Source organism: Hypomesus transpacificus, chromosome 2, assembly GCF_021917145.1.
Source record: "Hypomesus transpacificus isolate Combined female chromosome 2, fHypTra1, whole genome shotgun sequence".
Classification (NCBI taxonomy): Eukaryota; Metazoa; Chordata; class Actinopteri; order Osmeriformes; family Osmeridae; genus Hypomesus; species Hypomesus transpacificus.
The window spans coordinates 17,104,086-17,206,656 of record NC_061061.1 but is presented as its reverse complement, the minus strand read 5'-3'; the positions used below and the strand labels follow the sequence as shown (position 1 = coordinate 17,206,656).

Genomic DNA, 102,571 nt, shown 5'->3' with positions numbered 1-102,571 from the left:
CTTAAAACTTCTGACAGCTTGTGTGCTCACGGACAAAAACACATCTACCAATGACTGCGGAGGAAGCTTGACAGAGCAGGAAGACAAAGTGTGTGTGTCTGTGTGTGTGTGTGTCTGTATGTGTGTGTGTCTGTGTGTGTCTGTGTGTGTTTCCGTCAGTGTTCCCATGCTACAGCTGTGCACTGACGAGTGACAATGACACATTGTATCGACAAAGCGCTCAGAGCAAGGACGCCATTCATAACATCATGCAAAGGTGTGAGCACATCTCACACACCATGACACACATCCTGACAAACTAACGATCTTGGCATTCGCTCTGTCACGCACACTGACACAGCTCTGATGTCATAACAAGGCCTGTTTTTAGAGCCTCCTCTCATCTCTGACCTCTGGGTCTGTGTGTTCTCATTAGCAGAGCAGGGCGGAGCAAGGGGGAGGAGCCAGTAGGCAGGCTTGTCTTAGCCATGGTCTCCTGTTTTGGTTTCTTGTCCTCGTCTCCTAGTTTCCTGTCCTTGTCTCCTAGTTTCCTGTCCTTGTCTCCTAGTTTACTGTCCTTGTCTCCTAGTTTCCTGTCCTTGTCTCCTGGTTTCCTATCCTGGTCTCTCATCCTGGTCAAAGCTGTCTCTAAATCATGACTGCACAAAAACAACGTGTTCGCACATTCGGACAGTGGGTTTCCTTGCAAGACCGTGTGCCTGACTGACTGAATAACTGTCTTGACTGACTGACTGACTGACTGACTGACTGTTCATCCGTCTATTCATATCCGTCTCCCAGATGGACTGGAACACGTTCCATTTCTAACAACTACACAGAGAAACAACAAGGTGAGAACCCTTTCATGGCGAAACACAAATCTCGGTCTTTCTCCTTCTCCCTCACTCTGCCCTACCTTCACTCTACACTCTGCACTCAATTCATTTCAGTTCAAAGGATCTTTATTGGCGTGACCAGCCCTGTGGCTCCATGCCAGCACACTGAGAAGGAACGGCACAATGTAACTGTGGAAAGGAAGCGGACATTTTGGCATCAAGATGTGTGTGTGTGTGTGTATGATAATGAGAACACAGAGTGCTAACAGGATGGTCTTCCAAGTCTACCAACAGATCTCAGCCACCTAACCAGCAAGCCAGCCGACTATGTGACTGTGTGTGTGACTGTGTGTGTGTGTGTGTGTGTGTGTGTGTGTGACTGTGTGTGTGACTCTGTGTGTGACTCTGTGTGTGAGTCTGTGCGTGTGTGTGTGACTCTGTTTATGTGACTGTGTGTGTAAGACTGTGTGTGTGACTGTGTATGTATGACTGTGTGTGTGACTGTGTGTGTGTGTATGTGTGTGTGACTGTGTGACTCTGTGCGTGTGTGTGTGACTGTGTATGTGTGTGTGTGTGCATGCATTTTGTGCAGGAGCACGTTCCCCAGGGAGGGGAAGTCTGCGGCGTATTAAACAGATACAAACACGGGAAGAAAAACCTTCGTCTTTTTAACGAAGGTTAGTGAACCTTCTAATCTACATAAATAGGTCTGACCTTCACCTAAGACACTCCCACAGGAAGACCATGTGACAGCACGACGTTGGTCCTCTCTGTGTGTGGCTTTGTTCGAGAGAACATGGCTCCTTTGAAATATTTACAAGTCACTGCTGCTGGCAAATTCAGAGCACACACACACACCTGTAGCTACATAATTACAGGCTGTGACACACACACACACAAGTACATAGGACCCACACACATACACAGGTGGTGCGTGCTTTCCAGTTTCCTACTTGGGCCAGCTTGTCTATTAGAAAAGCAATCATGTTGTGCACCTGCTCCCGTCAACAACAGAAAATTTGACTGGAAGACTGTGGAAATGTGCTCCATTTTTCTCTCATTTGTTGATTTTCTTCTCCACCGAAGGCTCGCCTGTCATGCTCGGTCAAGCGCAAATGCTTTATGAGGACCTGTCAAACTGGGTGCCATGTTTTCCGGCCATATGATAAAACGGAGTAAGTGTTTCGGTTTCGGCGGAAAATGAGAGAGCGAGACAAAGAGATAAAGAGAAAGAGAAACCCCCGAGTAAATAAAGGATGTGGTGCCAAGCTCTCGCAGTGCAGCCCCTCCCACCTCACGCTCTGTAGACTTGTGCTATCACTCAATGGAAGAGCAGTAATAACATGCGAATCTCAGCAACAACACAAACTCCCACTACACCGTCTCCGGAGGAGTTTTTAAAAGGTTCCTCGGTTCTCCCTGTTGTTTTCCTTGGAGAACGGTTTTAATAAAACACTTCTTTAACACCTGATAGAACCTTTTTCTACTCCCATGAGACTTGATTAAACCATTACAGGAGGTTTTCCATGGATCAAATGGGAGTTTCTCTAAGGATTCACCCACAAGGAGAATCGAATAGGGTTTTGGGTAGAACCTTAATTTTTCTAATCATCTACCTGCACAGTTAGAAACGCAGTCTGTCTCCAGCGCTGTGTGCTATCTGATCCTGGTACAGTGGAGTACGCTCTGTGGACGTCTCCGCCACTAATTATCCTCCGACGTAAATATTTAATGCTTCAGGAGCAGTAATTAGCTAGGATAACATGTTGAGCAGGAAATAACAGAGATGAGAAATGACACGGGCCCCCCGCCGCCTCGACTTGCCACGCGTGTCACCCTCTCTCACCTGCCTGACAGGACGGTGCGTTGCCCCGTATGGCGTGTTCACACGCACACACACACACAGAAGACAAGGGGATTGGGAGAGAGAGGACGAGATGGAGAGAATGAGAGAAAAGGTGGTTGAAACAGCGAGAAAGCCATGACAGAGATGCAGAGGCACCATGGGAAGCGAAAGTCCGTCTGACGGAGAGAAATTGATGAAGAGATGGAGGAGAGGAAGAAAGAGGAGGGGAAAAAGACAGACAGATGGAGATGGCAAGTAAGAAGAACGATGATGAGAACGAACAGCGCTTCAATTATTATGTAAAAGAGGGGAGTGAGAGAATGAGAAGAATTCCTCACTGGCCTGAAAAGAGAGCGAGAGAGAGAAAGCGAGAGAGAGAGAGTGAGAGAAAGAGAGAGAGAGAGAGAGAGAGAGAGAGATAGAGATAATATGGCTGGAGGGATTTCGCTATATTTATACTTGCTCTAACTGTGCCTTTATTTATATATTTTCTTGCTGGGCTGATCTTTAATAACATGTGGATCTTTGTTCCCCTCTGTGATGAAGAGATGGAGACAGTCAAGAGAACTGAGCCGGAGGGGCCAAAGCGGTGTCCGCTCAGCAGCAGAGGACAAACAGCCACCCCTCCCTCCACCCCTCCCTCCCTCCACCCCTCCCTCCCTCCACCCCTCCCTTCCTCCCCCATCCTCTTCCCTAGACTCCCTCCATCTTCTTCCCTCCATCTCATCTTTCTTCCTCCACACCGTCATCCCATTGAGACCTCCCCGCTCCTTTCCCTCCTCCACTCGAACCCGTCCTCCACATCCCGCCCCCGCCCTCCCCCGCTCACCCTCCTCTCCATCTCCACCTCTGACTGAGGGTCCCGTCACCCCGCCATCCGTCTTTTTCAGAGTCCCCAAACACAACTATGCATCAGTGCGTCCCCTCAGTGGTCGATGCACTGCAGTGTATGTGTGTGTCTTGTGTCACAGTGTGTTCTGGTGAGAGTGTGTGTATGTGTGTATTATAGAGTGTCGCGGTGCGGTGGACATAAATTGTGTATTCTCAATCTCTGGTGCTCCCTCAACAGAGTGAACACTATGTTCTGCTCCGACCCTCTTCACCCTCTTTCTCCCTCTGCCTCTCGCTTTCTGCCTCTGCTTTTCTCTCCCTGTCTCTCTATCTCTTTCTGTCTGTCTCTGATCTCTCTTTCTTTATCTCTGTCTCTCTCTGTCTCGCTCTGGCTCTATCTGTCTCCTTCTCTCTCTCTCTCTTGCTCTTTCTCTGGCTCTCTCGCACACACTCACACAGACTGGGCCTGGCACACACCTTGGTAACTAGCTCTACGGCAACAGATCCCAGACAAACCCCTAGCCTGTCGCCTGCCTTTATTAGACCAATAAAGCTTTACCCAATGCTTCGCTGCCTGCAATCAGCTCACACGAGTGTGCGCAAGTCCCTGTCTGTGTGTCTGTGTATATGTGTGTCTGTGTGTGTGTGTGTATTCATGTGTGTCTGTGCATGTGTGTCTGTGTGCCTATGTGTGTGTCTGTGTGTGTGCACCTGTGTGTGTGTGTGTTCATGTCTGTCTGTGTGTCTTTGCATGTGTGTGTGTGTGTGTGTTTGTGTGTGTGTGTGCCTGAGTGTCATCTCCAGTTACACGCCTCCCTTCACACACCCATCTTCGCAAATTTCATATTCCTGAATCCTCCGTCCCTCTCGACTTTCTCACTGCCCCCCTCCACCCCCCCCCCCCCCCCCCCCCCCAGTTCTCTCGCTTTCTCCTGCTCTCTTGGCATTTTTGCACCAATCGTCTCACCCCAACTTGTTTTTCCCTTTAACTCCCTCACCCCTCAATGTGTGTGTGTGCGTATGTCTCGGACAGACTTGGGAAACGCTGACATAACATCATTTCCACCTCCACACCAGCTCTACACAAAGCTCCAGGGGGCCAGAGTTCACGAGAAAACACACAACCTGGTAAAAGCTTGTGGATTTTTTCAGCTTTTCACAGACACCTAAGGACAGGGGCACAGGCGCGCGCACACACACACACACACACGCTTCATCCTTACACCTTTCATTATCTCTCACCTTCTCTGTAACCCCTCTGCTCTCCCTCCCTCCCTCTCCCCTGTCCCCATTTGGAAAGACCAAAGGTGAAGGACAGACGAAAGAGAGAGAGAGAGAGACCGAGAGAGACAGACAGACAGTGAGAGACAGATAGAGAGACAGACAGAGAGAGAGAGAAAGAGGTCCCAATGGCAATGATTTTTGATTGGGTTGATTTATGGTCGACCGTCAGGATCTATTCCGTTGGGTAGGGAGAACAGCCCGGGTGGAGAGCCCTTGCATGGACATAGACACAGGGAAGAATAGAAAGAGAAGGGGGGGGGGGGGGGGACTAGAAGCAGGTGAGCTGGAACACTCCCTCTGAGCCTGAGAAGAGCAGCGGTAGAGAGTAGAGAGAGAGAGAGAGAGAGAGAGAGAGAGAGAGAGAGAGAGAGATAGATGGGAAAAGGTGGAAACAAAAAGATAGTGTGATGGACAGAGACAGAAAGAGACAGAGAGACAGTGAGACAGAGGGAGAGAGGTAGATAGAAATATAAAATGAGACAGGTAGACAGGTAGATAAGAGAAAGAGAGAAAGAGAGAGAGACCATGAAGGCGATGACAACGCTCTGAGCCAAATTGTCGAACCTCCTGCATGTGTGTTGCTGTGCCACAACATTCTAATTTAGCAGGTCACGTTCCACCAGCCCCTCGCTGGATACATGCAAATGAAGACCACCAGGTTGCACAAGACACAAGTGAGAAGGAATTACCAGGTAGGAGGAGGAGACGGATGGATTGGGGGAGGGAGGAAGATAAGGAGGCAGAATTTACAGAACTGTGACGGGATGAGGAAATAGAAAGTAAAGGAGACAGTGGCGGAGGAGATAAGGAAGACAGGAAAAACAGAGAGAGAGGAAGTGAGGAGGAAGTGGGGAAAGAGAAAAAGATGGAAAGCGATAGAAAGATCGAGATATAGACAATGAGAGCGAGAGCGCAGTACAGTAATAGCATAAGAGAAAAGTGGGTTTTGTGACAAAAGAGGAAATTCACATGGATGGAGATAGAATCTGCTGTGCTGATATGCAGGTAGACAGACTGAGCACAGGGACTGTGTTAACACTCCAATACAGGCTCCAAAAGCAAAACAGACCACTCTGTTATCACAGAAAGAGAAAATACAATTACTGCTTTATACAATCCCACCAAGGCTGGGAGAAAACAGAGAGACTTAACGGCGACGTTAGACTTTTGAAGAAATGGTAGAAGAAAAAAACACACAAAATAACAATCGATAGAAATGGCTCGGTTTGACTCGCCTGAGGAGCCAATGAGAAGTGGTGGTGACGAGAATTAGTATCAGAAAGAGATAAGACTCGAACTCCAGATGGCTAAATTGTGAAGGTGACATCATTGTCATCAAGCGATCCAACAATGCGCATCAAATGTCACGTGCAAATACGTTTTTTTTTTTTTTTTTTCACCGGACGAGAGAGCGAACAGTGAGAGATGAGAGGGTGGTGTGAAGCGTCTCTTGCTGTGAGGTTTGTGACCGGAGGCGTCTGGCAACATGTAGAGAACGCAGGAAATGACACCTGTCATGACTGCTCTTAACGAGTCAATTTGCGACTAAGTTGTTTAATGCTGTCGAAAGAGCGGCAACAGGCATGGGCTGGCAGTACATGAAGACTACGGCTGGATAAACATTAGCTGTTAGCGTTCTTTAAACCGACAAAGCTAAATGCATTGTGTCACAGACCTGCGGTGGCATGACTTAGTTTTGACAGGTGTCATGTTGGATTGGTGAGTCATAAAATGTAATAATTGACCTTTACCAAGAATAGTTTAAGTAAAGTGCTGACAAACTTCTCCCTCTCTTGCTACACTTAATAAACTGTGTTGGCGTACGTGGCCAATCAGTCTAGCCAACAGCATTTCAACAACCGGATTAATAGAGAAGATATACGTTTATATGTATGTGTGCCACATGTATTTATGAACGTATGAAGTAGGAGAGAGAGAAATGAGAGAAAGCTATACAGGTTTGCATGAAAGGGATCAACATCCCATTACAGTGGAGCTGTCACTTGCCTGTAAAACCAAAAAAACCATTTCCGAAAACGCTTCCTTTTTAACCGCCGTCGTCTAATCTCCCCGTAGATCCGCCTCAGTGAGATTTAGGGGCTGTTACTGATTCCTCTAAAGCTTTAACCATGAACTCTGGAACCTGGCATTTATTTAGAGAAAGCAACATCCAGATGGGTGCTTAGGCGGGCTGTAATAATGAGGTGACGATCACGGTGGGCAACATTAGAACAGCCGTCGGATTATTAAAGGCAGGATCGGTACGTTTTGCGAGCCTAGCAATTTTGGTTTAACTTCCAAAGGATTCATAGCAACATATCCCACCCCCTCTCTTCAAACCCACTCCTCCAAAACACATGAACGCGTTGCCTGACTATGGTATGAGGGGTCGATTAGAAACGAATTTAGACTGTCCTTACACAAACACATCAAACACGTACACATTCATATGAAACATTCACACACAGAATACTACTGAACATTTACATCCACATGTAAATATGGAAAATACTTTTGGAAAATATAGTTTGGAAAATATAGCTTGGATAATATTGTTTCGAAAATATTTTTTCAACCTTTCCCCAAAAAATCCCACACAAGAACAGAGAAGCATAGAGCAGAGTACATGCTCTAGGCTAGAGTACAGTGGAATATAGTAGGGTCCTCATTAAGTACTCATCAATGATGCAGATTTTTTTCTTTTTTTTACCTTTCAAACCTTTTTTCTTAACCTTTCTAAGAATTGTATTTTTCCATCTTTTATAAAAAAAATCTAAATGTTTTTTGAAAATATTTCTTCAACCTTTTGAAAAAAATAAAATAAAAAAATATTACAAAAAGTGTGTCTCAACAACATGACCTACCCTGCCTTTAAGAAAGAGTTGTATCCTTTGAAAACCCATCCAATCTCAGTTTGGTCTTTTCATTTATTTACCTTCACAGTCATATGCTGTAAACTACGGGTAGACCCCTCCATAGTGACAGAGGTCAGGTTGCTAGGGAAGTCAAGTCAAGCTGGAGCATGAAACTTGACAGGAAGTAGAATCTACACACAGAGGGTCTGCTAGGCGGTGTTCTGTACGGTTCATGGCTCGATGGCTGGCAGCGTTGTCACGTGAACATGGCTTCCCAGACTTCTCAGTGACGCTCAGGCTCCCCATCTGGCCCTGCTTACTAGAAAGCAAACATTGCTCATGTTTTATTCATGATATGCCAATGCAGGCAACTTCAAAGGATTGTCCGTTTGGCCCGTTCCAAGACTGTGCGTCTCTCTCCCCCTCTGTTTCTCCCTCTGTCTCTCTCTCCCTCTGGGTCCTTCCCCACTCTCACTCTCACTTTTCAATCCCATCTCTATCTTTCTCTTCATTTTTCTCTCCCTCTCACTTTTCCCATCTCCCTTCCCTCTCTCCCTCCCTCTCCCTTCTCTCTCTCTCCCTCTCTCTCTCTCTCTGTCTCTCTCTCCCTCCCTCTCCCTTCTCTCTCTCTCTCTCCCTCTCCCTCTCTTCTCCCTTCTCTCCCTCTCCCGTCTCTCTCCCTTCCTCTCCCTTCTCTCTCTCCCTCTCCTCTCCCTCTCTCTCTCTCTCTCTCCTCTCCCTCTCAGTGATTGACAGCAGCTCTCTGCTGGCCGAGCCTCCCCCACCTGTCTCCCTGCCAGCCATGTCGAGTTTTATTTACCATAACGCTCTCACAAATAAACACAACCACCAGCCGCCACACACACACACACACGTACATAAACCACCTACACTCACACACATTGTTATGAACCCATTTCAACAAGACCATGGCCAAGATTGTTTGCTCCCTTCTTTTGTTTACCTGTTTGATTTCATCCCACCTTCTCAAAAAGATGTTTACTCTTTACCTCTCTCTTTCACTCCGTCTCTCTCTCTTTCGTCTCCCCAATCCGCCCCCGCAGACCCGGTGTTGCCGTGAGAAAGGCCAGGGATGGGGCAGACTGAACCTGGTTGGGGGGTTAGGAGGGGGGGGGGGAACAGACAGCTAGGAGGTCCTGATGGCTAATCGATAGTCTGGGTCTCCCCCCGTGGCCCGGGGCTAGCCGGACCCAGAGCCGGACCCCCTTCTGAGCTCCTCTTCCTCCCCACCGGGCTTTAGAAGCCCAGGCGCCCTAAGCCAGGTGGATTAGCCGGCTACTGTTAAGACTCTGGTTCTATTCTGCTGAGTGATCACTTCCTTTCTCTCCTGCTTTTCTTCCTTCCTCTCCACCCCCCGTCCCCCTTTCTCCCCGAATGTTCCCACCCTCTTTAAACCCTGTTTGACGGGCGTGTGTGGATGTCTGTCTGTGTGTGTGTACATGCATGAACACGTGTATGTCATGAGTGTGTTTTTGTGGTTGTGATTGCATGTTAGTGTCTGTCTAAAAATATCCATACCCTTTTTGTACCATAGGGTTTATATGTAAAAACCCTGGAGGGGGGTGAAAGTGAATCAGGTTCTAATACAAGGGATATATATATAAAGGTGCCCTGCATGCACTGTGTCCTGTGACAGGTCTGAGTGTGATGGATTCGGTGGCCTGGGCAGCAGAGACGACGGCCTAGGTAAGCATTCAGAGGATTTACATTGTAACCGTTGACACAATCCCCCCCCCCCCCCGCATCCCCCAAACCCAACCAAAGACGAGATTGATCTCCACGGCAACGCCAGCTCATTTGGCTGGGTTCCAAATGAATGCCGGGGCAACGTGCAGTTCGATGACACGCACAATCCATCAGAAGGTTCGTCCTTTTGTCTCTGCCTGGAGAAACAGACACACGCAAGCTATAGGTAGATAAGATGGATCTGGTTCAGGTTCTAGCTCCACCCTGTGCTGGAACTGCTGTTGTTATTGGCAGGGAAAGGATATCACTACAAAGTGCCAAAGGCTAACTACTTTTCCTCCATTAATGGTGAAATTGGTTTCGCTGATTATTCCATGTAAAGAAATTGTTTTCCAATTGCCTGCGTGGATGTGTCTTTTATCTTACCCTCTGTTCGCTAATGGGCTAAACTGGAGCACCCCTCCCCCCCCCCCCTTCCTCCACCCCCCCCCCCCCCCCCTTCCTCCACCCTCCCACCCCACCCTCCCCCCCCCAAAAAAACGAAAACACAAGGGCTACATCTCAGCACCAGCACTCTACCAAGCAGCTCATCTCCAGCCCCGGAAAAAGAGCCTCAGAAACCGGACCTGTAGCAACTCGATCAAACATTGAGACACCTGACAACTACACACCAGATATGAACATCCCATAATAATTCCCTCGGTCTCTGCGCTGGAGTAGCGCGGTCTTCTAAACCCGCGCGCCAGTCCCCTTGATCGGCAAGGATCCGTCAAGTTCCCAGCAGCACCTTCGCTTACAGCACCAAACGAATCGATTTGTGTTTCTTCTGGATTGAAGAACACAATGTGCCCGTAACAGCGGCCCTGCTGCAGCGTTGCCCTGCTGGGTTTACACAAACAGACACCTTAAGGCCATCAAAATGCCACTCACCTGAGAACGCGCTCGCCGGCTTGTGTCCGCTGAAGTAAACACAAAGATACTGTACAGTACAGGGTGCTTTGATTACATTTGTTGGTTTCGTGCGAGCATGGGGCTTATGTCTGCGCCATGCCAGGAAGACTCTTAGGAGAATGACTCCAATAATAGAGACACAGCAAGTCAATCTTGCACCAACACACACGTACACACACACACACTACTGTGGAAAAAAATTGATTTTCTACGTGCTCGTGTAAATCATAATCAGTAGATCAGCTATTAACGTATTATCTGCTCATGTTTTCTTTCTTATCATCCATTCATGCAGGTGTTCCTACTGTGTTGTGATGACTGGCACAGTTCTTTGGTGTAGTATCCGGCTGACTGTAATAACAAACACCTATTGGCTGTATGTTATCGTTTGTTTTTGTCTTTCTCTGTTCACTATAAACACCGTCCTCTCACATTCATGACTCAAAGAGACTTGGTTACAGGTGTTTGTTAAACTCTCTCTCCCATCTGCAGATTGGTAATACTTAGAAAAACCCAGAACTTAGAACTGAACTTCAGTCACTCCATTAGTAAAGAGATGAAAACAACACTTTATTTATCACTATCCAACAATTGTTAGATGAGGGACTAGCGACTAGCGAAGTTGTGCGTTATCACGCCCAGAGCACAAAGCGTGTACTCAGTTAGTCAAGAGTTTACCACATCGTAAAGTGAGAGACTCGAGGGTTACTGAACGCTGGCAGAAGAAGCAACATTTTGCCACCAGAGTGTCTTCTGTAACTGTTGGTGGAGACCTTGCAGCTTAGAAGACAAGCCAGGGACATGAGGCATAAAGAGATAGGCTACCGTTCTAATGTACACTTGCTGATGTCAGGTGACATTAGCTATATATATAATATAGAATATAACAAAATAGAATAAAACACAACACAAAACATGACATTGAGTTTCTTGTCTTTGCTGAGGTTCATAGTTACATTTCGCTAAAGGAACTTGTAAATACAACACAATTATTTGTTTTCCCCCTAAAGGGAACTTCAGATGGGTTGTAGTCCTCATCAGTAAAGATGATGGCTGGGCCCTCGTGCCCTCTAATGACCAATGATGGGGAGACAACGGAGAGAGGCGGTGACACTTCCAGACCCCATGACACCTCCAGACCCCATGATGGGAACAGTCATTATCCTCTGTCAGCATCACAGGTACGTGAGCACACAAACTCTCACACTGTCCCCGGTACAAACTCTGTGTGATACACAGTCTCACTGCGAAAAATACTGTCAACCGCAATGCAGGGTGGGAAATCGGTGCACGCTATTACCAAGAGTTCCAGTGGATCTAGGTTGGTTGAGGACTTCCTGCAGACGTGGTTAAAACGTTTGGATGGAGAGAGACAGCACGGACGTTTCCTTTCCCACTTTCAGCCTCGATCTACGCTAGTAGGCAGTAACTGCATTCTGGGACGAGTCGGTTCGGACAGCATTTCAAGAGATAATGTCCCTTCTGGAACCCAGATAGCAGGAATCCCCTTTGCGGAGCTTTCATCTCGTGTGACGAGCTCGGGAACAATGTAACATCGGATCTCAGACGCTGGTCCTCAATGTCTCACACGATATCCAACTCCCCCCCCCAAACCTCGTAAAACTACACTGGACTTTTTAGACATGTCGTTCTGTGGTGTCTCCGATTGGCCCCAAGTGACATGACATAACCAGGCCCAGTGGTTAAGGGTCGCAGCACTGCTGCCATAGTCCTAATGAGACTACGTCACACACCAGCGAAACTCAACACGCGATAATACCCACAACGCCCTTCAACAGGCTTACGCCCTCTCAAGCTAAGATCCTCAAACAAACCTTCTTAACCTTTTCCTCCACCTTCCACACACACCCCCCCATCCCAACCTCTGACTGCATGAGGGCTTTTACTCATCCTGCTGTGAACATTCTAGGGACATCGTGCTTTCAGCTCCTTAATCTACGGAAAACGATTAACTCAGCCCAAAAGTGTCACCTGAGCTTACACACTAAGTATTACACCCAAACCTGATTAAACCATTAAAGACTGACCTTTTTCATGAATTTTAATATGGAGAGTGTCAATCATGCCTAAAGCTCTATATGAACCTATTATATTACTGGAAACACTGCCTTATAGCTACTCCAAGCCCATGTACAATGAACCCCTTAGGTCCCACACACACATACATACACAATGACACAAAACACACACACACCACCTCTACCCGCAATTCAATCTTAATGACTCCATTAACTGGGTAGAGCCATTAGTGGCCCAACGCTTTATTTTACGGCCGAAGCGACACACACACACACACACACACAACTCGGGTGTGTTGCCACGTGTGTGAGTCCTAATGTCAGCCCTCCCCTGCCTGGCCCCCCCCACCCCCCGCACCCCCAACCGAGCAAAGCAGGAGCCGACAGGCGGTTGAGCAAACAGGGCCATCGTTTCTGCTCCATTAGGCAGGGAGTAGCAGGGGGTTATACGTCCAGGCGCTCTGCGCCAGCGAGGCCACCGGCTTGACTGGTGGCTCCAGCCTTGCAAACCTGGCAGGGGAGCTGAGGATTCAGGGTAACGTAGTCCTGGACTAGATCACATCCTCATTAGCCCAATGACTCCCACCCACCTTCTGGACTACAGCTGGACTGAAACTCCGGGGCTACGACCGGCACTGGCCTTTATGAAGCCTCGACTCTCATCATCGGCAAGCAGGAAGGGCCAGCCGGAGTAGTGGACTCTAGATTAGAGTTGCGGTGAGAAGTGATCCAGTCCAAGAAGAAGGAAACAGCCGGAGACACTAAAGCCAAACCAACCAGTAAACAACATTAGCCCCCATGTGAAGCTCCGGTTGGCTGCCATCTGGTCTTCGACTCTGCTTGTTAATGGTGTGTGGGGGTCACGGTTAGAAGACGGTCGACGCCACCTGGATTTCATAGGTTCAGAGGGGCAGTGCTGTGACTCATGTGGTCACGTCTGTATGGACCAGCTGGGGAGGTCAGGGGTCATAAGGCTGATGTCATTGGCAACGACGCGATATCAGCCTTGAGAGGGTCATGCTGGTCTACTTTACAGCGGACCTGTTCTATAGAGACAGCTCAGATAACCTTTGACCTAACCTAAGTGATCATAAGGACAATCCATCTCCACCGGCAACCAAACAATCCACTATTTACTGCTGTGTGCATTTGTTTATGGCGTGTTAACTGGCGTGGTCTGTACATCCAAGTGTTTGTCTGTAACCTTGCAAGGTCAAATAGCCTTAGCGGTTGTTAGCTGTCCAGCGCATCCAACACAGACTTCCTGGTACAAACTAATTAGGCTATCTCTATAGGCCAATGCCAACCGCTAGTGCGTGAGTGATGTGCAGGGCAGTTACCTCAGTGCCACATCTGATGCTAGCTACATGACTCTGGAGTATTATATGTACCGTCCATCTAGGCTGAACATGATCTTTTCTGATTGTAGTCCTGTGGCATGTATTCTACACCTACAGCATCATGTTGCCACCGTTACAACAGAGCTGTTTTGAACTCAAGAATGACTGTGGTTTTTACATCGTTAACTCATAAGAGTCATTTAGAGCAGCAATTTCACAAAGCAATCTTGGCAATGCTCCATTTACCCTTGCTTCTTGCTGTGTCACAATTACATACATTCTAAGCAAAAGCTTATTCAAAAAGCTCTGTTATTCTACACGATCATAGGAAGTTTCCAAATCAGCGATGTTGGACTTGCGTTTCTGTTTTAGAAGCCGAGCATCGTCGGACGAGGCTCTTATCCAACGCCTCGCCTACACGGGTAAGTGAACTGGAGCGGAGCTAACCGTTTCGAGAATAACCTTGGTATTTAAAAAAATACCAAGTGTACCCGTGTGATATGGTCAGTATGAAAGAGGTATTAGTGTTAGGTATTAGTGCTAGTCCAGTCAGGGCTGTTTTTGTTTTTTGCCAATTGTTTTCTCTCTCTTTCTCTCCCTCCCTCTCCTTCCTTCCTCGCTCCCTTGGGCAACAGAACCATTTATCAGCTTCCAAAGGAGCGTGTATTGATGTGCAACATGACTAGGAGTTCATCTTTTATTATGCTCTAAACTGCAAGGTCAACTTGGTGGAAATATGTGTCATAGCTGTCAGTACATGAAACAAACGGCCTTGTGTGGAGATCGAGTCAAATACACAATAAAAGATAAGAGTCGGCTATATATCTAAAAAGGTAGAGGATCTCACCCAAGCTTCCTCGATAGATCCCACATAAGGTGGTGAACACTTGTCATGCTACACGGAACCACCAAATGTAATGTAAAGCTCTTTAGCTTGTATATCCGCATGCTTTGAGAAAGAAACAGCCTTGGAAGCTTGAACGGTTGGTGCGTTGCCATGGTAATGGTTTTAAAATCTCCCTTTCCTAAGTATTTTACAGTTAACAGTACTAATGACGATGGAGACATCTGTACAGTAGGCTATTAAAGAATACATATGTCAGAAAGTCTATTAAAGAGATCAGTTCAACCTACAGTAACATGAGTCATATCCCATTATACCTACAGTGCCCTCCAAAAGTATTGGAACAGTGAGGCCAATTCCTTTATTTTTGCTGTAGACTGAAAACATTTGGGCTTGACATCAAACGATGAATGTGAAACCAGAGATCAACGTTTCAGCTTTTATTTCCAGGTATTTACATCAGGATCTGATGCACAAATTAGAAAATATCACCTTTTTGTTCGAACCCACCCATTTGTCACGTGAGCAAAAGTATTGGAACATATGACTGACAGGTGTGTTTTGTTGCCCAGGTGTGTCCTATTACATACATTATTCAATCAATAAATACCACTGAATGTCTACACTCAGGTTCAGATTGGGTAAGATAGGTTTTGTCTATGCAGACTGTATTCAGAGGTGAAAACAACATGAAAACCGGAGCGCTGTCTTTGGGTGAAAAACAAGCAATTGTGAGTCTTAGAGAAGATGGAAAATCAATCAGAGCCATTGCAGAAACATTGGCCATAGCCAGTACAACCATTTGGAATGTCCTGAAGAAGAAGAAAACTACTGGTGTACTAAGTAACAGACGTCGAACAGGTAGACCAAGGAAAACATCAGCAGTTGATGATCAACATTGTGAGAGCTGTAAAGAAAGACCCTAAAACAACTGTTAGTGAGATCAGCAACAACCTCCAGATGGCAGGAGTGAAGGTATCACTATCTACTGTTCGCAGAAGACTTCATGAACAAAAGTACAAGGGCTACACCAGAAGATGCAAACCACTCATTAGCAAGAAGAATAGGAAGGCCAGGCTGGAATTTGCCAAAAAGTACAGAGATGAACCTCAAAAATTCTGGGACAAAGTTTTATGGACTGATGAGACAAAGATTAACTTTTACCAAAGTGATGGAAAGGCTAAAGTTTGGAGAAAGAAAGGAACTGCTCATGATCCCAAACACACAAGCTCATCTGTGAAACACGGTGGAGGTAATGTCATGGCTTGGGCTTGCATGGCTTCTTCTAGGACGGGCTCATTAATCTTCATTGAGGATGTAACACATGATGGCAGCAGCAAAATGAACTCGGAAGTCTACAGAAACATTTTGTCTGCCAATTTAAGGAAAGATGCAACCAAACTGATTGGCAGAGCCTTCATCATGCAGCAAGATAACGACCCAAAACACACTGCCAAAACAACAAAGGAGTTCATCAGGGGCAAGAAATGGAAGGTATTAGACTGGCCAAGTCAATCTCCAGACTTAAACCCTATAGAGCATGCATTTTACCTGCTTAAGAGGAGACTGAAGGGAGGAACCCCACAAAACAAACAACAACTGAAAGAGGCTGCAGTGAAAGCCTGGGAAAGCATCAAAAAGGAAGAATGCAAAAGTTTGGTGACGTCAATGGGTCACAGACTTGCTGCAGTTATTGAAAGCAAAGGATTTGCAACTAAATATTAAGTCTTATTCACTTAAATATGTTTTAAGTATATCTGTTCCAATACTTTTGCTCACATGACAAATGGGTGGATTCAAACAAAATGTGATATTTTCTTAGTTGTGCATCAGATCCTGATGTAAATACCTGGAAATAAAAGCTGAAACGTTGATCTCTGGTCTCACGTTCATTATTTGATGTCAAGCCCAAATGTTTTCAGTCTACAGCAAAAATAAAGGAATTCGCCTCACTGTTCCAATACTTTTGGAGGGCACTGTACATCCCACAGGAGTCCTATGTCCAATACACTAATATTGAAATAATACTAAACTAATAATATCCATAGTAATAGATTTTTAGACACCAAATAGAAATAATTATCCATAGTAATACCCAAAGTGCATTTGAAAACCGTGACAGTTCACAGCAAAAAAAACAACGACAATCTTCCAACCATTCCACAGACTATGCTGCAAGTCACGCAATATTCCAGATGACTTCCTGCGTACACTGGGCATAATGCAGCCATTATAACCATGTCCCTCACATCATAACACACAGAGTCTTCCTCTTCTGGTCCTCCCTGCTCTTTCTGGAGGGGACAATGGGGAACGGTCTTATCAGTGTGCAGCTGCAGTAATCGTATTATTTAGTAATCTTAATTCTCTCGGGCCGGCCAACAGTGTGAACAAAGCATGGCCGTACTAAGCCCATCAGAGTAGTCCCGGGGAGCAGAGGTCTTTTCCTGCTCCACGGCCCGCCAGACTAGTCTGTCTCTCCCTCTCTCTCTCCCTCTCCTTCTCTCTCCCTCTCTCTGTCCAACTTGTCTTGAATCCCCCTCACTCCTTTCTCTCTCCCTGTCTATCTGTAAATGCCTTCTCTCCTCCTCTTCATCTCGCACTCCCCCTCCGTCTCTCTCCGCCTGTCCGGAATGATGCATGCTGTCTCTTATTCACCAGCTCTCCCCTATTCCCTTGCTCTTCTCTCCCCCCCCCCCCCCCCCCCCCCCCATCGACGCCCCTCCCACCCCGACTCTCTCTCTCTTTCCCCCCTGCTCGCTGTCTCTGACTCTCCGAAGCGGGAGTTGGTGTGATGGCGTTATTCACAGTTCATTGGCCTGTTTGAAGGGACGATCTTGATTGAGTGCCTGCTCGGGCAGAGCCCCTATATGGGCGGGGAGGGGCGGTGGTGGTGGTGGGGGTGGGTGTATAAACATGTGGTCTGGTTCCCGTGGAGACGTGTAGGCTTTGTAACAGACGGGGAAGCGTGCCGCGCTGGGGCTCAGTTTGAGCCTTCAGCTGAGGCGACACTGGAAATAAGGACGGGAGATCACAGAGGAGAGCTGGGATGGTGTCTCCTGCTTCTGTGGAGGAGCCAGAGAAACCGACCAGGGGAGAGAGAGAGCCTTACTTCCTATCTCCTTCATTACGACGCTCCTCTCTCTTTAATAAGGCATATGCACTGACACATATCCCCAAAACCGCTCCACGATGCAAAAATACACACCCCTAATTAGTTTAAATTAACCCCAGGACGAATGTGCAGGAAGGAAGGATGTAGATAATGTATTATACACACACATGCACGCAGAGCGTGTCACCATGCACACCAGTGCACACACACACACACCATGCGCGTGCGCAGAACCTCAGCTCGCACTCCAAAACCACTGTGGTTCTGCTGTAAGCCTGGCTATCCACAGATCACGCATGCAATCTCTGTTTGTCCTACACACACACACTCAAATCGCCTGAAGCTGAGGCAGCCGAGGCGACGCGATCTGTGACGCTTTGAAGGCAGCAGAAAAACCAACTCGGGGCTCAGAAATGAAACCAAGGAAGCACATATGACATAAGCCAGGCTCACGCTACCCACACTCAACACATAGCACACTATTTCACGTCAACACACACAAACATATAACGGGAGAGAGGAAATGTCCTACTTACAGAATAAACCAGACTGTGTCAGAAGCTGCCGTCCATTTAGCTGTGTGGAAGTTGATCAGAGAAGCCCTCCACGGGCATGAAGATAGAATCCACTGGTTGGGGGCGTACGTGAGGGGGGTGTGTGTGTGGGTAGGAGGGAGGGAGGGGTAGTGGATACTGGGTGGTGGAAGGTGTGGTAAGGGGGGTGCCACTTCAGAGAGCTGTGTTGGGGTACGGTTGAGGGGATCTGAAGGTTATGGATCGTCTCAGAGGTGAGTGATTTGGAAGGGTGAGACCAAAAATACCAGAGGAGGTTCCAATGTTTGGACGACAGGACTCTGAGTTGGGTTTTCCCCTGGAGAAAGAAAGGGAGGGAAAAGAAAGGTTGCTCTCACTTTTTATCTCGTCTTCTCAGTAGATGTAGGACCGTCTTGTTCAGATGAGAAAAAAGGGGGAGGAATATTTCTCTGTTTCTGTTTTAAAAAGGGGGCCTCCCTCGCCTTCCCTTTCTCTCTTTCCTGCCCTCCTCCTATGTGTGTTTTGGTTCCTTCTGGTTAGTGAGGCCTCCGTGTCTCCAAACGCCGACTGAACGGGGAAAATGACAAGCAGATGAAGGGGAGGGTTTCCGACACCTGCTCTCTCTCCGCCTGTTTGTCTCCCTCTCTCTTCCTCTCTCTGATACTTCTCGAAACCTATACCTCCTCTCCAGTAAAACACTCGCTGTCTGTTTGTGTCAGGGCTTGCCACGAAGCCGGCGGTGGAGTTGCAGTCAGATGGTCCTAATTGCAACAAGGCTGAGTTCCTCCAGGAACTGTGAAAAAAGGGACATTCTCTCTCTCTCTCTCTCTCTCTCTCTCTCTCTCTCTCTCTCTCTCTCTCTCTCTCTCTCCTTCCCTCTCCCTTGTTCTCTCTCTCCCTTACCCTCTCACTCACTTCCACACAGACTAGAATGATAATGACGGCTGTGTTTCTGGATGTGAGTCTGTGCTGGCGGTTTTTCCCCCCTCTGGCTCACTGTCTATCAACCTGCCCCTCTGTCTGTCCGTGCGTCCGTCTTGTTGTCTAGCTGCCTTGTCCGTCTGTCTAACCGACTATCCAAATCTGTTTGTTCCAGCCCAGGGATGTGCCCGGGGGAAGCGGATCCTCTGGAACTCAGCTGCCTCCCTCCCTCTGAATCCTGCCCCCACCCCGACCCATCTCGCCCGAGCAACCTGCACCTGGGCACAGGGAGAGATGAATTAGACCGAGGCAGCAAGTCTCCAGGAGGATTTTTGACAATCCTAGTTAATTCTCTCTCTCTCTCTCTTGCTTTCCCCTCACTCTCTCCTCCCCTCCCTCCCTCTACCTGTTCCCCTGTCGTCTTCTATCTTCTCCTTTTTCTCAATCTGTCTCTCCTCCCTCCTTATCTATTCTGGACAGTTTGTCCCTCCACTCTCTCCGTCACCGGGGGAGGATCAGAAAGAATGGAGCCGATTCATAATGTATTCCTGCTCTCTGGATGAAAAAGTAGAAACAGAGAAGGAGACACACAAAAAAGAGCGAGGCTTTGAAAATTGCTTCTTAAAAAAAAAATAAGCCCCCCAAACAAATCAGAAGAGAAGTTTCCCAACGGGTTGGAGTTTCAATTATTCGCTTTTGCCCACAAACTGATGTGGAAAAGCGGCCCAACTTTGAAGTGAACACAGAAAGTCTCGTAATCTCCGCAGGATATCCAGTTGATAAATCCCGTTGTTTCTGCAATCCCCATGTTGCTGTCCGAAGGGAGAACAGTTTGGTTTGTCATTCCAGTACGATGTGTCCCGAAAGCTTTAAGTCATGCAGGCTAAATCAACAGGTGCGGGTGAAATTGACAATCAACCGCGATTGTACCCCCGAAGACGCCTGTAGGAACTCGACAAACAGTTGCACGGAATTCCCCAATCTCGTTCTCTGCCGATCCCTTTGGTTTTGGAATCAGAATGTGGCTGCGCCGACGTGGGTTGTGGTGGCTGGGGTCCAGGTGGGATGAGGGCTGGGGGGGCCTGAAGGGAGCAGGGGGGTCGGAGGAGAGAAGCTGGATGATACCTGGCGTGCGCCGGATCCCATTTTGAGAACAGGGACTACTGGTGGTGGAGGAAAACACGCCTCAGGAACACAGATGCTGTTCCACCGAGCGTTAGTCCTGTAGGGGGACATACAGAGAGAGAGAGAGAGAGAGAGAGAGAGAGAGAGAGAGAGAGAGAGAGAGAGAGAGAGAGAGAGAGAGAGAGAGAGAGAGAGAGAAAGAGAGAGAGAGAGAGGAAGGGGAAATAGGAAGAGAGGACGTGAAAGGTTAGGATGGTGACATTTATGTCACTCTCTTGTCGCGTGCGTCATTCTCCGACTCAACTCGGCCTGTCGCCCTGCTGTCTGGTTCACCCTCATCATTCCTCCGTTCTCTCCCTCTTTCTCTCTCTCTCTCTCTCTCTCTCTCTCTCTCTCTCTCTCTCTCTCTCCTTCTCCGCACTATCAGCCGTTCTCTCTCGCCCTCGCCTCCTAAACCTCCCCAGTGTCTCCCTTCTTTTTCTAGTTGACCTCCTGTTATCTCACGTCTCTCGGCCTGTCTGGCCTCTCTGTCCCCTCCCTCGTTCTCTCGCTCGGTTCATCTCTACAGTATCTAAGATAAGCTCAGTGGACTTGCGATAGAGAGGAAGGGAGGTTCGACTGTGCCTGAGGCATTTTGAACTCCCTGGGTTTTTCTGCTTGCCTTCTAATGTGTAGACGGGGTTTTCTTCACCCCCAGAACAAGCTGCTTCACTCCCCACTACCCAACTAGTTAAAGATGTCTTCATTTGCCTCGGCCAATCAGAAGCCCTGGCTGGTGTCATCGGTCTCTATTGAACTGACGGATTGTGTAACCTTGTGAAAATGCTGTAGTGACACAAAAGAAGTTTTTCCTCCTTTCATCCTGGGCTTTTCATACGCTCTTGGATGACATCTGCTTGGTGTTGCACACCTACAGGACCTGGCGGCAGGTGTTCGCAAGCCCCTCAGGCTAGCTATTGACCCTGGACTCTTTAGACAGCAGCTGTTTACCAGTATTACTGACATCAGCCCAACCAGCCACTGGAGACAGACGCTCCATTTGAGGTAAAACATGGCCGGCCTTTCCAGAGCAGCAGCTGCGATCAATACTCCAGAAGAGGGGAGTTTATGTCCCTCCACCAAGGGAAGGACACCCCCAAGGAGAGCTTTCTAGGTTAGTGGGTTTTTTCTTCTCGTTTAGCCATGGGCAGAGTGACAGCGGGGGTGAGAACATGTGGGGAGAATTGTGTGGTTGACGCGTAAGCAAGGTTTTCGGAAGAAAGAGGCGTGTGTGTGTTTGCAAATATGATTACAGGTGTGCCTGGGTGTAGACCTAGGCTGAAGACTATTAGCAAATACTGTCAAATATTAGAGGGGCACTGGATTGAAGTAAATCAAAAAACAAATGTGCCAGTCCCGTAGGGAACACCTGTCAAGCAAACACAACACGGCTCAAACACTTTCCAGTAAATCGGAAAATGCTAGAAAGCAACCCAAACGAAGGCATTCAGGTATGGTGTCCACGTCGGATCGGAACGTTGTGACTGTAGCAAACACACGCAGACACACACGGCTCCCAGCCAATCAACTGGTGGAAGCAGAAGCCATACATGTATATCTCCACCATGCACATGGCATCGCAGCTCCACTGACTACACAGGAAAGAGACTCTCCGTCTTGTCCAAGTAAGAATTCAAACAGAATGTAGACAGTGTGGAGACAGACGGAGGCAAGGGGGGGAGGGGGGGGGGGGGGGGGGGGAACGAGGGAGAAGAGATGGAGGGGGGAGGAGGGTGTCTGGGGTTTGTCAGAGGAGAGAGAGGCTACAGATTGAGGAGAGCCATTCGGATACTCTTAAAAATCCATCAAACCGGACAGCCTTGTTCATACCTGCGTGAGGGGGGGGGGGAGGAGTGGAGGATGGATGGAGGATGAAAAGAGAATGGAAGGAGGGAAGGCGGCACGGCTGGAGGGTGAAAACGGCACGGTGGATCGAGGCGGTGAAGAAAAATGAATAACACAAAGGAAAACTAGAGAACGGGGCGATGCACATGGTGTTGTGCCCAACAGACAGGAGGGAGGGAAGGGAGAGGAGGAGAGTGGGAAGAGGGTGAGGAGATGAAGAAGGGAGTGCAGGAGAGCAGGCAGGGAGGAAGAAGGGACACTCACCCATCTCAGAGGCCCTCTCCAGCGCAGAGCACAATCCCTTCTCTGTGATCCCATCCTAGGCTAGAGCACAGACGGATCCTGGGACACCCTCCACAGAATACCAATAGGGCTGCTATTATCAGCTTACACACACACACACACACCGGTACTGTGGCATGAAACGCCACACACACACACACAGACACACGGCTAAGGCTGATGTTTCGTAATACATGAAAAACATGTTGAATGTTTTAAGTGACTCTGTGTCAGCTTGTCAATTCTGCCCCCCCCCCCCCCCGTTCGGTATCTATGCCAACAGTGTATGAAAGGCATCACAACGTTCTAGACGAGCCACAACGGTAGCTGTGCGCACTGAACATTCGAAGGCATCTGTAGTGGAGGCAAACACTTACTGTATCGACGCGATCCCCGGAGAGCCCCGGTCCTGTCGCAGGCTGGCTTCCAGCTGGAAGCTCCTCAGGTTAGAGCGTCGCTGTTTAGAAGAAACAGGTTCCCTGTTATCTCCCCTTCTCCCTCTGGAATTCCTGCCGTTGGTCTGATGCAAAGATAAGATGATGAGGATCTAGAGGCGGCGCGTGCTTCATGAAAACACAGACAGGCGTCACGTTCTCCTCGTTCCCCCTCGCTCGTCTGTTGCTTCGGGTTTTTTTTCTCTCTCTCTCTCTCCGTTCCCTGCGATTGCACTTTGCTGCGATCGCACGGCGCACAACTGCAAACTGCATTCAGTTACTCACCCTCCCTCGCTCCCTCTCTCGTGCGCGCGCGCTCTCTCTCTCTCTCCCCCTCTCTCTCTCTCTCTCTCTCTCTCTCTTTGCTCAATTGTATGTCCATACAACCTCAGCTCTCCCTCCAATCCAATCAGCACTCCCTCACTCGCCTCTCTCTACTCCCTCCTATTCTGCCACCCACCCCTCCCTCCCTCCTCTCCCTCCTCTCCCTCCCTCGGTAAGGTTTTCTTTTCCAAAGACAAATATTAACGGCAACCCCCCCCCCCCCCCCCTTCTTTCTCTGTGTCATTCCGAAAGATAAGCATTTATAAAAAGGGACTGATGAAAGGACACCATGAACAGGAGCGCACACACACACACACACACACACACACACAGGACAGTGATCATGTGCTCCATCCCCAGCAGGAGTGAGCATCACCAACACTGCTTGACGTGGCTACATGCTCAGGGTGACAAACACAATCACAGCAGCTCATGCCTGGGCTTATAGCTCACCACATGTTCCCCACACTGAGACTGCCTCTCTCTCACTGGCACACACAGAGACATGACACACACACACACACAGAGACATAACACACATACACACACACAGAGACATGGCACACTTCAGATATCATCACACACACACACACACACACACAGAGAGACATGACACACACACACACACACACAGAAACATGGCACTTCAGATATCATCACACGCACACACACACACACACACACACACAGAGGCATTGCACAGACTGCACCAAAAAACACGTAGGCACAAACTAATTTCAACACACACAGAGATCCACACAAACACATACATGGATGCACGTACACAGTCTCCTTTAATCAGACACAAACTATACACACACACACACACACACAGACAGAGAACTAAAGGAACGTTGCTTTTCTGACATCCTGACACTTCAACTGTGGCTTCTGCAGGGCTGGAGTGACACTCCGAGTCATCATGTCTAACTTCATAACTCTTAGTCAAATACAAAGCACACGGCAAGCTCCCCAACCTCTCGCATGCTGCACCCAGACAGGAAGGACTCCCACTGAGACCCCTTCAAACTCCACAGCCTCTTCCTCACCCCTCATCGCATCTCGATGATAGGTTTGTCTTCTCTCCTCTTCCAGAGTCTACAACAACCCTGGCCTCCTTTTTTTCTTTTTTCTTTGGCGTTTCCTGTCACGGGGAGTCTCTGATTGCTACTTCCACTGTCTCCTGCCCTTTTCAGAGCAGATTATCCGCCGCGTTCGGCCCGCCTCTCGATCGGGGCTGAGAGTGCATTGGACGTGTTGTACCTTGTGTTGTCAAATTCTCAGCAGTGGCCTTGCCTCGAGGGTACCATTTTTTTCTTTTTTTTAATCTTGCCCCTATGCCATCATGTCTCATCCAATCACGTCTTTCCTCTCGCTACTCGTTTCACCAATGACTAATATTTAGCTTGTCTCATCCTAACTCCTCGTGCTGTCTGAACAGTCTGTTGCCATATCCCACATCATCCTTGTGCTTTCCTTGTTCTGTCAGTATGTTCAAGTCTTGGTGGATGACAGACACAAACAAAGGTTAAATGAAAGAAATCTCTTACATAATAGAAGAGGGCAGTGACGTTAGCAAACGAGGCCACTAAACCAACCCCCTGACCTTGTGCTATGTGGCGTTCGCCTATACACATGGCGCTTAATAAGGTGATACCTCTTAGAATGTTTCGTGCGATGGCGCTCCTGCTGTGTCGTCGTTGCTGAGTCACCTATTAGTCACGTTGGGGGCTTTCAGTCCAATCCTTGTCACGCTAGGCATTACCTGTGGCTGTGACCCTTTCTGTGTGTGTGTGTGTGTATCCGACTGGGCTTAATGGGGCATCGGGGCAGTGTATGCCAGGGAGTGTGGAGAGGGCAGGGGCCTGGATGTTACCTCCGGCTGTGGCCCACGGCTCTTTGTCTTGTCCGCTCCATCACCAGTTCGCGGACATTCAGAAATTAGCCTCTCTCTTTCGGCCCCTTACCCTGCTCTTTGGGATGAACAGGATGCTTAATGATTGGTGTGTGTGTGAGTGTGTGTGTGTTTGTCTGTGTGTCTGTCTGTGTGTGTGTGTGTGTGTGTGAGAGCGAATGAGTGAGTAAAAGAGCGAGAGTAAAAGGAAGAGGAATCGCAAAAGAGAGACAGAGATGAAGACAATCGTCTTTGTGTCACAAACTGTGTGCTCTCTGCTCCCTTCACTCTGTCATCCACCTCAACCTGATGCCCCCCCCCCCCTCAACCTGATGCCCCCCCCCCCCCCTCAACCTGATGCCCCCCCCCCTCAACCTGATGCCCCCCTCCCTCAACCTGATGCCCCCCCTCCCAAACTGATGCCCCCCCCCCCAACCTGATGCCCCCCTCCCTCAACCTGATGCCCCCCCCCCCCAACCTGATGCCCCCCCCTCTCCTGACAGACATTCAACAGCTGCCCCTCCCTGCCTCTCTAACCTCCAGCCCACACCACACCTACTCACTAACACTTTATGTGGAATGGTTTTACGTAACAAATACGTATCGCACACAACTCACCCAAGCGGTTAGGGGAGATGCTACCAAACCGATTTTACTAACACACACACACACATTCCCAGTCGGTAGACACACGAACACTGTGCGGGGAAACAAAAATGGACTGTACACTGCAGGTGTCGAGTGCACCCCCCCCCCTCCCCCCTTCCTGCACAGCAGTGTGCGTGCGTGTGTATTCCGTGTGCGTGTGTATTCCGTGTTCCCGGCGTCCTCCATGTTTCTCAGACCTCTATGCGGTTAACCGTTTGCTGGACAGCGTGCGAAAAAGAAAATAATACGATGGTCGGCGAGAGGGTGAGAAACAGAGGAGGGAGAGAGACATAGAGAGGGAGAGAGAGAGGGAGAAAGAGGGAGGGAGAGAATTGACATTCAGCCTGAGCGCTATGCCTCGCTTGTGGAATAATGATAAGCTCCTCAGTATTCCAGTCACATATCCTCCACTATCAATGAGAGAGAGAGGGGGGGGGGGGGGGGGGGGGGAGAGAGGGGGGGGGAGAGGGGGGAGAGGGGTGGAGGGAGGGAGGGAGGGGAACCAGCTACAGGGGGGAGGGAGAGGAGATGCACCCAGGGAGTAACAAGGTGAACAAAAGGGGAGCTGGGTGATAAGGGGGGGAAATGGTAAAGGACAGAGCAGGACTGGGCAGCAGAACAGCATGAGCAGCAAACTCAAGGTAGTTTCCAGTGGACACACACACACACATCGCGGGACACACACACACACATCGCGGGACACACACACATCGCGGGACACACACACACACATCGCGGGACACACACACACACATTGCGGGACACACACACACACGTAAAGTCCAAGGTAACATCAAGACATCACGCAGCAACATCAAATATTACAGTCTTAGTTTGCTAACTAGCAAGAAATTACAGGCGCACACACACACACACACACACAGACATGCACAAACTGAACAAATTACACACCACACACGAGGAGACTACTTTGTCAAAGTCATAGCAGGTACAGTACAGCCACCTCAGCAAAGAGAGAGACATATACCGCAAGGGGGAGGGGGGGGGGGGGGGGGTAACGAGAGGGGGAAACGAAAAAGAGAAGAAAAGGAGAAAACGACAGAGAGCATGACAGAGACCAGAGAGAGAATGAAGTGATAAATGTGGGCTATAAGATATTAAAACGGGTCTATGATACATTAATAACATTACTAATAGAACAGAGCAGTTTGTTCTCTATAGGGTTCAGCCTACTGTAAGGTACATACAGCCAAACTAACACCTGTCCTCTAAAGAACAGTCTGGTTATCTTAATTTTAAAAGCAAAACAATAAATATATTGAGCTCTGTAGGAGAAATGTAAAACGAAAAAGAGGACATGACTATTTTATAAGTTGCCAAACAGGAAACTTAATGGTCGCCTTCAGTTGAGCTTTTAAAACCGGAACGTTCTTCTCAATTCCTTCATTGTGTTGACATGTGAACACGCAAACATGAGAAGGAGATAACACACTATGATCAATATTGTCAATTGTTATTAGTGAAGAAATCCTGTGCCAAAAATTACGTAATTGCATCATACTCACCGAGTTTGCAGGCCTACTTTCCCATCAACCTACACAAGCTTCTCTTCCTGTCCTCTCCACCTGAACGGTAAGCTGTGATGTCAGCGAGTTTCCTCTCGGCGCTGAACACGCATTTATTTTAGGGGTCAGTTTTTTTCTGCACTTTTTTTTTTTATATTTAAAGAGGAACAATCAAAGGGATGCCCCTGGGTTACCTTACCGCGGTGTCAATTTGACTTAAAGCCAAAGGACAAAAGTGTGACGGGCGCAGGTGCGTGACCATGATTTCAACTCATTAACAGATTTGAAATTAACATACGCGGGTGTTGGATCCACTTGCTTGCACTTGGATGACCATGCGGTCACGATTACATTTTTTTAAAGTTCGGTGTCTGTTGAAAGAAACCCCCCCTCAGAGTCTTGTCATGCTTTGGGCTTGCTGAAACAAGACCACTTAGTTGTAAATCATATTTTAGCCATTCCTTATTATTTGCCCCGTTGATGCCCTTAGAAATTATTGCAGTTTCCTAAACATTCCTTGGAAATGTTTATGATCGGTGAGCTTCTTAACCATGTAACCAATACAAAATAGCCTATTTAACCTCTAATTGGACAGCCCCTCGGGATTTTCTAAGAGGATCGATCGATTACGAGGATCGATACCCATTAATTCACTCAAACTCTGTTTCTCCATCCATCCGTGACTCAACCCTGTTACTCCTTCCATCTTTGAAAGAAATGGGGGTTCCAGTAAGAACATCTCTTTCCCCTAAAATTACACAAATATCTGTACTTTCTAAGTAAAAAGTTGTCAAAAAAATCTACTGAAGTACAGTAACAAATTATTTGTACCTCGTTACTTCCCATCTCTGATCATAACTAACCTTTAACTGTCCAGTTCTTTCAAAAGGGAAACCATAACAGATCATTAGACTGAAGACTGCATCCCTAGCGGTTCAGTGCTCTTACGGCCGGATCCTCCACAGCCAGCGGCTAATTACTAGTTCACAGGAGTGCGCGTGTGAAGCTGCTAGACCAGGCGCCGCAGCCGATCTGAAGACTTTGCAAGGACCTTAAAGTTAAGACTGGTTCACCCATGATAAATGGTTCTGCCCTATACACTGGCACAGATAGGAGTGTATTCAATCTCTGGATAGACTACTTGCATGCTGATTCCACCTTACCAGACACCTATAGCTTTTTTCTTCTCCCCCCCCCCCTCTGTCTAAGGGCAGCATATGTTAAGACAGACCGTTCCATTTTTCTCCACTGAAATTGCTGCCATTTCCCCATTCCAGTAGCAGGCACCATCAGCAGCCTATTTCATGGCATAAAAACAAACTTTGACTGGGTGCGTGTGTGTGTATATCCCCTTGTCAGCACTCAGTGTGTGGGAGGGGGCCATAAACTGTTTCAGAAAACTATAATAGGCTTCTCTGCAGAGCTGGCAAAACTTACATCGCATTAAGCCTTTTCCAATCCAAGCGCAAATGGGATCATTATTTTTGATAACAGTAGGCTACTGCCACCGCACAATAATATCTGAATATTATTTCCCACAGTGTTAATGCCTCCTCCTGGCTAAGTCACAATAAATCCCTACCTCTCCTATCATTGGATGTAATTACAACATAAAGCCAATCAATGACCTGTTATGTCCGGACCATTACAGGAACATTACAGTTAATCTATACACAATGATGAACAAGGAAACAAATATATTCACTCTACCCTTTGCAAATAAGTGGCTCATCTTGCTGCCTGTGTGTGTGTGTGTGTTTTGAGAGGCTCCATATTGTGTATATCATCTTACTGCCTGTGTGTGTGTGTGTGTGTGTTCAGAGGTTCCATATTGTTTATATCAACTGAGAGCTTTGGGCAATTTACTGTTGTGTCTATAAACCCATGCTATCTAGACTGGGGGGCTTCTGTGAGTCACCCCGCTAATAAAAAGATGGACGCAGATAAGGTGCGAAAGCTGAAGCGTTTAACTATAAAGAAAAACAGAACAAATTTAATGTCCGCCTTCAGTCGAACCATGATAAAAATCTGCTCGTAAACACGTGGTGACCCCTCAATACAATCTCAGAAACAATTTTACAACAAGGTTTCCAATCACTTTTTCATATAAAGAGGATACATTTCTTTCCATAACTTTTTTTGTCGCCTTGTTATGGCTTCTCTGTACAATTTCAACCTTTGCAATTAATTGTTTGGACTCCAGCTTCCCAACTCTCTTGATGTTGACCCACAGACGGTGTCTACATTTGAATTTGCAGCAGTTTCTATCCATCGCTTGAAAGGAAATATCCCTCTGAGGCACTTTGATAAACAGTAAAAGAATTGGCAACAGTTTATTGTTTAGGTGATGTCTGCAAGCCACTATCGTATCAACGTTTTTTGTCATCCATATTCTCCTAAAATAACATCAAGGATGAGGGCATATGTTGGCCGTCCTTCAACCAAACTATCGAGTACAGCGATGATATTAGCATTTGAGGTTTATGATCACATCAGTTCAATACCCATACAAACATATTATTTACCTTCTTTAGGTGTTTGGCAACACTATCTGCTTTCAATCAAATTCAATGTTATAATTATACCAATTTGCAGAGGTCATGTTTTCCGACCGTGGCATAACTGTGTGTTTGAACGGCTCATTCCTGACATCCCTCCTACTTTTTCTACGTCACTATGACTCCTCTGCTCCAGGACTTCCCATCCCCTCCCTCCCTCCCTCCCTCCAGTCCTGGTCTACACGGTCTCCTCCACGATGAACTCGAAGGAGTGTGGAAGGTCCTGTCCCTCCACCACGATGACCGAGGGCACATCCTGGCCCTCCATGAGGCCTGCCAGGGAGGGGAGAGAGATGGTCTGGCCCCCCATGGACGGATGCAGGTACACCCCCTGGGAGGTGATGGTCCCGGACGCCTGCTGCTCTCCAGAGAGCGTGGGGATAACCACCTGCTCCGTGGTGCCCCCCTCCCCTCCAGACTGCACCAGGAGGATGGTCTGGTAGGCCCCCTCGCCATCCCCTCCCCCGGCCAGGGTGGTCAGCACGCGGGCCCCCTCCGTCATCTCGGCGTCGGTGATGGCGGCGTCGGCGGCGTCGGGGTCCACGCCGTGCGTGCGCATGTGCTTGTCGTAGTTGGAGCGCGAGCGGAAGGAGGAGGGGCAGCGGGGGCAGGGGTAGGGCTTCTCGCCGCTGTGGATGCGGGCGTGCTCTGTGAGGCGGGCCGCCACGCTGAAGCTCTTGCCGCACACCCAGCAGCAGAAGGGCCGCAGGCCGCTGTGGATGCGCTCGTGGTCCTGCAGGTGGGGCAGCTGGCGGAAACGCTTGCCGCACGTCGGGCACTGGGGAGGGGGGGAGCACAGGGGAGAGGGGGAGCACAGGGGGTAGAGGATCAATACCGAAACAGTATTTATTTTTTGTGTTTTTCAGTTTTTTCCTTTCAAAATGACAAGATTTCATGTTTTTTTTAAATGGCCACTGTGTGTTAGACAGCAACAACAAAAAACTGAGAGGAAGGAGTAGAAAAACTCAGAGGGAAAAGAGACAGAGGGAGTAAGAGAGAGGAGGGGAGAAAAAAAAGTCTGCAACAAAAAAAAAAAAAAGAGACAGACGTAGGGAGACAGAGAGAGACATGGCAAGGCAAGGTGTGCCAGTAACTAAACAGGTGTAAAACAGTGTGCTGGGAGGCTTGGAGGTGAGCTGACTGGACTAAGGGCTGCCGGGCATTCATCTTCCACACTGCTGGTCTCCTGCCCCACCGCCAGGCACACATTAGCTTCCTGGGCTAACTCCCCCATGCCTGCAGGTCTGGATGGCTAGAGCCACATGGAGCCCCTAGTGGTCTGGCTCTCACCAACACAGTTGGCTGTGAATCAGAACGTGAAGGTGTGGAGATAAACGTAAGACGTCACAAATGGTTTTCTACCGTCCAAACACGGAGCGATGCTGAGGTGTGTGTGCGTGTGTGTGCATGTGTGTGCGTGTGGTGAAGGTCCTGCCCCTCCCTCCTGCAGCAGAGTCCCAGAATAGTAAGAGGACCCGAGGGCAGCCCATCTGACAGGCCCCTGCTCAGCCTCTGTCATTAATCACAGGTGCACACAAGGGTACACAGCAGCAGCCACTAACAGACAGGACCAGGAGAACACACACAACCAGGACCAGGAGACACACTCAACCAGGACCAGGAGACACACTCAACCAGGACCAGGAGACACACTCAACCAGGACCAGGAGAACACACACAACCAGGACCAGGACCAGGAGACACACACAACCAGGACCAGGACCAGGAGACACACTCAACCAGGACCAGGAGAACACACACAACCAGGACCAGGACCAGGAGACACACTCAACCAGGACCAGGAGAACACACACAACCAGGACCAGGAGAACACACATAACCAGGACCAGGAGAACACACACAACCAGGACCAGGAGAACACACACAACCAGGACCAGGAGACACACTCAACCAGGACCACAAACTACATCTAGACCAGAACTACAGACTTAACCATAAGGTTTCCCACTGACAATATTGTGTGTGTGTCCCCCCCCCCCCCCTGCTCCCTCCCCCTCCTCACCCCAAAGGGCCTCTCGTCCGTGTGGATCCTCATGTGGACGTTGAAGGTGGAGGTGTAGGCAAAGTCCTTGCCGCAGATCTGGCAGTGGAAGCGTCTTGCCGTGCGTCCCTTGGCCAGCGTGCCCTGGCAGTGGGCCAGCACGTGCTCGGCCAGGGCGCTGCTGGACGCAAAGCGGCGCCGGCAGGGCGACAGCGGGCACTTGAGGGGGGTCTGGCCCGTGTGGGACAACCGGTGGAGGTCCAGCCCCTCCTGGGTCATGCAGCGGTGACCACACAGGTCACACTCCATCTGGAGGGAGGGGAGGGAGGGAGGGAGGGAGGGAGGGAGGGAGGGAGGGGAGGAGGGGAGGAGGGAGGGGAGGGGAGGGGAGGGGAGGGGAGGGAGATCCCCCTGCTTGTTAAAACCAGGCAGCACAACACTACAAGACACGCCAGGTTTGGAACACCTCCTACATAATACATAACGATAAGAGAGGGCGTGATAAGAGGGAGAGAGGTTGGAGGAGGAGAGGGGGGTAGAGAGGCTCTCCTGCAGACCTGTCCTGTGGAGCGGCCTCTACCCTGGCCGCGGCCCCGGCCCAGGCTCTTGTTCTCCTCCGTCTCGGGGCAGCGCTGCAGGTGGATGTCCAGGACCGACTGGTTGACAAACTGGGCCCAGCAGTGGGGGCAGGACGCGGGCTCCTTATCTGGGGAGGAGAGAGGTCACACACCTGGGTAGGTAGACTTCGAGATACTGTATCTACATTTACATTGAGTCATTAGCAGACGCTCTAATCCAGAGCGACTTACAGTAAGTGCAGGGCCATTCCGCCCGAGGCAAGTAGGGTGAAGTGCCACAGGACACAACGTAATTTTGCACAGCCGGAATCGAACCGGCAACCTTCTGATAAATAGCCCTATTCCCTAACCGCTCAGCCCCTACATCCCCCCTGTATCTAGGGTCCTCCTTGGTTTTACACCCAAATAAACAGGAGATGTGTATCAAACCAGCTCAAATATAGATGTAATAATTATGTAGGGACATAGTGCACAGAAACCAAACACAGCCCATGGACAAACACACACACACTTCTAATAACTGTCTTGACAAACTCCAGTCACTGTCTCTGTGGGTCTCCCAGTATGAGAAGCAGCCAAAGGAGCAAACAGTGGAACAGGCTTTGATGTTCCCAGTGGCTAGCCTCTAGCATCCGCAGTTGCCAGGGCAACAACTCGCTTGTCTTGCTGGTCGTGGTGGGTGAGGGGGGGGGGGGGAGTAGGAGGATGTGTGTGTCTATGTTGCCGATCGCTATTTGGATGGTTCATAAGGATGATCTCCATTCATCACCCCCCCCCCCCCCCCACCCCGATAGATCAATGGACAGATTCTACCAATCACATCGCTCGGAGGGGTGTCTGGGTCGCTGACACGGGAGCGGGGGAGTGGCATCTTGGGGCTCTACGCTAACAAGGTTGCCGTGACGGAGCCCTGCCTGATTAAGATCAACGTTGTTTTGACCCAATTAATTTACAACCCCTCTCTCTCCCCCTGGGAGACGAATCAATGGAAATTCATTGGCCTAATGCATCGTGGGAAACAATGCGTGTGGCAGAAAGATGTGTGTGTGTGTGTGTGTGTGTGGGGTGTGTGTGTGTGTGTGTGTGTGTGCGTGTAGATAAACAGCCTCAACCTCCTGGAGAGACAGCACGCGGGCACGTGCTGCAGGCTTTGAGTCAATCAATAGTAATTCACTGCAAGTTGAACTGATGGGAACATCATATCTAATAGACCTGCATTAGAACCAAGGCCAGACAGGGAAACAGGAACAATCTGGGGCTGAGCCTAAAGTGTGGCACATAGTTTTTCTTCTTTCGTTTGTGAAGAAGAAAAATTGTATACATTCACACATTCTCAGTCTTGCTCGCACACACGCACACACATAACTCAGGGTAGAACAATGGCTTAAAGATACATTTATGAGACCCTATTCCTGAATGGTGTAGTAGCCCATGTACTCTGTTGTCTCTTCTCTCTTGACCCCTTACCTTGATGAGAGAGAGAGTGGAGGTCCAGCTCCTTCCTGCGCTTGAAGGCCATCCCACATACCGAGCAGGGGAACGGGTGACTGGTGTGGAGCAGCCTGAGGGGGAGAGGGGAGGGCGGAGGGAGGGAGGGCGGAGGGAGGGAGGAGGAGGGAGAGAGGGAGGGGAGAGACAGGGGAGGGAGGGAGGAAGGGGGGGGAGGGAGGCGGAGAGGGAGGGGGAGGGGGGAGGGGAGAGAGGGAGGGAGGGAGGGAGGGAGGGAGGAGGGAGGGAGGAGGGAGAGAGGGAGGGAGGGAGGAGGGGAGGGAGGGAGGGGGGAGGAGCGGGGAGGGAGGGAGGGGAAATTATATAAGAGAAGAGACAAGTTTGTGGCAGTATTCCTCACTAGCGCTGATAAAAATACAAATAATACTGCAAACCACTATTCCTATTCGAAATAATAATACAGAAATGTTGCCCGGTTAAGTCGCATGACGTGAGCAACTGTCAGAGCCCTTAAATCCAAACCCATTAGAGGGAACTGCAAGCACATGTTTAGTATCACCTTTCCTGTCACCTGGATTGGGATTGGGTTAGGCTGCTTTGGAGCCTTTTAAGGTCAAACCAGCAGGTATAAGTGGCTGTGTAATACAGATAACAGAACAGGAGTAAACGGGGGGAGTGAGTGTGGCTATATTTATGCGTTATATCATGTTCCTCTGTATCCGGCAGTGGGGAGGATATGACACGCGTGCTGTGGGGAGGATATAACACGTGTGTATTGCAGCAGCCGTATCTGTGCCGTTTGATCAATAAGGAATCTTAAAGAGATCTGAACTGACCCGAACGTTCAGTTAATCTGGAAACGTCTTGACAACAGGGGCGTTTTCCAAACGCTGTCTCAACACGGTGCGCGCGGACCTGTTACGCAACGCCGTTTAGATGAAGGATCATTATGGAGCACTTAAATAATAAAAAAATACACAGACTTTTATACATCATTCACGATGGAGCGAGGGTAATGGGATTGTAAAGTACTTCGCTCATCTCTTAATATGGAGAGGAAACTCTCCCAGCTCGGGAGCAGAGCAACTGCTCGGCCCTCCTCTGTACCAAGCTGACAATAAGAATCAATATTTCAAGGCGAGGTGAGGCAAAAATATATATCAATAATTCAGTCCAGGTTCTATCCGCTTCCCCCTCCAACCCTCTCTAATGAGAGGATGGAGAGGAGGTACTCTGAACTTGACCCCCATGCCCTCTCTACCCCCCATGCCCTCTCTGACCCCCATGCCCTCTCTATCCCCCATGCCCTCTCTGACCCCCATGCCCTCTCTATCCCCCATGCCCTCTCTGACCCCCATGCCCTCTCTAACCCCCATGCCCTCTCTGACCCCCCCATGCCCTCTCTACCCCCCATGCCCTCTCTAACCCCCATGCCCTCTCTAACCCCCATGCCCTCTCTAACCCCCATGCCCTCTCTGACCCCCATGCCCTCTCTAACCCCCATGCCCTTTCTACCCCCCCATGCCCTCTCTAACCCCCATGCCCTCTCTAACCCCCATGCCCTCTCTAACCCCCATGCCCTCTCTACCCCCCCATGCCCTCTCTAACCCCCATGCCCTCTCTAACCCCCATGCCCTCTCTAACCCCCATGCCCTCTCTGACCCCCATGCCCTCTCTGACCCCCATGCCCTCTCTGACCCCCATGCCCTCTCTAACCCCCATGCCCTCTCTGACCCCCATGCCCTCTCTAACCCCCATGCCCTCTCTGACCCCCATGCCCTCTCTGACCCCCATGCCCTCTCTAACCCCCATGCCCTCTCTAACCCCCATGCCCTCTCTGACCCCCATGCCCTCTCTGACCCCCATGCCCTCTCTGACCCCCATGCCCTCTCTGACCCCCATGCCCTCTCTACCCCCCCATGCCCTCTCTACCCCCCCATGCCCTCTCTAACCCCCATGCCCTCTCTACCCCCCCCATGCCCTCTCTGACCCCCATGCCCTCTCTGACCCCCATGCCCTCTCTAACCCCCATGCCCTCTCTGACCCCCATGCCCTCTCTGACCCCCATGCCCTCTCTGACCCCCATGCCCTCTCTAACCCCCATGCCCTCTCTACCCCCCCCATGCCCTCTCTACCCCCCCATGCCCTCTCTAACCCCCATGCCCTCTCTACCCCCCCATGCCCTCTCTAACCCCCATGCCCTCTCTGACCCCCATGCCCTCTCTACCCCCCATGCCCTCTCTAACTGCCATGCCAGAGACGGTTCAGGAGGAAGGCTAACACTTCAAGTGAGAGCCAATTGCTTCCTCCATCCCCCCTCCCCCCCCCCCCTCTCTCCCCCCACTCTCCCCCCACTCTCCCTTTCCCCCCCTCGCCGATCTTCTCTGTATCGTTATCATCTTAATTTGCTCTTCTTCCGTCCGTCAATCATGCGTGGGGGGGGGTGGGGGGGGGGGGGGGGGGGGGGCAAGGGGAGGAGGTCCTAGGGTGGGGGGGGGCGAGGGGAGGAGGGCGCAGGCATCTCTGGCTCTCTGTCTTCCACCCAGCTTAGCTCCCTGCTGCACCTGTGGGCACTCTGGCTCTCTGTGGGCACTCTGGCTCTCTGTGGGCACTCTGGCTCTCTGTGGGCACTCTGGCTCTCTGTGGGCACTCTGGCTCTCTGTGGGCACTCTGGCTCTCTGTGGGCACTCTGGCTCTCTGTGGGCACTCTGGCTCTCTGTGGGCACTCTGGCTCTCTGTGGGCACTCTGGCTCTCTGTGGGCACTCTGGCTCTCTGTGGGCACTCTGGCTCTCTGTGGGCACTCTGGCTCTCTGTGGGCACTCTGGCTCTCTGTGGGCACTCTGGCTCTCTGTGGGCACTCTGGCTCTCTGTGGGCACTCTGGCTCCCTGTGGGCACTCTGGCTCTCTGTGGGCACTCTGGCTCCCTGTGGGCACTCTGGCTCCCTGTGGGCACTCTGGCTCTCTGTGGGCACTCTGGCTCCCTGTGGGCACTCTGGCTCTCTGTGGGCACTCTGGCTCCCTGTGGGCACTCTGGCTCTCTGTGGGCACTCTGGCTCTGCTAATCTGTAAAACACGTCCAGCCAGGGGTGGGAGGGAGGGCAGCTCCAGCAGAATGCCTGGAGAGATCATTAGCCCAACGGTCGCTGCATATGTCGCTGCATACGTGTTGGAAGAAGCCGTGCAGCGTGCTGTGGGCAGGAGGCTGCTGGAGTGTGCGGCCCCCACTCCAGACGGTGGAAGCAGGTTTGGGCGTGAGGCGTCAGGTACCTGTGGTCCTGAAGCTGTTCCTCGGTCTGGAAGCGGGCCGTGCAGTTTGGACAGGAGAACAGCTTGAAGCCCCCATCGCCCTCTTCTGGTCCCCTCTGCTGAACGCAGCCACAGTCACACAGGAAAGAAAAGAAATGAAAGACGACTCTTTCTGCTCTAAGAAAGTCTGGATGGTGAATGCTCTTGTTTTAGTGTGACTGTGTGTATGTATGCATGTATAAAGAGAGAGAGCGAAAGACAGAACTGGAGGAAGATATATATTTTTTTATGTATGTGAATATCAGGGAATGAAGTGAGGTTTAGCACCGAGCTGCAGTTGCGGCATCGGCCCACTGACCGTCACGCGAGCCCGGCGCCGTCGCTTGGCATCCTGCGCCTGCGAGTGGGTGAGGGCGTGTCTCTTCAGGGTGCCCGCCTGGGCGAAGCGCTTGCCACACACGGGGCAGGGGTAGGGCTTGGTGCCCATGTGGGTCAGGCTGTGGCGCAGCAGGTTGGGCGACGAGGCAAACGACTTGTTGCACACCTTCACAACAAAAATCCGGAAGAAGAAAAAATAAATTGTCGCGGAGCACGCCAACAACACGACAAAACTGCAGTCGAATGTTAACTCTGGTTACCGAGGTAACAGATACCCCAGGTCCCATGGGGTGAATGTGAGGGGGGGAGGCATGGAGCCAGCACTCACCTTGCATGTGAAGAGCTTCTCTCCGGTGTGGCTGAAGACGTGAGCTCGCAGGAAGACCCGGCGGGTGAAGGTCTTGCCGCAGTGGGGGCAGACGTGAGGCAGAGGGGTGCGGGACCAGTCCTGGAGCAGCTTGGCCGGGGCGGGCAGGTTACTGGCGTCCGGGGGGGGGGGCTGGCCGGGGGGCTCGCCCTCGGTCGCCAGCCTGTCCTCAAGCTCCTCGTTAGCGACGGATTTGGCACTGTTGGCTTCTGGCGGGGCAGGGGGAAAGGACAGTGACACAATGAACAGTGACAAAAATGAACAGTGACAAAAATGAACAGTGACACAATGGACAGTGACACAATGGACAGTGACAAAAATGGACAGTGTCAAAAATGGACAGTGACAAAAATGGACAGTGTCAATAATGGACAGGACTGTTGAAGCTGGTAGCTGTGTTCATAACTGCGGCTGTGAGAGTTTAATAACTCAAGGGGAGTCAGATGGCTGAGCGGTGAGGGAGTCAGGCTAGTAATCAGAAGGTTACCGGATCGATTCCCCGCCGTGCCAAATGATGTTGTGTCCTTGGGCAAGGCACTTCACCCTACTTGCCTCGGGGGGAATGTCCCTGTACTTACTGTAAGTCGCTCTGGATAAAAGCATCTGCTTAATGACTACATGTAAATAACTACCCGACTACCTCAACGTTTCAAATTACCTTTGAGTGTGTTCATGCTGAGAATCCTGATGGTGGGCGTGGGCCTCTTGGACAGCATCCTCTTCTGGGTGCTTTGGATCGTCACGGGGGTGGTGGTGGTGGCGGTCACGCCTTCCCCCGTGTCCTCGGGCCTGGTGGGCGGAGCGGCCCGGTGCTGGCGGCGGTGGTAGAGGTACTGGGTGGTGTTCATGAAGCTCAGGCCACACTGGGAGCACAGGTGCAGGGCCTTCTCCAGGCCGTGCTCCCGGGCACGGTGGGCGGACAGCTCCTCCTCGGAGCTGCAGGCGTTCCCGCACTCGGCGCACAGCAAGGTGGGCGCAGGCGCCGACGGCGCGTCCACACACTGGCCCTCGGTCCCGTTGCTCTGGATGCCGGACACCCCCTCAAAGTCGGCGATGGACTCTTCCACCACTTCCTCTTGCACGGGGGGGTTTTCCTGCATGTGAGCGGTCTGGTCCGGGGCCTCTTTGGTTCCGTCCCTGGGCCGCTCCTCGCCGAGCTGGCGGTGCTGCTTGCGGTGGTAGAGGAAGAGGGTGGTGTTGAGGAAGCTCTCCCCGCACACGGTGCAGCGATGCAGGGCCTCCTCCAGGCCGTGCTGGGCCTTGCGGTGGGACACCAGCTCGGACACCAGGGCGAAGCAGGCGCCGCAGTCCACGCACAGCAGGCTGGAGGGGGGCTTGATTTTCTTGAGGGCCCCCCTCCTCCGGGGGGTGGAGCCGTCCTCTGGTTCTGGGTCGGGGGCAGACGGGTCCTGGGGAGGGGCGTCTGTCTGACATGGGTCTTCTGGAGCTGCCAGCATGGCTTCGCTCGGCGTGGCGTCCATATTCTGTCCTTCCAAGTGTTCTTCCCCTGCGACAGGCTCACCTGTATTTTGTTGTTGGGTTTCGATTTCAGCCCCTTCCTCCGTGAGTTGCCGTTCCCCGTCGGGTTCTAAAGCCGTCTCGGCCTCCGCGTTCCCCTCCGGAACCATCTCTGACCCAGGCTGCGTCTCGAAGGTTTCGAGATCGGGGCCTGGGTCTTGATCGGGTTGGGTCTTGTCTTGCAGACAGAGCCCTTCCTTGCGATGCTTTTGCCACATGTGCAGAGCGTTGAAGAGAGCGTTACAGTCGCCACACTGGTAGAGGATCCGGGGCTGGTCGGAGAGAGAGGGCTTCCTGGGGCTCTCTGCGGCCTGGATGGAGGCACTGGACACGGGGTAGACCAGCGAGACGACAGACTGGGCCTGATGTGCCGTGAGTGAAGCGTCGGCCTGAGTTATGAGCTCCTGCAGTTAGAGGAGGGAGGAAGGGAGAGAGGGAGAGAGGGAGGGAGGTAGGGAGTAAAGAAAACCAAACACAAAACAAAAAACAAACTGAGTTCCAGAGAGAAAGCCATGTAAACGCTGGCTGGTTATACTGTTTAACCTAGCTTTCACGAACAACCGGACGGAACCGTAAGCCAACACACTCCCACCTTCCTCCCCCCTCCCCCCCCGTGGTCTCACGGCATCCATCGGCAAGACGGTCTTAATAAAATGCACGCTGTTTAATTGGGCTGACTCAAGTCATCGTGGAGTGCAGTCTTTGGCAGGCGAGCGCTGAGCGCTCTGTGTTCCTGGGCCTGGGGCTGGGGGGGCGAGGGGGTCAATGCGGGCAGCTGTGTGTTCCTCTGGGAGAGCGTGGCAGACAGGGGAGATAAGGGGCTGGCTGAGGCGATACATATCACAGGCCCATCAGCCAGGGTTCAGGGGGTACTTCCCCGGGGCTTGGGCTGTGCTCGCCGCTCCGCCCGTTTGGATGATAAAGGCAGAACTAAAAAGCTCAAGGTCAAGGTTAATGCCGTTTTATTACGGAAGCGGCTTGGTTTCGGGGCGGCGTGTGTCACATGATAAGCGTTTCAGGGTTAGGGTTCGCTGAAGAAGACTTAATGTAAAAACAGAACAGGTCAGGGGTGTCCATCCCTGTTCCTGGAGAGTTTTCACTCCAACCCCAGTTGTAGGAAACATGATTCAGCTTGTCAGCCAACTAATTCTTCAAATGAAGTGTGCTGGATTATGGTTGGAATGAAAACCTACATGAACATGACTCCCCAGCAACACAGTGGGCGCCAACAAGGAACCGCAAAGGCTCCTGGGTACTAGCTAAGGCACGGTGTATAGTAACAGTGTATATTACAGTAATTTGGCATCTTATTCACGCAATTAAATCGGTGAAACAGGCTCCTTCATGTGGGTGGAATAATTGCAATACAGCCAATCAGGTGTCCAACGGTCCAAAATGGGGTTATGAGAAAATAATGTTTCCCAGAATGTAGTAAGCAATGACAATGAGCATCCATTTAATATCTCTTATAATAATTACTGGAACATAAAATGTTGATGCCTCACAAGCAGTCTGCATTTATTTAAAAGCAAATGTAAATAAACTGGTGCTACAGACACTGTTGCCATCTAATATAAAGAAAGCCAATATGCAGACCTGTGACCTCACACGGTGTCATGGAGACCAGTGACCTCACACGGTGTCATGGAGACCAGTGACCTCACACGGTGTCATGGAGACCAGTGACCTCACATGGTGTCATGGAGACCAATGGCCTCACATGGTGTCATGGAGACCTGTGACCTCACTCGGTGTCATAAAGACCAGTGACCTCACACTGTGTCATGGAGACTAGTGACCTCACACGGTGTCATGGAGACCAGTGACCTCACTCGGTGTCATGGAGACCAGTGGCCTCACACGGTGTCATGGAGACCAGTGGCCTCACACGGTGTCATGGAGACCAGTGACCTCACACGGTGTCATGGAGACTAGTGACCTCACACGGTGTCATGGAGACCAGTGGCTTCACACGGTGTCATGCCTCTCTACTGATGAGGTAACGGTTTCAAATAGACTCCAGTCCAGTAACTCCATCCTATCAAACAAATATTCTACTACATTAAGTTAATGGACTTAATCACTGATTCTACTCTGGGAACTGTACTGGAAGAAGAAAAAGAAAAAAACTACAAGTGTATAAACATGTGATTAAATCAATCGAGGGAGCTCGCCATTCGAGCACACAACACTTCTCTTCAATAGCGCTTGATCTTTGCAAAGTGTACTGAAATATGGCATATGCATAAACATGTGATTAAATGAATTGAAGAGCACACCATTTTAGCGTGCTCTGTCCCCCTTCAATAGCACTTGATCTTTTCGCTCTGGTGAAAAAGATTGCTAAATCATTTCGTACACATAATACAAATAGTTTCTACATCTGTGGGAATCATCCATCTTCCCTTTTAGTGATAAAAAAGCAAAACTCCCAATTTCCTTCGAGCCCATTTCCCATAATTACAGTTTTGAGTGTCTGAATTGCTGTTCAGAGGATATGAGGGTGGGAAAGGTGATTCAGAGTATAAGAACAGCCCAAATTCATTTGACACGTAAACACCTTGTGTTTTACAGCAACGTCGCCTTTATGTTACAACTAAATCATCCGGATCCAGCTAATGAAGTCAGAGTGGCGGTAAAGACCCCGGTGATGACACAGCACAGCCACACTGCCATCAGGCACTTTGATAGGGTTCCTCCAGCTGATCCGTTTGTGAGGAGGCCAATGAGCGATCCATCAGGAAAACAGGGGTGGCACTGAGTGATACATCACTCTTACGCAAGCTCATCCCCCCCCCCCCCTTCCTCATGCTCTACTCCCGCCCCCCCCCCCCCCTTTCCATGGCAACTCAAGATGCAATCTGCCTGTCACTTGTGACACCCTGCTTTATGGCCCTGAGCTGCAAGTGAAGACAGTCGGAGTCTCTCTCCCTCCCCCTCCCCCTGTCCCCTCCCTCCCCCTCTCCCTCTCTCTCCCTTCTTTCTCCCTCTCTCTCCCTTCTTTCTCCCTCCCTCCCTCCCTCTCCCTCCCTCTCCCTCTCTCTCCCCCTCTCCCTCTCTCTTCCTCTCCCTCTCTCTTCCTCTCTCCCTCCCTTCCCATCTCTCTCCCCCTCTCCCCCTCCCTCCCCTCCCTCCCCGTCTCCTCCCTCTCCCCCTCTCTCTTCCTCTCCCTCTCTCTTCCTCTCTCCCTCCCTTCCCATCTCTCTCCCCCTCTCCCCCTCCCTCCCCGTCTCCTCCCTCCCTCCCTGCTGGTTAACGTCACTCACAGGCTGTGCATCTTGTTTTTGTAACTGCCAGGCTTACTGTAGCTGTCACAGGAACAAGGACGGCAGCACTCGCACTGATGCCGAGTATGACTCAATGAGAGCTGAATATTTCTACTCATTACAGAATCCGCGACACTACGGAGATGGAGACAGGATTCTTTCTAGAACTACGGATTAATGGAGCCGAACATCGTTCCTGTTGAAAAAAACCCCAAAGGGCTTCAGAGCAGAAGCTCCATGGCATAATAGAAGATCTATTTCCCCTCTCTGAACTGAGGAGACTGTGGAACACAATACATTGTGCAAGACAAGGCTTCAAGGCTCCTTAAGTCCCAAGGGACGTTTTTCAACCCAACAATGGAAACCCAATAGAAGTCACATGCACAGTAGAGCATGGACACTTAACGCAGATACATTCACTCGCTACACTACCAGGGTATGCTTACTCAGCGCACCAATACCAGCAACTCTGATCAACTTGAAGAGAAAGATGCATGTAAAGCAGGACCGACAGCCATATAACCACACACACTGAGTCAGGGGCGTAGACAGAATCATGTTTTTTGTGTAAGCCTAGAAAAATGAGGATAGGCATCTTTTCCGTTTTTTTTTCTTATTTTCTTGGCGATGTGCACCCGGTGCATAATTTTTCGGAGATATTTTCGTTTTTGGGTAGGCCTTAGGACGAATTGCGTAGGCGTAACCGTGGCTACGCCCCTGCACTGACTTACACCTCAGCAGGAGCGCACCCGGCATTAGCTCAATCTGACGGTTACCTCTGTCTGAAGTGTAGGAAGTGACATCGTTGCAGTTTCATCTGTGGCCACTGGGGGTGCCACCGCTTCTGCTGTGCAGGTCATCTGGTGAGTGAGCACCTCTTCCAGGGTGTTGAACTCCTGGTAGCAGGGGAAGCACATGTACACTGAAGAGCTGTCCACGTCCATGGCGGCTGGAGAAAGAGAGAGACAGAGACAGAGAGAGAGACAGAGAGAGAGAGAGAGAGACAGAGAGAGAGACAGAGAGAGAGACAGAGAGAGAGAGACAGAGACAGAGAGAGAGAGATGGGGGGAAAGAGAGCGGGAGGGAGACAAGGTGATAAGTTCGACCTGAACAGGGTTTCTTAAACTTTTGGGGGGCTTTTCCTGATTTCTCTTATACTCTTATTCATATTCTGTAGGTATGTAAATGTAGTCATGATTTACTCTCCTGTTTTTCCATTTTCCACTTTCTTTCACGTACCCCCTGTGCTACCTCAATGTACCCCACGCGCTCCCCCGGTGGAGAAACACTGCACGAGGATAAACATCCTCAGTGCAACAGCGCGGGCCCCAAGACACTCAACACCCCAAAACTCAGGGACCAGGTTCATGACACACCACACAAGCATTAAAGTGCACAGGTCCTGGCATAGCAACGACATGTAGTCTTAGCTGACATTAGTATTAGCTTAACCTTAGATCAATAAATGACATCGTTAATCAAAAAACGACTCATACCATTTTTAGGAGAGACGGGGGGAGATGGGGGAAACGGGGGTTCATTATGAAACAGGCTACATTTTAGTAAGCAACAATACAATGTTTATGTTTACTTTTTTTAAGTAATGGTGAGTATTTCAGTTCAACATTACATATATATTTCCTAAAATATTTGGGACGAACATGATTATTGCTGGCATCGCGGTTGGGCCCCACCACGGCTGGGCCCCAGAAAGCTTTCCCCCTTTCCCACCTTATGGGCGGCCCTGGTCACTACTGCCCTCTACAGACCAAAATATGCTAGGTGCAGTTACGTGCACGCACCACGAACAGAGACTACCCGAAAGACCTATTTGAAATAACTGTTAGAGAGTGTTTACATGTGACCGATCTACCAAGGCTGTCTGACAATCCATGTGTAGAGCTCCATAGACTACATCAAGGATAACGGATTTAATTTGACACCTATGAGGCGCGTGATTAGCCTTTGGATATTTGCGTCTATCTCAGTCTGGCTACCAACCAACTTCACACTCGCCCAGCAGGTCTGATTCCCGCTGCAGTGAATAGACACTACGGGACAGATTGAGTGTTTACTGTAGGCGTCGTTAACATCAGTGGGCTGGGAAGCATAAAATACGTGTGGCTTCATGCTCTCAGGGCAGATTTTGAGTTATAAATCATTGGGTAAGTGTAACGTCATTACTGTACCAAACAATAATCCGAACTAGTTGACTCGCTTGTAATGATGACTCTTGTGAACTCTATATCACGCTGTAAATTCATGTGTATATAGACACAGCTATCAATAGATTTCTAAATGAAATTGAAAAAATAAAAACAATATAAGAACATGAAGAAGTAGATTAGAACTATCAAATAATGTTATTTGATAGTGATCTAGCTGTGTACAAGCAACTCTAAGGTCTCGGTTAGCAAAATGACCACGATGACAGCTTCAGCGCCAAAAAGAGATGGCGGATAGGGTATCTCTGGTAGCAATCAAAGTTAGCCTAGATTGCTAACCAAGCAAGCTAATGCTAACGTCGTTAGCTGGTTAGCCGCTAAAGTATTAACATTCCTATCATATAAATGTTTTATGTTCAGTGTAAAGTAGCTTGCCAGGCAGCTAACTTCACTCCACCACTAGTCAGCTGACAGTCGCTCTTCCAAGTATATTTTCCTCTTCTTTGCTGAAAGAAGCAACCGAAGAAGAAGGGTGGCGTTTCGCTTCTTCGGTGGTGTAATGGCGTCCGTCTGTTCGATGTAAACGTTGAATGTCTCCCCCCGTTGAGACTCCACAATATATATCTGTACCCAAAACCCTATCATGTGTGTAAAAGTGACACTAGTGGTATGACAAATAAAAGTAATATAGTGACTTACCGAACTAATATGCTCTACAGCGTATCTTCCCAGGAATATGTTCCTTTGAGGGACACCGTTTTTTTTAACACGCTAACAAGGCTCCATCCGATAGGCTGAGCTACTGCGCCAAACACCAATAGCATTCGTTTACACAAAATAGCCCACTTGACGTCTGCACTTTGCACCGTCCCCAAATTGGTCAATGCTGTCCAGCCACACTGTGGCTTGATGTGTGTGGTCCTTCGAATTAATGCATCGATGTAATATGGTTAATTAAAGGTCGCATGACATGAAAACTTAATTTTAGGAGGTTATTTAACATTATTATGAGTTCCCCTGGCCTGCCTTTAGTCCCCCAGTGGCTAGAATTTTCGATATGTGTAAACCAAGCCCTGGATGTTCTTCTCCGCTTTTGACAAAATGAAGGCTCTATTGCTCTGTTTGAAAATCTCCTCCTAGTGACATAGATAGGAGGAAGGTTACCTCCCATCTCTATGCTTTGCCCGCCCAGATCATCTGGCCCGCCCATGAGAAACTGAGCAACCACCGTGCAAGGGAGAGTGCAATATCGTTTTTTCCTGGAGAGACATCATGGCCAACAAACAAACGAAGCATAACAGTTGCTCGGTGCTTGGATGTACAAATGAAAGCACAAATCTTTTTTTAGTTCCTTCATCCGAGCCTCTGCACAACCAGTATCTCAATTTTATTTTCGCTGGAAATGCGCCGACACAACTTCCCAAAGTTTTGCATGTCTGCGGCAAACATTTCAGCGACAACTGTTTCCACAACTCGGGACAATACAGGGCTGGCTTTGCTGGCCGTCTGCAATTGAAGACTGGATCACTACCAACTCTCTTGGGTCCAGCTACAAACATCGGACAAGTAAGTGAGCTAACGCTACATAATTGTGTTGCTTTGCTGTGTATGTTAACCTAGCTTGTTACCCTTAGAATGTGGCTGTAACATTAGCTCTGCAGCTAGCAGCTAACAGCCCAGTTACTGTTGCTAATGTAAAGGTAGATAGCAGGAACTACCGTATTTTCAGGAATATAAATCGCTCTGGAGTATACATCGCACAAGTCGCACTGGACTATAAACCGCAGGACCAGCCAAACTATCAAAAAAAGTGCAACTTAAAGTCCAGAAAATATCTGTGTGAATACACACTTTAATGCGAGTGTTGTACCCTTCTTTGTTATTTGGATAGCCGTTCTGCTGTTGTTGTAATGGCGCATGCGATATCCGCCTTTCCCCTCATCGAAATGACTAAGTGTGCACCTTTGCAAACCAGGGTGATCAGATGAGACTAAACATGCTTAGCTTCTATATTCTTGCACCTGGAATATATACAAAGTAATAAATTGATTACTAATTTTTACTTGTTGTCTCTACACAGGCCAGCACACCAAGTGCTTCCAATCAACTGCCTCTCTCACAGGCCTGCCAGACAGACCACCTGGAAACACGTACTGTAGGCACACAGCTATCCTTGAAGACTCTGAAGTCCCACTTTAGAAGTATTGGTATGTACTTGCCACCTTCAGTAAATTTACTTTTGATATAGTTAATATCTGGCGTTTCTCTTAGCTTTTATTGTGTGTTGTTTCATTAGACATTCCCTAGTAAAATTAATTTTGTTCACAGGTGTCCAGGCAACTGTCTCCTGCAAAGATGTTGGTGTTGGGACGTCCAATGCAGACCCTTTGTGCCTGTCATCGACACTTATAAAGAGACCACCCAAAAGACCTCGTCTAGACCTCAATGAAGAGCTGGAGGACATTCCATTGGAGGGTAGCTCTTTGGTGGACGCTTCAAAGGGACAGGATTCCACTTATGATCCTGCAGACTCCATCACAACATCGTTAGACTCGACACAAAAGGACATCTTGTGTACATTGTTAGATGTCTGATTGATATTCTTTTTATTTTATTTTTTTACAGATGGAAAAAACTGATGGTTGTTAAAATTGTGACAACTTCTTTTCCATCGGGATAATGCTAATTATATAGCCCAAGCCCAAGATAATAACTTTTCATAACAAATTGTCTATCTGGAGAGAGTTAGGCTTGCGAAGTGACATGCATTACCTCAGAAGTCTTTAATTACACATTGAGGTTTAATCTCAAAGCAATTAAACGTACACTTAAAGCATGGGCCTAATTATTTTTTTATAATGGCTTAACCCACCCATTCTCCATCACAATTCTTTAACTCTAAGGTTAGTGGAAATACCTGGTCCTACTCAACTTATTTCCTTGAATTACAGTTTTTACTTTCAATTCCCTCCTCAGTGATTGAGAAGAGGAACAGCTATCTAAAGGGGACAGGGGATAATATCGTTTAACCTGAGTCCAAATGGTATTAAAGAGCTAGCCGGGCAAACAGCCAGTGGGTCTGGGTCCCATCAATCTCCACTGAAACTATGTAGGCTGCTCCGTGAACTGTAGAATAACATTATTCAACCTTGACACATCCTATCAGTGAAGTTGAGGACATTGCGGATAAGTGCTTTGCAATGAAGAATGTGATGTGGATTCTAGGGGGCAGAGTGCCCCTGCTTGCAATGCAGTGTGCATTGGACGTTAGAAATGGCTCCCCTTTAGTTCACACATCTACTTCTCTCCCCCTAGACCCCCAGCCCTTTCCAGGTCTCTCTCACTTTCTTAGTCTCTCCACGTCTCTCGTCCCACTTCCTGTTCTTTCCCATATTCCTCTTCTTTCTTCGTCCAGCCCCCTCTACTCTCTCTCTCATGATCGTTAACCACTCTCAAATCTCATGCCACAAAGCTGAGGTATAGGCTGGTTAAACCCAGCACTCTATACTGATGGTATAGAGTGATGGGTGAAGCTGGACCTGAGAGGTGGACTAAAGCTGCAGGCAGCAGCGGTTCTGTAAGAGTCTATAAATAGTTACTATTGAACACGGGAGAAAAGAGTAAAAGGAGAAAGTGAACACAGACATCCGGAGACTTCGTTAAATCCTGACCTCCCTTGACCCTGGAGAGCAGGGGAATCGTGTCTTATGGAGGAGTTTGGATTGGAATTCTTCTGGGTGTTCCGGCGTAGAAGACCTCTGTTCCATTCTTAACTGAGAATGGAGACATAGGCGTCATGCTCATGCCCAGAACTTGTGGAGCAATGACAACAATGACCCAGGTCACTGATTAATTTCAGCATGACTCAAATCAGTTACATGCCCAAATCTCCTTTTCCCAAACAGCGTTCCCTCTCGTTACAGGTCTGTAAACCAGTCATGAGAGACAGGAAGATGGCACATCTCTTCTTCTTGGGAGGGATGTCACTCATTGGACATTCTACAGATGAATGGGAGTCAGATGGCTGAGCGGTTAGGGAATCGGACAACTAATCAGAAGGTTGCCAGTTCGATTTGCAAAATGACGTTGTGTCCTTGGGCAAGGCACTTCACCTTACTCGTCTCGGGGGAATGTCCCTGTACTTAATGTAAGTCACTCTGGATAAGAGCGTCTGCTAAATGACTAAATGTAAATGAATCCAAAGCATGAAATACTACTAACCAGAGAGCCCTTGTGGCATATTCTGGCTTGCTCTGATGTCACCTGACTTGTGACTACACCACGCTCACGCCATTAATGTGTAACATCCGCTGTAGGCTTGCTAAAACACACTCACCAAAACTAAAAAGTCTCCATTAGGGAGATGTTCGGAAGTAGCTCTCATCCTGTTTGTCAGCATGGATCCTGTTTCGACCACACAAGCAATTTCAAGACACCCGTGTTGGTGACACACACACTAGAAACGGGAGCAGTTTCATATCTTTATTAATGAGTTTAATTATTTATACCAACAAACAAAAACAGTCTCTCTCCCTCCGTCCCTCTCTCTCTCTCCATCATCCCCTCCTTTCACAACCGTTCCATTTCCCACCAAAGATCCTCCGGTAGGATGATGAAGGAGCAGGACCCAAACAAATTCAAACCAATGTATGACAGAAAATAGTTTTTTTTACAGAAAGTAATAAGAGAGTCATCTCTTCATATCAGGGAAACATAATGGGTGACAGGAGCTTTGCGAAATGTATCCACACTCCCGAACAACATACACACACACACACACACATTCTGAAAGGTCGCTCTCAATAGGTCATTCATAGATTTGTGTCAGCACGCACAAGAAACTGAACAGGTTTGCCCCACTACAGTCGTACTAAAAAAGGCTAAAAGGAAACAGGGGTCATTGAGATGCAGGGGATGGTAAAGGTTGTGGGGCAGGGTACAACCCACCCAGAGACAGCAGTATTAGCAGGCCACCTAGAGGCCGTCTGCTCGTCGACCACGGGTACAGGGCCCAACGACGTTACCATGGACCCACAGTCGTGACATTCCCTTCACATTTAAAACGGCAAACCTGTATCTCCACTTACTGGCTAGCATGTGTACCTGCAAAAAAAAAAACATAAAAATACTAGATCCGTGCTAGGAAATGCTCTGACGCTAAGATCAAAGTACAGTATCTTGGATGTCAGGACATGTGAGTTTTGTTAAAATTCTTACAAAACAAACCTTTCAACTTGCAACCCTTTCTCCCCCTTTAGAGAAATCATTTTAAGGAAGAAAAAAAAAAATACAATAAATAAAACGATAATGACAATATTTATAAGGGGGGTGAGGGGAAAGGCAACGAGAGAGAAATGGAGGGAGAGAGACTAACAACGAGAGAGAAATGGAGGGAGAGAGACTAACAACGAGAGAAACATTTTGTTCTGTTTTCCCCCCCTGAACCAGGGACTGAAATGAAATTGTATTTACAGAATGAGACTCAAGAGGGAGCTTGGTCGCTGCTATGCCAGCTCGACTCTACTAGAGAAGAAACAAAAAAATAAAGAAATTACAAGTACAACAATATAATAACAATAATAACAAAACAAAAATAACAAAATAAAATAAAGGTAGTTGATATTTACAGTTTAGCAGTGAGAGAAAGGAGGGAAGGACATAGCAGGGGTGGTGGCAGAGGTAGGAGGGGAGGAATGGAAGAAGAGGAGACTCCACAAGTGGTTGGGCAATATTTTGATTTCTTCCCCCCCCCCCCCAAAAAAGGTGTTCTGATTCCACCTATCGTTGTAGTGGACACATTGGGCAGGCAGGCAGGAAGTACAGGTGTGCTCTAACATGCATGTCTGAGTGGCGGTTGAATGAGTGACTGATGCTACTGGCAGGGTCTCTGGGAGGCGGGACACAGGCCCACAGGCGCCCCCGTCTGGTGGGGTGAGGACCAGCACTCACGGTGACAGGTACTGAGGCAGAGGTCCATGTGGGGGGAGTTGGTGTGGGGGAGAGCTTGTGACCTGTCGTATACACGCGCCGGTGTCACGCTTACGCCACAAGACACACAAACACAGACGTGATGACAAACTGGTGGTGTTGGACTCTACATGCAGTGAAATTGTGCGTTGAGACTATAGACGGGGAAAAAAATAAAACTGGGAGTGTCAAATTGTCTTTCGACCAAAGACTGGCCAAGTCAGTCATGGCATTTAGCAGTGGGAGAAACCCCCAGACGCACTTGTGTGCCTCTAAATGGGCTGTTTGCTAATCTGCAAGGCGACAGCAGATAGAACATGTAGGGCTTTGGACGGGGTACAAGAACGGCCTCTACTGTCGGATTGAAAGAGCTCTGCTCCAGTCAGTAGCATGCAGGTTATGTGGCTTGAAGACAGCACCCACAGGTAGCTAGCTCTCAGACAGGTTGTGTGGCTTGAAGACAGCACCCACAGGTAGCTCTCAGTCTCTGCTACCATGCCTTTGGAGCTCAACAGCATCTATTGACTCAGGTAAGAAAAATAAAAGAAAATGATCTACCCACCTAAAGAGACGGGAGCAAAGACGTACAGGAACTAAATATGGATAATCCCATTCCTAAATAGTCTCTTGTTCAAATTAAAATTAAATTAAAATACATTTAAGACTTAAAACTCCACCGAGACAGAAGCTCCCATTCCCTAACTGCAATGGACTTGGATGGGTTTTCACCCAACTGTGGAAAAAAGCGTATAAAATCTCACTTCATCTAAAATGCAGCCGAGAAAAAAAAAAAAAACGGAAAAGCCTAATGACCTCGCCGCTGCAATTTGGTATCCGATAAAACTGATAAAAACATGGGTTTCCTCTCCACCATCAGACAGAGAACCCTGTCAGAGAACAAATAGGGTTCTAGGAGGTTCCAGGGGGTTTCTACAGTCCTCTCCAAGAGTCTTGTAGATGTTCTACAAAAAAAAGGAAGATTGTCGATATCTGTCATAGAAAGAAACCTGACAGACTTCCCCAGCCCAGAATCTCTGGCCACAACACCAGCTCGAATGAAAACAAAGCAGGGATTGAATAAATAAAACATTAACAATTTGAGAGTGAGAAAAGAAAAGAAAAAAGTATAATCTATTAGCAGAGATTTATAATACAATGGTCTCCCGGGGGTTTGATCTACCAAAGAAATATGAACTTTGCTGTCACACACAACTGCCTCAACCAGCACTGTTGTAGTCTTAGGGGCAGGTTCACTAAGCTGGTGTGTTGGATGAGCAGATGAACACATAGCTTGGGCTTACTTATTAATGAACCCTATTTAATGAACCCCACTGTGAGCATCAGAACTACCCCACCCTCCTAGGGAGACAGACAGATAAGCACTAGAACCTTGTTTACACCCAAACCTGTTAAATAACCTGGGGGAAATGACTGTGTCGTGAGTGTGTGTGGACATGAGTCTTAATAGGAAGTTTGGAGCCAGAAGGGAGCTAGGAGATAAGGGTTGGGTGGGGAGGGAGAGCCAGGAGAAAGGGGAACTGAAGAATGGTTGTTCAGGTGCTGTTGTTGATGGATCCAGGGGCTGAGCTAGGCTGGGCAGGACTGTCTGAAACGCTGCCCTCTGTTGGAAAAAAAGGGGTACAGCATTAAAGGTAGAAAAAGGAACGTGAATAACAGCTTGTGATAGGTGGTGTGTGTGTGTAGGGGCAAACTGCCTACCATGTGAGGCAGGTGATGTCTGAGCGCGAGCGTGAGGAGGAATGAGTGTGGAGTTCAGCTGGGGCTGGATAGACAGCTCTGGAGAGAGAGACACAAAACACCACCATTAGATCCACCAAGGACACCAGACAACAACCGACTGGAGAGAGACAGGTAGAGAGAAAGACAGGAAGAGAGACAGAGACAGACAGGTAGAGAGAGAGAAAGACAGAGACAGACAGGTAGAGAGAGTGAGACAAAGACAGACAAGTAGAGCGAGACAGGTAGAGAGAGACAGACAGGTAGAGAGAGAAAGACAAATAGAGAGATAGACAGGTAGAGACACAGACAGGTAGAGAGCAAAGGAGAAAGGTAGAGCGGGAAAAACAGAGCAAGAGAGAGAGAGAGTGTGACAATGACAGAGAGAGAGAGACAGAGGGAGACAGACAGAGAGGGGAGTCTCACCAACAGGGCTGAAGTTGAAGAGCAGGGGCAGGTCTCGGCCGCTGGGCAGGCGGGCGCTGGGCTGGCGCAGTTCGTCGAAGAAGGCGTGGGCGCAGGCCTCCAGCGGGGACAGCCTGGTCACAGGCGTGTACTCCAGCAGGCGAGAGCACAGGGAGATGGCCTCTGCGGGCGTGCGGGGCTTAAACACCTGAGAGGGAGGAGAGAGAGGAGGCCGTGTTCAGGTTCAGTTGGCGGTGAACTGAGGTTTGAAAACGGCGACGGGCGCTACCCAAGCATCTTCGACGAAAAAACACCCTCTTTTGAAACCTCCTCCTACTAAAACATCCAGTCATACTGCGGCCTGGGTCAGGGGGGGGGGGGGGAGGGAACGTACCTTTGTCCAGGGGTGTGCTTTGATCTGTGGGAATTTAAACTCTGTGTAGTTGGGGTTCATCTCTCGGATCTGCTCTCTCGTGGGAGTTCCCAGAACCTGGAGGGGAAATCACACAGACGGGGCTGGTTGGTCTCGGAATCGTCATCGCCGTGGCAACCTGACCCGTACACAGCGCCATCCTTCCGTCTCCCCCCTCCTCACCTTGATGATCTCCACCAGCTGGTCCACTCCGCTGTCTCCGGGGAAGATAGGCTGGCCCAGCAGCAGCTCTGCCAGCACGCAGCCCGCTGACCAGATGTCGATGTTGGACGTGTAGTCGGTGGCCCCGAAGATGAGCTCCGGAGCACGGTAGTACCGCGAGCAGATATAGGACACGTTGGGCTCCCCACGAACAAGCTGCTTCGCACTGACGACCGGAAGGAAGAGAGAGGGGTGGGAGAGAGACAGTCAACAGGCTGGAGATACACCATACATAGTGACACACACACACAGAGAAAGACAGACGCAGAGAAACAACAGCAGAGAGACAGCGGAGAGAGGCGAAGACAGAGACCGGGATCTAACCTGCCAAAGTCACAGAGTTTGAGGATGGCTGTCTCAGGATCCACCAGCAGGTTCTGAGGCTTGATGTCTCGGTGACACACGCCCTGGGAATGGATATAGGCCAGGCTGCGGAACAGCTGGTACATGTACACCTGGGGACAGAGAGAGAGAGACAGACAGAGAGAGGCAGAGACACAGAGAGAGAGAGGCAGAGACACAGAGAGAGAGAGACAGAGACACAGAGAGAGAGAGACAGAGAGAGAGAGAGAGGCAGAGACACAGAGAGAGAGAGACAGAGACACAGAGAGAGAGAGAGAGAGAGACAGAGAGAGACAGACAGAGAGAGAGAGGCAGAGACACAGAGAGAGAGAGACAGACAGAGAGAGAGAGACAGAGACACAGAGAGAGAGAGACAGAGACACAGAGAGAGAGAGACAGAGACACAGAGAGAGAGAGACAGAGACACAGAGAGAGAGAGACAGAGAGAGAGAGACAGAGACACAGAGAGAGAGAGACAGAGAGAGAGAGACAGAGACACAGAGAGAGAGAGACAGACAGAGAGAGAGAGGCAGAGACACAGAGAGAGGCAGAGACACAGAGAGAGAGAGACAGACAGAGAGAGAGAGGCAGAGACACAGAGAGAGAGAGGCAGAGACACAGAGAGAGAGAGGCAGAGACACAGAGAGAGAGAGACAGACAGAGAGAGAGAGGCAGAGACACAGAGAGAGACAGACAGAGAGAGAGAGGCAGAGACACAGAGAGAGAGAGACAGACAGACAGAGAGAGAGAGGCAGAGACACAGAGAGAGAGAGACAGACAGAGAGAGAGAGGCAGAGACACAGAGAGAGAGAGACAGACAGAGACAGAGAGAGAGAGAGAGAGAGGTTTTAATATAGCACGGCAATGTACTGTTGCTGAATACACAGGCCAAGATCGTGAAAAGGACACAAGGCTGTTTGAAAAGGAAGTATCTCAAGATGAAGATGAGTTGGATGGAGAGTGAACAGAGGGAGGGATGAGGCGGTGCTGGGCAGAGCGTGTGTAATCAGTATGCGTCTTCACAACGCGGGAAGAGTGGAGAGGGGTGGGCCGGGGAAATGAGCCATGAGACACAGCTAATGTCCTCTCTGCTGATGTGGGGAAAGAGCTCGCTCGCACGCGCGCACGCGCACACACACACACACCAGTGGCCTATTAGACAGTCAACCAGGCATGCTGCAAACAAACACCATCTATCCTAAAACGTTTTTTTAAAAAGAATAGTGTATATATAATAATATATAGACAAGACAATATAATCCTATATTTATAAAATAGATTCAAAATCATTTCTGCATGTTGACCAGTCACACAACTTAACCAAACATGAAGCCAGGAGGCCCTTGCAAGACCTCAAGACTTGATTTTGAAAGCTGGATGTTCCATGTCACCTTAACTGCACTTTCGACTGTTTCAGACAGTAAAACGACTCAGCGGCACCGTGGATGATTAGGTCCCTCTCATGCTCCCTCACACAGAGGGGAAAACCAGCTTAGGGCTCAAAGGAAATCCAGACTTCAGTACGAGACAGACAACGTTGGGAGAGAGAGGTAGAGAGAGAGAGAGAGAGAGAGAGAGGGGGGGAGGACCAGAACCAAACCAACAGGAGACGGTAGCAGAAGAGCAGAGTGGAGAAGGCTGAGGCGTTTGCCTCCCAGCCATGCAGAGCAGCTAGAGCAAGCAGGCTGGGCTCCCTAATCACTTAAGTAGAACTAGGTAGGAAGAGGCTTTGGCAGCATAAGGAACTGCAGGGGTAGAGAGACAAAAGTATGTGTGTGTAAGAGAGGGTGGAAAAGGCTGAAAGAGAGAGAGAGAGAGAGAGAGAGAGAAAGAGGGAGACAAGAGACGGAGAGAGAGAGAGAGAGAGAGAGAGAGAGAGAGAGAGAGAGATTGGTAGCGACACAGATACACTGGAGAGGCAGGATCAACTGAAGGAGGGAAAAACTGAAAAAGGATTTTCGATAACTGAAAGAAGGGTGAAGTGGGGGAGGTGGTGCTGGGGGGGGGGAGTGCATCTTCCCAGAAGGATAAGAAGTATGAGTGTGGAAGACAGGAAGTGTGTAGAAGTTTAGAAGACTGGGGCGGGGCTGTAGTTATGGCAAAGTAGGAGTGTTCACCTTGACGTAGATGATGGGGATAGTGGTCTTGGCCTTGTTGAAGTGCCGGGCCACCCTGTACACGGTCTCTGGGACGAAGTCCAGAACCAGGTTGAGGTACACTTCATCCTTCTGGAGGGGGGGGTGAGGAGGCAAGGAGACGAGTTACAGACACACCACAGGTTGAAACCAAAACACCCAATCAGCAACATTCTAACTGAAGTCATTTAACCTTAAGTCAACGTGAGAAACATGCATATACGAGCAAATGACCTCAGGGCAGCGAGGAGTCATGTAGGTGCGGTGGGGGGGTCTTTCGGAAAACTAGTTTCTGAGATATTTGTTTAAATAGTAAGAGGACGCAAACCTTTTCTCCGCTGGAATAGAAGAAGTAGCGTAGCCTCACGATATTGCAGTGGTCCAACTTCCTCATGATCTGTAGTTCTCGGTTCTACGGAATGTGAAAGAGAGGTGACGGTTAGGAGAGGGGAGAGGAAAGCAGACGTCTCAAAGAAAACCGAACCACACACGGCATGCATCTCTACATTACTGGTAGTTGGTGGTTTCTGCAGAAAGGAAGGAAGGCGACAAAGGAGGAAGAAAGAAAGGAGGAAGAAAGAAAGGAGAAAGGAGGAAGACAGAAAGGAGAGAAAGGGAGGAGAGGAAGACGGGACACAGGCCAGTGTTTGCGTGGGGTGTGGAGCGTTTACCTTGAACCGCTTGTCTTGCAGGACCTTCTTAATGGCCACCATCTCCTGGCTGTCGATGAGACGAGCTTGATACACCACGCCGAAGGAACCGTTCCCGATCACCTTGATGTCCGTGTAGGACACTTCCTGTGGACGGTCCGGCCCCTGGCCAGGCGTGGCCACCACTGTCGTGACCTTGCCGCTGTCTCCTAGGTGACAGACAGACACTTCGGTTGGGTTTGAACGGGTAACAAAAACTCCACAAACTTCTGGTGATAGGCCAGAGACGCAGCTCATTTTTATGGGGGCAAACAGTGTGTCCCTCTCTCTAGGACGCTCCAGAAACGGACACGTGTCTGGATTTCATGCAGGAAACGCCGTCATAACCTCCTGCATCATCCTCACAACAACCCCCCGGGGAGAGTCTAGACAACAAGGCTGCTCTTCTTCTCTTAACACCCGTGACCTCCGTGGCCGTTCCCCGTAACGAGCTTCTGCTCCCCCTGCCCCCCGTGTCCCTGGAGCGGGCTCCGGACAGGAGGCCTGCTCGTCTGCCCTACGCATCCCCATCACAATCCTGCCTGCACCTCTCCCCCGTCAACCCTCACTGCAACCAAGCCTTTCAAACGAGACCGGAGGAGGTCGTTACTGCTGATCTCATGCGATTGGTTGGATGATTAGGGAAGCCTCTGCCACTAGAGAGAAAAGGTAGCGTAGTGATCTTAAATTGAGTCGTTACCATCAAGAGGGGGGGGGGGATGAGGAAGAGGTGGGTTTTCTAGTGGGTGGGCTAGGAACAGGGCCACTGCATGTCTTGTGGACACAAACCTAGCAGATCTCCAGGGATTCTTCCATGGGGTGACAGCTCTGGTTAATGTCAAATCGTAGTTCGACACATAGGGCGTTGGCTAGCTGAAAATGGATGCGTTGGTGTGTGTGTATACTGAGGGACACACAAGCCCTGAGATTTTAGAGGGAGGGAATGGCGCAAAGGAGAGTCTTGTTGCCAAGTGACTTGTCAGAGCCTGTGATAACATTGTGTGGACAGCAGCACGCCCAGTACCCTGATTCCTGCAGTCGAACCATCACTTTGCCTGTCTCTACACGACCGGCCTCTCTCGGATACGTCAAGGCACCCCCTTACTCTTCTGCAGACTCTGTGTCTCACTTATGACGTGTCTAGGTCTCTGACTGAAGGTTACTGACTCTAGCATAGTCACAACCTCATTTGGACAGCTTTCCTATAAATAAATAAAAGTGAGAATAGTTACATTTCCCCCCCAAATAAAAAGGCAATGATGCCTGAATGCAAAGAGGCAGGATGAATATTATGGAGATGCTTTGGACACACATGCTGAGGATCAAATCCCTTCTGAAGTCGCTTTGATTCAGGAGAATCCTACCCTACAGAGCAGTACCTGTGATCTGTGGTCTCCTGAACTACACCTGTGATCTGTAGCCTCCTGAAACTCTACACCTGTGGTCTCCTGAACTACACCTGTGATCTGTGGTCTCCTGAACATCTACACCTGTGATCTGTGGTCTCCTGAACTACACCTGTGATCTGTGGTCTCCTGAACTACACCTGTGGTCTCCTGAACTACACCTGTGATCTGTGGTCTCCTGAACGTCTACACCTGTGATCTGTGGTCTCCTGAACTACACCTGTGATCTGTGGTCTCCTGAACTACACCTGTGATCTGTGGTCTCCTGAACTACACCTGTGATCTCCTGAACTACACCTGTGATCTGTGGTCTCCTGAACTACACCTGTGATCTGTGGTCTCCTGAACTACACCTGTGATCTGTGGTCTCCAGAACCTCTATCTCACTCACACAAACACTGGACTTCTTTTCAAACAAGTGCTATCTGAGGGGAGAGCATTCAATATGGAGCAGATAAACATCCAGCGACAATGAGCTGTTCGACCAGCTGCCAGTAACGAGCTTTGGTTCCTGAGGTAGTCAACGCATGGGTGATGAGGAGCAGGGAGGCAGGCGAGGACAAGCAAATGATTTCCAGAAGACTCTTTAGAACAAATTAACTATACATTCATGTCTAAATATAAAATGCCACCACACTTATTATCCACTTCAATATTAGTACTTGGATGGTCAGGTATTTCAACCATGTGTTGTATTTCTCTACACAAACATAGAATCATTCCCAAAACATCTAGAGTGTATTGGTAGGCGATGTGCAGTCTGTATTAAAACCGAGGAAAACAACCGTTAACAAGTCCAGTTCTTAAAACCCACAAACACACTGTTCCATCAGACACCAATAACCACATAACCAAATCATCTTTGCACTGACAGGGCAATACGGTATGAAGGGAACCGGGCCGAGCGGCACACGTGTCAGCAAGTTACCCTGCAGCCGGTTACTGCCACTGTTCCACTCCTTACATCACACACACACACGTCGTAACACATTTACAGCTTCTGATCTGCTACGCGCTCTGCTCGTCAATACGTGAGGTCATCCGACAGGGGCAGCGACGCCTTTGTTTGGGTTTCTGTTACCTCTGGACACCTCCGTGAGGAACAAAGCTTTTATCAGGGCACACCCTGGTGGAAACACTGGTCGAGACGAACCAAACGCACAAACGAACACATCTGAGGCCCAACGCAACACAGAGCAGCTGTTCCAGCAACACGGAATGACTAGACACCCTGCAGACTGGCTGGCCCTGCTCTCCAATCATCAGTAATTCACTTCATACCTTTTTTTTCCTCTTTCTTTTTTCGGTCAAGTGTTTCATTCAAGTGCCTTTGCTACTCTTTCTAGCCATGTATTTCACTCTGCTCGAACCTCTTCACACTTGCACTTCAACACCAACCCAGTGAGTCTTACTGTCCAGCTGAACTCTTCCCATTGCAGTATGAACCGCGATGACCCCCCCCCTCCTCCCCCACAGGGTCGCCTGCCCTTCAGAGTAGCATACGGATGACAGGCTAGGTAACAGTGCTTGATGTGTTTGGTTCTCACCTTGGTTCAGAATCACACTGTGATTACCATGCAAAGCCATTTTCCATGGCATCTGGGTCACCTAGTGCCATGTTTTTTTATTTGTCTGCATACCACCTACCATGTTAGACATGGACATTGGGCTGCAATGTTCCATCTGAAGCCCCCCCCACCCCACCTCAAAGTGTGACCTTGTCAACACCGCCTCTTTGCTTACCGACAGATATTCTTCCAACTGCAGCCTCTGCTTAACCAAGCTACCAGTCAGCATACTGTAAATTAGTGTTGGTGCACCAATTGAACCTTTGGAAGAATCCTTAACACTTAGAAATTAGTGGACGAGAAACCAGAACAATGAGGATTAATTGTAGGCCTGTTTAGTCCATTTATACATGCATCAGCTAAATGCATCACATCTCCAAGACATGACTTGATCGGTATCTAATCAGATCACTGGTCATCGGGATTGTCAGTGGTTCTATTTGTTTGGAAAATAACCATGTTTTGTCAATTCAGTCGTGACCACCTTACATGCTACTTGGCTGTTATAGCTGACTAACGTGTTTTGTTAAATAAACATTACTAAATTGGCCTACTAAGGGTTGAGGAGTCGGATGCGTTAGTTATTGGTTAAATAGCCTGGCAAATAGGTCTCGTTCACGAGACATCTAACAAACAGTGGAAAATCCGCGAGTGCTGACATTTTTATAATCTGCACATAGTAACCTCCAGGATATCTAATTAGTTAGCTAACGTTAGTTATCCGAATAGAACTATAATGTTGACCCAGTTTGACTAGCCTTGCCTACGTTGCTGGCTAACGTGTTAGCAGTTTCTAATGGCAGTCAAGACAGATTGCTAGCTAGCAGATAGCCGCTACAGACTAAATTTGAAGGCGACGTTCACACCGTTCTCGGTGGACAACTAGTTAGCAGCGACTAATAGTTAGTTTACACATTAGACAACTAACCATTGGTGACATTTGATATGGTAGATGTTACTGTATTTGACCAACTAACGTTTCTTCGCAGCACATTATATTCTGTAGGCTAGCTTGGTAGCAAGCAGAAAAAACGACTTTAGCTAGTTGATGGTTAGCGACCGACCAGCTAGCACAGTAGCGTGTTTAACGTTAGCTCTAGCTAGCTACACAATTTCATTTGGCTCAATCGACCAGCAATTTTCCGCAGTAGAAAAAAAATGCCCTAGATGCTTTACTGATAAGCGAGTTCTTACACGTAACGAGACACTATAACCAACGTAAGCCCTTGACTCCACTGTCTAGTTTTAAAAACCTGCTACCCTGGTTAGCCTCAAAAACGAGAGCCTAGTTGTTGACTAGCTAACACTTGTTAGCTACCTGGCTGCCTCGGCATACATTTTTCTAATGACGTTTGTTACATTTTAAAGTGTAATGTCTAAACAGTCCAAAAAGTCACAGTTATGATTAGACAGATAAACTCACTGGTTAGTTTTAAATTTCCAAAGCCCGTCGAGCTGCTCCCACTGGCCTGTGAAGCCCCGGGTTTTCCTGCGGAGCTCCCACCAGCAACAGCCGATCCGGCAGCTGCTGCAGCGGCTCCGGGAGCCCCCGGAGGCTCAGCGAATGAGCTGGTCCTGGGCCGCCCGCTGCCACTCATACTTGTGTGCGCTAAAGCCGGGGCAGGGGGGAAGGTAGGCGCGATATAGAGCCAAGCAGGCACAGACTTTATATATATTCTATCAAAAAATCGTTATAAAATACACCGCATTGGTCGCGTATCGTTTAGGCTACCTCGTACGTCTCCCCCTTTCTTCTTCACTTGGAACACTGTTGGTGGGGGACTGAGGACCTGACGCACAGCAGCGTCACATTGCAAGGATTCTGGGTAATGGCGTTTTTAGTATTGGTTTCACGCGCCAACATTAGCTTGTCATGTTGATATACAAAGTTACATGCATAGTAATCAGTGTACATTTGGGAAATGCTAGTGGGTTCATGAATATTGTTTGGGTCATTCCGTCGGGAGGAAAAAAACATAATATATATATATATATATTTCTTTGAAAAGATTATAGGCATACCAGAGGATCAAGACCGTTAGATTATTTTCTAAAAAAAAAATAATAATTTATAAATGGCTTTAATGAAGCTAGAAAAACGTAATTAGAGATTTAAAACATACAAAAGCAGTGAATTAACGACCAAAAGAGCAAACTATGTACAATCTAAAAAAGCGCCGGTCCGATGAGTGACAGAGAAACCACCCAATAGCTGCTGGATAAAGTCACAGTGCCCGGGAACAAGGCGGGACGGCATATCACAACGGAGACCGAGCCAGGGACAAACGGTGTATTTCGTGCATTGAAATGTGTCTTTAACAAAACGTCCGTGGGAATGAAATTCTTGAGTCTTAACCGGCGCGGAACTAGGACGAATAGGATACGGAAAATGCATCGCTATGTTCGAGAGGCACAGTGACGAGCGCACGAGGTATCGTCCAACGACAGTAAATGAGAGGTATGTTTTTTAAACGGGAGGGGAAGGAAGGGCCTGTAGTCGCTACCGGAGACCTGCGGGAAAAAGTGGGTAGCGCCGCCTGACGACCGCCTTGAACTGGGGAGCCACAGTCAGGATACAGCGGTGCCTCTGAACAGGTCTAGAATATCAGGGATAGCGCCGCCAACAGCTCGCCATGTGATAACACATGTAGGAAAGGAAGTAATGACATTCTTGCAGACATTATTATTTAGTATGAACCGTTGTATTGCGCTTGCATATTCATTCAAATATCGAAAGGCCTTAGATGTTGAAAATGATCACCGCATGACAGAAGTACTGATCTGCGCTCAGTGCTGTAGGGGAGACCGGGGTTGGTTGGCACACTTTTCACTGACTGCCATATTTCTCTGGCATAATTTATGATAGAATATTCTAACCAGCAGCAAATGAAACGTTATGGTCTAAGCCATAATTAAATACGTTTACAAGTACACAAATATTTGTTTTAAATGTGGTGATTTGAGATTTAAATCATGTTGTGCATTTGTGCCAACCAGCCCCATCACGGGGTTGGTTGGCACACAATATGGGGTTGGTTGGCACAATGTTAAAATGCTATAGTTACACAAAATGAAGCAAGCAATAGAAACAATTTGAACATTTAATAAAAGAGTGTAACCAATTAATCATTCTATAACATGTTTTATGCAATTTATTAGAAGGAATGTATGTATTAAACCTAAACCTATGCCTAATCCTCAGAATCAGGCAAAAAGACTGAAGAACGGAATGTTGACAACAACATTCTTATTAGACAACATTTAAAAGGGATAATAACCCCAACAGTAGCCTAACAGTAGCCCTCTTAGTAGCCCCTCTCCCCCATCAAACTTATAATACATGTTTTAGCACTTTTTGATTAAATTCCTATATCTTCAAAATCACTGTGCCAACCAACCCCGCTCAAATTTAACCCAATTTTGTGATTAAATTATGTTGGCTATCTACCATCACTCATCACAAACTTTCAAATTTTAAATGAAAATGTAGCTGATTCCTATGTCTATTAACTACATGTAACATGTTTTAAATATCTTTAGCTGACACAGTTTTATAATAAATTCAGTCCACAGACCACTTTTTTACTTTTGATACTATAAAAGTGAAATGTTACCCTCACCAAAACAGTTTGTGATTTTCAGATGTTTTAACATAGTAGATGAGTGCAGGTCGAGAAAACAAACATTTTGATGTTACAATTTTGTTTCTGTGACCTTCAAAACGACCCAAAAATGCTGTGTGCCAACCAACCCCTGTAGCCAACCAACCCCGGTCTCCCCTACATATTTAATGTAAAATCAATAATACGAATATTGTTTCTCCGTTCACAGGTTTCCAGTTGTGTTGCTATAGTGTTGCCGAGAGCCAGGAATACTCAGAGGAAAAACCGTCAAAACACCGCAGTAGCATATACGTTTTTCAAACCAACGCTTGGGCAGAATAGTAATACTTGCACACACTTCACCTGTACAGAGGTGACAGTCCGTCAGCAGTGATCATGGCTGACCAACAGGAGGCGCTAGATGGGACGTACGTGGAGCACCAGTACATGTGCAGTGAGTGCCATCAGCTCTTCAACACCCTGGAGGAGGTATTAGTGCATCAGCAGATCCATACAGGGGTAGAGGGGGAAGAGGCAGAGGAAATGGCCATCCAGGGTCTCTCTGAGGAGGGAGAGAGCCAGTACCAGTGCCTGGAGTGTGGCGCCCTCCTTAGGAACCCAGAGGAACTGCTGTTGCATCAGGAGATGCACATGAGAGAGGCCGGGATGGAGACGGAACACCATGGTGAGAAGCGGAGATCGATGTGGGTGTATGCGTGCGTGGGGGGGTCTTGGAATGAGAGAACTACAAATTAGCATTGGCATTGCATTTCATATCCTTTGCCATATCCTCATATCCTTTTTTTTTGTGTGGAAGAAGCTTGACAATCACCAGGCGATATATTCATGTGTCTCTTGTCTGTCTTGTGTGGATCAGAGCTGTGTGAGGTGTTGGAGACGGACGAAGTGGGCGGTGATGCCCAAGTGACAGGCCCGGTCCAGTACCAGTGTCTGGACTGCCTGGCGCTGTTTGACTCGCCCGACGTGTGGCTGGAACACAGGCAGACCCACAGCAGAAGTAGCACGCACAGCAACACGGTCACTGTGAGTTCTTCTTTCAACCAAGGAATGGAAGAGCCTTTGTTGACTCTTAAGAGCAATCAAGGGACATGGGAGGGGAGTTTAGTCCTTGGGAGCATGGAAGTAGCTTTGTGTTGGTTTCAGATCATGTTTTTTTTCCTGTAGTGTCCACTTACAAATTGCAAATGCAGATCTGTTACAGAGAAGATTCAATGAGGTGTTTGCCAGGTCTTGTGACTAACTTGTACTCCTCTCGCTCGCTCTCGCTCTCTCTCTGTCTCTGTCTGTCTCTGTCTCTCTCTCTGTCTCTCTCTCTGTCTCTGTCTCTCTCTCTGTCTCTCTCTGTCTCTGTCTCTCTCTCTGTCTCTCTCTCTCTCTGTCTCTCTCTCTGTCTCTCTCTCAGCAGGAGTATGTGCTGCAGCCTGATGGAACCGTGACTCCGCTGGGCAACGTTCAGAACTTTGTGTTGAGCGAAGAGCAAGCCGGGGAAATACTAGCACAGGTATCCAAGGGGGCTGTCTCACTCACAACATTTAGATTTAAGCTCGCTTTACTGTTGAACGAAACTGAAGGATGTTTGAGTGTGAATATATGTTTTTGGATCTCTTGACCGCTTAGGTTCTGGCCCAGCAGCAACAGCAGAAGCAGCAGCAGCAGAATCAGTGGGCCGCCTCCAAGCCTGCCTCCCATTCCCGTGCCACCCTCCTGCCCCCCGTGTCCCCCCTCCCTGGCTCAGCCACCATGCGTCTCCAGATCCTCACGGCCCAGGCCCTGGCGGACGGCTCCACCCCCACCCTGCGCCGGGCCAAGCTCCTCCCGCCTCTGCTCACCCCTCTGGGGCCGGGCTTGGCAGGAAAGCTGGGGGTCCAGGGGAACGGCCTCCAGCGTCTGGAGCTGACTCTGCCCTCAGGGCTGCGAGATGAGAAACAGCAGCAGGAGGTGCTCATCATCCACCCGTACGAGTGCTCCGAGTGCAACCTCCTCTTTCAGACGCCGGAGGACTTCCTCCAACACCAGGGGGAGCACTTCCTGGGTCAGGACAAAGAGAGCAGAGAGGCGGGCGTGATGACCGGCTACGAGGAGGAAGGAGCGAGGGAGGACGAGGCGGAGAGGACGGAGGACGTCAGGAAAAAGGCGGCGGAGAAGAAAGCGACCGTGTGGGTTCGACCTCAGCAGTGCGGCCAGTGCAGTCGCTCGTTCACCTCGGCCAATCGGCTGGCAGCTCACCAACGCGTGCACGAGCAGGGCACTCACGAGTGCCCCGAGTGTGACAAGGTGTTTAAGAAGGAGTCGTCGCTTCAGACGCACATGCGCACACACTCGGGCGAGGCGCGTTACCTGTGTGTGGACTGTGGTCACGGCTTCACCACCGAGATGACCCTTATCCTGCACAGGTAGGACGGAGGGTTTCCACAGGTCTGGTTTTCAGTTGAGTTTCAAATTTTCCCCAAACGTTTCAGTCATCTTGTACTTTCTCCATCTCTCTCTCTCTCTCTCTCTCTCTCTCTCTCTCTCTCTCTTTTTGTCTCTCTGTGGCTTGTAGGAAGTCTCACACGGCGGAGCCACTGCACAAGTGCCAGTTCTGTTCCAAAACGTTCACCAACATGACCAAGTTCCTGTACCACCGGCGCACTCACCTCCCACGCGACCCCCCGGTCACTACCAGCCCCGTTGCCATGGTAATGGATTAAACCGAGCCCCCTGTCCCTTCGGCCGTGTAGGTTTGGCTCATCGCAAATTGTTTCAGAGTAGCACAAATACAAATTGCTTGCAAACAATAGCGCGCCAAACCCCATGAGCCACGTGTGGAGGTCGTAAACAAAGGATTCAAACCAGGCCCAAAGAACAGGCAACAAGAAGTCACTCTGTCAAGACCATTTACTGTTTCACGTTAGTAATTACTTCTCTGATTTTCAGGCTAATTTATAAGCTTTTTCTGAAACGCTACAAACTCGACTCAATATGTAGACACTTCCAGCTAATGAAGCTAAAAGAGCGCTAGCACCAGAGGGTTGGGGTGTGTGTTGTTGAGATTTGCCCGTGTCCGTCCTCAGGTGCTGGCTGAGCCCAGGCGGGTGTCCCTCTCTGCCCTGGCCATCCTGCAAAGAGTCAGGGCCAGGAGGGAGGGCAGCTGGCCCCTGGAGGCCCTGGACCAGAGCCTGTTGGCCCCCCTCACCGAGGAGATGGAGGCCTCAGGGGAAGGCCTGGCCCTCAGCTCCCATGCCGGGGGCGGGAGAGAGGGAGGAGAGGTGAACGGAGACACGGTGCCCGCTCCTGCAGGGTGGTCTGCCGAGGCCCCACAAGGAGACGCCTCGAACTCTGGAGCCTCTACAACCTCCCATCCTCCCACCACTTCCGGCTCGGCGGACCAATCCAGGTTGGTCTCCGTGGGAGGGGCCGAAAAGGGGGCGTACCCATGCCCCTCCTGCGACAAAAGCTTCCCCTCCCAGCTCCGCCTCCTTCGCCACCGCCACACGACCCACGTGACCGACCGTCGCTTCAAGTGCGGCGTCTGCGGCAAGTCCTTCAAGAAGCAGATCCACGTCCGCAACCACCTGCGGACCCACACGGGCGAGAGGCCCTACCAGTGCTCCGACTGCGGCAAGACCTTCACGTCCCTCGCCAACCTGACCCGTCACAACCTCACCCACTCGGGGCTGCGGCCCTACCGCTGCGACGTCTGTCACCGCTCCTTCACCCAGTCCTCCAACCTGCGCCAGCACCGCCTCCTCCACGCCAACCCCACCCCCTGGCCCTGCCCAGACTGCCCCTCCACCTTCAAGTGGTCGGCCAAGCTAGCCGCGCATCGCTACAGCCAGCACCCAGGGGCCCCCGCCCCCTTCCCCTGTTCCCACTGCGAGGCTGGCTTCATGTACCGGAGGCAGCGCGACATCCACTGCCTGGAGGCCCACCTCCCCCTGCTTCAAGCTGGGCTGGAGGGAGAAGCCCAGGGTCACAACGGGGAACCCGGCACCGATCCTTCCACCTCGGGCAACGAGCAGGAGCCCAGGGCCACGTCCGGGCAGGAGAGAGGCCGGCTGGACTGCAGCGTGTGCGGGAAGAAGCTCAACTCTCCAGCCAACCTCCGTCTGCACCAACTGAGCCACAACATGGGTCCAGGAAGGCCTCGCGGTAGCAGTAGCGGTCCTCGGGTCAAAGCGCACGAGTGTCCCATCTGCAAGAAGCTGTTTGTTTCGTCTTCCGGCTTGGCCCTGCACCAGCGCGTCCACACGGGCGAGCGGCCCTTCCCCTGCGGCGTGTGCGGCAAGCGCTTCCGCCAGAACACGCACCTGCGCGAGCACCTGCGCACACACTCGGGCGAGCGGCCGTTCCGCTGCGACACGTGCGGCAAAGGCTTCGTCCAGAGCATGCACCTGGCAGAGCACCGGCGCACGCACACGGGCGAGAGGCCGCACGTCTGCCCGCTCTGCGGCAAGGCCTTCAAGACCTTCTCCAACCTGCGCAACCACAAGATGACCCACGCTCGCCAGCAGAGGCTGGAGGAAGAGGCCGCCGCCCAGGCCGCCGCCCGGGTCGCCGTGGAAACCAGCGCCGCCGTGGCCGGAGTGGACGCCTCGGCCGTGGAGCTGGCCAATGGGCAGCCGCACCTCATCCATATCCAGGCCTCTGACCTGCAGCAGGTAAGATGGGAGTTTGAGACTCGAACCGGAAAGGATCCTACTTGTTATTGACCGGTCAAGTTACAACTAACTACTTATTAACGAGTGAATATCTAGTAAATAGATCATTCAACTAGCTAGTAAGTCACATCAAATTTCCTGTCAGTAAATGAACCATTCTGTGTATTACCGTTTAGCGTGTTTGTTTATGGTATACTTCTCTACCTCTTCCTCTGGCAGACTCAGGGTACCCCCACCATCATGTGTAATGAGTTTGGGGAGACCATTGCCATCATCGAGACCACTGAGGGGGGAACCCTGCCCCTGGCTGAGGCCATCGAGATCTACCAGACGGCTCTGGAAAACAGCCTGGGCATGGACACCATCGCTGTGGACAACCTGCACATACTCTGAGGACCACACACACTCTGAGGACCACACACACACCTCGCGCACACACACACACACCGTGAATACCAACCCCTTCAATTAGAACCCGCATACTCGAGACTGAGGGAAGGATGCATTTTAGATAGTAACTGTGTAACCCTAGTTGGTTGACTGTCGGCCATTTTGAAAGGCCAACATGGATAAGCCTTATGGGTGGACTGGACCGATGAGATGAATGTGAGCTGATGAAGGTGTTTTTGTCTGTGTCCATTTTACCTGTGATCTGAACCCCCCCCCACACACACACACACACACGGCATCTGAAAGTGTTGCCCACTGTTGAGCTTTATCTAGAAGGGGTGTGAAAAACCTTAAAACTGTGATTATTATAAAGATATGATCGCCTTAATAAAGTCAATTTCAAATCCCTTGAAGGCAAACATTGCAGATATTTTTACAGACCAAATTGTGTGAAGGCAGATGTGGTTGGAACTACCCAACAACTGTTAGTGTTTCTGTTCAGCTCTTTCGTGTTTTTACTCGATGGCCTGTACATTCAGCCTTTGCCTGAAAATGTAATTGTTACATTCTTAGGATGCATTCAGTGTCTTTTGTTGTAAATAAATACATTGATAAATAAATGATGTTTTCCAACATGCCCGATTGAGTCAGTGGTGTTTGGTTGACGGTTGCTTGAAGCACAAGGCTGTCAAAAATATTCTTGGACCTCCATGATGGAAGCAGATCTGTGACATAATGTTTTGAATTTTAAAAGGCATTGAATACTTACTATTGAAATGTAAACACCACCAAAGTTGTTGGTTTTGAATTCACCTCTCTAGAATTGAAATATGATGTACAAATGAACCAAAAATTCAAGGTTCAGAAATTAAGGTTGCTGAAATTCACAGTAAAAAAACTTTGAATTTCAGATCCCCAAAATTACATCGTAAAAAATTCAAGCTTCAGAAATTCAAATAGAACAAAATTCAAGCTGCTCAAATTCAAATGGTGAAATTCAGATCCAAAAATTTCTGATTGCAACATCCGGAATACCAAGGTATTGTTTGCCTCAGACCGGACCTCTCTCCTCAGACGCCAGGCTGTGATTGGATGACTGATCTGCATGTCTGCATGTCTGACTGCCTGCAGCTACACCTGGATGAGAGGGGTCTGAGGAAAGAGGTCTGCAGATGGTTTTAATGGAATTTGGATCAGAATTTCACCATTCGAATTTGAGCAGTCTGAATTTTGTTCCATTTGAATTTCTGAAGCTTGAATTTTTTGTTGTTGAATTTTGGGGATCTGAATTTTACTGTTCGAAGCTGAACAACCTGAATTTCCAAACCTTGAATTTTTACATTGAAATACTTGAATTCAAAAACAACAAATTTGGTTATGTTTAAATATTCAATGGTGGTGTCAATATTAAGTATTCAATGGCTTTTCTTTATTTTGTATAATATGTCACTGATTTGCTTCCATCCTCCACCTGTCAGTAAGAGGCTCCTCTGCACTGGTGTCAACTGTAGAGACTCCACACACCAGATGAGATACTCCTCACCCCTTTCAAACAATAAGAGGTTTGTCTGAGCAATTTCTAAGACTAGACTTGCAGTTGCTGTACACCCTTTTAGTGAGGCTGGATTAGAGTCAAATAAAACAAACCACCAGTAGTTACTTGAACATCTATTTATTTGTAAGATACATATACAAACTTAAATTATTCATAGAAATTCCTCTCTTGCATACTGTACCAGCAAAACAAGGAGTAACACTGACAATTATACTCATGTTATTTTGTTTTTTCCCCATTTCACAATTTTACCTTCGGTAATGTTGTCTTTAATAGTCAATTTATAATCAATTACACATTTTTCCTTGTAATATAGTGAGTCTACTGACTCTAGAGTAATTATGTACAACAGAACCAAGTCTTGCACAAAGACACAACCAATATTATACCCTAACCACTCTGGATAACTCCCTTCCCTTCCAACCCCCCAGGTTCTCACCTTCCACCTAAGAAGGAGGTCTGGCAAGAACAATAAAGTGACAAAGGGAGGAAAGAGGGAAGGAAAGAGGTGGAGGAAGAAGGAATATAAGTGGTGAGGCAAGAGAATCTAACTTAGTAGCTAGGGAGCGAGAGAGGAATCCAAGGGTGGTTCAAAAGACAGACGGCTTATTACTCTTGAATGAAGAAGTGTCACTTAATTCTGCTTTCCCCTTGAAATGAATAAAAAAATGTCAGCTCAGGTCCTTGCTGAGGTGGAGAGGATAGAGAGGGAAGACTGCAAAGGGGGTTAAGATGCACAACTGAGATATATCACACGCACTTTCTCAATCCCTAAATTAAATACCTAGGCTGAAAGAGAGGAACGGCAGAGACGTCTGCCAGAAAGACTAACAAACAGTGAGGTCCACTAAAATGATGACTAGTAAAATGATAGAGTTAAAATAGCAACAGTAGTAATAATAAGAATTATATTAATACAATAACATAGTGATCATGAGTTACATAGGATTCAATGAATAATCAAGTTGTTGTTTTTTAAAAAGGGACTAAAAACATCTTGGCTACAGAGGGTGTTTGGCCCTGTCAGCCCTTATATCCTCTGGTTTATCAACTCAAAGTCTAAAACTCCTTTAAAACTCAAAGTTTGGATGAGGCGAGCAACAAAATAACGTCCCGTTAAGAACAAGGATGTGCCCAATGACTGTCTTCCCGCCCCTTTCCTTCATGGCTAGCGAATGAGAGGCACAGGAATGCTTGGTAATCCCCTTACTGGCGTCTGCTATAGCCAATCACGGGAAGGCAAGGCCAGACCGGTGGGGAAATGAGCAGGAATGGTGGTACTGCCAAAAGTTGACTGGAGCCGAGTTTGTCATTTCATCCCCGAACCATCTGCTGTCTTGACCCCGTCTGAATGTCAGCTTTGGTGGAAATACAACAGAGATAAAGCAACCAATAAAACAAGGATCTTCCTTAAATTGATCTCATAAAACAACGGTATCGTCCAATCGCTTCGTCCCTAGGCAGGTGGTTGGGGGGAGCCAGCCCCCTCATGTTCCACAGAAACAAACAAGCCAATCAAAGACAAGACGATAGAGACCACTTCCTCAAAAGCAACCAATGACTGCTTTTCCCTCCAAAAAAGTCCAATATGTATAAAAAAAGAAAATACAACAGAGACATCAACAGTTAGTCGAGCAGTGTGATGTGAGCGGGACCCAGCAGACCCCAAAAGACCCCTGCTGCTTCAAGGCAACAAGTATCAGAGCAGGAGGGGGCTTCACTGGCATCAATGGAAGCCTTAATACAAATGAATAAAAACTAATTCAAGTGTGGTTTGTGTGTGTGTGTGTGTGATGAGTACGTTTGTCTGTATGCCACTGGTGGTTCACATGTCCTTTTTTGGTAAGAGAGAATAATTTGTTTTGTAGTTTGTCGTTTTTTTTTTTTATATACCCATTTCAAGTTCTTTATCCATGCCTCCTACAGACCCAAACAACCCTTTAAAGTCTCACACACTCGTTTGCTCCTGAAGATGGAAAGAAACAGAAGAGGAGGAGGGCGACCAGAGGGGAGCACTGGAGTGTTGAACGGATTGGTCAATCCAGCAGCCTATCACTGCCTCTCATCTAGACGAGTCCTGTGAATCGTGAGGCTCCTCCAGGCTGGGCTCCCCTTCCCGCTCCGCCTCCTCGCCCGGCTGCTCCGCACCTCCTCCACCGACCCCCTCCCCCGTCTGGGCCCCCGAGGGCCCGGGGAGGGACGAGGAGTCGGGGGCCCCCAGGCCGGGGGTCTCAGAGGGGGCCGCCGTCTGCATGATCTTCTGCCGGACCTCTCGGATCTTTAGCTGCAGACACACCTTGGTGGGGAAGATGTCCGAGTAGCGTGCCTGGAAAGCTGCAGTGGCCTGGGCTGCAGGGGGAGGAGTAGGCGGGGAAGAGACGGCAGGAGAGAGAGGGAGAGGGAGAGAGATAGCAGGAGAGAGAGAGAGAGCAGGAGAGAGAGAGCAGGAGAGAGAACAGGAGAGAGAGAAAGAGAGCAGGAGAGAGAGAGAGCAGGAGAGAGAGAGCGAGAGAGAGCAGGAGAGAAAGAGAGAGCGAGAGTTTAACTAAAATAGTTCCTGTCGGTTGGTAAGGCTTCAGAAGTGCATACTTTAGTGTGTTTGTGTGGGTGGGCTTCTTTGCAGCCTTTACAGGAATGTGTGTGTGTGTGTGTGTGTGCGGGCTGTGAGCAGTCTGCAGTTACAGTGCCCAGGGCTGCTCTGTTTCAGCTGTTCCAGTACAGGCTGGCAGAACGTTCCAGTACAGGCTGGCAGAACGTTCCAGTACAGGCTGGCGGAACGTTCCAGTACAGGCTGGCAGAACGTTCCAGTACAGGCTGGCGGAACGTTCCAGTACAGGCTGGCGGAACGTTCCAGTACAGGCTGGCAGAACGTTCAAGTACAGGCTGGCAGAACGTTCCAGTACAGGCTGGCAGAACGTTCCAGTACAGGCTGGCAGAACGTTCCAGTACAGGCTGGCAGAACGTTCCAGTACAGGCTGGCAGAACGTTCCAGTACAGGCTGGCAGAACGTTCCAGTACAGGCTGGCAGAACGCAGGAGAAAAGACTATCTGTACTAGTAGGCGTCTGTCGCATTAAAGTCAAGAATGAAACATTCACAGTGCGATTGGTGGATGCACTATTCTTTAGGGTGCATGAGTACGGCTGCAAATTAGTTGATTCATTTACAGTATCTAAACAGCCTTTGTGTTAATCGGTGGACTCAACAACAGCATTTGAAAAGTGTGTGTGTGTGTGTGTGTACCCGAGGGGAAGAAGCCATGCTCCTGGAACAGCTGCATGACCAGGGCCCTCCTCTGGTCAAGCGTGCGGCGCAGGGACGAGTAGGGCACCTTGTCAAACTCCAGCTCTCCCAGGATGTCCTCTCCGTCCGTGCCTGGGGAGGGGCACACGGAGGGGGGCGCTGAGCCGCCACGGGGGAGGGAGGGGGGGGGGTTAGTTTGGGGTTGTGGGAGGTGGGTCTCTAATCCAGACCAGGCTCTCAGAGAACACAATCATCCCTGACACAGGACGCCTAGTCACACCACACGTTTTTCTAAAAAGGAGTTTTCCCAATATCCTCAAGTGAACTAACTGAAGGATGGATATATACACACATTAATGTCAGGTTTGACTGGTGCCTGTGATGCCTTAGTGTGTGTCTGTCTGGTGCCTGTGATACCTTAGTGTGTGCTTGACTGGTGCCTATGATGTGTTGGTTTGTGTTTGTCTGGTGCCTGTGATGCCTCAGTGTGTGTTTGACTGGTGCCTGTGATGCCTCGGTGTGTTGGACTGGTGACTGTGATGCCTTGGTGTGTGTTTGTTTACCTGGCCTGTCGAAGGTGAAGATGTCTCCCTCACACTTGGCGGCGCTCTTGGGGGTGTTGGGCTCCGAGCTGCAGCTGGACCGCCGTCGGCTCTTCCTCTTGGGGGAGACGGGGTCCTCCGTGGACGAGTCCAGGTCTGAACACACACACACGCTAGGTCACTTGTACAAGAGAGGGGAACCTCCATTTAAAACACCAGAGTGCTCATGGACATCCCCTCTCCCTTCCTCAACTCTTCCACCCATCCTCTTCCCCTTTCCATTCCCCTGTTTATCCTGAGAGTGTGTGTGTGTGTGTGTGTGTGTGTGGAAGACAGTGGGAGAGAGAGTGTGTGTGTGTGTGTCTGACCTGTGGAGTTCTTCCTCTTGCGGCGGTAGCTGCCCAGGATGGCGCGGGGGGAGGTGGCCAGGCTCTGCAGCGTGGGCGACGGCAGCACCTCCTCCGGCCGGAACTCAGGAAGCTCCGCGAAGCGCTCCTCAAAATACACCTCCGACAGCACTCTGCCAGACACACGGACACAGGTGAGACACACAAAACAAGCCCAACACACACACACACGCGATTGACCATCCCGATGCACACACGGGAAACACAGGGCACGCCTGCTCCAAACTGACACGGCGACACACTCAGGCCCAGCAGAGGGATCCACACACAGCGTGAGCGCGCGTGCTTACTTGTCCACAGAGTCGAAGGTCTTCTTGAGGGGGGGGGGGCGAGCCTTCACCTTCTTGGGAGGGGGGGCATCTTTGTCGCTGGGGGGCGGAGGCAGGGCAGGGTCTGAGGCAGGGGGAGGAGGCAAGGACGAGGAGGGGAGGGTGTCTTTCCACGCCACCTGGTGAGGGAGAGTCGAGAACCACAGCGGGTTTAGCTTGGGAGACCCCAGATGGATCCTTCAAACCGTCCAATCAGCTATCAAAGAACCGGGTAGGGAAACAGCCGGTTGTGCGCGTCGTCATGGGTACCTCTTTGTTGGCGCTCTCCTTGCCCCGTGGGTCCGAGGCGTCCCTCGCTCCCTCCGGGGGTCTCTCCGAGGAGGGGGCCTCCTCAGGAGGGTGCGTGGAGGGGGAGGCCGTCCGCTCCGCCTCAAAGGAGAAGCGGCTGTTCTCCTTGTCCCTCTCCTTGTCCCTCTCCTTCCCGCGCCCTCCTCCTTCGTAGCTGCCGACGGGAATGTTGGCCACTGTGGCTTTGACTTTCTGAGGGGTCTTAACTGGGTGCTGGGGGAGTTTAAGGGGGCCTGGGCCACTGCCTGTCGAGAAAACAGATAGATAAAACACAAGTTCAGTCGAGTTTAAGAGCAGGGTGTGGGTTACCATCAACTGAGAGAAAGAAAAGAAGTGATTCCCACGTACCGGGCGTGTGTGTGGGCGGAGGGGGGCTGGCGGGCCGCGCGGAGCCTGCCGTGGAGCCGTGGTTCTTACTGGACGTCTGTCTGTCTGTCTGACCGTGTGTCTTTAGCTCTGTCTGCCTCTCCGCCTGTCTGTCTGTCTGGAAGTGAGGCTGTCTGTCTGCCTGCCTGTCTCCCGGCCTCTCAGGGGCCAGGTGCCTGTCTGTCTGCCGGTCGGCAGGGGGCTGGGGGGCCGGGGAATGTTTGGGCAGGATGTGGGGAGACATGCCGGAGGCGCTAGAGACTGTATAGACCACGCTGGGGGGCACCGTTGTCATGGAGACCACCCCTGTTGCCAAGGTGACGCTGGGGGAGGGAGGGTAGATGGCGGTGACGATCTGGTTGGTGGTGCCGGTCACAGGAGATGGGGCGGAGGGCAAGGGGGGCTGGCCTGGAAACAGAAACCAGTGGTTACAGTAACCAGGTTAGTTACAGTAACCAGAGTTACATCGACCTTAGGTTGTAACTTAGGTTGGCTGGTGGCTAGGTAACAGTATGGGTTGCCAGTCTGTCAGTCCATTGGGGGCTGAGGTTGTGTGTGCGTGTGTGTGTGTACCTGCTATGAGGGGCTGCATCAGGGTCTGTCCTGGGGGGGCGATGGCTGTGAATCCCAGCGTTGCCAGGGGCGACGGGACATACGCAGGTCCGGGGGAGGGCAGGGGCTGCTGGGAGGAGGAGCCGGTCGTCGTGGAGACCAGAGGCAGAGGGGAGGCGACTCCGGGCGTGGACTGGACATAGGTGATCCTGAGTTTGGGAGAAGACAGGAGTGTTAGGGACTGATAATTGTGTGTGTGTATGTATGTGTGTGAGAGTGAGAGATTAGGGAAATGCACAAAAGGGGTATGTAAAATTGGACATACAAAAAAAGAAGGAGAAGCAAGTGGAGAAGGACAAGAGAACAGAAACAAGTGAAGAGAGAGAGGGAGACAGAGAGAGACAAAGACACAGAGACAGAGAGAGCGAGAGATGTGCTGCAGTGAGGGTCAGTGGGTGAGTGTGCACAAGCAGCAGGAAGGACTGAGTAGCTCAGTGTGTGTGTGTGTGTGTGTGTGTTGGAGGAAGTGAGGGGGCGGCAGGCGGAGGCAGAGGCAGCCTGGGCCACCAGAAGCATGACTAACCCACATCACACACACACACACACACACTCTAACAGGAGCTGTTCCGTTAAAGCTGCATGGCCTCCACTGTCTCCGCTTGTCCAAACTCAAACACACAGTAACCTCGACAGGTGATGACCTTAATGACTAGTCTGTTTCCCAATGTCCCTGCCATGTCTTTGGTCTGATAACGTTGACCACACGCGAGGGGTGGGGTGTGGGCGTCGCTGGTCCTACCTGGTGGGAGGAGTCGGCAGCAGCACGGTCTGAGGGGCGGAGCCAGGGGCCACCACCGCAGCCGCTCCCATGGTTACGGGGAAGTGGTTTCCAGGATGCACGGCTCCGCCCTGCGAGAGCTGTGATTGGACGACTGGCAGGGGGGTAATCTGGATCAGCTAGGAGAGGAGAGAGAGGAGAAAGAGGGAATTAGAGAGAGAGAAATTATAATAATTAGATGTTGACGTTTGGATCCTGAGAGATTCCTCACCTTGCCTCCTGTCTGAGCGCCATTCTGGACAGGAAGAGGCGGAGCCACGGTAGGAAACTGCTGGGAAGGGGCTGTCCTCACTGTTGCCATGGGAACCAACATCTTGCCCTGGAGGACCGGGGATTGTGTTTGCACTGCGGGACACCATGGAGAGTGAGATTGAGATCAAGGGAGAGAGGGAAAGAGAGAGGAGACAGAAAACGAGTGAAACAGAAAGAGAGACCAGAATACCACATTTCTGACTGAGGGTCATCACTGAGCAGAAGAACATCTAGCAGTATTACATCAAACGCTAGCGTCTCACCTCTGGCTCCTGGACTGACAACGCCTACAGCTGGACTGGAGGCATACCCCGACAGAGAGCTCAAGCCCGGCTGCTTCCCATTGGCCAAGGACACGTGTGTGGGCGGAGCTGTGGGCAGGTTGAAGATACTGGTTGGCTGGCTGATCTGCTGAGGGGGGCTCTTGGGGTTGGTGCTTTCGGAGAGGGTGGGCAGGATGTACTGGACCTGTGTGATGGCTTTACCCCCAGGGGGCGCTAGAGAGGAGGCGGGGAGGAACTGGGGCTGGAGCAAGGGGTGAGGCAGGGGTCCGTTGGTTTGGCCGTGCTGGGATGTGGAGACCGGGGCTGTGGGCGGGAGCTGGTGCTGGGATATCGGCTGGTGGGAGGAGCTGATGAGCTGGACGGTAGGTTGTGCATTAAACGCGCCTCCTAACACCAGATTGGTCACTACCCCGCCGGGACCCGCCCCTGCGCCTACGGCATTGGGTGAGGACGAGGAGAAGTACCCACCCCCTACCGCTGTCCCACTTCCTGGTCCGGAGCCAATGAGAAGCTGTGCCTGCTGCAGAGGGAGGGACTTCCTGTCAGGCGGGTGTAGGTTCGGTGTGGCCCCGCCGTCTCTGGGTTTGCTGGCGATGGGGACCGGAGTGCTGACCACAGGACGAACCACGTTGGTGACCACCGTAGAGGCCACTCTCACCGCCCCCAGGCCCAGGAGAGGACTCAGGCCCAGGGAGGTCGCGCTGGAGGGAGGGAGCCCTCCGGACGGAAAGCTGGAGATGACCGACTGGCCTGAGGAGGAGAACGAGAGAGAGAGGGAAGCTACTCCTCCTCCTTCAAATCCATCGTTACGCTCCCCCTCTCCTCCCCCGCCTCCTCCCTCTATTCCCCTCCTCCTCCTGCGGTCTGACAGTCCCCCTGTGGCCCCCCCCCCTCCTCCTCCTCCTTCATAGCGTTTGGTCGGGTAGGAGGATAGAGAGACACTCCTGCCGTGTGGCGAGGGCCGGGAAACGGAGGAGGAGGAAGAACAGATGACCGGAGCGAACACTCGCTGGATAGGGAAGAAGAAAAGAAGACAGCAAAGAAAAAAAAAACGTTGAAAAAACGCCGTCTTTGCCTTCTGTGTTTTTCCTCGACCGGTCTATGAGAACTAATTCCTCTTAAGTGACTTGTCTAGATCGAGGCAAACAACCAGATCAATAGTACAGGCAGGCAGAGGTCGAGCCCTGGTTGTTTACCTTGCGGCTGCTCTCATCCCCAGACGCGTTGTCGCTGTCGCTGTCAGTGACTCTCTCCTTACACTTGAGGTCTATAGAGCTGCTGGGGTAGGGGTCCTCTGTAAGGTGGGAAAGGGGAGGGATCGAGAGTTCACGCACGCAGTGTTTGGGGGGGTTATTGGAGAGCAGGGCAGCATTATGGGTAACGTAGTCTTTTCATCCCTGTAGGCGGGGCGCACGGCCGGTGCTCACCGATCACGTCGTCGTCCCCCTCCTCCTCGCAGATGACCATGCGCTCCTCGTCGCTGGTCATGTCCTCGCTGACCCCCCGCTGGGAGCGAGAGAGGGGCGGGGCGCGGCCCGCAAACTGGCCCCCTCCGTCGCCACACATCTGGGAGGGGGGTGTGAGGGGGGAGAGAAGGGGAGGAGATGCCAGAGGGGAGACGGACGAAGGGGAAGGAGAGATGGGAGATGAGACAAGAACACTCAAACTCCTGTGTGAAGAATCCGCTTGGTCTTGGGAGGGGGGAAAGTGTTCCATACCTGGGCGAGCTCAGCCAGGGCCTGGGTGTTGCCCCTCTCGCTCCTCTCCAGGCTGTGCATGGCACTCTGAGAGAAGGCCCGTGGGCGGGTCAGCTTGCCCACGTGACCCTCGGCCACGGCCCGCTCCGACACGCCCGCGAGGCCTGCTGCGACCCCTTTCAGCTCCGGGCCCAGGGACAAGGACTGGGGCTCTGCTGAAAGCAAAGGGGGAGGGGGGGGGGGGGGGGAAGAAGAGAGGGCACTTTGTTTAAGACTAACCATTGGACTATGTCAGAAACAACATCAGACTATGTCAGAAACAACAAGTGACCGATTTGGTTATTTCTGCAGTGCTTGTGTGTGTGTGTGTGTGTGTGTGTGTGTGTGTGTGTGTGTGTGTGTGTGTGAGACTGACCCGTGGTCTCAGACATGCTCCTCTCTCTGATGTCTTTGCCCCCAGGGACCCCTCGACCCTCAGCGCCGGCCTTCTTCCTGTCTTTGTTGCACCACTTCCAGTCTGGGTGGGCCTTGAAATGAGCCTCTTTCACCTGCGCACGGGAAGGGAGGCACAGGGGAAGGGAGGCACAGGGGAAGGGAGGCACAGGGGAAGGGAGGCACAGGGGAAGGGAGGCACAGGGGAAGGTAGGCACAGGGGAAGGGAGGCACAGGGGAAGGGAGGCACAGGGGAAGGGAGGCACAGGGGAAGGGAGGCACAGGGGAAGGGAGGCACAGGGGAAGGGAGGCACAGGGGAAGGGAGGCACAGGGGAAGGGAGGCACAGGGGAAGGGAGGCACAGGGGAAGGGAGGATGCTTGTAAAAAAAGGTACACCGCAAAGAGAATACAAAACAAACACATTTGCTAATCACAGTATTCGGTTATGTACGTAAACAAAGTTAACCATTTAAATCAACTGGAAAATTTTATGACAAATGTTGGTTATAGTCCTGTGTGTGTGTGTGTGTGTACCTGGAAGGCGAGGTCATGGTACTTCTGCTTCTCCTTGGGGCCCAGGGCGTACCACCACTCTCCCAGGATCTTGCTGACCGTGCGGTTGTCCTGGTTGGGGTGCCGCTGGTGGACCAGAGCACGGTGACGCTTGCTGAAGATCATGAAGGCGTTCATGGGCCTCCTGATATGGTCTTTCTCCCTCTGAGAGAGAACGTGTGTGAGTGTGGAGCTGACCTAACCACCCCGCCTTACCCAGACAGCAGGTCTACATTTACATTGAGTCATTTAGCAGACACGCTTATCCAGAGTGACTTACAGTAAGTACAGGGACATTCCCCCCGAGGCAAGTAGGGTGAAGTGCCTTGCCCAAGGACACAACGTCATTTAGCACGACCGGGAATTGAACCGGCAACCTTCTGATTACTAGGCCGATTCCCTAACCGCTCAGCCACCTGACTCCCTACTAGACCTATTTCCAGTACTCATGACAGAGAGGCAATCTGACACGGTTGAGACGATATAAAACTAGAACTAAGAATGATGGAGTACGAGCACTGCATAGCAACTGGAGACGGTGGTACTGAGAGAGAGACGCACCTTTCCCGGGCTGGCCTTGTCTCCATCTTTTGGCAGGGCGCTGAGGGACTGAGTGCGTCTCTTCACAGGGGTAATGGAAAGGGGCTGATCAGGTAAAACGCTAGGGAAAAACCTGTGGGGGAGGGGAATGATGCATTGATTAGACCCATGAGCTTGGTAGACTCATCCTCATTATTTGAAGCTAAGCACAGCACTTTAACACACACACACACAGAAGCCTGAACGAGGAACAGGCAAGAGAAGACACACACGCACACACATTATTTCAGAGGTTTCAGGAACTGTCACTCTCACAAACCCACACACACAGCACGTGGCTTATCTCCCAAGAGATAGTTCAGTAGATTCAGCAGGCAGCTAGTCCATTTCAATGGACTGCTTCCTGGCCACTGCCTTTCATGTAGTGAGACAACGCAGAGCCATGGAATGCCTTTGTCTCTTTGCCCTGTGTTGACTCCAAACCCTGGGCTCCACGTGACAGAATCAGTACACACACACTCCTCACAGTGGAGAGAGTGTGGCCACTGGCACGCTCACAACCTGTCAACCAATCGCAGACACAGACGCACGCGTACGGCTCGAGTAAGGAAACTTACGGGTCGTCCACGTCACTCTCTGTCTCGCTGTCGGCCCTCTCCGCCTCCCTGTCTGGGGGCGGCTCCTCCGTGGGGGCGATGGGGCGGGGCGGAGGACCCCTCTCCAGGGTGGGGGGTGCCTCCACGCACTCCTGGAGCAGCACAGCGCCTCCCTGAGACTCTGGGGGACAAACAAGCAGGGGTAACTTAATAGAGAACGACTGAAAACCCATGAGGATTGCACTCACCGTTTCAACAAGGTCAGTCTTGATCGAGCTTACATTTACATTTAGCAAACGCTCTTATCCAGAGCGACTTACAGTAAGTACAGGGACTTTCCCCCCCCCGAGGCAAGTAGGGTGAAGTGTCTTGCCCAAAGACACATCATTTGGCGCCACCGGGAATGGAACCAGCAACCTTCTGATTAATAGCCCGATCCCCTAATCGCTCAGCCATCTGACTCCCTACAGCTGGCCACGTTATGCCGGTGCGTACCTGTCTTAAGGTTAGCCACTTGGGGGTGGTGGGCTGGTTGTTGTCCGTCCACAGGCTGAGTTGAGGCATCTGTTTGGGTAGGTGCCAGGAAAGGCACCAAGGAATGCCATGGAAACACAGGAACAGATCGGGGCTCCACATTGGTCCACACTGCAAAGTTATGTTTTAAAAATGATTACATTCATCATCATGCATTATTATTATTATTTGTACTAGTGAGACTCAAGCTGATCATTTCCTCTTATGTTTCACATAAATGAGACTCTTTTTTCTAGTAACGGGAAGCTGTACTGAAAGTAGTTTTGGTCAATGCTTCAAAGAACAGCAGTACAAAGTCAGTGTCGGTAACCCCTATACAAAAGTAAAAAGCTAGTATAAAACTAAACTGTATCCATCCATTTTACACCATCTACACACAATAACAACGCTTACGACAGACGCTGGTCCCTCCCCAGTACCCTTCTGTTAGTATTCGGACGGAAAGGATCTTGACCAATGAGAATACTAGCATAATCTAATAATGACTCTTAATATGCCTTACTGTTTCGTTGTATGCACTTACTGTACTCATATTGAAAATGAACACTGATATGTTTCGACAACGGCACAATAGTAGTGATATTTAATTTACATTAGACATGTATAGTAAATAGCTGTTACTGACCGAACATACTCAATCCTTGACGGAGGTATTGAGGATTTTCTGATGAAAACATGGCTGAATTCAATGCTAGGGTTTAAAAAAAGGAAAATGCCCGGGAGAAATGTCCTAGGAAAGGTGCCTCTGGAATATTTGTTAAAATGTCTTGCGTGAAAACATCGTGTATCCGACTCAGAAAAGGAAAACTCCAGATGAAAGCAAATACATCAGGCTTCGATGTAAACTGCGTCGATTTGGCCCTTCAGGATGGCTTCACTCACAATTTCATAGCACCAGACGCAATTCTTTATGATTTGCCCTTTTATCTCTGTGTCCAATATTTTAACATGTATACTTCTCCACATAAGGGCTATAGGTCACGCTATTAGAGTCACGCTCTGATCATGCCGCATTCTAATAACACACATGATAACAATACAACATTCAAAGGATGATAACTAAATTACAAAGTCCCGATGCAACGATATAAAGCCACCACGTCGAACAGATCTGACTTCTCACTGGAAACGTCGTCTTTCTTGTGGTCCAATTACCCCTGATGCCCCCTCTTACTCTGTTTACATTACTAGAGTTGTATGGTACTGAAAGAGTTAACTAGGCCTCTACCTCATCCACGGCATGTGTTATTACATCAGCCCGACAACTACGCAGTCATTACGGGGAATATTTTACATGTCTCGAGGCCAAACCTCTTTGGTATACGGGCAGATAAATACCTCGACGATTGTTTCAAGACATAAGCTACCTCCAGGGTTTAGAAAACTGTCGCACGACTACCATCAATGTGGCTATGGCTAGCTAGGTAGCCATATAGCTAACTAGCCGAAACATGCTAACTGTATCTAATTGCTACTAACTTCTTTCAATTTTGACCTGTTTTTAAAGGGACACTGATACAACTATTTTCATGGAATGGCTATTAGCAATCTGATGAAACGAGTGTACAGTACTAGGTTAGCCAGTGTTTTATGCTAGCTAATTATTCAGCATGGCTTTTTCCAGTCACGCTTGGTCGTTTTTCATAAGACAACGGTGTCTTGCCCTACGGCAAAGGCTATGAAAAACCATGTAACTCTCGGTCTGGGAGGAGCAGCTTGCAACTTAAAAGCAAGGCAGGTTGTCTGGTTTGCTCGACACAGCACCTGAAGACGTAAGTGCGCCGTTCCAAACTAGACCGTCCCACGGGAACGCCCCTGACCCTGCACCCGCAGAACACAAAGCAGCTAAATAAACGTTGCTATTCATTTCAACACACCACCAATAAATGTCTCTACGCGGTCTCACACTGTCTTTTACCGATAACTACACACAACTCCCCACAACAGGATTTGAACTACTGCCTCCAGTAACCGTTACAAGGACACCTGTCTAATTAGTAGGCAATTAACACCAATAACTCGTCTACTTGACCCTAGATACCACACGTTACTGCAAGGTTTGTACTTTCCTTTCAAGTTAGCGAAACAGTACTGTTGATACAGCATGTGGGCTAACATGAAATCAAAAAGCTACTGTGCATATACAACAAACAATGTGACCATCTTGTGTTGCTGGTGATTTGCTCACTACAGCTATATGCTGACAGATTTTAAACTCAAGTGCATTTCAACTGGTGCATTAATCTATCACCATCTCACACGAACCCTTTAGTTTAGATCAATTTAAAAATTAAGTTTCCCTGCGCTATCCACATTTATTTTACAATTCCAACCTTCTGCTCCCCGTCATACAACCTCACCAGTTTGAACCTGATCGAGTGAAAATGTTACTGGTGGCTGGCTAAGTTGTTCAAGTATTGGACCAGTATACTATGAACAGCGGAGGTGATGATGATAGTAGCCAAACATGAGAACTCTTGGACTGAAATGACAGAACGAAAAATAAGACCAGACGCGTGGATGATTCTTCTCTTCAAAAAAAAAAGAAAAAAGAACGGCAATGCTGAAGAAGAAACACCAAACGGAGAAGCTGTTATACAGTAGTCGTTGAAAAAAAATCGAGGGTTGTCAAATACAGAGGATGGCAGCTTTTGAGGTCCGTCTGCACCAGGTTGGCTGCTTCGCGCGGACGTCTCCCCCAATGAGGCGCGCTCACCCTCCGGTCCGCTCGGTCGATGTAATTGATAGTAATGAACAAAAATACGTTCTCACTTCATCTTGCTGGAGGTTGATTGTATTCCCTTTGATTTGTTCTCTAACGCTTGCCTGCCTCTGTTACTCCTTCGGTCTCTCTTTCTCGTTCACTCCCTCTTCCTCTTGTTGTAAACTAGGCTACCCCCTCTCGCTCTTTCAGTGTGTCAACCTCGCCCAAGCGTGCCCCGCCCCTTTTTTGGACCTACGCTACTACATTGGTCAAAGCAACCACCTGTCATCCCGCCACCACAACCGCTGATTGGTTCGAATGTGCACTGGAATGTCAGTCATATGCTAATCTCATTCTGCATATCAGTTAGTCATTGGCAGATAATGTGAAACGGAACAGATAAGCATCATTATGTACGTAAATATCGGGCCATCAATTCGTATAGACTCTTGCGACATTCAGTCGTGCCAAGACGTTGCTGTTAGCATTCGTTTACTGGCCATTCATTCCCTACAAAACAGTAAAAACTGTGTGCAAAAAAAAATATTTTGCATAATCACACCCCTCCATAAGTTGTTATTGGTCTGCTTCACGTAGTAAGACCTGATTGATTAAGGAGGCCACAAATCAAACACACACTGAAATGTAGGACAACGAATGGCTTGACATAAATTGGACAAGTCCCGCCCCCACCCCAGAAATGTAGACGGAACATGCAATACTTGAATCGTCCATCAAATATTTGGAGGGCGCTTGTAAATTACGAATCGGCGTCCAAGAAATACACTTGCCTACATAAAGCCATCTGCAATTATGTAACCAAAGAACATGTATCTACTTCAAACTCAGTGTTCCACTGATCTTTTGAGTGCACGTGAATTTCTCCTCTTGGACAGGAAGTGTTTGACACTGCTTATGGTAACATTTGACTGATTGCTTTGCCCCAGCTGATCTGGCTCATCATGTAATGAGTCAGCAGACAGACACCCATAGAGAAGCAAAAAGAAGGGGTAATGAAACTAAACGCTTCTTCACAAACCACTACTACAACTACCACTATAACCAGAATGCTACCAATATGGTCACTGAAATCCAACAGTTGATGTGTTGTAAGCGGATGTTATTTGCCACTTAATAATACAAACTTATCGACCTATTTATTCAATCCACACATCCATATCAATATACAAATACATCAGAAAAATACATAGGTCTATGTAATGCAAGGTTGGTCAATTGTGTATTTAGTAGTTTGAATTGGGGTTAGGGATTTAGTCTACTGTTAAATTAGTTTGAAGACACAACAAACACAGCAGGAGACAGATGATGTCATTTTCCATGATAACCAACCCTTTCAGTCCAAGAAGCATTCGTTTTCGAGTTTTCCATCGTGCAGTTTCGCCTCCTCCAGACAGAATTTTAAACGCACACACAGATTCTTATGCACCAAACCATGAGAACATAAAGAGAGGGAGGGTTTTCTAGAGAGGGAAAATGGGTGGGAAGGGACAAGAGGAGTGGAGAGTACCAGAAGGTAAAAATAGACTTTAGTCATTCTGTACAGGGGAGGGAGGGAGGGAGGGAGGGAGGGAGGGGGGGAGGGAGGGAGGGAGGGGGGAGGGGGGGAGGGGAGGGAGGGGGGTAGGGAGGGAGGGAGGGGGGAGGGGGGAGGGGGGGAGGGAAGGAGGGAGGGAGGGAGGGAGGGAGGGAGGGAGGGGAAATACATTGTGAAAACAGAACTTCTCTTATGGGAGGAAGGGTGGAGGGGCCAGACACAGGGAGGGTGGGATCACAAAGGCATGGAAGGGAACACAAACACACACTGCTAACGCACACTACTAACACACACTACTAACGCACACTACTAACACACACTAGCTCTACAGTCAGCTACCCAAAGATTAGACAAGCAAAAGTAGGGAGGGGGTTACTAAGCAGAAAAAGTAGATGCAGTGCCCCGGAGTGAGTATGGTGTCAAAGTGAAAACCTATCCTGTCAGTCAGACACAAGCACAATGGAAGGCGGGACTTGTGTGTCTTGACTAGCCAGTCGGTGCGTAGGCAGGTTTGAGAGCTGGCCAATGAAGTCACAGAGAGTTCCACTGCCTGAGATGAGGCAGATGCCATCCCCTGTAGTAAACAAGTTCTTAACCCTTTCAGTTCCCTGACTGCAAAAAAAAGACTGTAAATAAACCTGATGAATGTCTAAATCGCCCATCAAGGTGGTTTAACACAAGTCAGGATTTCATCGTGGTGACTATTTCACTCTGCGGTCCTCTGTCATGTAAATGTGGTGTTGCCATGACTTTTGAAGCATGTAGCATTAACTGAATGGTTAAAGTAATTGATATTAGAAGAGACAGAAAGACAGATAGAGAGATATAGTGTGTGTGTTTGTGACAGAGATTAAAGTTTTTAAACTACAACTCAGCCTAGACAGAAGCATAGTAAAATAGGAAAGCTCTCAGGTCTGGTCATTCAGGGTTTACAACACTAATTAAGTTTAACCCTAAACTTAATTAGTCTAACCCTAACCCTAAGTTTTTGGAGTATTCGCAATAAAGCTGTAAAAACTGTATTCAGAGTACTACTGAAGGATAGAATGCTGCGTTTATAATTTTATTTGCCAATTAATTATTCCATATCTGCCTTTCGCATCGTCAAGAAATGTATTGAGTGTCAAATAAGCGCCACAAAATCAATGTCGAACAACGACGGTACGGGAACAGCAAACAATGACATCACACATACACACACATACACACACATGGGGTCTGACAGTCACCGTCTGGTAGACGTGAACGCAGAGGAACGACAGCTCGAAACAGATGGAGACAGAGAAAGGGAGAGAGAGAGAGACAGAAAGAGAGAGAGACAGAAAGAGAGAGACACAGAAAGAGAGAGACACAGAAAGAGAGAGAGACAGAAAGAGAGACACAGAAAGAGAGATAGACAGAAAGAGAGACACAGAAAGAGAGAGAGACACAGAAAGAGACAGAGAGAGAGACAGAAAGAGAGAGAGCCCAAATCCCCCCTCAGTGAGTACTGCTGAGGATGGCGGAGGTGCACAGCTGTCTCTCTGATTGGCGGAGGGGTTGTGTAGGTGTTTTAGGATTATGCTGTTCTCATTCAGTGTGTGTGTGTGTGTGTGTGTGTGTGTGTGTGACTAGTACCATCCAATGAAGTGCGGTTTCACGTGACCCCCTTACCTACCTGGAACATCCACTCCAGCCCACCAGAATTCACTCATCTCTCACCTGACATCACATCCATCCAGCTCTCCTCCTCCTTACTCCCTCCTACATTCTCTCCAACCCCCCCCCCCCCCCCCCTTCGGTCTTTTTCTTCACCCAGCCAATCATTTGCTCTTTCCAATTATAACTCGATTCAACACCCCTCGCAGTTACCATGGTAACAGCCATGTTGGGCACAGGTCCGCATGTCACTTGTGGTGACCGATGGCCAACCTAAACCGGCCAAGTCTGCCCCCACAAGTCCTTGCTCTCACTCCGACACACACACACACCTCTATTCCTGTGGTAGTCGATAACAGATGTAAAGACGCGTCTGCCATAAAGGTATATGGCAGGTAATGCACTGAAGAATTAGCGTACTCAGAAGTAATGTTATCAATAGTTTTTCCTCACTCTCCTCACCAATAGTTTTAGACGCCTCCATCCTCCAGCTCTTGATCTGGAATCAGCCATCAGTGGCTCAACCCTCACCGCAACCATTACAGAAGAAAAGTTCAAGCTGACCGGAGAACATCGTCTAGACGCAAAAAGCGAATCATCCTCGTCTACTGACAGATGTAATGTGTCTGTCTGACCACCTGGGGGCAGAGTGAGCCTTCAGATAAACGTCCAGAAAGACGACCACGACAGCCTGAGAGAACACTCAGAGAGGAGGAGAGAGGAGAGGAGGAGAGGAGGAGAGGAAGAGAGGAGGAGAGGAAGAAGGAAGATGATTTGAATAATGAGCATAAAACTCTTGGACACTTCCACACTCTGACTTCGGAGCATTGCACAACTGTTCTACCACCGCCTACACTTAGACAAGGGGAAATGTACCTTTAGAATTTCCTCCAAAATGTTAATCAAAGTCTAGTGCCGGTGTCCTTGTGTGTGTGTCTGTGTGTGTGTGTGTGTGTGTGTGTGCAGTTCTGTGACTAGAAGCTTCTCTCAGACTGTGTAAATGACAGGAGAGACTCTGATGTGGTTGTTGCCATGGCCAGGGAGTCTGTGTGTGGGGCTTTGAGTATTACGTAAAGGAAGGGGGGGGGGGGGGGGGGGGGGGGAGGGGAGGAGGGGGGGAAGGGGGGGGGGATGTTATTCCCGGGTATCCGTATCCGGGTAGACCAGGATGGAGTGAGCGAGTGGAGGAGAAGAGAGGAGAGGGGAAGCCACCGCAGTGTGATGGAGAGAAGGGTTATGAGGCTCCAGTTCACACGCTGTGGTTTCGGGGGAAGACGAAAGACGGGCGGGCAGAGGAGGGAGGAGGAACGAACCGCAGGAAGACTAGAAGAGTGTGTGTCCGTATCGTGGATACGTGAGTATGACATGTTTCTGAAAGTCTGCCTGGAGTGGTTCTGTCTTTGTGCTTGTCTGTCATTAAGAGTGTGTGTGTGTGTGTGTGGTAAGGTGCAAAGGTCTCTGATGTATAGCTTCAGTAAACAAATACAAAATAAAGACTGTGTCAATGAATTTCCTAAGCCTTCCACAGAAAAATCGAAAACATTCATTTATACACACAGGCCCCTGACACCCAATAAAAAATTAGTTACAATTTTGTAACAGAGGAAAAAGTTAACTAAAAAGTTGTATTGTGTTTTCTTGTAGACTAAGATGTATGTTGATTCCCAGTTCCATCTCTCCTAAATGCATTTAAGAAACAGCAATAAGTAGAACATTTACTATAGAATTTATATACATATATGTTTTTCTTGTTATATAGGCTAGTTGTCTCACTTTTTAAAGTATATAATCTTTTTTGATATGATAAACTACTCAACGTAGGAGATATAACAATAATAATAATATAGTCCGTAACTGAATATTTCAGTGTATACACTGTGGTAAGATTCCCAGCTACAGAGATTTGACCTCAAGCACTTCAAAGTCAATTGCAAATTCCGTTTTGGGGGTGGGGGAAAATATACACATGATGCTTAACTGAGTAATTTCGTTTACACACAAATTTTGACTGAAATGTCAGAGTTGAAAGAAGAGCCTGTGTGTGTGTGTGTGTGTCTGTGTGTGTGTGTACTGTTTTAAGGGGAGAGGAAAGAGGAACTGCAGAGCAAAGCACACTGACACATACGTTTCTGTTTTCCAGTACCATGTACGTTGTGTCAGAGTATGTGAGTGTATGTGAGTGTGTGTGAGTGTGTGTCAGTGTGTGTCAGTGTGTGCTCGGTTGCCAGATGTGGCATTCACACTTTGCTTTATGGTCACACACACACACACACACACAAAACTGTACACACTCCATACAATGCACATCTGATCAATCCTGTTTCCTCCTCTTCCTCTCCTCGTCACAACCCTCTCTTTTTCTTATCTGTCGATTCCATCCATCCATTCTAGAGGAGGGTTTATATATGTTCTTTGGTCTGGCATTGACCCCCCCCCCCCCCCCTGTTAGTTTTTTTCCCTCTGTGAAAGCTACAGTCGACATCGCTCATTCTTATCCCTCTCTCCTCTACTAACTTGGTTATCTCATTTATGCAACAAACACCCTCTTCATTTCTATGTCTCTCTATCTCCTCTCTCTCCCTTTCTGTATCCTTTCTCTTCTCTAGCTGACAGAAACATAATACTCTTCAGACTGTGGTGTATGCTATCAAATATACTGTAAAGTGCAATTATCCAATATGATAACCAGATAATGCACATTAATTTATTATATCAGATTTCTTTATATCAAATTGTAATAAATCGCAGATAAAATAAATGTGTTTGTTTTTATTTGTTAGTATAAAAAAAAAATACATTGTAACTTACTGAACTAGTTAATTATTAAAATTAAGTTGAACTATGAAATTAAGACTGGTGTTATGTGCATAGTGTTCCACAAAGTATAATGTGTGTGTGTGTGTGTGTGTGTGTGTGTGTGTGTGTGTGTGTGTGTGTAAGTGAGTGAGGGTGGGAATCCTGTACTCAGATCGTCATACACACACATGTTGATATCTCATGTGTATAAAAACACATGTTTCATGATCTGAAATCATCCGTCCTACACGAACTAAAACACAAAACTCATGCACTCTCTCTCTACCCCACCTCTCTCTCTCCCTCTCTCTCTTCCCCACCTCTCTCCCTCTCTCTCTCTTCCCCTCTCTCCCCCATCACTCCCCCCCCCTCTCTCTCCCTCTCTCTCCCTCTCTCTCTCTCTCTCTCTCTCTCTCTCCCCCCTCACTATGATATATTCTCTAACATGCTCAAATACAAGAGCTTACACACCCTCATTTCTTTCTCTCACTCAAGAGAGAAAACACCCACATGCTTTGCTTGTCTTTCAAAGATGTACGAAATCCAGGCGCTCACGCGCGGGCACACAGAGTGACACTATTCATTCAATGTCCTTTCTGCTGCAGGAGAGTATTCTGGATGAGATGTGTACACTTGGTGACCTCTCTCTGCCTGCATGTGTGTCTCTTATGTAGTTGGGTAGACATGCACGCACACACCAGCACCGTAGAAACGGGAACACACACGGTCACACGAATACAAACCCCATCTAAGATCAACAGGGCCGGCTGGGCCAAAATGTCACACCACGAGTCACACCCCACAACAGTGCGTCAGTGCAGATGGAAACATGTTGATCTCTCTCTCCTCAATCTTTCTGTATCTCTCTCAGTCGCAGATACACACACCATACGCGCGCACACACCAACCTCAATCCCCCACATGAGCTAGGAGCAGTGAACATTTTTCACGAACTCCCACACACACTAGGAGACCGCAACGTGCGCACACGTATCACTGTGTACAAAATTAGAGTCCGACACAAATTCACACCCCAAAAGACCTCCTACACCGATTCCATCGTCTTTTTCACGGTACAGACTGACACATAAACACACACACACACACACTGACACATAAACACACACACACACACACTGACATGTAAACACACACGCACACACACACTGACACGTAAACACACGCGCACACACACTGACACGTTAACACACACGCACACGCGATGCATCATGTTAAGTGGTGTGAGGAGGTCCCTAGGGAGATGTTGCCAAACCCAACCTCAATCTCTTTCAAAACACACACACCTCTTCTTTACCCATGGGACCTTCCATGTCAGTGACATCATATTGCTCATCAAAGGTGAAGGTGTTAGGGCATTGAAACAGACACACACAGACACAAACATCACGAGGGCTGGAAATTTGCAAGCAAATTCGTCTATTTTTTTTCTTCTTTTTTTTTACAAATACTGTCATTTTAAAGTGAGAAACTCAAGTAGTCAGTGCAGTTTTAGGCCTAAATATTTTCATTACCATGAACAGTTTTGCTTAAATTTTACATAACCATATATCAGGACCTTGTCTAGATCATGTTTTCAGGTAGCCTAATACAAATTGTTTTTCCAAAAAGTTAACACTTGTCTCACTTTAACATTTGATGATGTTTCATAACATTAAGGGACCAAAGTAAAAGCATCAGTAAGCCTTACAGGGAGAGAACTAGCTTTGACCATATCGTAGTGTTTACAGTAGCTGGATTGGTTGTAGCAGACCCACAATTCATGGTAGGCTCTCTAAAGTAGGCTACTACTGTAGCACGAAAGGGAATAACAGACACACAAGCCCCACACTGAGAGGATTCATCTGGCTACTATTCTCAAAGAAACAAAAAAAATATATATATCTCTCAGAAGCCCACCATTCTCATCTCCTCCTAATTTCAAGTGTCTTCAATCATCATCCTCTTTCTTTTTCACTCAGAAATATGAAACACACACTTTGTTTTATGCACAGCCAGAGGTGGTAAGTTGGTACATATCTGGCCTACATAGATGAAGCTTATGTTCGAAAAGCTGAAATGTTGATCCATAAAACAACCACAACCACATTTCTGGAACGCACTGCTACAGCAGTCCATGTCAGGATGGGAGAGAAGAGGTGAGGGTGAGGTGAGGGAGGGTGAGGTGAGGGAGGGTGAGGTGAGGTGAGGGAAGGTGAGGTGAGGTGAGGGAGGGAAGGTGAGGTGAGGGAGGGTGAGGTGAAGGAAGGTGAGGTGAGGGAGGGTGAGGTGAGGGAAGGTGAGGTGAGGGAGGGTGAGGTAAGGGATGGTGAGGTGAGGGAGGGTGAGGTGAGGTAAGGTGAGGGAAGGTGAGGTGAGGGAGGGTGAGGTGAGGGAAGGTGAGGTGAGGGAGGGTGAGGTGAGGGAGGGTGAGGTGAGGTGAGGGAGGGTGAGGTGAGGGAAGGTGAGGTGAGGGAGGGTGAGGTGAGGGAAGTTGAGGTGAGGAGAGCTGAGTTAAATAAAGGTAAGCTGAACCTGATCTTTGAATGACCTAGAAGCATCTCTCTTAGCATCTGCAACAACTTGGGCAGTACGACCCTTGAGGTCCAAAAGTTGTTTGCTTTCTGAAGATTTGAATAGAATACACATTAAGCTAAACCAGGGGTCGGCAAGCTTTTTGATGTCAAGAGCCGAGTTTTTAACCAAAATAGTTCGTATTCACAGTGGATGAATAGTTTGAGAGATAAAAACCACCGTTATAGCTTATCAACAATGGTTTTTATTGCCATCCATTGATCACAGCACCAACAAATCCAGGTATTTTTTCAATAACGTGAATTTGTCTAAGGGCCACAGTCATACTTCCTGGCCTCTTAATATATCTCTTAATGTTAAGTAAAAAAAAATATTCTGAGAGAACTTCGCACTGCAGATCAAACATGCAAGCATGGTCGCATTATCTAGGTACATTCCTATTTTTACGCAATTTAAACAATTCACCTTACCACTTACTTCACTAATTTCACTAGTTTACTACACAGATGAGGCCTGCTTGGGCCATGGATCTCCACTGGATGACACGGACAAAATAAAGGGTTGGTTTAAAAACCAGTCCAGTGTTTGTCCAGTGTAGGAGGCTGAGAGGTGAAGGAGTCGGGCTAGTAATCATAAGGTTGCCGGATCGATTCCCCACCGTGCCAGATGACGTTGTGTCCTTGGGCAAGGCACTTCACCCTACCACCCTTTAGGCTGTATTCTCCAAAAATGTTTTACGTTTTTATAAAGTTTTGGGCTTCTTATTATACATGGTCTTGTTGACTAATCCTAAAGGTGCGTGGGAGCCACACACGAGTGGTCAAGTAGCCACATGTGGTTGCTGAGCCACAGGCTAAAAGCTAGATAACATTCTCGGTTTGACTCGCAAAGTAGGCCTACTGTAAAACCAGTCTTTCATGGCCTTCCCCAGATTGAGGTATTCCCCAGCTTCAATCCGCCTACTGTCTTTCGTTCTTTAACATTGCTCCGTAAAATCTGTACGTTTCAGCTGTGTTTGAAAGTTTAGCCATGGATCACTAAATAACCATGGTTACTGCTACTCTCACTGAGCTGCACTTCCCCCTTACGCCCCAAACACACACACACACACACAAACACACAAACACACACACACACACAAACACACCCTACTGGCAACTGCAACATGCAGCTGACATATCACTCCTGTAAATAGAAATAGCGTATGGTCATTTATCTGAAGAAAATGCCATTAAAATCCAGAACGACTATTCAATACAGCCTGTTCACCCACAACTGGTGTTACAGCTAGCCAAATACTGGAAATATCCTTCCAGGTTTTTTTCTCTCTTTTTTTCTATAAATAGGAGTTAAGTAGTAACATAAAAGAAGAAGACTAACCGATTTAATGCTATTAGATGGAGCCCTCAAATAGTCTGGTCACAATGTACAGGACACGTTAAACATTTGATACGCAAAAATATGTGCACTATGTAGGATACAAAAAAATTGTAGTTAGTAAAAAAAAATAGTAAAAAAGTAGTTATTCATCTGTCTGAAGCTTGAGTCTTTCCCACACAATTTCTCACTCTACAGTCTTATCGCTGCATTCAACAATTTCACACAGACAGACACACACAGACACACACAGACACACACAGACACAGACACACACAGACACACACAGACACACACAGACACACAGACACACGCACACAGACACACACAGCCACACAGTGGTGTTTCTCACCCGTCCCGGGGCGTCCCATGATGATGTTTTTGCGTGGCGCAGGGTGGGGGTTCTCCGCAGGCAGGAGGAGGGGCAGCAGTGCGGTGGGGGAGGGGTGGCACGCCAACGGCTGCTGCAGCTCCCCCCCAAACACCTGGCCCCCCTGGGCCCCCCTCCCTCCGGGGCTGGCAGGGTTGCCGGGGGCGGGGCCTCCGATCGCCGTGCCGATGGCGATCGAGAGCGTCTGGGTGGGGCTGCAAGTGCCGACAGCGTTGAAGGAGGGAGGAGCCGAGGTCACCAGCACCAGGGTGGGGGCGGGGCTTCGGAGGAGGACGGTTCCGTTGGTCACCGTGGCCGCCGCATTGATGGGGACGGGCACCTGGAGAGTGGAGGAGGGCTGGGGGGCATGGCTCGGGTCTGTGGAGGTTTTTGGACGCTCGGTGAACTTGGCCAATGGGACCTCCGGGTTTCTTACAATCACCGGGGAGTCCCGCAAGGCCTGCTGGGACACCGGGGCAACGTGGCGGGGCCCGGTGTCTGGGGGGAGGGGAGAGGGGGGCGTAGGGGATACCAGCAGTGGAGGAGGGGAAGCGGCGGTGGAGGAGGGGGGCCGGCTGGAGGGTGTGTTCACCCCCCTGGGTCGGGGGAAGGTGGGGGTGTGCGTGCGAGAGTGTGTCTGTGGGGAAAGGACGCGAAAGGAGGCCGAGTTGATGTTGCCCTGCTCCAGTTCAGCCTTGGGGGGGTAATCGTGGGCGTGCGAGGGCGGTGGCAAGGCCGGAGTCGCGTCAGCCTTGCGCTTGCTGGGGCTCATGGGAACGGTGAAGGTCAGGTTGTTGTGGAAAGAAGGCTGGGCCCCCGAGGGGTGTCTGTCCCTCTCACCACCCCCCGGGGCCCCCAGCTTGGCCCCCGTCCCACTGGGTTGCCGGTGGCGCCGGTGGGGGAGGACCGGGGAGGCGGTGATGGGGGAGAAGTTGGCGGGGCGGAAGCCGAATAGAGGAGAGGGCGAGGGCGAGGGGGCGGGGGAGAAGGGCGACTGGTTGGAGATGGGCGAGAAGCAGGGCGTGCCGGAGCGGGAGCTGCCCAGCGACACCAGCATGGTCGCCGCCTCGCACTCATCAAAGTCGAAGCGCGACGAGAAGTCCTGGGGGAGGAGCGAGGGCAGGACGAGGCGGGGCCGCGAGTCCCCCCCCCTGCTGCTGGCTTCGCTGCTGTCGCGCGACGTCTCGTCCCAGTCGAACTCGCTGCTCGCCCGCCCGCGCAGGTCGGAGGGCGTGACCGTGCCCGAGCTGCTCCCTCCTCCTCCACCACCGCAGCGCTCCCTGTCCCCCCCGCCCCCGCCCCCGCCTCCGCCGGCCCCCTCCATCTCCTTGGTTCTCATGGAGAGGTGGCGCGAGCAGTAGCCCCGCCGCTGCGACTCCTTCAAGCAGCCGTCCCGAGAACACAGCCGCCGCCACTGCTTCCCGTTGAACTTCTTGCGGATGCCGTTGGGCGTGCACACCACGTCGCCCTTCTTGTACTTCTGCTGGGCCAGGGAAAGCGGGGTGCGTGAGCGCGACGAGGAGGACGTCGTCGAGGTCGACCCCGAGCACCCGCCTTCTCCGGCGGGCGTCGTCGGGGTCTGGGAGGGGGTGGTCTTCGGGTGCGGAGCGCCGCCACCGACGCTCGTCTCCGTGGCACCCGGCTCGGCAGGGGAAGGGGGTGGGGGCTGGGGGCCGGCGAGGTGGTGGGGGGGCGTCCCCAGGCCCCGGACCACAGTGAGGTGGGGGGAGACGGAGGGGAAGATCATGGGGGGCTTGGAGAGGATGTGGCGGTGCTGGGGGGCCACGCCGGCTTTGGGGGTGTCGGATAAGGCCATGCTGAACTGGGTCACTTCCATGTCTTCCTCTGGGGTGTGTGGCTGCTTCTGTCTGTCTCTTTCTGCCTCTCTGTCGGGGTAAGCCTGACCCTCTCCCTCCGTAGCTCGGCCGAGCGCGGCGCCAGCTACAACGCTGGTGGTCCCCGCCGGAGAGTGTGATGGAGGAACGCTGCCGTAGTGACGCCCCCCCACTATCGCCGCCGGCGAGAACCCGTGACCCAACATGGCCCCGCCCTCTCCCAGCACCATCCCGATACTTAACTGACACACCTCCCTCTCCACCTCCATCTCCTCCCTCCTCTCCCGCTCCTCCCTCTCCCTGTCCCTCTCTCGCTCCCTCCCTCCCTCCGTCTGGGGCAGCTCCCACGGTGGGGTGAGCAGACGAAGGCTCTGCCTGGACACCCACACGGCCTGGGACCTCCTCCTCTCCTCCTCCCCCCTCCCTCCCCCCTCCGGGTCCTCCCTGTCCTCGACCAGAAGCACCCTGTAGGGGAAAGACACCGCCGGATGGGGGTCCACCTGGGAGACGACCCCTTCCCTGTACAGCTGTCCCCCCCCGGCCTCCTCCACCCCCTCTCCCCCACCTCCCCCGAAAGGCACGCACACGCGAGTCCCGATGGCCACGGAGCAACTCCCCGGAGGAGGGGCGTCCGAGATGACCTCCACGGCCGTGTCCTCCCCCGGCTGGGGGGAGGTCAGCTCCCCGCCTCGGAAGGGGTAGCGGACCAGCCCCTCCTCCCCCTGCAGCTGCACCTCCATGGTGCCCCCCGCTCACCCTCCACACCACCCCCGTCCGGAAGACAGGGGACTGGGCTGTCGAGGCTCTCTCCCTCCCCCCCTCCTCCCCTGCAGCCGTCCACTTGGCTCGTCTGCGGGCCAGGACCCTCTGGTTCTTTAGACCCCTGGCCAGGGTGTCCGCCAGTCCCCCAGACACCCTGGCCCCACTGGGGCTGGGGGGGTCCAGGGTGCTGTGTCTGTGGTGAGGGCCCGTGAGGAGGTCGGGCAGTGGGGGAGGCACACTGTGGACGGTGGGGTCCATGATCTCCAGGTCTGCCGAGTGTTCGCTGGCTGTGTCTGTGGAAGACGAGCGGACTGAGTTAGGGGCCCCCTCTGCCTCCGTCTCCCTGCTCTGGAGCTCTCTGTCTGGGGGAGCTGCTGTCCTCGAGGCCCCTGTGGGTCCGTCTTCCACCAGGGGGTCCCCTGTGTGACTGTTAACCTCCGGATGCCTGGGATCCTCACAGGCTAACACACCAGGAGCCAATAAGAGGCTACAATTGCTACTGCCTATAGAACTGTTACTAATGCTGTTACTAATGCTGTTACTAACGCTGTTACTAATGCTGTTACTAATGCTGTTACTAATGCTGTTACTGTTACAGGTACTACTATTACAACTACTGTTGCTCATATTGTTTGTGTTGGCATTACGGCCATCAATATTACTACTGCTGTTACTACTGTTGTTACTTCTGCTGTTACTACTGTTGTTACTAATGGTGTTACCATTAGTCTTGGAGCTGTCGTTACTGACAATCAAGCTGTTGGAGTTGTTGCCCTCAGTGTTGCTGAGGCTGTTGTGGTAGCTGTGCTGTGTGTGGGTCTGGGTGGCAAAGGGGGGGCTGGCGGCGGAGAAGGCGGGGGTTTTGCTGGCACAGTGCTGCTCATACATGTACTTCTTCTTGGGGATGCGGGCTTTAAACGTGGCCGTCTTCCTGCTGGACACGGTGATGAGGCTGGGGGCCGGGGTGAGGGCCGGGGTGAGGGCCAGGGTGAGGGCTGGGGGGAGAGCCGGGGGGAGGGTTTTGATGCTGGACTCTGTGTGTTTGGAGGCGTTGATCCCGTAAGCCCCGCCTTCCTTCGCCCCCTCCCCTCCCTCTGTGGGCTTCCTTGCCGTCTGCAGTCGAGGTCCCTCCTTCTTTAGGGCTTCGCAGCTGCCGATTGGCTCTTTCGGTGAGCCGCCGGAAGCGGACGGAGTTTGTTTGCGCGTGGTAGGGCCGGGGGGCGTGGCTTGTGGGGGTCTGTCGTGGGTTAGTTTGCTGACCTTGTCTTTCTTTGCATTCCCCCCCGGCGGGGCCTCGGCCGCCCCCCTCTTCCTCCCCCCGCGAGCCCGGGTGGACGGGGGACACCTCCCTCCTTGTTTCTTTAACTGCCTCATCTCTCTCTCTCTTCACCTTCACACTCGCTACGGCTCCCGATCCGAGTACGGAGAGCAGGATCTTCTTTTTCTTGTTTTTTTTCTTCCCCGTGTCTCTTTTCTGCGCCCTCCCCCACCCTGGTTGTTCCTATTCCTGTCTTTTACCTTTTTCGACCCCCCTGTTCAGTCCTTCTCCCTCCGTTTTGTATGCTGAGTGTGAGAGAAAAAGACACAGAGATAGACAAAGACGGGAAGGGAGAGAGAGAGAGAGAGAGAGAGAGAGAGAGAGAGAGAGAGAAGACAGGTGGTCATTTATTATCTTCATCATCAAAAATTGCTGGGATTAAAAATGACGTCATCCCTAGAAGTGGCCCGCACTGCACTGGATGTCACACTGGCTCGATGACTGCTATAGAGAAAGGGGTAACACAATACCATTCATCCTTGTGTAATCCACTGATGTCTGCGTGTGCGTCCGTGTGTTCCATTACGTGCAAACGTAGACGGAGATCTGCAAGGCTCTAGACTGAGGCTGTGCCTCAACAACACCTATGCAGATATATCACAGCCGCGAAGGCTCAGCAAAGCCATTAAGTCACATATGGGTTTAACAGTCTGGCCAGATCTATACGAGAGTGAATCATTCCAGTACCCCATGTGCAAGCCCTTGCAGAACCTGCCTTCGTGTTATACAGGGTGCATTTGTTTCTGTTTCTGTTTCTATCTTACTCTCACTATCTCTGTAACACACACACACAAGCACACAGGGGTAAATGATTTCTTATGAATTTTCCCACTCTTTTTCCATTTGACGTTCAAGCACGAAAGCACACTGGTACAAGCACACCAAAACACACGCTCTTTCATGGATTACCATCTAGAACACTAATCACTCACACACTCGGGCTGCTTGACGTTGCGTTTGCTTTCTCACACTGGTGTGTGTGAGTACTAAACATGCAGCCCGGCAGCAACACGTCAGCCTTTATTTTAACATCGTGTGTCGGGGCAGGCCAGAATGAGGTCACTGCCAACCAGGAGGCCAAAAGGTGAGCCACACTGGCTGGAGACAGAGAGAGAGACAGAGAGATGGAGAGAGAGAGATGGAGAGAGAGAGAGAGAGAGAGAGAGAGAGAGAGAGAGAGAGAGAGAAAAGGAGAGAGATGGAGAGAGAGAAAAGGAGAGAGATGGAGAGAGAGAGAAAAGGAGAGAGATGGAGAGAGACATGGAGAGAGAGAAATGGAGAGAGAGAGAGAGAGAGAGAGATGGAGAGAGAGAGAGACATGAAGAGAGAGATGAAGAGAGAGAGATGGAGAGACAGAGAGATGGAGAGAGAGAAAGATGGAGAGAGAGATGGAGAGAGAGAAAAGGAGAGAGATGGAGAGAGAGAAAAGGAGAGAGATGGAGAGAGAGAAAAGGAGAGAGATGGAGAGAGAGAAAAGGAGAGAGATGGAGAGAGAGAGATGGAGAGAGAGAGATGGAGAGAGAGAGATGGAGAGAAATGGAGAGAGAGACATGGGAAGAACTAGCAAATTAAATACGTTTACAAAATGTTGTGGTAAACCAGCACTTTTAGAACAATCCAGACTGAGCTACTGTGCCCGAATACAAAGTAAAGTTTTGTCTAAATAAATAGACCAGGCCAAATACACACTCACATCCACGTGTGCGCACACACACACTGACACACCACACACACACAAACATCAACAGAGGCACAGACACACACACACACACACACACATACCTTGTCCAAGACCCAGGGAGGAGAGTTTGGTGGGGAATTTTTCAGACAGTCACTTTGTGCCCCTGTGGTGACTGTGCATTTAACTATTTGTTTGCTGTTGCAAAACAGCCACACATACACCCCGCTACACATCCTGCAGCACAATAACTTCCTGTTGCTGTTCTGCACTCTTACCACCACGGTTCATCACAAATCAGTCTCATACTAGCCCTCACACTCCTGGATATCAGAAGACAGCCAGCTCCAACTGGCCCCACCAGAGCTGAGGGTCTGGGGTTGAGAGGAGCGTCCGGCTTGAGAAAAAGGGGGACTGGAATGGAACAAGCCACATGCCTGCATCCTGAGTTACAGACCCCTGCAGTCCCCCCGTCCCCCCGTCCCCCCCGAGCGGCACCGGCCTGCTTCTGATCCGCTCCTCAGCTGCTTTCCCACCGTGGGAAATCACAGCGAGGCGAGGAGAACACACGAGCAGGGGCTGGGACGCAGGAATGCCAGACCATCGCTCAGTACGAGCCAGTCATTGGGGGAGACCGGTCGGCCTGGGACTTCTGGTCTGTAGGGTCTGCTGTGGGGGAGAGTGGAGGGTCTGCTGTGGGGGAGAGAGTGGAGGGTCTGCTGTGGGGGAGAGGGGAGGGTCTGCTGTGGGGGAGAGAGGGAGGGTCTGATGTGGGTGGGGAGAGGGGAGGGTCTGCTGTGGGGGGAGAGGGGAGGGTCTGCTGTGGGGGACTGTGGAGGGTCTGCTGTGGGGGAGAGTGGAGGGTCTGCTGTGGGGGAGAGGGGAGGGTCTGCTGTGGGGGAGAGGGGGAGGGTCTGCTGTGGGGGCGAGGGGAGGGTCTGCTGTGGGGGAGAGGGGAGGGTCTGCTGTGGGGGAGAGAGGAGGGTCTGCTGTGGGGGAGAGGGGAGGGTCTGCTGTGGGGGACTGTGGAGGGTCTGCTGTGGGGGAGAGTGGAGGGTCTGCTGTGGGGGAGAGGGGAGGGTCTGCTGTGGGGGAGAGTGGAGGGTCTGCTGTGGGGGACTGTGGAGGGTCTGCTGTGGGGGAGAGGGGAGGATCTGCTGTGGGGGAGAGGGGAGGGTCTGCTGTGGGGGAGAGTGGAGGGTCTGCTTGTGGGGGAGAGGGGAGGGTCTGCTGTGGGGGAGATTGGAGGGGTCTGCTGTGGGGGAGAGTGGAGGGTCTGCTGTGGGGGGGAGTGGAGGGTCTGCTGTGGAGGGTCTGCTGTGGGGGAGAGGGGGAGGGTCTGCTGTGGGGGAGAGGGGAGGGTCTGCTGTGGGGGAGAGTGGAGGGTCTGCTGTGGGGGAGAGTGGAGGATCTGCTTGTGGGGGGAGAGGGGAAGGTCTGCTGTGGGGGAGAGGGGAGGGTCTGCTGTGGGGGACTGTGGAGGGTCTGCTGTGGGGGAGAGGGGAGGGTCTGCTGTGGGGGAGAGGGGAGGGTCTGCTGTGGGGGAGAGTGGAGGGTCTGCTGTGGGGGACTGTGGAGGGTCTGCCTGTGGGGGAGAGGGGAGGGTCTGCTGTGGGGGAGAGTGGAGGGTCTGCTGTGGGGGGGAGTGGAGGGTCTGCTGTGGAGGGTCTGCTGTGGGGGGAGAGGGGAGGGTCTGCTGTGGGGGAGAGGGGAGGGTCTGCTGTGGGGGGAGAGTGGAGGGTCTGCTGTGGGGGAGAGTGGAGGGTCTGCTGTGGGGGAGAGGGGGAGGGTCTGCTGTGGGGGAGAGGGGAGGGTCTGCTGTGGGGGACTGTGGAGGGTCTGCCTGTGGGGGAGAGTGGAGGTGTCTGCTGTGGGGGAGAGGAGAGGGTCTGCTGTGGGGGAGAGGGGAGGGTCTGCTGTGGGGGAGAGTGGAGGGTCTGCTGTGGGGGAGAGGGGAGGGTCTGCTGTGGGGAGAGTGGAGGGTCTGCTGTGGGGGAGAGGGGAGGGTCTGCGTGTGGGGGACTGTGGAGGGTCTGCTGTGGGGGAGAGGGGAGGGTCCTGCTGTGGGGGAGAGGGGAGGGTCTGCTGTGGGGGACTGTGGAGGGTCTGCTGTGGGGAGAGTGGGAGGGTCTGCAGTGGGGGAGAGGGGAGGGTCTGCTGTGGGGGACTGTGGAGGGTCTGCTGTGGGGGAGAGGGGAGGGTCTGCTGTGGGGGAGAGTGGAGGGTCTGCAGTGGGGGAGAGGGGAGGGTCTGCAGAGGGGGAGAGGGGGAGGGTCTGCTGTGGGGGAGAGGGGAGGGTCTGCTGTGGGGAGGAGTGGAGGGTCTGCTGTGGGGGAGAGTGGAGGGTCTGCTGTGGGGGAGAGGGGAGGGTCTGCTGTGGGGGAGAGGTGGAGGGTCTGCTGTGGGGGAGAGTGGAGGGTCTGCTGTGGGGGAGAGGGGAGGGTCTGCTGTGGGGGAGAGGGGAGGGTCTGCTGTGGGGGACTGTGGAGGGTCTGCTGTGGGGGAGAGTGGAGGGTCTGCTGTGGGGGAGAGGGGAGGGTCTGCTGTGGGGAGAGGGGAGGGTCTGCTGTGGGGAGAGTGGAGGGTCTGCTGTGCCAGGAGGTCACACGGCACCCAGAGACAAGATGGAACACGGAGACCCCAGACACATGACAGCGGCAGCACCAACACACACATTACACGTGCTGATTACACCGAGAAAAACACAAGACGTGTTGGCCCGAGCAACACACGTGCA

The 102,571-nt window shown here is 50.2% G+C and overlaps 4 protein-coding genes and 2 long non-coding RNA genes across 10 annotated transcripts; 2 read left to right on the top strand and 4 right to left on the bottom strand.

Moving 5' to 3' along the window:
• Positions 1–17,892: 17,892 nt before the first annotated feature.
• Positions 17,893–27,267, bottom strand: LOC124478005. The gene is made up of 4 exons (XR_006957196.1): positions 27,199–27,267; positions 22,750–22,892; positions 22,355–22,502; positions 17,893–20,303 (listed from the first exon to the last, which is right to left on the bottom strand). It is a non-coding gene; the product is annotated as an uncharacterized LOC124478005 (long non-coding RNA).
• Positions 27,268–29,665: 2,398 nt separating this feature from the next.
• znf574 (zinc finger protein 574) lies at positions 29,666–45,832 on the bottom strand. 3 transcript variants are annotated; one of them, XM_047037821.1, is made up of 10 exons: positions 45,162–45,832; positions 43,338–43,510; positions 38,436–39,699; positions 37,739–37,986; positions 37,391–37,576; positions 37,054–37,151; positions 33,804–33,898; positions 32,316–32,464; positions 31,780–32,067; positions 29,666–30,534 (listed from the first exon to the last, which is right to left on the bottom strand). In XM_047037821.1, the coding sequence occupies exons 2-10, from the start codon at positions 43,503–43,505 to the stop codon at positions 29,935–29,937; spliced, it is 3,096 nt and encodes a 1,031-aa protein (XP_046893777.1). In that variant the 5' UTR covers positions 43,506–43,510; positions 45,162–45,832; the 3' UTR covers positions 29,666–29,934. The 3 variants fall into 3 exon arrangements, with proteins under 3 accessions (XP_046893777.1, XP_046893768.1, XP_046893785.1); XM_047037812.1 differs by having other exon boundaries at positions 45,426–45,832; XM_047037829.1 differs by having other exon boundaries at positions 37,054–37,148; positions 45,426–45,832.
• On the top strand, positions 43,578–47,564 carry LOC124479218. 2 transcript variants are annotated; one of them, XR_006957371.1, is made up of 4 exons: positions 43,578–44,726; positions 45,919–46,292; positions 46,807–46,933; positions 47,055–47,564. It is a non-coding gene; the product is annotated as an uncharacterized LOC124479218 (long non-coding RNA). The 2 variants fall into 2 exon arrangements; XR_006957375.1 differs by having other exon boundaries at positions 45,867–46,292.
• Positions 47,565–49,195: 1,631 nt separating this feature from the next.
• On the bottom strand, positions 49,196–61,396 carry gsk3ab (glycogen synthase kinase 3 alpha b). The gene is made up of 10 exons (XM_047029068.1): positions 61,033–61,396; positions 56,618–56,805; positions 56,275–56,358; positions 55,929–56,039; positions 53,794–53,924; positions 53,431–53,635; positions 53,230–53,325; positions 52,857–53,043; positions 52,413–52,490; positions 49,196–52,314 (listed from the first exon to the last, which is right to left on the bottom strand). Exons 1-10 carry the CDS (start codon positions 61,205–61,207, stop codon positions 52,247–52,249), a joined length of 1,323 nt encoding a protein of 440 aa, XP_046885024.1. The 5' UTR covers positions 61,208–61,396; the 3' UTR covers positions 49,196–52,246.
• A 332-nt stretch (positions 61,397–61,728) lies between these two features.
• On the top strand, positions 61,729–68,887 carry znf526 (zinc finger protein 526). 2 transcript variants are annotated; one of them, XM_047029056.1, is made up of 8 exons: positions 61,729–62,067; positions 63,441–63,896; positions 64,089–64,255; positions 64,638–64,733; positions 64,850–65,625; positions 65,775–65,910; positions 66,286–67,872; positions 68,092–68,887. In XM_047029056.1, exons 2-8 carry the CDS (start codon positions 63,608–63,610, stop codon positions 68,263–68,265), a joined length of 3,225 nt encoding a protein of 1,074 aa, XP_046885012.1. In that variant the 5' UTR covers positions 61,729–62,067; positions 63,441–63,607; the 3' UTR covers positions 68,266–68,887. The 2 variants fall into 2 exon arrangements, with proteins under 2 accessions (XP_046885012.1, XP_046885003.1); XM_047029047.1 differs by having other exon boundaries at positions 64,635–64,733.
• Positions 68,888–69,918: 1,031 nt separating this feature from the next.
• On the bottom strand, positions 69,919–98,438 carry cicb (capicua transcriptional repressor b). Its single transcript, XM_047036680.1, is given in 21 exon segments — positions 69,919–72,166; positions 73,060–73,218; positions 73,623–73,757; positions 73,970–74,121; positions 74,299–74,456; positions 74,587–74,870; positions 74,974–75,399; positions 75,565–75,752; positions 76,343–76,500; positions 76,593–76,726; positions 76,897–77,926; positions 78,114–78,211; positions 78,345–78,483; positions 78,636–78,826; positions 79,030–79,162; positions 79,582–79,764; positions 80,161–80,272; positions 80,757–80,916; positions 81,231–81,380; positions 94,224–96,825; positions 96,827–98,438. Coding segments are annotated over 21 exon segments (8,265 nt in total). The 5' UTR covers positions 98,213–98,438; the 3' UTR covers positions 69,919–71,879.
• Between the last annotated feature and the right edge of the window lie 4,133 nt (positions 98,439–102,571).

Coding starts and splice junctions, on each gene's coding strand:
- znf574 (XM_047037821.1), bottom strand. CDS start 43,505: ATGGACGTGGACAGCTCTTCAGTGTACATGTGCTTCCCCTGCTACCAG. Junction 33,899..37,053: donor GAACAGCTTCAGGACCACAG/GTACCTGACGCC, acceptor TCTCCCCCTCAG/GCTGCTCCACACCAGTCACC. Junction 32,465..33,803: donor CCACTCTCTCTCTCATCAAG/GTAAGGGGTCAA, acceptor TCTCCTCCCCAG/ATAAGGAGCCCGCGTCCTGC.
- znf526 (XM_047029047.1), top strand. CDS start 63,608: ATGGCTGACCAACAGGAGGCGCTAGATGGGACGTACGTGGAGCACCAG. Junction 65,626..65,774: donor ATGACCCTTATCCTGCACAG/GTAGGACGGAGG, acceptor TGTGGCTTGTAG/GAAGTCTCACACGGCGGAGC. Junction 67,873..68,091: donor AGGCCTCTGACCTGCAGCAG/GTAAGATGGGAG, acceptor TTCCTCTGGCAG/ACTCAGGGTACCCCCACCAT.
- gsk3ab (XM_047029068.1), bottom strand. CDS start 61,207: ATGAGTGGCAGCGGGCGGCCCAGGACCAGCTCATTCGCTGAGCCTCCG. Junction 52,491..52,856: donor CTTCAACTTCAGCCCTGTTG/GTGAGACTCCCC, acceptor CTCTCTCTCCAG/AGCTGTCTATCCAGCCCCAG. Junction 52,315..52,412: donor GACATCACCTGCCTCACATG/GTAGGCAGTTTG, acceptor TTTTTCCAACAG/AGGGCAGCGTTTCAGACAGT.